Here is a 144179-nt window from a genome sequence, read left to right as displayed (position 1 = left end):
TGCTGAATTGGACAGCTGAAGGGCAGAGGAACATGTAGGTCTTTGGCCAGAGGGGCTGGTGGCTGGGAGAAGTATCCAGAACTGACAGCAAACCTCCTCTGCACCTGGCGGAGCAAGAGGCAGTCTGCAGCTGGACAAGGCCCTGGCTTCTCTAATGTGATGGTAGGGCTGTGCAGACAGGGAGTCTTGTTCCCAGGAAGCTACAAGATACAGACACAGAGTAAGAATGGAGCTGCAGTCAGTCAGGGTAGGCTGTAGTCAGCCAGAGTGAGGCTGTAGTCAGTCAGGGTAGGCTGTAGTCAGGGTGGGGCTCTAGTCAGTCAGGGTAGGCTGTAGTCAGTCAGAGTGAGGCTGTAGTCAGCCAGAGTGAGGCTGTAGTCAGTCAGGGTAGGCTGTAGTTATGGTAGGGCTGTAGTCAGTCAGAGTAGGCTGTAGTCAGAGTGAGGCTGTAGTCAGTCAGAGTGAGGCTGTAGTCAGTCAGAGTGAGGCTGTAGTCAGTCAGAGTGAGGCTGTAGTCAGTCAGGGTGAGGCTGTAGTCAGTCAGAGTAGGCTGTAGTCAGAGTGAGGCTGTAGTCAGGGTGAGGCTGTAGTCAGTCAGAGTAGGCTGTAGTCAGAGTGAGGCTGTAGTCAGTCGGGGTAGGCTGTAGTCAGTCAGAGTAGGCTGTAGTCAGAGTGAGGTTGTAGTCAGGGTAGGCTGTAGTCAGGGTGGGGCTGTAGTCAGGGTGAGGCTGTAGTCAGTCAGGGTAGGGCCTGGACGACGCAGCTTCCGCGATGTGATTTGGACCCTGTTTCTGTCTGGATGGACGTGGAAGGTGAGTTACCCTACAGGACTGTCCTCACCTAAGAAAGTGTGTGGTGTGTAGAGCAGAAATCCAGCAGGCAGGGAGATTATTTCCCAGACTCTATTCCCTCTCTCTCAAAATACCTTGGATGGCCGGAATGAAGGCCTAGCAGGGCTAGGGAGGTGGCTCAGTTGGGTAAGTGTGAGGACCTGAGTCTGGATCCCTAGCTGCCAAGTACAAGAGCCATCAGAGGAGCGAGTTCCCATAACTAGCACTTGGGAGGCAGAGGGTCACTGGTGCTTACTGGTAACCAGCCTAGCCCTAGGGTCAGTGCGACTCTGGGAGGCCCTCCAAGGTGGAGAATGATAGAGTAGATCACTCAACAGCGTCCTCCGGTGTGTGTGTGTGTGTGTGTGTGTGGTGTGTGTGGTGTTTGTGTGTGTGTGTGGTGTGTGTGTGTGTGTGTGTGTGTGTGGTGTGTGTGGTGTTTGTGTGTGTGTGTGTGGTGTGTGTGTGTGTGTGTGTGTGTGTGTGTGTGTGTGTGGTGTGTGTGTGTGTGTGTGTGGTGTTTGTGTGTGTGTGTGGTGTGTGTGTGTGTGTGTGTGGTGTGTGTGTGTGTGTGTGTGGTGTGTGTGTGTGTGTGTGTGTGTGGTGTGTGTGTGTGTGTGGTGTGTGTGTGTGTGTGTGTGTGTGTGGTGTGTGTGTGTGTGTGTGTGTACAGTAATGTGGGCCTATAGTCTCAGCTACTCAGGAACTTGAGGCAGGAGGACTACTAGAGTCTAGGAGTTCAAAACCAGCCAGGGACAGCACTGCAAGGCTCCAACACAAAAACAAAACAAAAACTTAAAAGAAAAAAAGAAAGCCCGAAGTTTTATCCTTTGATGCCAAAAGTTCTGACTAGACACAGAACACATTCTCCTTGGGGACCCGAGCGGGGAAATGTGTTGTTCCTGATTGTCTCTGGCACCATCTTGTAAACATAAAGGAATGTCTCTGGAGGTGAACTTGATGTTTCACTTGCTTTCTGTTTCTTTACTTAGCCTCTCATAAACATGCCCTCATTTTCCGGGTTCTGCCTCCCCTGCCACCTGGGACCCCCACTTTTGTTTGTAACAAGGGACCCCTCCGTACTGCGTGCAGACAGAGAAAGATGGCTGAAGAGACTTCAAGACAGGTGATCTTTTCAGTCAGCATTGAGCCGACAGCTCCGGAGCTCAAGGCTGTCCAACTCTCAAGGATCCACGTCTCACCGTGTGCAGAACACTGGGCTGTGGCTCTGCCCCTCTTCTTCATTCCAGCACCCAGGCTGATGGAGCAGCCTCCCCTGGGACATGGAAGTCTTGAACAGAGGCACAAGGGAACATGGCATAATCACACCATCTCATAAGCTCCTGCCTTGCACATTTGCTGTGCAAGTTTAGTGCTCAGGGTTGGCGGCATCGTGCAGGTAGAGCGTAGCTTTTCCTCAGAGAGCCCGCACAATATTTTCAGGCCAGTGTTGGGCTCTGGAGGGGCCGGCAACATTCTCTGCTTCCCAGTCTGCTCAATTCTCCTCCACCTCCACCACCGTTGTGTCTTCTCAGTGTGCGAAGGCCCTCCCCTTCACTCCGGCCAGTGAGTGAGTCTTTCCTACCCAACCACAACAGAACTCGTTCACATCCTGGGCAGCAGCTCTCCGAGGAGATAGGCACACACAGCGGCCCTCCCAATCCCCCATGCTGTGTGCCCCGTGTTTCTACCCCTGCCCTTCTTCCCCACATCGGCCTCCCCGCTGCCTCTCAGGGCAGGCACAGTCCACCGCTTTCCTCTCTCTGCTGAGTCCTTCTCTGAGAATCGGATGTGCTTCTCCACCCTCTACTACAGAAACCCTCGCTCGTCCGCCCTATTACTCTGACTTATGATTGGCAAAACTGGAAACGCTTTCACGGTGCTATGACAAGTTCCTCCACTCACTCGCTCTTGGTCTAAATCACTTGGGATTTTTGTCCCCTGCTCACAGAAACGGGTATTATTTTGTCACCGACAGTGTCTATATTTCTAATCTACTAGTCCTTCAGTTGTCTTTTTAACTCGACAGTAATGTTTGAAAGCCCCTCTCCTCCCTGAAATGCCATCTCGAGAACATCACCGCTCACCCCCACCCAATCTCCTTACTAGCGCCAACTTGTCTTTCTAACCCTTGAACTTCAGAGGATCCATGAAACCGTCTCTACTTCCTGGCCAGCCACATGCACTTCCTAAGCAGCCATTAGTCACATAGCACTGGGGTCCAGAACTTCCAACTCCAGTCTTTTCATCCCCCTAAACTTCACATGTATACGCCCAGTTGCTAAGCCATCAGTTCCCCTGGGGTGAATGAAACATATTCCGAACTCTGCTCTGGATGCCCCTCATACCTATGTCCTATTCCCCCATTCTCCTTGTCTCCTGACTGACTGGGTTATCAGCAGCTTCATACTTGAAGCCAAACCACAGACATGTTCTCAACTGATCGCTAACCTGTCGGCCTCATCTTCAGAGTGCATCCTAAATCTAATTCCTTCTCTTGGCTGCCACCACCCTGTCATCTGGATCATTTTGGCAAGATCCTTTCAGCTGAGCTCCCTGCTTCAGAGTGAGTCTCTGTGACCAATCAACATCCTTCTCACAATTCCCTCAAGAGCTTGGGATACAGAACAAAATCCACCATGTCTACCATGACTGGCAAGGCTCCTGAGATAAACAGTCTCTGCTGTTTATCTCATTATCTCTCAGCATGCTTCCAGCTGCACCTCAGCCATCCCAAATGTCCCCAAACTCGCTAAGCATCTCCCTCCTCAGCTCTGCTACTCACTCTCCCCTCAGTCTGGAGTGTTCTTGTAGATAGCCACATGGCTTGCTATGATGGGCCTCGGCTTGTGCATCCTCTACCCGAGTCTTTCCTTATCACTTCTTGAGCTTTTGCTTCAGATGGAGTGGTGTGGGCCTTTCCTGACTATTCTCTAGAAAACAGACTCCTCCCAATGTCACCTTACTCCCCGCATCAGTTGATTTATTTGTATATCACTTTTTGCTATGTACACTTCTCCTCCTCCTCTAAAAAAATAGGATGTAAATTCTATCACTCTGCACCTGTGTGCCACAAAGGCGCTGGCTCCAGCACCTTTGGAATATAGAGAGAAGAAAAAGAACAGAGTGGAATACTAGCCCTTTCTCCCTTAGCTCTGGCTCATTCTATTACAGGAATCAGCTCAGTGTTGGCTTTTCCTCTGGGAGATGATGGGGAGCGAGCCAGGTGACAGCAGCTGTTTCCCTGAACCGCATCCATTGCTCTTTTGTGCAGCGCTGGATTTCCCCCACATCCTCTTGTGATCAGGCTTTCTCCTCCATCACTCCATCAGTTGGGATGCTGTGCTCTCAATGATGGTCCTCAGCTTCAGTCTCTCCATCAGCTAGGATGCTGTGCTCTCACTGATGGTCCTCAGCTTCAGTCTCTCCATCAGCTAGGATGCTGTGCTCTCACTGATGGTCCTCAGCTTCAGTCTCTCCATCAGCTAGGATGCTGTGTGCTCACTGATGGTCCTCAGCTCCAGTCACTCCATCAGCTAAGACTCTGTGTGCTCACTGATGCTCCTCAGCTTCAGTCTCTCCATCAGCTAGGATGCTGTGTGCTCACTGATGGTCCTCAGCTCCAGTCACTCCATCAGCTAAGACTCTGTGTGCTCACTGATGCTCCTCAGCTTCAGTCACTCCATCAGCTAGGATGCTGTGTGCTCACTGATGGTCCTCAGCTTCAGTCACCCCATCAGCTAGGATGCTGTGTGCTCACTGATGGTCCTCAGCTTCAGTCACCCCATCAGCTAGGATGCTGTGTGCTCACTGATGGTCCTCAGCTTCAGTCACTCCATCAGCTAGGATGCTGTGTGCTCACTGATGGTCCTCAGTTCCAGTCTCTCCATCAGCTAGGATGCTGTGTGCTCACTGATGGTCCTCAGCTTCAGTCACTCCATCAGCTAAGATCCTGTGTGCTCACTGATGGTCCTCAGCTTCAGTCTTCATCTCACTTGGCCCATCAGCATCAGGGGCATTTGACCGGCTGACTTATCTGTGTTTCCTCCAACCTTGCTGGCAGCTCCATCTCCTTGGCTGGTTCCTCCTCACCTTCGCAAGCTCGCTGCAGGGGCCCCCTTGAGCAGCATGTCTTTTCTCTCTGTGTCTATAACCTTGGCAACCTCACCCATGGCCGGGCTCTACACACACATATTTCAACGTGTGATTCATCCTTATTAACAGAATTCTTTCTTTCTAGCCTGAAAAACTACCTTGACCAGGTAGATTGGGGTTGTGTGATTCCTGAATGATGCATTCTCTAGTTTTCTGGGCATTTGAAGCTTTGTTGATGGAATATATTTTTCAGGATATGGAATTCTAGGTTGACATAATGTTGTTATTGTGCTTGTATTCTTTTGGCACTTAAAAATTCATTGTCTGGTAACTTTTGTGGCGAGAAGGCAGCCATCATTGTCCTGACATGCCTCTGTATGTGCTATGACATCTTTCCCTTTGAGCTTTAAAAGATTATTTTCTCAGCTCTAGTAACTTACCCAACGGTTTAACTGTGCATGCTTATATACGGCTTATTTGTGTTTGCCCTGAATAGGATTTATTGATTTTCCTAGACCTACAGGGTGCTATTTCGAGGAAAATTTGGAAAACCTGGAAAGTCTGAAGAAAGTAATTTTTTTTCTGCTGACTTTCCCCCTTCTCTCTCTCTCTCTCTCTCTCTCTCTCTCTCTCTCTCTCTCTCTCTCTCTCTTGTTTTGTTTTGTTTGAGACAGGGTTTCTCTGTGTCATTTTGGTGCCCATCCTGGATCTCACTCTGTAGACCAGGTTGGCCTTGAACTCACAGAGATCCACCTGCCTCTGCCTCCTGAGTGCTGGGAATAAAGGCCTGCACTACCACCTGGCACCCCTTTTCTTCATGTTTTGTTTGTTGTTATTCAACCTGACAGAAGCTAGAGAAAAGGGAACCTTAATTGAGAAAATACTCCCATCAGATCAGCCCACAGCAAGCCTGTAAGGCATTTCCTTGATTGGTGATTGAGGTGGAAAGGCCTAGCCCACTGTGGGTGGTGCCATCCTGGGCAGGTGGTCCTGAGTTGTGTCAGAAAACAAGCTGAGTAAGCCATGAACAGCAAATCAGTAAGCATTTTGTTCCATGGCTTCTGCACTTGTTCCTGCCTCTAGGTTCCTGTCCTGCTGGAGTTCCTACCTTGGCTACCCTCAGTGATGGGCTGTGGTTAGGACATGTAAGCCAAATAAACCCTTTCCTCCTCAAGTTGCCTGTGGTCATGGTGTTTTACCACAGCACTAGGAACTTATCTAAGGCAGTGAGCATTTGATATAGGTCTCTGTTTAAAAAAACCAAAGATATAAATAACAACAAAACATCTGCCACTTTTATAATAGTTTCTAAAGTTATTGTTGCTCTTTTGCTTATAATTATGTCCTCGTCTTTCAGAACTTAATATTTGTTTTAATGTTCCACCATGATTAAGGTGGGGTTCTGTGTTTTGGAAAAAAAGTCACCAAAGTGATGTCTCTCTCATATTTCACAGCAGAAGTCCATACTGGTTATTGCAAATTGGACCAGCGAATCATTTCATGATAAAAGGCTATTTTTCCTCCCTTATGATTAACAAATTACCCCTGCAATCATCTAGATCACCAACCATGTCTCACCTACTGGTTGGTTCTAGTGTTCATTGATGAATCCAGCCTGAATCAGTTAGCACCATGGTGGCTAGATAATGGTGATTTCCACAGATTTATTGGCTGATATCATTGGTGAGAACATGTTCTATTTTCTCCTGCTGGAGACCATTCTCGAGCTTGATATTAATGTCAATTTCTCTGGGATCTAAAGTTATGGATTTTAGATAGAAATCAATACAATATGATGATGGAGGACCTGGTAAATACAAAGCCTTGAAGATGGGACCAAGTTGGCATATTCAAGGGCAAATAAGAAAGGCAGGGAAATGGGAACACAGCAATGTATCCAAGGGAAACACAAGGGGTAAGGCCAGAGAAGTGGCATGTCTAGGTCACGGGGAGCTTGTGGGCCAGGTGGAGGGGCTCTGGCTTCATCCTTACAGCAACAAGAAAAGAACGAAGGAGGTGAGATGATCTGATTGGCTTTTTTGGAAGGTCACATTTCCCTTACTAATTTGTCCCTTCCTAGGAGGAGAAAACTTGGTTGAACGAGTTTTCTAATGCTTTGGGTTAAAGAGGGCAAGTACCCTTGATCATAGCTAGTGGTGGCACACGATGACATAGCTTTATGGAAGGCAATTCTATAGTAACTCAAAATTGCAAACAATTTGGTCCAACAATTCTGCCACGGAGAATTTGTCTTATTTGCATATGCAAAATGACATAAGTATGATGTTACTCAATGAAACATAATTTATAATTGTAAAACACTGGCAACAATATGTGTTCAACAGCAGGGGACTAATTGAATATGTTATAATGCATTCATACAGTGGAATATTATGCAGTTGGCAAAAGAAATGAGTGCATTCTTCACTCACCAACATAGAATAATTTCTAAGAAATAATAAATGACACAAACCAGAGAACATTCAGAGCATTTAAGGAGGGATGAATCATACAATTATGTCTTTGGTCATGACCTACATCTTGGGAGGATATAATATATCTGGTGATGGTGATGTCTTTGAGGAAGAATAAAAAGACCTTAATGGCTACTCTCTTAAAGACTTTTCCCATTTTATTCTCTGTAAGTTTATTTCCTATGAAAAAGTAGGAAGAACATTAGAAGAGCTTTTGTCATGGAGGTGGAAAGCAGTAAAAACTAGCTATCATTTGGGGACCATGTGACCTGACACAGCAGACAGAGGCAGGGGGATCAGTGTCCTGTCCTCCACGGACATCTGAGCCCCAAAGAAGTCATCTCAATAAAATTGCCCTGCAAACCCCAAGACAAGGGTATTGTCAAGACCGAGGGTCGATGGTGATGGGTGGGCAGGAAACAGTTAGCCTCCAAGTGCCAACCTGGTGCTGACCCAGTTCTCATTATTTTCCTCATTGAATCAACTCTGCCTGCCCCACTGCCCAGACCTCCTTCTGTCAGCACAGAGTCTGCAGCCTGGGCCCTTCTTCCTCCAGTCACCTTCTTGACTGCTGCCCAGCTTTGCCTGGAAACCAGTTAACTCACTTCTTTTTTCTCTAATAGCTCAGCACGCACGCACGCACGCACGCACGCACGCCTCAGTTCTCCCAAGGACTACCACCATTGCATCTCACCCCATGTGACTTCTCAGGTTGATCCTTCAGATCCCAAGCCCCTCTCTCACATACCCATGAACATCTTCTCTTACTCAAAATGTATTTTACAGAGGGGCCCACAAAATCACATAGAAACATTATGTAATAAATAAAAAATATGTAACAAAAAATTATGTAAAAAATGATAACTGAATGCATGTGTTCAGTGCCATTTCACAGTATGCTTACTGTGTAATTCATCATCAAACTGCAGCTCATTATTGTGTGCAAAATCACATGCCACATAGTACTCTAACAAAATACTTCCACCTGAACCTCTATGATTTCTTGTGTCAGATAACATACATCTCTTATATATACTGAATAAACCTTCCTTGTAGCATATACCAGACTTACTCTCAAGATGGCTCAGTCTCTAAAATCAACAGGATTATTTACATTTAAAAAAAAGTTGCTGTTGTTGTTTTTTGTTTTTGTTTTTAGACAGAAACTCTTTAAGTAGTCCTGGCTGAACTGGAACATGCTATGTAGACCAGGCTGGCCTCAAAGTCCCAAAGATCCTTTTACCTCTGCCCCTCAAGAGCTGGGATTAAAGGCATTTATCACCATGGCTAACTCATTATCCACAGTTTTATTTATTTATTTATTTATTTGGTTTTTCCGAGACAGGGTTTCTCTGTGTAGCTTTGTGCCTTTCCTGGAACTCGCTCTGTAGACCAGGCTGGCCTTGAACTCACAGAGATCCACCTGCCTCTGCCTCCCGAGTGCTGGGATTAAAGGCGTGTACCACCACCACCACCACCACCACCACCACCACCACCACCACCACCACCCACCCACCCCCCACCCCCAGGCGTTTTATCCACATTTTTAAACTTCATCCCCTTTGGAATCATTATGTGTTCCCCTCTTGCCATCTGGAGACCAGGGAGAAGCCAAAATTACTTCAGACAGTCTTGAAGATGTTAAGCCATCCTAGCAGCTGCAAGCATACTGACATTGCTTCTTGCTTCTCTTCACACAGTCATGTCCAGCCTCTGTAACCTTTCACATGATTTCTAAGAAGGTCAGCTAAACAACCCAATTTGTTAAGGCCCCAGAAACATAGCTTAAAAGACTCCACTTTGATTTGGATGATTGGGGTCTGGACACCATCTCAGTCCAAAGCAGTGGCCTCCCATGGATTTTATCTGCCAGCTCTTAACATGGTATCTGGCACATGAGCGCCACCCAAGACCACCTACACATTCCTGTTCTCAAAATATTTCTAGACTTCTCTGTACATACTGATAGAAGGGTTTCTTTAAGAGCCACGAAGAAAAAGCAGTCTCATTACTTCATTTCCACTTTTATTGCCAACACCAAATGGCACCTTATATGGCAACCAAGCAAGTAATTTGTGGCTCTTCCAGAGTCTGCCTGTTGGCCTAGTAAAGAACTTGAGGTCCTGGCAGACCTCAACACCCAGCAACACCCTTACTGCCATCACTGCAGGATGGGCATGGTACCCTGTGGCACCTTGGTGAGGATGGAGGTTAGCTGTGCTACTATGGAAACAGATCATCTCTGGACATACAGCCCAGAAGCATGGTAGTTTCTCTAGTTTCTCCCTCTCATTCATTACGGCAGATGTCTGTTCCAGAGGCAGGCAGGGGGAGGTGGGAGGTGGCTGCTGTTCCCTATTCCTTATGAAAGCTGAGCAAGGTGGGAGTTAAGGAAAGCCACGGGGGTCTGCAGAGTAGAAGAGCCAGATTAGGTGTGCTATGTGAACTCAGGAAGAGGGGCTCCCTGCCTGCACCCACCCTCTCAGTACCCAAGCAGGACCCAGAACCAGAAAAACCATGAAGCACCCTTGAGTCTGTGCCAGACCTCTCAGACTCCTTTTCCCTCCAGGTCAGAGCCTGAGAAAGGGGCAGTGGCTCATCTCTGAAGAGCTTAGTTGGTTGGCAGCCATGGTCTCCTGTCTGTAATCCTCTTTAGAGCGTCCCTGCGTTCCCCATTGCTGAGTGCCACCCCCTTCTCCTGGCCTGATGAGGAGGTTTGAGGGAGCTGTCATGTTTTCGAATCAGGTGCCTGTTACTGAAGCAGACAGCTCTTTTAGAATCCCCAAACCCAAAGGACCAAACTGGCACTTCCTTTTGACTCACGCTCTTGAAGACTCCGATATGGAGTTGAGTTGATTCCATGAGGAAGTCTCTAAAAGACATCTAGTTGTTGGGCTGGAGAGATGGCTCAGAGGTTAAGAGCATCGACTGCTCTTCCAGAGGTCCTGAGTTCAATTCCCAGCAACCACATGGTGGCTCACAACCATCTGTAATGAGATCTGGCGCCCTCCTCTGTATACATAATAAATAAGTAATTTTTTTTTTTTTTTAAAAAAAGACATCTAGTTGTTGAAAGCTATCCCCAAGATGATATTCTCACAAAGACTAGTGATTATACAGTCAAAACCCATTTCTTTTTCTGACATGAAGTCAGAGGGCTGCCCACACCATCTGAGCTGAACGCTATACACCAGGTAAACAGGCCTGAGGTGTGAGCTTCTTGTGATGGAAAGAAACTACCTTACTCGGAATGCCAGGAACAGGGCAGATTTCAAATTATATACCTGTGAGAAGACGCTTCCCCAACTAAGCCATTGCCCTGTTCCAGAACCTCCCGAGCTTTCCCATTGCTCGAACACTCGTATTTTGCCCCCATTCCCATCGCCCCAGCTCACCTCACCCAAAGCCTGTGCTTCTGTGGAAGCAGTACTCTAGTCAACCCCCCCCCAGCCCTCCTGCCCACTTTGGCCATCCCCACAGCCCTTCCGCGGCCTCTGTGCTGCAGACCCCCCACCCTGCCTTCTAATGTGCTCTGGGGCACCCAAGACAACAATCAAGTTTCTCCCAGCAGGGAGAGTATTTCTCCCACAGGGGCCTGGCCGATCCACTAACACATGTGATTTCGAACAGTGATTAAAATACCCTCATGCATCAGCAAGAGCCATGACTGAGCTCCCATACTTTTTATTACATTTGACAATTGTTGTGTGCCTATGTGTGTGCGTGTGTGGGAGAGAGGTGCTGTATGTGCCGTGGTGCTTGTGTGGGGGTCAGAGGTCAACTTGCAGGAGCACGTTCCCTTCTACTGTGTATGTCTTGGGGAACTGAACTCAGGTGGTCAGGCTTTGCAAGCAGGTACCTTTACCTGCTTACCGAGCCATCACAGCACACCCACTTGCCACCCGGACCCTGACACTCTTGAAACTAATTTCTAAACTCAGCATTGTCATCCTTATACCGTGTGTTGCAAATCATGGTTTCTCATGCCAGAGCAAAGCCTTTCTATAGATGGTGATGACTAACTTCTGTTTCTATTGTAGTGCGCACTTCCGTATCTCACACAGTAGAGGGACATGAGGGACGATAGTACGGGGCTGGGATGTAGCTCAGTGGGAGAGCAGTTGCTTAGCGTGCACAGGCCCTCATTTTAATCCCTGGCACCGAAAAAAAATATAACTAACCAAGCACACCCATACAAAGAAAGAAGACCCAACGGCAGTAGCTACAGTGTTAGCTGAAACCCATGTGGCCTCTAGCTGCCACTTCCAAATGTGCACTAAACACAAGATGCCGCCCACTGGCTTTCAGGGTCAGGCTGAGTACCTCCACACCTACAGTCTCCCCATCCCAAGCCAAGGCTGCTATGAGAGAGGTAAGCCATGTGTTCCCACCCCGGCTCTGCTACACACACACACACACACACACACACACACACACACACACACACACACACACACACACGCTTCGCAGCTCATTAGAACTTGTAATCACAAAAGAATAAAGGACAGCTGTTGATCAACACGGACCCTGTCTTAGTTAGGGTTTCCCTTGCTGTGAAGAGACACCATGACCACAGCAACTCTTACAAAGAAAAACATTTAATTGGGGTGGCTCACTTGCAGCTCAGAGGTTCAGTCCAGTATCACCACGGCGGGGAGCATGGCAACATGCAGGCAGACGTGATGCTAGCACAGTAGTGAGAGTCCTACATATTGAAGGCTACAGGAATGGTCTGAAAGTCACACTGAGGGAAGCCTGGGCAACAGACCTCAAATCCCGCCCCCACAGTGACACACTTCATCCATCAAAGCTACACCTACTTCAGCAAGGCCACACTTCTTAATAGTGCCATTCTCTCTGAGCTTATGGGGACCAATTACATTCAAACTACCACAGACCCTGCGGACGGAAAGAAAAGGGGAGGGGCAGCCTATCAAGTACGGTGAGGAAAAACCTAAGAACAAATGAGCTCTCGGGAAGGAAGGCAAGCCGAGATAATCAGTCCAGCCAGGTCTTCTGAGCACCCATCAGTCAACCTATGGGCTTTTCTTTTCTTTTCACACCTGCTCTGTACAAGATACACACAAATGGATGATGGAGTCACAGTTTAATAGTAGAATGCATGGCTTTGTATTTGATTAGCATCCTCAATATCTCTTTCTCACTCTCTCTCCCCCCCTCCCTCACACACACACATAAATTGGGGGAAAATGAATCTAGTGTATCCAACCCCAAGAGGTTTAATGACTCAGGTGTTACTAATGAAATATGAAGACCCCTCTCTTGAACCCCACCCCCCATTTAGGAAACCACTTTTAACACATGACCTCAATATGTTGTTTCCTTTAACATGTCCATCACTGCCCTCTCCCCGGGGCCCACTGGGTATTTCTGTGTATGCATGCATCCCGTGGACAACCAAGTGCTAATGTCAGCTATCACTATAAGAAGGGGATCATATTTAAAGAGGTGGCTATAGAAGACTTTATGTAGGAGCTGAATTTAATTGGGTCTTAAATATGAGTGAATTTGAAATGCAAAGTAAGGCCAGAAAGCTTTCCAAAGCAGAAAGGCACTCTCAAGCTAGCAAGGGAACCAGGGGTGTGGCATCCTAATTATTCAGTGTGTTCACTGGCATGAACAGAAAGCCACAGGGATGAGGATGGGCCACAGAATCTGGGGAGGACAGCGAAGGCTCATGACAGAGGTGGCATCTGAACTTATTTGTGAAGAGAACAGTGTCATTTTAGTCCACCCGGAAGATGACAGAGAAGGTACTTAAGCTCCAGCTGAGCACAAGCCCAGAGCCAGAACGCAGACCCTAGCACAACGCCTATGCTGGGTCAGTACTTGGAGAACATTAAACACTGTATTTCCTTTTATCCACTCCCCACCATCTTTTCGATGAAGGTGAAGCAGGTAGTTGAGAGTGGCGGGGAAGGAGACAGTGACTACTGGAGTGTTAACACAGCCACTGCTCAACTGTGACTTAGGTCTAAGCACATGGCCCTTCTTAACACCTTGAGCAGCAAGGAGTCTCTGCACTCACTGCTTTTCTGTGCCTGGGCTGCCAGTGTGGGTATGTGTGCACCCAGTGTTCAAAGGCGAGCTTTGCTGAGTAGGAAACGGGAGCCCTAAACTTTAAGAGTTCCCTTCACACAGCAAGAACAACTCTGGAGGACTGAACATGAGTTGTACTCCAGATGGAAGAAACCGAGGTAAGATGGACAGAGAGAGGCCTCTGCTTGGAGGAAATGGGGTTCACTTCCAGTTAGAGAAAAAGGCTCGGGAAGGGAAAGCAAGGTTAAATAAGACCACCATGGCTAAGTGTCCCTTCCCTCTCAGAGTCAGGCAGCCAAGGGCAACTGTGGAAAATGAAGAGGCGACAGCAGTGAGCAGGGGTCATGAAGTAGACATGATTGGCTTGAACTGGTCTCAACAGCCTTGGCTGTGGACAGCAGAGAATGGGAAATAGCAAAGTTGTCTTAACTTTTCACTTCTCATCGAGGAGTTACAGAGCCTGTGAACTACAGGAAACAGAGGTGGAAAACTGAAAATGGTGACGTAATGGAATTCTATGGATGCCTTGCAGAGCCAAGGGCTCAGCACAGCTCAGCAAACATGAGACTTGACCTCTGCCCCACCAGCTCAAGTGTCGAGAGGAGCTTGAGGATGGGGGTTTTCATCACAGTGGGGATAGTAGGAGTCCCCACTGCATCTGTGAAGGCACACCTCACCAATGGTTTCATGGGCCTAGAGATCAGTCAGCTTTCCTTGAGGTTAGCACCCATTGAGGAAACAGAAAGGACAGTGAAAATGCTGACATAGAAAATAATTTTTCTGAGACAGGGTTTCTCTGTGTAACAGCCCTGCCTGTCCTAGAACTCGCTCTGTAGACCAGGCTGGCCTCAAACTCAGAGCTCCACCTACCTCTGCCTCCTGAGTGCTAGAGTCAAAGGCATGCACCACCACTGCTCGGCTTCTTTTTTTTTTTTTTTTTTTTTTTGGAAAGGAACTCCTAACTCTACTTATTACTCACAATTTATGTTTTAATGTCATTAGCTTTTTTGATTTTTCAGATTTCTATGTGTTTGCATGAATATACTGCATGTCTTGGTTACTGTTCTGTTGCTGTGAAGACACACCATGACCAAGGCAACTCTCATCATGGTGGGAAGCACACAGACATGGTGTTGGAGCAGTAGCTGAGAGCTTTACATCCTGATCCACAGGCAGCAGGCAGACACACACTGGGACTAGCATGGGCTTATGAAACCCCAGTGAGATACTTTCCAAGGCCACACCCCCTAAACCCTTTCAAACAGTTCCACTAACTGGGGGACCAAGCATCCAAACATATGAGCCAGTGGGAGCCATTATCATTCAAACCACCTGTCTGTGTACCACATGCATACAGAGCCTATGGAAGTCAGAAGAGGGCATCAGATGCCCTGGGACTGGAGCTACAGATGGTTGTGAACTGCTAGGTGGGTACTAGGAATTGAATCCAGGTTCTCTGGGCACAATATGGGTGATCAACTTGGGAACTCTGATCTGTTTGGCCACAGAAGCTAGCTAGACTCTGGTAATACAAAACAGGACACAGGTAAGTGGCCTTAAAAATAAAAGAAAAAAAGAATTTCAGTACCAGGATCAAAACATGCATGCCTTAATCAGCCACATTATCGCTGAACATTATCAGTAACGCTTCCTTAAGCACCTGCAGCTCCTGTGAGTGGAGAGCAGTACAGCCGGAGACATCGTTGCATGAGGCAAATCTCATGCAGGCTCTGGAAGCGGCGTCAGTGCTCACTGTGCAGATGTGGTTTCTCTGGACCAATGAGTCTTTTTGCTTCGGTTACGAGGCGAGAACAATACTTGTTCTGTAGAGACCCAGTGTGAACTTCTAGTCACATGACTACAGCCAGGTACGCTGGTAATTCTGGGACAAAACCACACTGCTTTGGTCTTAACTCTTTGCAGGGTCTTATAAAAATGTGCATTGATTCCATGTTCCATGAATTAAAATACCTTGAAGCATTCATTGAACATTGTTAAAACTCTTCTTGAGGTCTCCTGAGTCTCTCCACCTGCCTCTTGGCTGGCCACTATACAGCAACAAACCAAGGGCCTGGCAGAGGGATTTCCAAGGCTGTGGTGATATTTGCAATCTAAGAAATAAAGCTTGCCTGAAGATCAGAGGACAGAGCCAGCCACAGTTAAACATAGAAGTCAGGCAATGGTGGCACACACCTTCAACTCTAGCACATAGGAGGCAGAGATCTGTCTGGATCTCTGTGAATTCAAAGCCACCCTGGACTACACAAGATTAATCCAGTTTAAAAGAGAAACAGCTAGGCAGTGGTGGCACACACCTTTAACCCCAGCACTTGAGATCTCATGCCTTTGCTACCAGTATCTGGGAAGAACACATGCCATTAATCCCAGTACTAGGAAGGTTGAAACAGGAAGTTGTGGCTGGGTGGAAAAAGTATATACGGCCTTTCTGCTGAGGACTCAGGGGCATTCAGTCTTGAGAATTCATGGAGACAGGATTGGCCGAGTTGTCATCGAGGTGAGAAGTGGCCGTGGCTTGTCCCTTTCTCTCTCTGATCCTTCAGCATTTACCCCAATATCTGGCTCCGGGTTTTTACTAAGATCATTTATGATTCGTGCAATGCAAGGCCCCAACTTCCACATTCTTTGTGACTTTCTCCACTTTGTTCAACTCGGAAATGTGTCACTTTCTGCTGTGTACCTGGCCTGTCTTACATTTGACCAGTGCTGGTCAGCACGGATCATGTAGACTTGATGGCCCTGTGGACAGGGTGTGGTCACTTTCTGCTGTGTACCTGACCTGTCTTACATTTGACCAGTGCTGGTCAGCACGAATCATGTAGACTTGATGGCCCTGTGGACTGGGTGTGGTCGCTGTTGCCCAGCCATCCCCAAGAGTGCACTAGAGTGACAGAGGACAAAGTATATTGGGGAAAATGCCAAGCCCTACTAACCGAGGCCACAGTATGGCCAAGTAGGCAAGACTGTTCTAGACACCCAGGGTAATCACAGGCCTTGCCCGTAAGCAGAATAACTGACGTTTGCTATTGAGGTTTTTGTGGTTGCAATACCTTCTTCCGAGTTTGGCATTCAGTAACTGTCTCCCCTCATTTTACAGGGAAGGTTCAGTGACTAGTACACGGACTCTATGCTATGTTCAGAGTTCGAATCCTCATATTTTACCACCTTAACCATTTTCAAAATCAATACCCCACTATGAGAGAATCCAGGAAACAGGGAAATTAAAGACAGTAATGAAATGATTTAATCACAGAAATAGGCACAATCAGACCTCTGATCCTAAGTTTCTTTTCAAACTACATGGGAAATGACAACCAAGGCTTACAACTACCTGTTGTATGATATTTTGTGTTCTGACAAATAAAATTTGCCTGGAGATCAGAGGGCAGAGCTAGCCACTAGATAACCATAGAGGCCAGACAGTGGTGGCACACATCTTTAATCCCAGAATTTGGAAGAAGGAAGCAGGAAGATCAGAAGTTCAAGGCCACCCTGGGCTTCACGAGATTGAACCAGTCTAAAAGAGAAACCGAGCCAGGTGGCAGTGGTGTACACCTTTAATGCCAGCACAATTGGGAGGTGGAGACGGGATCTCGCCCCCATTCAGTCTGAGGGTTCGTAGAGACAGGAGGCCCCATTCAGTCTGAGCACTGGAAGAGGTAAGAAGTTTGTGGTGGCTGCTGCTCTGCTTCTCTGATCTTTCAGCTTTCACCCTCAGTATCTGACTCCAGGATTTAATAAAGACTAATCAGGACCACACTTCCACTATCACAGTATTCTAAAGCTCTGAAGGTGAAGCAGGCTGTTGAGATTTGTACAATCATTGAAGATAGTGATCATTACAGCATGATTTTCATCAAGCATTCCATCCTGTGTTCTTGGTTAAACAGCCTTTAGATGCTGCTGTTTCTGTTGAGAAACACTCAGAACATTTGTAAGTCATACAGATTCTCCCACCAAGACCCATAAACTTGAAGGGCTTTATGTTCAAACCTTTCCAACCAGTCAGTGATTGTATTAAGCATATGATGGTCTGAGTGAAGAACTGCTACCCTCAGTGGCCAGGATGGTCTGAGTGAAGAACTGCTACCCTCAGTGGCCAGGATGGTCTGAGTGAAGGCACACCATGCACTGTTGTAATGGTCAGACATCAACTGGAAAAGTTCTGGACAGGGAAACACCCGTTCACTTCTGATGGTAATCTCACTCTCCTGTCATTTCTGTACTTGGCAAGTATCAGCAATTACATATTTTATAGTAACGGGGTTTTTTTTAAGGGTTTAATTACAGGGGGGTAGGAACAACTGTAAAAAAGTGGAAGCAGGACAGAGAAGGAGGTTGACATTCTGGCAAATAAAACTGTATCATGCTATGCATAAATTGTTACAAATGCCAAGCACCAAAATTTAGTTCTCCAAAGTCTAGTTAATTTTATTCACCTGTATTTGGTTTCATTTAAACCTTAAATAGTGGGGAAGTAGAATAACAGGATGGGGGATAAAATGCTTTAATTAAAATTTTGTAACATTATCAGTGATTTTCACTTTGGAAATAGTATTTTCCTATGCCTCTTGCTCCTCTTAGCAGGTAGCCTGTAATAAAGTTCCTTCTTGAACAACTGCAGAGCACTGCAAGAAACCACAGTGCTTTACAGGCCACTAATTCTGCTACAGATGAAAGCATTCAATTAATTCCATAAAATTCAGTTCCTTACAGAATGTATTCATAGATGACCAGGAGTGTTCTAAAATGCCATACACAAGAGTCTGGCTTCAAAGTTGAAATAAAGTAACTAGGTAAAGCTCTTGAGTAAAACTTCCAACAGAAACTGACAAGCTAGACAGACATTCCTACTAAAACACTTTATTCCAATGGTAAACAGGCTCATTTTAATTTTCACTTTTCCATTGAAGCCCACTTTTATGCAAATAACCATTAAAAGTGAGTCATTTGTACAAACATGTCACTTACATGATGCAGTGTGATTGATTAAATACGGCCAGTAACAAGCCAACAGAGACAAGATCTCTCATGAAAACTTACATTTTAAAGCAGAGGACAGAAACCTCAAGCTGAAGTTCAACAAGCATGGCCTCCATAGCAAACTGCTGTTAGGCAACTGGTTAAAGACTGGCAATTTGCTACCGTCAAACACACAGGCAGCACTCAATCTCCGAGTTCCCTAACACATTTCAGCCATGCAGATCAACAATGAGCACTTTCACATGCATAGAGGCTACAGGTGTAATGTAGCATATGCACCTCAGAGCGCCCCATCCTCAGCTGACGTCCCTCATGGTCATGTTCCTGACTGCTTAGAAGCAGTCTCAGCTCACAAACATGAGCCATCTGTGGCATTTACCTCCAGGCACCTAGACTGTTATCAGATGTGGTCTTTATAGTAGCTTGTGGTCCTTAGTCTTGTGCTCAGGACCTCTGATGGCCACTTAGGAAGTAATGTCTGGGTTTCTTGCATGGTCACCCACACAAGGTTTGTTCCAAGACCTCATGCTGACCAACTCCAAGTCATTCCCTAAATTGAATGGATCTTTAACAATGTACTCACAATCTACTTTCTAAACCATGTGTTGTTCAGAAACACCTTTTCTTTGCTCTGGGATCACATTTCTTTTCAATTTTACAACTTTTATAGTAATAAACAGTATTATGAGGCAGAAAGAGTCAAAACAAAAAACTAAAACCACCTGCCAGGTTACAACCTTAAATTCTATTTACTATTATGGTAACATTCTACCCCCAAGCTTCACCAGGAAAATGCTTGGTCTATCACTGACTTACCCTTGAACTTACTATTTGAAGCCAGACTCAATGACCTTAACGCCTATTAAATGTGTTTAAGAATGCAAATACTATAGTCCTAATAGTGCAATGTAGCATGAACCCTTTTCCAACAAAATGGTCAGTTAAAGGATTTTTACAAATATCCACACAGCTATTCACTGAAGAAGAGATTCCTATCTGTGACCGTCTCCATTTTAGGAGGACTTTATTATTTTGGTGAAAATAAGTCTGTCAAAAATGAAGCTGGAGCCCATGAGATGATGGGAAGGAGCCCGGAGGAATGGCAGAAGGGAAGGAGGAAAACCACAGTGCTCCTAAGTTCTTATTCTCTGTGTGGTCTAAGTGTGGGCACATATGGAAGTCATAGGACAACTGTAGTCAGTTTTCACCTTTATGTGAGTTTGGGGGATGGAGTGAGTTCAGGTCTAGGTTTGCACAGGAGAGGCCGTTACCTATTGAGTCCTCTTGCCAGCCTCCCCCAGTATATGCCTAACAGCTAAGGCAGTCTTCACCCCACCTCTTGGACATGTGTGGTATTCAACAATAGTTTCACCAGATGACATCAACCTATGCATATCTCTGCTTCCTGTACTGAAGGAATTCAATTTACATGGTGTTAAGAGGGATGTACAAGCAGGAAGCGCCCAAACATATAGCTTAATGGTTTTCCATGTTCTTGGGCCCCTTCATACAGAACACAGCCACATAGTCTCCAGGGAACCAGCAGTACAGTAGGCTGGTCAACAGAGAGCCTAAGGTTGGGAGGCTCACTCCACAGTTATATTACCTCAAGAGTTGTTGCAGTAAGGTTAGCAAGTGTCTTTTACACTGTTAATAGTTAGATGCTACAGCAATTATTTCCCCCAAGACAGGATTTCTCTGTGTAGTTTCGGTGCCTGTCCTGGAACTCAGAGATCTGCCTCTTTCTGCCTGCCAAGTTCTGGGATTAAAGGCGTGCACCGCCGCCGCCGCCGCCGCCGCCGCCGCCGCCGCCGCCGCCGCCGCCGCCGCCCAGTGACTATAGCAATTTTAATAGTAAACCAGTGTAAGTTTTTCTCCCAATAAAAAAGGGTTAAACTATATTAATGCTTGGGCAGTTCAATGCCAAACAGGGTTGTGCACCTCAGCTTTTCAGGTTCTTTTTCCTGATTTGAAGTATGGTTAAAATGACTTGCAGAATGTCTACAAGTGAGGAAAACACAGACTCAGCCATCGGAAGTATGGCTCAACCAGAATGCTTCTCAATTATTTCATGATTATCATGATATAAGATTAGGATCGCTAGTACTTTTCAAGGAGGGAGGTCTTAAAAAAACAAAACAGAGACTGATATCCAGAATATATAAGGAACTCAAGAAATTAGACATCAAAACGACCAACAGTCCAATTGAGAAATGGGCTTTAGAACTAAACAGAGAATTCTCAACAGAGGAAACTCAAATGGCTGAAAGACATTTAAGGAATTGCTCAACATCCCTAATCATCAGGGAAATGCAAATCAAAACAACTCTGAGATACCACCTGTCAGAATGGCTAAGATCAAAAACACTGAAGACACTTTATGCTGGAGAGGATGTGGAACTAGGGGAACCCTCCTCCACTGCTGGTGGGAATGCAAGCTTGTACAACCATTTTGGAAATCAATATGGCACTTTCTTAGAAAATTGGGAATCAATCTCCCCCAAGATCCAGCTATACCACTCCTGGGCATATACCCAAGAAATGCTCAATCATACCACAAGAGCACTTGCTCAGCTATGTTCATATCACCATTGTTTGTAATAGCCAAAACCTGGAAACAACCTAGATGCCCTTCAACTGAAGAATGGATAAATTGTGGCACATATACACAATGGAATACTACTCAGCAGAGAGAAACAATGACATCATGAGGTTTGCAGGCAAATGGATGGATCTAGAAAAAATCATCCTGAGTGAGGTAACCCAGACTCAGAAAGACAAATATAGTATGTACTCACTCATAGGAGGATGCTAGATGTGGAACAAGGATGACTGGACTGCTACTCACATCACCAGTGAGGCTACCTGGAAAACGGGACCCCTGGACATGAGTGGGAGCGATGAAGGGCAAGGGTCGAGGGAAAGAGAGCAGGAGATCCTAGCTGGATCAAGAAAAGAGAGGGAGAACAAGGAGTAGGAGACCATGGTAAATGAAGACCACATGAGAAAAGGAAGAAACAAAGAGCTAAAGAGGCCCACAGAAATCCACAAAGATACCCCCACAAAAGACTGCTGGCAATGGTCGAGAGATAGCCGGGACTGACCTACTCTGGTGATGGGATGGCCAAACACCCTAATGGTTGTGCCATAAACCCCATCCAAGGACTGAGGAATCTGGACGCAGACATCCACGGCTAGGCCCCGGGTGGAGTGCTGGGAGTCTAATTAGTGAGAAAGAGGAGGGTTTATATGAGCGAGAATTGTTGAAACCAAGGTTGGATAAAGCACAGGGACAAATAACCAAATGAATGGAAACACATGAACTATGAACCAAAGGCTGAGGGGCCCCCAACTGGATCAGGCCCTCTGAATAGGTGAGACAGTCGATTGGCTTGATTTGTCTGGGAGGCATCTAGGCAGTGGTACCAGGTCCTGGGCTCGTTGCATGAGTTGGCTGTTTGAAACCTGGGACTTATGCAGGGACGCTTGGCTCAATCTGGGAGAAGGGGAATGGACCTGCCTGGACTGAGTCTATCAGGTTGATCCCAGTCCTCGGGGGAGCGGGGCAGGAAGGGAGAGAACAAGGGAATCTGTGGCTATTACGTAGAACTGAATAGTATTGTAAAATAAAAAAATAAAATAAAATATTTTAAAAAAAAAAACCCCAGAAACTCAAGCGCTCGCGCACACACATACAGAGTTATCTTTTTTTTTGGTTAAGTGTACTTTCAGTGTGAACTTGAATTTCACCATTTTTGTTTAAAATGTAAATGTTACCTATGATCACTAATTTGCCACAGGCAGGCTGAAATTAAATTGTTTAACTAGTACTGTACAGTGTGTTTTGGGTAAACAGGGCCAACCTCTCTGAGAAAGGGACAAGCTAAGTTTTTTTGTGTCACAATTAAAAAAATATATATACACACACATACTCTTAAGATCATACCTGCATATGTAAAATGCACACTTTTTTGTATTCACATAATTTAGACAGTAGATACCAAAATGTAATCACCTCAGAAAAAAGACCACCTTATACTAAAATCAAAACAAATCTGATCCCATGACATGGAAAATAACTCCAATGTTTCTTTTAATGCTAGGAAAATTGACCACCTTCCAATGGCAACAGTACTGTTCACACAGGTAGAGCAAAGGCAGAAAGGGAATGCACACAGAGCTGTATAAAAATGGACCAGGACCACAGAACATTTAGGCAACATTTTCTTAAGCAGAACTATTTCTTTAATACATTAAATAGACTAAATATTTGGTGTGGATGGGAAATAAGTATTTCACAATTTTAACTTGAAACCACCTGTAATAAAGCCTCAGCTCATTGTTCAATTAAAGAAAAAACAAACCCATGCCATTGTCTGACAATGTTAGGAGAAGGCTTACAAGTAACACACTTCACATCTCCATCACAGTGCGTAGAGATCAGCGTAGAGGATCACCAGAAACAGCACAGGAGTCACGTTGGCTGTACTACATTACCAAGTCCACGGCGTCTTAGAAAACCCTTGGTCCCACTCTCAGTCTAGCTGGCAAGCACCTTGAGAGTAGGAGGACATAAGACTTGAGAGCAAAACTCGGTCAGGACACTGATTATTTCACCTGCTTTTGGCTAACACATTTTAGTAATTTTAAGACAACATTCACCAAAAAGAAACACAGTATCACATTCTGGGTTCTTGAGCAGAACAGACTTGGAAATAGCCCAAGCATCAAAGACCATGTTTTCCCTTATGAGAAAATCTATACTCACATTGTTTCAATGTTACATCTCATAAGGACACAAAATATACTCACACCTACACAGATCCATAGCTATCTAGTTGCCTCTTTCCATTTTTTCAGCTTCCATTTCTCTTTTCCAACCAACTCTGTCTGCTACTTTTGTTATTTATTGGAAATCTTAGATTGCATTCATAGTAATAAGTGATTAGAGGGCACATAGGTCACTCCTGGAAATACTGACAGTCATGAGGCAACCCACTGCAGTATCAATTATAATGACACTGATATGAGAATCAATCCTGAGGATACCTATGGTGGACGACTCTTCCCAGGACCCCTGGGACTTACTTTGGTCTAGCACTGAGCCTTGCACATCTGGGACACTTGTCGGGGCATGACAGGGCTGGTCACCTTTCCTTAGCACGCCTAGAGAAAAGACTTTCCAAGTACATAAGGCTCTGTAAGGACATCAGGCTTTTAGTTCTCTTGCTAAAGGCTACTTCCTCCAAACTGGCTAAACTGCTAGAAACCCAGAACTACCTTAAGGTTAGTTAACATCTAGCAGTAGTGCACCAGACTTTATACTCTTGAAACTCATTTTCAGACAAGACGTCCTAAGAGTCTCCTGCCCTGTCCAGTTACATAGTATCTTACCATAAGCTGAGATTATCTGAGCTAAATGAATATTCCAGTTTCTTATATCTTCTTATATCCTTTTAAAATGTAAAAACCTTCAAGGCCAGCCATTCCCACATTCTTGTTTCATATATGAAGACAGCCAACGGAAAGCATTAGCAAAGATCTAGAGTCATGCTGCTGTGTACTGTGCTCTCAGGAAGCCTGGCCTTGGGGGCAGGGAGCATCAGCACTTTCTGTGCTTTCTGATTTGGCTTCCTGCAAAGCTGCACCCCCAGTCACTGTGGGTTCTCTTGGTTTAGCCCACTAGAAAGTTTTGAGTTTTATAGATCGCTGCCACCAATGAAAAATCAAGAGTCAAATACTTATGCCTTAAACATTAGGGTCAAGAAAAGCATAAATGGAATTTGAGGTAAAGCTGGACAAATGTGTGCCCAATCTGCATTTTGCCAAGAAATATGCTGGATATATATGTGTACACACAGACAGGTAAATTCACAGGCCAGAGATTGAATTTGGTGTCTTCCAAAAATTGGTTACTTTTAAATTAAGAATTCATGCATGTTACCTAAATGCTACATTTAATTATTCTCCTGACTGAAACCACTATCTGTAAACCACACTCCTGGGGGGAGGATAAACATGCACCACCCAAGCACTGTCCCTCTGCTGCCTGTTTCTAAGCCACATCAGTCTACAGATGTCAATGAGAGTGGCAGAGACATTTTCTTAGGGACTTTCCCCAGGAAGAAGAATTCTGTAAGCTTCCATCCCACAGACAAAACGCTCCTAAAGCCAACCCTCTGCCACAATACTGCACAGGGCTCAACTCAATACAGCCCTTATCAGGGACGTCATCCAGTGACTGACACGGTAACCAGCCGGGAACCTTAAAGCCACAGCTGGAAGGGGAGTGGACATCAGTGTGTTTTCCATAACTCTAAAGCTTTACATTTGTTCTTAAATAATTATGTTGTGGATTTGATTGTTCAATGATTATTTTAAGTCAGACCGGGGAGCAATTTCTTATTTTCCACCCAAAAAGTGAACCAGAAATTTTTGAAAAGTTTTTTTTTTTTTTTTTTTTGTTTTAAAGAAGGCAGAAGGTCAGGGGCTGGAGAGATGGCTCAGTGGCTAAGAGCACTGGCTGCTCTTCCAGAGGACCCAGATTCATTTCCCAGCACCCACATGGCAGCTCACACCTGTCTGTAACTCCAATCCAGTTCCAGGGGATCCAACACCCTTATACAGGCAAACGAATATACATGAAACAAAAATAAATCATTAAAAATTTTTTAAAAAAGAAAAAAAAGAAGGCAGGTTATTTTTTCTCAAAACAAAGAAATACATTTCATCATCCCATGTATAGAATTAATGATCCCATCTCACCTCTATCATCCTTTCTTCCAGGGGTCCTGCATCTCAAGCATTCGAGACTCTGGGTCCACTCTGACTCACAGGAGCAAGCCAAGGAACACTGAGGTGTTAGGATACTGAGGCCCAGAGCTTTAGAAAATCACTTCTATTGACCACAGGCTAGTCAGTCAGGCCTGAACCACCTTCATTTAGGTGAGCACTATGTACAGGGAGCTTGACCTCATGGTGATACTTCCTATCTCTGCAGCAGCAGTCTCATGGGAGAAACAAATGAAGAACAAGCTGCCACATTATTCCAAAGTCAACCCTCAGCACTGGGTGTACAGGTTAGGGAAGAGGACTAAGAAAGCTTTACTGGTAGTAATGAACTTCTCATGATTTTTACCACAGAAACTAAACATCAGCATTCCAGCTGAACTGTCAAATTGGACTGTGGTAGACTTCATTTTAAATACACTGACTGAGTCATAATGGATAATAGAGGATAATGTCTATAAGCAAATGAGGAATGTCTTCACTGGGATCTGAGATTTAAACAATGTAACCACTCATCATTAAGATGACACCACTGTTAGTTTTTCTGAGGGTATATGTGTGTATACATTCATACATACATATGAAAACTTAAAAGGTTTGAGGCAGCTCTCATATATATAAGCTAGCTATACTGTCCAAGATAAAAATCTCTACTCAAGAAGTCACACAAACATGAAACCAGGTCTTATCACAGCAGCATTCATGAGATTAACTCAGTATTTTCTGGCTGCAAGTACATAAATTACATTCCAAGAAATAATCTGTCCCTCCATCTCCTCAGACAAAAGGTAGTCTGAATAAAACAATCAAGGAGACTGCAAAGAGAATGGGAACCAAGAGCAGGGATCTGTCTGCTGAGGACCACACCATCATCACCGACTGCACTAAAACTGACATTTCAGAATGCCCCCAAACAGGAATGAGACGCTGCTACCATCTAAATTATAATAAATAATACCTGAAAATTTGCTGCTCGTCAGTCACAAGGACATTTAACGGTGCAAAGTTCCAGAGCCACTTGTACGATCAGCACAGCAGACCAAGGACTGCTAGCTTCCTGCAGACATGCACAGTCCTAAGGGGAGGACGAGTGATGCGGACACACAAGAACTGCAGGTGACAGGAGGGCAGGATCGAGGGAGCCTGGGTGGAACAAGTGTGGCACACGGTGTGAAGAGACGAATGAGGAGCAGGACGTATCAGGTCACCAAAGCCTTAGGCCACCGTAAGAAAGGCCCTTGGCTGGCCCTGTGAAGAGACACTTGGGAAAGTCGTCCAGAGGGAACAAACAGGGCAAACAGGAAGGGCCATCCTAGATTGTCTCGAGGTACTTTATACCCCATTACCAGCCCAGCTACCCTCCAGCAAAAAGGACCCTTAACTCTTCCAAGTACTTAACAATCTTTGAAAAAAATGTCCTAAGGACACATGTGGGCAGCTCTTGGAAGAGGTAGGGAAACCAAATGGGCATCTGCTTTCTTTGATGTCAACTAGCAAAGCCTACTAACATGATTGCTTTCACTCTGAGCCTCAGTCTGGATGAACTGATCACAAAGGCACAACAAATGTGAAGGTAAAGAAATGAAGGGGAATCGGACAGCTTAAAAACAATCAACTAGACTAAACACTAAATTGCATATTGTTTACGATTTAAAAAAAGCCCACCCTAGATATTAAACAACTTGCAAATATATAGAATACAGATAAAAGTACAGAATTAGAAGATTAAACTCTCAAGAAAACACATGCAGATTCCTTCTGGCAAAGTGACAGGCCCTGAGGGCAACAGTAACTCCCACAGGACTAAGCCCAACTAGAGGGCCAGGACACTGTCGCAGAATCACAGTGGCTGGGAGACAACAGGCATCAGAAACTATGCGGCTGACTGACCATAGTCTACCATAGTGTAGTCAGTGTTAACTGGTGTGGCTCAGACTGTAGCAGGAAAGCATCTTTAAATCAGAGCCCAATTCAGTGGTATTCCAAAGACTGGCCTAATCCAGTTGAATTTTCTAATCTGGTTAAAAAGAATCTCAAATTACTGTGGAGCCGAGATGCTAAATAATGCAGATAACTTAAATCAAGACTAATCAACCAAGAGGGAGGTCTCAAGTATCATCCAGAACAAACCCCAGCCCTACCAAAATGGGGGGAATCAACAAAAACTAGGCCATGGTAGACAAAGTGTAATGTAAGCCCACACCATTTCACTGGGAAGCAAACATGACCACTTCACATGAGTGCTTCCACTGCGACATCCGTGCTTCACGATACCAGGACGTCTCAAGGGAAAATCCCATTCCACACTGTACAGAAAACCTAGACTTGAACCCAAACCACAGAGCTGTGTGCACTGTTGGCATCCCTCTGTCGGCATGTCTGATAACCTCCCACTACTTTCAAAGCTGTCCTCCGCACCCACAACTATCCCGACAGCCAGCACAAGTTTTACGGTCTGTGCAAACTTCCAACGAGGGGCAGTTTACAGTGCTGATCTCCATCAGGCTCAGGAGCAATGATGCTCAGGACATTTCCTCTATCACCAGATGGGCAGTAGAAACAGTGATATAATCAGTGTGCAGCAACAAGTCCAGAAGCAAACAGTAGCTCTCCATACTGGTGAATCTTTACATAAAAGAGCTGTTAAGGTGGCACTGACCTGGTTTAAGTAAGAGATTTCCACAACAAAGGTCTGAGGATTAGACTAGAGTGAGATGACCAGCAGCCTATCCCAAAGCCATGCCATCTTCAACCAATCATCAACTGAAGGTCCATTCTCATCTTTATGTTTGGGTGTGTGCAGGTATGTATAGAACTATGACGCCTGACAGTGAGTCTCCGTGAGCCTGGGCCTTTGGGTTTGATGCTGTCCTAGCAGTGCTGATCTCCCTCAGCTCTTCACTGGCTCCGTCCTTCTAGGTTAGGTGTTAGCTCAAGCATTGCTTTCCCAGATGCCTTCCCAATGTCCTACCAGAAGCATCCTGTCTACCATTCTCTAGACAATACCCTGTTTACCTCCCACACAGACACTTGAGCACAGGTTAAGTCAACTGCTATCTCAGCAAAGGCAGGAAACAGAGCTATGTTGTTCACCTTCACCCAAAGGTTAAAGTTCATGGCACATTAACAGGTGAACAATAAATATTTGAATAAAAAAAATTACTATACCAAATTTACATGAACATATACATACACACACAAATATAGGAAAATGGGAAATATCAAATAGAAAACCAAATGTTGAAAAGCATCAAAAATGATACCTGTACATACATGTGATTATGGTTTCAAAGAGTTAAGTACCAAAGATATTTGTCTGCAAAAATATGAAAATTTACAAAAAGGAGATCAGGAAGTATTTTCCATTTGTATGGAGCTGCAAACAAGAAGGAAGTCAAGACTGGACATGAATGATTGTTGTGTGTGGCAGAACAGCCGGAATCCCCTTAGTGCAGAGCAGAAAAGGTCAATGACCACATGCCAGGGTTGGTCAAGAACAGCTCAGACTGCAGGTAACTGCAGGCTAAAAATCTTGATAAACGGCTTAGCTTCCAATCATTAAAATTTTGAAATTAGGTAATAGAACATTCTATTTATAAATTACATACAATACACTTTAAAAACAGATGGCCCCTACCTACTGACCATATCTCAGTGTCACTCTATGTATTTGCAAAAGCAAGTACATTTGCCAAAGGTCCGTTTTGTAATACAATCTGGTAGTTAAGTGAGAGGAGGCAGAAGGTCAGCTGCCTTTACAGATAGATCCTTTATTATTAGACTGGCTTTGGAAGAAGGAAACACATACTGAAGTGATTCTAGAATAGCCCTGAAAATAACTATACCGCCACCTGTGCATGTTTGGAGATGACAGTTATCAACAGACCAACAGCTTACACAAGTCCATTATCATCTGCTGAAGTCTGGATCTGGGAAAAAAGACTTCCTCTCCCCAAAACCCTCACTGGACCCAGGATTAACTGCTCCAGCAGCCACCAGTGCAGCTGTTTTCCACAATGACATCATGCTCTACTGTGTTATATCAGAACAGAAATGGGATGAAGAGTCCAGAAGCTTCCAGTAAGGTTTCCTTCTAATGAAATTCAGCAGGAAATAAACACACACAGAAAGAACGATTGCTAAGATCCATTGGATACATTAAGGTCAAGGATTTCCAAGTTAATCCACTTTTCTTCCCCCAAGTTTGTTTATTTTTGGTAAAAGGCAGAAAAATTAGTTTCTACAAGGAAAATCTGCTTCTAAATGATAATTTGAAAATCTTTATATATATATATATATATTATATATTAAAAAAGACACAAAAATAATGGCGAAGTGGGGACAACAGATTAGGTACTGTGACTTTATAAAGGCTTGCCTAGACCAAGAAGCAGCATACACACACACACACCTCAGGTATGCACACTAAAAATGTATCCAAACAGCACAGTACTGCAATACTGGGTCTCCATACATTACCTGTACACATAACTACTACTGTTATTAACAACCTGTGGGACACTGTCTTATGCCCAGCAAGACATCACTAAGTCTTTAAGTCTTCTCTTCCCCCTCAGGGGAGGGCATTTCTAGACACTAATTTTCCCATCTAATATTCAAACATAGGAAACAGAATCCACAAGGTGCTTTAACTGGTGAGACCGCAAGTGCTGTTTTCACTCTGGAATTTTTGGATAGCAAAGAGTCCACGGGATCATACACAAATACTATGACAGAAGAGTTGTTACACGAAGTCTTTTGATGGACTTGACTGGTGCTGGACTTTATGACATGCTCGAGCATCGCACCGAAGGGGATCCCATCTGAGTTAATACTTTGTCCAACCACTGCAGAGGGCCATTCAGATGAAGTTCAATCCAGCAAGGAGTACTTGTTACTGTCTGCCTCCTATTTGAAAGAACACAAAAAACAATTAGGAAATGAAAAGGCTGTATATAGTAAAATCAATTCTTTAGAATAATTATTAATTTTGTATATATAATTATTAGTTTTAAAATAATTTTTACTGCTAAAATGATCTAATGAGTTTTGTCCTTTGTCAAAACCTGTATCTATTTACGTGTGGCACATGTATGCATATGTATGTGGACAAGTGCATGCAGAGGCCAGAAGGGTTGTGTGGGGGGCAGTTTGGGTTGGGTGTCCTCCCCAGTTGTTCTTTACCCTGCTCCCTTGAGTTATGGTCACTCACTGAACCTGAACCTCCCTATGCTGGCTAGAATGGCTGACCAGCAAGTTTCTAGGATCCATCTGTGCCCCAACACCATCCCATGCTGAGGTTACAGACACACAGCCATGCCTGGCTCTTCTCAGAGCTAGAGATTAGCCTCAAGTCCTTATTCTTCCATAGCAAAGGCTTTTTACCAACTGAGCTATCTCCCTAGAATTTCATCTTTTTGAAAGATTTACGAAATCATCCTTTCCTTCTGAAGTTAAATTAGTGTACTCAGGGCACACTTATGAGAGAATTTAGGTAGTACTATTAGTGAGGTTAGGAGGGGAGCCATAGACCAGAAAAGACCGCCTCAAGGAAACTGACACACCTGATCACCCTACTCCTACATCTATCAAATGAAGTCTAAGTCAAAAAAGATTCAAATTGAAAGTCTGCTGACTCAAGCTAAAGCCTTGCCACACAATGTTAAGACTTGGAGCTAACTTTTCTTTAGATACATAATGAGCAACACCCTTGTCAGCAATATCCCTCAGGCTTCTGGTTGAAAAAGCAAAATTCAAACCTTCTGGTGCTTTAACAAAGGGGCCATTGCCTATTCCCTGGATCACAGGACATCCTGCTGCTCTAGTCTTAGACATTGGATTTAGCTCTATCTTATTTTCTACAAAGTGTCAGTCAATACATTTACTTTTGCTTCTTCAATATGACATACTTCAGTCATGATAAAAGGTTATCATCAGCGCTCCAGCTGTAAACAATTCATGCCCAACAGCATTTAGGACTGGATGTCTAAGGAGCTGGAGATGACTGGGCAATTAACAGGTGTGCACCTGCTTCTTTTAGATGACTGAGTTCAGTTCCCATCACTGGCATCTGGCAACTCATAAACACCTGTAACTCTAGCTTACACTTGTAAATTCAGCTAACACCTCTATTTCACAGGCACCTGCACTCACACAAGCATAGATCCATGTATACACAAGATATATACATATAATTAAAAACACTATATATCCAAGCAGGTATATAGTGCTCTGAAACACACGGTGTCACCGCCTTACTAGATACTTGATTTTCAGCATGCTCTACGCTCTAGCCAACTTCCAAGAAGAGGCATCGGAATTTCCACGCCGAGAACTCCGGCTCTGCTGCACGGGCAGCAGGCTGGGAGGGGCAGCACACTAACACCTGCTGCCAGGGAGAGCGCCCAGTGAGACCACACAGCACACTAACACCTGCTGCCTGGGAGAGCTCACAGTGAGGCCACACAGCACACTAACACCTGCTGCCTGGGAGAGCTCACAGTGAGGCCACACAGCACACTAACACCTGCTGCCAGGGAGAGCGCACAGTGAGGCCACACAGCACACTAACATCTGCTGCCTGGGAGAGCGCACAGTGAGGCCACACAGCACACTAACACCTGCTGCCTGGGAGAGCTCACAGTGAGGCCACACAGCACACTAACACCTGCTGCCTGGGAGAGCGCCCAGTGAGACCACACAGCACACTAACACCTGCTGCCTGGGAGAGCGCACAGTGAGACCACACAGCACACTAACACCTGCTGCCTGGGAGAGCTCACAGTGAGGCCACACAGCACACTAACACCTGCTGCCTGGGAGAGCGCACAGTGAGGCCACACAGCACACTAACACCTGCTGCCTGGGAGAGCGCACAGTGAGACCACAGGCGAGGGGGGCTACTCAGCAGATCTCAACTCAACTGTCCAGTTTTATTTTTATTCTATTTCTAATCACACTGCTACTCTGCTATCAGAATTAGTTTCTCACACTGTCCTTTCCTATCTTCTGAATTCTATATGTATCTTCTAGAATATAGATCACAAGCCATTCTAATCAGAAAGAAAGCTTTCTTTGAGTACCAAGTAAAGACACCCCTGATGTTATAAAGTGACACTAACTTTTCAAATTACCCTTTTATGGTTACTTAACATTCTACATTATGTTAAAAATGCATGTTTACACACAATTTAATCATATCTTCTATAATACCAGCACAGCAATTTTCCAGTTTCTTATCTTCAGGCCTCCAACTTTCTTAACTAAGGGTCTCAGATAGCCTAGCATGCATGGCCTTGAACTCCCAGACATGTCACAGTACCTGGTTTATGTGTTTCTAAAGATTGAATCCAGCACCTCATGCACAATACACAAGTATCCTACCAACTCCTTAACCCTCTTTCTTCTATTATTTTACATAAACATCTGTTGAAAACAGATAGAAATGAACTACAGAAGATGTAAAAGGGAATACAAGTAATCACTGTGAAGAAACTAGAAACTGAGCACAGAATTCATACCGGTATTCTGCTCCCCACCCCTTCACAAAACTCATTCTTATGGTACACATTCGAGTTAGCTGATAAACGGCTTCAAAACCCTGATTCACAGACTGAGCCAGAAGAGCAGCAAATTCTTGGTTGTTGAAGATCTTCAGGTTACAGCCTAGAATTGAGAAATAGTAAAATATAAAAACACTGTGATTATTAGAAAATAATTTTCAAGAGAATTTACGTTTTAGAAAGGTCAATGAAGCGCGCTGGTGTGACAGGCCGACTTGCAGGGTGCCCCGTACCTGGTGGAATCTTGCACACTGTGGCCGGGTGCCAGCCGTACCTCTGGTTACAGTTGGGGCTCTGCACAAAGATGGCACTGTCACTCAGGCACTCGGCAAACACCTCCCCTCCTATGTAATACAAACGCACTCCCCGTCCTACAACAGAATGCACACGGTTAGTTCCAGAACACCGACCTTCCCAGTGGTCCTGAGAACCATCTAGAAGGAATTCTAGAGTATCCCAGGACCTTTTCTTACAGCCATGCTTTCCTGAATTGTAATTCTGAAATATACCACAGCATTTTCCCCAAGAACCTGTAACAATAATTTGATTTTTTTCAAAGTAATGCTCATGAAAAACATTTCAACAGTATAGAAAAAGTACACAATAGTGAGACAGTTTCGTACAAATTACCTGGGGCTTTCAAATTCGTTTAAAAATTGAGTTAATTTTGAAGAAATTAACTAATGTCTGGGAAATTTTTCCTTAAAGAGCCCACGAGGTTAAGGAAAGACTCAACAACATCACATCCACCTTGCTGCGCAAACATCTACTTTGTAATGCAATCGCAGACGGAAGTGCGGTGGCCGCAGCAGATCAGCCTGTTCTGCAGCAGGGGGAATAACCAGTGGTGCAACCTGCAAGTAGCGTGGAGAGGGTGAACGCCGCTGCCGCCCTCCTACTGTGTAAGACGCAGGCATTGTGAAACATCAACCATGCATTTAGCTATCAAGACGGGTAAGGTTCAGGCCGGACGACACACCCAGAGGGCAGTATGCCTGTGTAACAGGGCCCTAGATTAAACTCCCAACACAGGCTGGGTGGGAGGAAGAGCAATGGAGTGAAGTCAGACTTTTCAGACGATTCCCCGACCAAACAAAATGATAAACTAACAACCAAAAGTTTAAAAAATGTCACAGATAATCTAAAATTATAGTGAACTAAAATTTTGTCAGGAGACATGAATAAAGGCAGAGGAAATAACTAACTTTCTTTAAAATACAAAGGTCTAATTAAAACACAAAACAGAAAATTAAAACTATGTAGGTAAAGTCAGGGGGCTGCTCCCAGCCTTTCTCTGCAGTGGTACCTGATGTGCAAGATGACCTAATGTAACAAGATTTGAGAAGTGCACACGAAGCCAACAACACATTCCCTGGCCGCTATCATTTCCTAGAATCAACATCAACTTTTGGTAATCAACATCGTTTTTCACAGGAGGAAACGGTTAGTTAATCCAAAACAGACGAAAGGAAGCTGAAGGTAAAGAAGCGATCAGACGATGCTCAGAATCTGTAGCTCTACACTTTCTGCCTCCCTGGTTAAAACAAGATACTAAGGTTCCCGAAAAATTTGGGTATATGTGGATTATAATCATGGAAACTTATCACATTAGATTCAAAACTGAGATAAAATGTGTTCATCTTTTAAAAACTTAAAACAACAAATCTATTAATGCAAACAAGATTTATGAGAAATAACCATTTTCTAACTTAAATCAGGAAAAGTGGTGATATTTCAGTTTTCTTTACTGTGGATTCTCAGGTCCACATTTCATCTCTTCACAATCCTAGGCCATGAAGCCTCCGGGATGCCCACTCTCTGCTGTGGAGAAGCAGCAGGCCGCATCTCAGTATGACTGGGAAAGAAAGCAGTGCTGCCCTCACACAAGCGCCAAGAGGCTTCGGGAGGCTGTGGAATTTATCCTCCATTATATTCTGAAGCCCCAGATTGTATTCTGATTATACATAAAGTCACTGAGAGAAGAGGAAAAGTGAAAAAAGATCACGACTGAACACTGTCCTTTTTTTGGACTAGAAAAGACTGAGCAAGCTAGTCATTTTAGTACTTTTCATTATCAAGAGTGGCAAATTAAAAGTAAAAAAGTCAAAGACCAAAGTTTGCAGATTAAGAATCACCAAGACCCTATTCACAGATGGAGACAAAGTTGGGCTTTTTCATACAAGCTTTGATCTAATACCACATATTGTCTACATTATGAGTAAAGTGAGTTCCCCTGCCCCCGAAACACACACATAAAGAAGATCAAACATACCTATATGCCTTCTTGTCATTTCTACAGTAGCATTCCGGTTAACGTTGGAGAGCAGCCCTAAGCAGAACCTCTCTGAGTTTGATGGATCTGTAAAGCCGTCTACAGTAAGCGAGGGCTGGGATGCATGAAAGGTCTCTCCAACCCTCTGGTTTAGTTCATAATATGCTATTGAACACCAAAATGCAGGTTCCGAGTAAGTAACTGGCTGCAAATCTGAAGTAAAGGAAGAAATGTTGCATGAACAACTCAACAGGAGCACACTCCATGCCAGTAGACAGAAGTCACTGTGAGCATCTACACTGGTTTAAACAGATTAGACCAGATTTCCAGTGTTTCATATAAACTTTGTTTCCACAGATGACACCAGATACACCATTTTTAAAAATTTCCCCATCTCATAAAGTTAATTTATGTTGGATTATTTATTTTATTAGCATTCATCTAGTTCTTGTTTAAACACAAAACAAAACAACACAAAACAGAACAGGTCAGCCTGCTGTACTTGGATGCATTTTTTTTTTTTTTTTTTTTTTTTTTTTTTTTTTTTGGTTTTTCGAGACAGGTTTTCTCTGTGTAGCTTTGCGCCTTTCCTGGAACTTGCTCTGTGGACCAGGCTGGCCTCGAACTCACAGAGATCCGCCTGTCTCAGCCTCCCAGTGCTGGCCAGATTAAAGGCGTGCGCCACCACCGCCCACCCTTATCAAATGCATCAAAAAGGTAATTGTGAATAGGACAAAATATAAAGCTGAGTGAAGCTGAAAGCTACATGAGAAGAGCTCTTACAGTGAAGAGTCAAAACATTCCCTGACACTGTCTACTCTCCTACATGTTAGGAAGCAGAGTGAAGGACAAGTGTGCAAGTGAAAACAGGTAATGGCTGTAGCAGAATATTTTAAGGTGTGTCGCTTTTGCTTATGTTACATTTGTTTAACTCTGTGAAGCTGTGTTACTGTGCCTGTGTAAAACACCTGATGGTCTAATAAAGAACTGGCCAATAGCAAGGCAGGAGAAAGGTTAGGCGGGGCTGGCAGGCGGAGAAAATGACTAGCAGGAGAAATCTGGGAAGAGGGATTAGAGAGGTAGCATCAAGAAAATGAGGACTCCAGGCGCCAGCCACCCAGCTACACAGCAAGCCACAGGGTAAGAGTAAGATTCACACAAGTTAGAGAACCAGAAAAGCCCAAAGGCAAAAAGGTAAATGGGATAAGTCAAGAAAAGCTGGCTAGAAACTAAGCCAAGCTAAGGCCAGGCATTCATAATTAATTATAAGCCTCTGTGTGTAATTTTTGGGTGCCTCCCCCCAAAAGAGTCAAAAACCCCCAGCAAATGGCACCACTGGACAACTCACTAACAGAAAATGAGTATCACATGCAATTAACTTCTGTAATTTTGACTGAGAGGCATCATAAGGAAGATCACAAAAGGAAAAAAAAAATGACAATTTGTAAGACACATCCTAAATAACCATCCATCAAAACCTTGTACAACTTCATAAAGAACATAGTTTTAATGACTCAGACTGTCTCATAAACTCCTGCCAACAGAAAGGAGTACCAACACATTGTATCAATCCTTCTTACATCACTGATATAAAGCCCGATTTTTTTTTCTTTTTTGGATACATACAATAAGTAATTTCCAGAGAGGACTTTCCTTAATCCAGTGAAAACAGTAGGAAGTAACAGCAACTTACCCAAGCTGTGATTGACAGGCGAGAGAGTGGTAGGAGACAGCTCAGCTGGGGAGCCTAAATCAGAGGAAGAAAAGGACATTGACATTTCTTCAGAACTTATGATCAAGTAATAATATAATAGTTCTGACTTTTTCACCAATAATAAGTACACAGACAATTATGCCCCAAGGATTAAAAATATGTAACTTATTTTAGTTTAACCAAGGGGGCTGCAACACATGAGGTACAAAAAGTTAAGCACTGAATAACTTCTGTTTCTTTCTAGTGGCATAAACTGACTTGTATTCTCACCACCAAGGTCACCCACCCAGAGAAACCTACTACTGACAGCTTTTTGTGTATCTTTCCAGAAACATTTTATAAAATATATCAGCAAATATACTTCTGCTTTGTGTCACCCCCTTTCCATGACAAACAGTTGACAGTTCTAGACATCTGTATGAGTTATCTCATTAGAAACCATTGGTGCTGGTGTTTCTATATTGCTCTTCTACCTACCTGTATCAGTCGGCAGCCTAACATTACATCATGGTACCCTAATGACAGATGACTGTTTACTTAGGAACCTTTGATTAGTCCCAGTTTTTCTGAAAGAACTCAGTAAGTACCAATCAAAGGGTTAGTGTCTGCAATTTTGACAGATCCTGGCTAAATTATCATCCACAAAGGTTGTGCCAGCAAACATTCCCATCAACACCACCAAGGCATAACTGACAACAGATGAAAACATGGTCTGCACAAGCACAGTTTTAAGCCATAATGGTGGTGCGTGCCTGTAATCCCACCTCCCAGGAAGTGGAAGCAGAAGATCAGTTTAAGGCCAGCTTCAGCTACAGAACAAGGAGGAAACCAGCACAGATAGGCTACAAGAGACCTTGTCTTTTTATTTCATTTTGAGACAAGGTCTCAATATGTAGCTCTCGCTGTCCTGGAACTCACTATGTAGACCAGTGACTTTGAACTCACAGAGATCCACTTGCGCCTCTGCCTCCTAAGTGCTGGGATTCAAGATGTATGCCACCATGCCAGGCTGAGAGTCCCTGACTTAAATGGACATTTTCATTTATATATCTCTTAGTTTATTTCTATTTTAATTCAGTTTTGTGACGTCTGCTTTTGCTCACTCTTCTCCGGCACTGACCATTTATTGACCTGCAGGAGTTCGTGATACCCCAGTCAGGGTTGCAGAACATTGGTCATCATTTGTCATTTGTTTGGTGATTCAATTCTAATTCTGACAATGCAGCATTTACTGGGGCTCATGTCCCAGTTTAATAAAACAGCTTTGAGAATGGCTGCACTTGTCTGTATTGTGTCTAGGGTTTTCCCCCTAAGCAGGACACCTGGCTTGGATGAAGATGAAAAGATGCATCACTTATTCAGAACTTCCGCACCAATCTTGTGACAGACTCACAAGAATTAGTAAACACATGAGACAGCTCTAAGGGTCTGTGGCCAGACTTGTGGCAGTTAGGTAGATGTCATTTTCTATGCTCTGTGCTGTGGATATTGCTCTATATAAATAAAACACTGATGGCCAGTGACCAGGCAGGAAGTAGGTTGCCAGGCAGGAAGGAGAGAGGAGAATTCTGGGAAGCGGAAGGCTGAGGAGAGAGACACTGCAGCCACCTCCAGGACAAGCAGCATGTAAAGACCCTGGTAAGCCACCAGCCACGTGGCAAGGTATAGATTTATAAAAATGGGTTAATTTAAAAGAAAAGAACAGTTAGCAAGAAGCCTGCCACGGCCATACAGTTTATAAGTGATATAAGCGTCTGAGTGATTATTTTATAAGTGGATTGTGGGACTGCGGGGCTTGGGGAACCTGGAGAGAAGCCCTCCAGCAACAAATGGCAATATAAGTCTCTGTGTTTACTTGGTTGGGTCTGAGCAGCTGTGGGACTGGCGGGTGACAAAGATTTGTCCTGACTGTGGGCAAAGCAGGAAAACTCTAGCTACAGCTCTGTAACAATTTCAGTTGTTATTTTCACAGCACACTCCTTAAGAATTCAGTAGATTCTGTAAATTTCAGCTAACAAACCTGAGAGATATCTCTATTTTGTGAAGTTAACTTTTAGTATTTATTGAAATTGGCTGTACTAAATTCTATTTTCTTAGAAAAATATTCATTTTTTTTTCTGTTCTGTGTAAATATTCTAGATCTAATCCAGAAAATCCAAGGCACAAATACACCAATTGAGGGGGGCCACAGAGGAGACTACACTGTACTTGCTGTCAATGCTAAATCCTCTTACTCAATCACAGTCGGCACCAACTCCAGGAGCGGCGTCCTCTACACACTCAGGCAGTTTCAAAAGGAGCATGCTCCACATGCAGCTCCAGCTGCCAATGCACAGACTGAGCCTGGGGGAGAGCAGAGAGCAGCACTCTGCTCCATTCCCCCTACAGACAACACATACAGTAGCATGGGACACAGGTAAGCTGCAGTCACCAGACACCGCCAGACAGTGAGAATTGGCAAGCACTACTTTTTAGAAAACAATTTATTACACAATCATGTTCTTTCTTCAATTTGAAAAGAACGTTGGCAAATCACAACAGGTACAAATGAGAAAGGTCAAAATATGCTTGGAACAATGAACTGAAATCCATGGTATTTCCTGGAACAGATATAAATAACCAGAGACTGAGGAGCTGCCCAATCATTCCTATCTTTTAACATTGACAAAGCTATAAAATACTCATCAGAAGAAACCAGTAAGCTTGCTGTTTAATTCTGTCAGGAGTGACTAAAGATTTTCTTTTTAGAAAATATTGTTTTAAACAACTGGTAATTAATCAATGAATCATTCACATTATAAATGCTGCTGGAGTCTGGCTATAAGACAAGAAGTGCCTATCTGCAGCCAAAGCATCTAGAGGAATGCTCATGTATCCTTTGCTTACAAGTTCATGTATGCTTGTAGGATGAGTTTCTCAGAAAGGAAGCATTGTTTTTATAAGTGTTTTTATAAGTGTCAAGGTTCACTACCCAAATGTTGAGTCCTACCAAGAACTAATGAACTTGTATTTTTTTGCACTATCACTGTGTGGTGATATCTGCCAAATTAACAGCCTTAAGAGAACGATTCCTTTATCATTTTTTTTTAAATTTTTAAGTAGTACATTCTTATTTTCACCCACTTTCTATTAATTCCTATCTTTTCTCCTTTTTTTTGACTTCTACATTTTTAAATTTAAACCAGTTCCTAGAAATCTCATGCATGTGTAAACACTTTCCTCAGTTTGGGGATCTACTTTAGTGTATCTTTAAAGGTGATGCTAAAACTTCATTACCAAAACAAAACAAAACAACCTCAATTTCCTTTTGAGAGTATTTTTAGGGCCACAGCAACATTGAGTATCAAGTGCAAAAAGGTCTAATATATATACCTGCCACTCTATCCATGATCCCATACCCCAATGGTAGATACGCTACACTCAGTAAACATACTTAGATATGTTGTTATCAAAGTTCACAGTTTACAAGGCCCACTCTTGTGCTTATTATCTGTAGGTTTTGACAACTGTATAATACACATCCTCCATCTTTACTATCACAGAATCATCCTCACTGCCTATGGCTTTACCTACTCAATTCTTCTTTCTCTATAACCTTAAATTCTTTCCTGTTTTCAGAAGGTCTGCCTTTTCAGAATGTCAGGTGGTTGGGGTTGCACAGTATATATATGGCCTGTACAGATCATTTTTCATTTAGTATATGTCATAAGTTTAACTATATGCTGTCATTTCTTCCTCATGCTGAGTGACTTGAGACTGTCCAGACGTACCACAATTTATCAACATCTTGGTTTAATTCAAAACTTTTTAAATTATGGATCAAGTTGCTATAAGCACCCAAGGTCACTTTTTTGTGTGGAGGATTTAAGGTTTCATCACCTGAGCACCAAAGAACCACACTCAGTACTGCATGTTGAATATGTTGGTTGTACTACAGAGCCACAATTGTAAAAGAACAAAACTGATACCCAGACTACAGGAAGCAAATAGAGGACCCAGAACTAAACCCACCTAGCTTCAGCTATAGTCAGACAGAAAGACAGACAGACAGACACACACAATTAACACTACCATTAGAAAAATCACTCTGGAGACTGCAGCTCACAGAACATAGGAGATGGACTGAGAGTACAGAGAGTAGTAATAGGCTTGCCCTGCACGCACGAGACGCTAGAATTTTCTACCATGACAATCAATAAATTAATGAATAGAACTTTTTCAATCAGATAAAGAACATATATAAAATATTCAGTTAACAGTCTCCTTAATAGAGAATTATGCATGTATTCATTCTGTAATCATAAATAATACACAACTATTGTTATTTTACTTCAAAACATTGTGTGCGACATGTATGCTATGGTGCATGTATGCTATGGTGCATGTCAGAGGACAACTCTTAGTTGCTCGTCTCCTCTCACCTTCATAAGAGAAAAATTATAGGTTATTTTCTAGTTACTTAACTCCATCCTTTCATCTCAAAATTTTATATATGCTTTGAAAATGCAACATGGCCCTGGTATGGTGGTACATCTCTGTAATCCTAGCAATTTGGGAGGCTGAGGCAGGATGGTGCCTGCGAATTTGGGACTAGTGTGGTGAGTTTCAGGTCATCCTGTGAGATTATGGTCCTGTGTGACTGAGGTCCTGTCTCAAAGCTCAAAATAAAAATTAAAACGTAGAATATATTAAGTACCTACAAAGTTCACAAACTATTAAATGTTACTAATATTAGTAATTCATCCTTAAAACCTTATTAGTTTTATATTAATCAACTATAACTCATAAGTACCACAAATTGAATGGCTTAATATTAATCTCACAGGGGCCAGCAGGGCCATACTTCTACTGTAGGGACATAACTCACGTTGTTCAGCCATTCAAAATGTGGTATACATCTGTGTTGTTTCCACTTGTGAAACAAAATGTATAATGTTTAGAACACAGACATTCTTGCAAGTTTTGCGTGGACCTGTTTAAATTTTCATGGGTACAGATCTAGGAGTGAAACGAGACTACGTAGCAATCTTGTATTTAATTTTTGAAGAACCAACTTTCCTAAAATGGTTACAATAACTTACATTTTTATCAGCAATATATGAACACTTCAGTGTTTCCACAACCTCACTAACAGTTGTTACAGTCATGTTAATACAGATATCTAGGGGTGTGAAATACTGTTCCACTTGTAATGTATGATATATGATGTTCAACAACTTTATATGTTACCTACCACAGTGCAAAGATACTGTTCACTGAAGAATACATATTTGAAAAGCCAAGTATCAAGTGCATTAACATAGGTAAAGTGCTACAGGCAATGATCTTCAAATTATCATCTACTTTCTATCTGCCACTCCTACAGTCAGACATAAATACTGCTACAGCAGAGGCATCTTTCCTGGGCATCTAACACATGGAAGGAGTCAAACAGAATCCATTCAAAGCTTTCCTCTTCTCCTCCAAAATTAATCCATTTAAAAATAATTTAGATAGGTTAGAGAAGGTAGCTCAAGCCTGTAATTCAACCACTCGGAGACTATGACAAGATGATCTGAGTTAGAGGACAGCCTGGGCCACATAGTAAATTTCAGGCCAATTTGGATTACTAACTGTGGTGGTTTGAGTAAGACTGGCCCTCATGGGACTCAAATATTTGAATGCTTAGTCACCAGAGAGTGGTACTACTTAAAAGGATTAGAAGGATTAGGAGATGTGGTCTTGCTGGAGGAGGTGTGTCAATGGACACTCTCTCTGCCTATGAATCAGATTGTAGCTCTCAGCTACTGCTCCAGGACCTGCCTGCATGTAGCCAGGCTTCCTGCCATGATGCCTATGGACTAAACCTCTAAAATGGTTAAGTAAGCCCCCAATTTAATGTTTTCTTTCGTAAGAACTGCATTGGTCATGGTGTCTCTTCAGAGCCACAGAATAGTGACTAAAACACTAACTAATCCTTATGGTAAGACAGGTTGAATAAATCACACGAGACAAAGACATCAAAGCATTTTCAAGGGTACCTTACTTGGTTCCCCTGGGCTACAAGAGTTTATTATTTGACAAATAGTTTAAAGTTTTGGGGTACGTAATATTCATCACTGTATGCTAAAACAATAGTTAATTATCAGATATTAATCAAATTTAGATCAGGAACAAGGTACTTTGGGCGAATGGTTTACTATTAACTCAGAACTCACTACTAAGTTACAGAAGCACAGAAAAGCTGGTTGCCCCCCCTTCTGTTCTCAAATACACTTACTAGGATGACTGTGGTTTTTTATGAAAGGTATTTATTCAGGGGGTAATTAAAACTTTAACAGTAGTGTGGAATATTTGGGGGAAAAGGTATTGAGTACTTTCACGTTTTCACGTAATCTGGTAAGAAAACATCTATCAACTGTGCAGACTGGTGCATGTTCATTTTTATGTCAACAATGCCCACTTGACAGCTCAGATACTGTCAAGAAGGGAGGTTCGCTTTGGGGTACATTTCTCAACTTCTCTAAGTGCCAGCACATACTAATCTTCAATCAGTAGTATCCTTTTTCACACTGTGATGGGTAGCTATTGTGTGGGCATGTGTGGTGGTCAAGAGACAACTATGGGAGTTAATGCTCTCCTATTCTGTGGGTTCTGAGAATTAAACTCAGGTTGTCATGGTAGCAAACACCTTTAGGCACTGAGCCATCTTATTAGGCTCCAGAATCAAGTTTCATTCCTAAAAATTCTTGATCTGTGGTTAGTTCAATCTAGTGATATGCTGAGATCACAGAAAGCTCACTCACTGCCTGACTACTGAGACATGCACATTTACCTGTGTCCATACTTTGGTTCAACTGCTGATCACTTGTTTCTCCATCTTCACTGATGTATCCGGGTGGTGGTGTTTCTACAAAAGTTTAGAACAAATCAAATATAGCTGACTTGATTTCAGCTTTTTTTCCCCTGCTACCATATACAAGCCATGAGAAAATCAAGAAAGTATGCATGTATGTGTACACATATACATCATTATAAAAAGCAAAACTAGGTTTGCAATTGAGGCCCTAATCCATGACTTGAAGGTAAATCCCGAAAGCAAGCCTGTAACAAAACCCAGTTTTCCCGGCATATTTTCTTAAACATTATTTACCATCTGGTTCATATGCACATATTAGCCAAAAACCTAACTTCAAAGACATTAGTATTCTTAGTTTTTTTTTTTAACTAGTAGACACCACACACGGATGTTTACTTGGGAGAAGACTGATGTACCTACAGCTGGGATCTCAGATGACACTCAACTGTACCAGGCAGGATACAGTAACATGACTCAGTGTTGACCTATCCTCAACACTACCTGAAAAAGCTCCCACCACCCCTGATGGAATCTCTGACTGCTTAACAATTCTAAATGACTGAAGCAGAAAACCAGACAAAGTACCTGCTAAACATATCAAGATTCTAACACAATTTCTGAATAAAATGTTTACAATTCAGGAGGCACCTGTATAACTGAGTAAATTTCAAAGACAATAACATGCATACAATTTTATAATTTGTGATTTTAAGGGGAAAAGTTCAAAAAATTTTCAACAGTGTATCATTTTCAATTTTTAACAGTAACTCAATGCAGACACACAACATAAAAAGATTCAAGGGGAAGGATGCGTTTAATCCCAGCATTTGGGAGGCAGAGGCAGGAGGATCTCTGTAAGTTCAAGGGCAACCTGGTCTACAGAGTAAGTAAGTTTGTCTTAAAAACAAACTGTATTCTCCCAAATTCTCATTTAGAAGTCAGTATATCAAACATTTATACTGAAATTTTAAAAACAAAATATCTTCATAGATCCAAACAATAAAGAATAAAAAGAATTCATATTAATTTTAAAGATTAAAACTAAGAAAATTTAAAAAGCTGAGCTCTGCCGGTCTGGACATCAGTGTTTTTTGTGTTTGTGGTTTTTTTTTTTTTTTTTTTTTTTTTGGTTTTTCGAGACAGGGTTTCTCTGTGTAGCTTTGCGCCTTTCCTGAAACTCACTTGGTAGCCCAGGCTGGCCTTGAACTCACAGAGATCCACCTGCCTCTGCCTCCCGAGTGCTGGGATTAAAGGCGTGCGCCACCACCGTCCGGCCTGGACATCAGTGTTTTAAAGGTCTAAGATGGAAAAGTTCATTCTCTATTTCTTTATCATCCTCCATTATTATTTACCTATCAATTGATAAGCTATTAACATTAAAACAATGCTAAAAGTTCTTTTGAGGGACTGGAGTGATGGCTCAGAAGTTCAGAGCAGGTATTCTTCTTGCAAAGAACCTGAAGTTAGCTCCAGCACTGTCAGGTGACTCAACTCGGGGAAGCCAACACCCTCCCCCTTCCTGTGAGCACCTGTACTCACATGCACAAATACACATATTTATGTATAATTTAAAATAATAAAAATAAAAACTTTGAAGAAATTATTTTGAAATGGAACAGAAGTAAATTCTTGGGCTTTGCTGTCACTGGGAGCTGGAGAGCCTCAGTGTCCAGAAAAACAACTGGTGTATTTCACTTCTAATTTGCTACTCTATAAAACACTAATATCTAAATATATTTAAAGAATAAAGGGGGAAAAAAGCCCAAATCCCTTAACATTAGGCGAATAAGCATTCTGAATAATGTTGCAGGTAATTCTCAGAAAACCATGTGTGTCTCAGAAAACCATGACACACTCACATTTTAATTGTTAGCATTATGGAGTAACAACAGCTGCCACAAAGACTTTAACGCCTCACTTCATGTCGCACGTACTCACACATGCACGTACACACAAACTCCCAGTCCACTCCTAGCCACTTTCTAAGAGATACTCCCAAAAAAGGAAAGGTTTCATTTTATGATTTCTCTCTTCCCTCACCTCACTCCACTGTCCTATAATCTTTTCTCCTCTTCCTTACTAATGTCACAAAAAGTTTCTACATACTAGCAGCTGGGGGCTAGAGCTGGGCGACACGGGACAGGGATGCCCTTCAATCTAGTCCTCTGAAATAAATCAATAATGAAATGAGCTATTAAAACAAATAAAACTCATTTTTCTGAATCAAACATCATTTTCATAATGTAATACACCAAATACAAGTCTTTGATTCCCCACATGTTTCTATTGTATAAAATAAAAGTTGGAATAGGAAAAAAAAATCAGAAAAAGATGAGGATATGGATGAGGCAAGCAGGCAGGCAGAATACAAATAATTCCTGCTTAGTTTCTGCAAACAAAGAATAAGCTGTTTTTGCTAGAAAACAGTCAAACTATAGGAGTTGGCACTGAATTGTGCAGAATTACTGGGCCACCTAAAACAAGAGACAAGAGCAGAGGTGAACTCCAGTGAAATGGCTGAGGCACAGTGACCGTCACCCAAGCCTGCCAACTCATCAATCCCGGACATTCACGCACAGGTGGAAAGGGACACCTGAACCCACAGCAGCCCCCTCCTCTCACACATGTGCACACATTCCCCACACACTCCACAAACAGTTTCAACAGTAGAATTTGAGGACCATGTGGTTGAATTCACTCATTTTTTCAGCAGAATTAACTAAGGCCCAGGAGAAACATAATCAAGTGCTTTTCTGTTTCCATGTGTTGTTTGTCTATAAAACTAAAATATTATATGTACTAAGTGTTTCTTCACCGTGAGCATTACCGAATGACCCATGGAAAAGGACTGTCTAGATGGGTGCTTCTGTGTTTGGTCCATAGACACTGCACAAAATCATCACCCAACAAAACAGACTTCTCCATCCAGAGTCAAGAACATTCTGAAAATTGAAACCACATTACTAACACTTGGCATTTGTTAAAAGACTGTTACAAGTCTGCTATTTGCCTAAGTTTAAAGAGATTTTCAAGGCAAAAATACCTGGGATATAATTACTCTGTGGCTCAATTCCTGCTGGGAAGTTAGTGTTTTCTGGAATGGAGTGGGTATAGTCATCCAGAGGCGGCAGTTCTGTCAGGATCTCCGTGTGCCGAGGCACTAACACTGGAGGTAAAACTGCAAGTTCAAGAGAGCTGAGTTAGCGCAAGCGTGGGAAAGGGAGGCTTTACTCCTAGTTGGCAAGGCAGAAGACAGCAGCTTCACTTTTCAAAGTCCTGGCACACCTATCTGCTATTATGACACTAAGAAACCGACAAATCTCATCGTGGAGTTCATTTACATAATTCACCATTGAAATTTCCAAATTAAGGTTTATTTTGTACTGTGGGGAGCAATGTGACCCTCTCAATACTATAGTACCATAAGAATTGATAGAATTCCATTAGAAATGGTGAGAGAAAAGTCATCACTAAAGTCAGATTTAATAATTTCTCTAAAAATATAGGATTTGTTTTATCTCACTAACTCCAAAGTCCTACTATAAACTTCACTCTATTACTTCTCTAAAACGTTGTCATCAAGTGCTTCTGACAGCAGTCAGAGGCATGCTGACAGCAGGTACTAAAGACACACAGACAACTCTCTGCAGACAGCAAGTCTGTGGGATTTCCTGGATACGTACCTGGATGTCCAACAGAGTACATTCCCAAGAAATGGACATGTCCCTTTTCCAAGATAGTTTTTCCATAAAAGTTTAAAAAATAAGAAAGCATTTAAAACCCCTACCAAATAATATACTCAACTTAAGATAGTTTATTACAATTTTACATTAATTTTTCCCTGAGGCACAAGGTATACTAGCCTCCAACCAGCCTTTTCGTTTAAAAACAATAAAACAAAAACCCCAAACCCACCTAAGGTTTTCCTACCTGGTGTCTCAACTCTCTGGTAGTGGTAAGGATTTACACATACTTCATCTTTTTTCAGATTAAAAGCATATTCGCAGTTTTCAATAGCCTTGAGCTCATGGTGACTGTGAAGGTCCGGCCAGCGCCATAACCGACAATATATAACATGTGGCAACCCTTTCCGATGCGAAACCTGAAGACGACCATCAAGAGACCTATTCAGAAGCAAGGGGAAAGAGGAGGGCAGTTTGAAAAGGAGAGACTAGGTGTCATCAAAGGGGATGAATTAATACTCTAAGAGCACAATGGAGGACATCACGGCCATCAACTTAGCTTTAGTGATATCCAGGAAGAACAGTGCCCTCTGGCTTGGTCTGACTGAGCCAGCAGCGGCACGAGCTGCTGTCTCCTATTGGTGTGCATATAACAACTCACATGCCAATGGCAGGCTAGCCTCATGGCAAGTGATCTACAAAGTGTCAAGTGGTTATACTTGAAAACTTCATCAGTGTCTATTTTTAATAAGCTAGAGTCTCAAAGGTATTAATTCTGAAGCAACTGGTTGTCAAAAAAAGGAAGTAGTATGAAAATGGTGATAAATATCAACAATGATGTGACAGTAACTTACTTGGACTAATGTAACTTGTTATTTAAGTGTGACTTTTGATATCTGAGGCTTATTTATGAAGCTCACACAGAAATGCAGATGAATGTGATGAATGTGAGATGGAATGGACAAATACCAATGTGCTTAAAAGAGAATGAAGTGATTTAAAAAAAAAAGATGAAAGAAAAACAAGTTAGCCTACTGTTAATTGTGATATAAGCGGTTCATCAAATACCAGTATAAAGATGAGATTAACAAGAAATTTAGGAAAAACTAGTCATGTATTTACTTAAAAATTAGGTCAATAACAAATTTGTCTAATCTTGGACTACAATGGGTATATAGATATAAAAAGGTCTTATTCTTTATGGGACACAATCATTTAAAGATTCAAAACTAAAGTTGCATTGACCAAAACATCAGCTGAAACATTGAATATCTTTTTAATACTGGCAAGCAGATATTTTACATGCTATGCCTCATTTACAGTAAGTTAACATCCTAGGCAAAAGTTACACTAAGCAACCCCGACGAGGTCTTCCAAAGCACACCCTCCCACAAGTCTCTAGGGTCCACAGAGGGCAGAATATTCACCTGGTTTGTTCAGAGAAGCTGTAAAGGCCTGTTGTATCCCACTGATCTACCGTGTTTGGTGTACTCAGTCCCCAAATCTCAGAGCAAGTGCTGTGCATAAAGTGAAAAACAAAAAGTTGATGTGAACATGGAAGCATGGTTATTCAAAGTACCATGATGCAAAGCATGGAGAATGTACAGAATACTTCCTTCACCCAGAAAATATACGTGGTTTCACCCATTATGAGTCACTGCTGGCCACTATATTTTCTATATGAAGGAAGCCAATAAAATGGAACATGTGACTCCAGATAAGTTATGATTATGTTTTTATATGTGAACACCAATGCTTGCTAACCTAATGAAATTATACCTATAATGTCCTTTCCAATTTCCTCTACTCCAAGAATTCCTTCTACACCATCAACCCCGTTAACAAAACTTCATTTCATTACTCAGTTTAAAAAACAACAGCAACAACAACAGCCCACTTCAATTAAACATAGTTGTCAAGTGGGTACTTTTAACATAGAAAAGTCCCACTGAAAATAAACATTTATCATGTGGGTGTGGTAGAACACACCTACAATCCCAGCAATGGAGGGGAGCGGCAGGAGGAAAGGAGTTCAATGCTTGCCTAGGCTACCCAGTAAATTCAAGGCCAGCCTGGTCTATGAGACCCTGTCTCAAAAACAAGTAAAATAAACAAAGCAGATCTCCCCACGGCTAAGACTCTACTTAAATAGTTTCAGTTTTACTGAAGGCTCGGATTGCTTTCTTGCCATCGTTTATAAAGAGCACAGCAGATAAACCAAAGTCATTCTAATACAACACATTTTAAAATTTCTTTTCACATCTTTCCAGAACATAGGCAAGTCAAAGATCATTCACCTTACTTTCCATGAACTACTACTTCATCTCAAAATAACTACTGGCCTGTGGGCAAAGGGAAGAATTTAAAGGGAACTTTCAGAATGGAGTTGTGATGGCCTTGTCTCTTGCCTATGAAGTTGTACTTTTTAAATCAGTCAAATATAATTTTTGAGATTCAATTCCACTTCACACATATTACCAAAGTCAACAAAATTTGAGGAAAAAAAAGAACATTTCTAATAACCTTTAAAAAGGAACTGATTAAGTTTCACATTTGCTGTTCATTAGTGAGATAAGTGGATCAGCACCGGGCAATGGGAAGCCCAGGCTCTCCCGAGGCTAGGGACACTCTGAGGAGTGCTTCTCAACCCTCCTGATGCTGCAACCCTTCCATACAGTTCCTTGTATTGCAGTGACACCCCCCGCCCCGCCGATCATAAAATAATTTTGTTGCTACTCCATAACTGTAACTTTGCTACTGCTATGGATCATAATGTAATTACGTGTTTTCCGATGGTCTGAGGCAAACCCTATGAAAGGGTCTTTCGACACCCTAAGGAGTTACGACCTACAGGTTGAGAACCACTGGTCTAGACTGAGACCCAGGGCCCCTTAAAGCAGCTAGTCGGCTGCAGGACACCCGATTTAGAGTTCACAGAAACTGGAATTGAACGGTTGGAGGGAAAGGGGAGAGAGAAAGAAAGAGGGGGACAGGGAGGACGGGGAGGGGCCGGAAAAAAAGAGCACACTTTGACATTTTCCTGAGCTGCCCTGATATGTTTTAGACAGTCTTCCTTTTTAACAGTACAAACTGTTAAAAAAAAGAAATGAGATAGTAATTTAGACCTTCCCTCTTGTGACTCTGAACTGAAATGAACAGTAGAGAGTTGATTCTTTCTTTGAAAACAATACAAGGAAAATAACAGCATAATTGGAGGCTATTCTGTCATGGTATTAGGAAGAACATTTCACGAAGGTTCCTCTGAGAACAGGAGAACCAGAATCTAGGGCACAAAACACTTCAACTATGTTCTCCTGGGCCTGAAATAAAGCAAAGGGTAAAGAGCAATGGGTAAGAACACGAACCTCAGTCTACCTCAGCTCCAGACTACCAGCACGCCACTGCCTTGCCTCACCTGCTCCATTCCCTCAACCTGGAAAGCTTCTTTAAAAACATTAATTCTAGCTAGTAAAATGTTTGCTTGTTTGTTTATATGTAGCTCCAGCTGGCTTGAAACACACAAGCCTGCTTCAGCCTCCCAAGGGCTGGGATTATGGTTCCACATCACCACATCCAGCCAGAACACTCTAAAACAGATCTTCTGTAACATGTACAAAGCAACTAGAGTATGTGTAATTATTAAAGAAACAACTTTAACAAACTACAAAAGCACATAAAGAGAAACATACCCCTAGTTCATAGATTTTATAATTGAGACATAAAATTCTCCAAGCGTAACACACAATAAGTAAGAGCCACAAGAATGCTGAGGAGAGACCAATCCTGTATCACAAATCCTCCTCAGCTCAGAGGCCATGGACACAAGAACATACTAATGCAGAGCACTCTGCTTCCAGCAAAGTTCAGGAGCGTCAATCAGGCCAATTTTCCTCAAATCACAGCTTTGACAACCAAATATAAAAGCATTTTACAGCTAAACAGAAAGGCCAGAAGCATGCAAACTGAAGAGTGTCAACCTGCAGCTGAGGAATGGTGCACTGGATGAGAGCTGCATTGGATGAGACGTACTTGAGGGCAGTCCCCAGCCTCAGGAACTCAGGATAACTGGAACTCTCACACAAACTGTAAATATAGGAGTCCCTGGGGAAGAGTCTTCAAACTATGGTCTATGCATGAATCCCTGCCTGACACATATGGACAGACCATGGGGGCTGAGGAAACCAACATTTGGAAAAGCTCAAAGAATGAGAACACAGCCACTGCCGCCAGGAGAAGAGAAGTCTAGAGTCTGAAGCTACTAAAGAGCTGCTAAAACAGAACGCCAAACTCCTCGGAGGGTGGGCAACATTACATTGCTACTTCACATAACTAGTACATGACTAAAAGTCACACCAACAGCAACAGAAACGGGGTGGACGTAAGCTTTAAAGTAATTATTATGAATATGCTCATGAAATTAATGAACACATCAGGAATCTCAACAAATGTAAACTACAGAAATCAAACAGAAATGCTAAAACTGAAAACTACCAACTCTGAAATAAAGAGCCCAATGGCCAAAGGATAAACCAGTGAGTGTATACATTAGTACAAACTACCTAACCAAAAATAGTAAAATAAAAAAATTCAAAAACAAAATGAAGTCTCAATAGTATATAAGAGAATAGAACAGAAACAGACTGAAATAAATTAATGTCTAGAGGGAAATTGGTTGAAACATTTTCAAGTCTTAAAACATTTTCAACTTAATTAAAAAAAAAAAAACTGAACTTAAACACCCAAGAGGCCTAGTGAACACCAAGGAATTTAAACTAACTACCCAACAAATTATGTCTTCTCTTAGAACCCTTCTGGTACAAATCCTTTCCAACTCTCTGAGCTTCTCTCAAAGATTCCCCAGGCGGGCAATTCCTCTGAAGGTTCCCATCCCTACCTACTCCAGAAGAAGCCAGTCCCTGACCTCAGCAGGTGTCAAGTTAGCACATGGAGGAGCCTCTCTGAGCTGACACCCAATGGCCTGGGTACCTACACTTCCTCCTTCACTGCTCAGTCATCTCTCCAGAAGTCAAAACTGAAGTCATAGCTTCCCCCCCTGTAGAAACTACAAAATCACACCAATTCTTGCTGCCTTTAAAATCCTGTCTACTTGATTCTGGTAGCAGCCAGCGCAGAACAATCCATTACATACAGAGGCAGATGCACAATGTCTCTGAAGAAACAATCAAAGCTGGAAGACAATGGAACATCTTTACAGAAGTGGGAGAAAAGAACCTCTAACCCCCGAGTCCATAAAGAAGCAAAGTGGCCTTTGCAAAAGAAGTCAGGACACAAATTTGTACCGAGGAACAACAACTGCAACAAATCAACTTGTTTCTAGCAGACTCTGCAGAAAACAAATACTCAAGGAAAGTGCAGGATAAAGAAAAATTACAATGAAAGAAAACCCAAAACCATGAAAAACAATTAAAGGAGCTGAAAAACATGAATAGGTAAGTGTACAAGATGGTATTATTTTCTCATAACTTCTAAGAAATAGAGGGAATCAAGAAAAATTTGCAACTGAAAGAACGCACATATGTAAGTTTTAGACAACAGTAAACAAGTGTAGAAAGCAATGGCATTACACAGCTAAAGATGTTTACTACAGTCTAAAAAGCAACCAGAACTAAGACAACTTATACTTAAAGGAATACAGAAAATAAAAATGAAATGATAAGAAAAAATAACTCCAAAAAGACCTGACAGAGGAAAACACAAAAAGCCACAGTGAGTAATAGAAAACAGAGCCCAATGAGATTTAAATCTAGTCACAGCAACAGTAACTTAACATCAATACCCCTCCTCCAATGAAAGGTAGAAACTGTCACACAAAACAAAGTATCCATACAAAAATCATGAACTTTTATAAATAAAGAACAGTTATAACAGAAAGCACCTACACAGGCACAATGTTTAATTAAGGAAAAGGTAGAGTAATATCAGAAACAATTGACAGAACATAGACAAGCGCAGGCAATTTAGGGGAGAGGACCCAATTCCTGCCCTTGGTAGGGAAGCTGGAAATATTCTGGAAATACCTTGTCCTGGCTGAAAGCCAGGAATGCTGTAGAACTATTTGGGGATAGTGGTCCCTGGTCTGGTTTCTAATGATTTAGGGTCTCAACTCTTGAGGGGGAATGTTGTAAGAATTAACAGCTTTGAGGGACATTGAGGATGGGACATCTACCCCAACCTCCCATTTCTCTGTAATATTAGAAAGGCAAACATTGAAATCGCCTCTCCTTAACTTCCTGGACAAATTAAAAGAGTCCATGTATCCCTGGGCAGTAACATGTCATTCCGATCTACATCAAATATTAGAAGAGTACATACTATTGTCTTTTCTCTTTAGAGTTAATGCAGTTAGACCTGTCAATCACCTGGCCAGAAATCCATTCGAAGAAAGCTGATTTATCTGAGGACATGATGAAGAGATGGAAGAAGGGGCTAGAGAGAGCTCAATGGTTAAGAGTTCTTGATGCTCTTACAGAAGGCTTGGGTTCAGTTTCTGGCACATGTACGGTAGCTTACAATCACCTCTAACTCAAGCTCCAGGGGATCAAACGCCATCTTCTGAATGCTGTGGGCACGCACATGGTACACACATATGCAGGCAAACACTCATATACATAGAATAAAAATAAATAAATCTTTGGGGGGGATCATTCCTTTTTTGAAATAACGTACTTGTCATCCCAAGACACCCTACCCTTCCTCTATGCAGCCACCTGCCACGCTCCCACCACCGAGTGTCCTGGGACTTGCACACTCTTTCCCATGTTACCCAGGAGTGTGTGCTTTTTCCCTTTCCTTCTTCCCCACCTCTTTTTCTTTCAGATACTGGCCAAAGCCTGAGCATGTTTTCCTGGATACTTAGGGCTTTTACTTTTTCTGAAGCCCCTGCCTCTTCCAATTTCATGTGGTTGCTTTGTCAAAACCCAATGCTTTCTTTGACCTTAAAGGGAATAGCTTCTCTCTTCCTCTCTCTCTCTTCCTGGCAATTGCCAGGGCAGATTTCCTATCCTGGTCCTCTCTGAAATTCTAATAAAATTGTCCTTGAGCTTCTTTCCAAGTGTATGTTTAAGTTCTCTTACTGACAAAATTTAGAATCCAGGAGGTAGCCCCAAATTCCCTAACAGCAATAACACATAAGACTATGACCAAAGATAAAAACATAAAGCTCTAAGGACCCTGGAAGTATCTAAAATCGGTTTCAAGAGAAATGTGGGTTGGGGATACAGCTCAGAGACAGGGTGCTGTCTAGTCTGCAGGAACCCACAGTTCCACTCTTAGTAGGTACCACAGGAAGAAAAGGAGGATAACAAAATACAGGAAGCAAAACCTGACAGATCAGTGAGAAATCAACACTGGAATAATCTCGTTATTCTTTATATAGATAGGACACAGAGACAGACAGACAGACAGACAGACACATCCCTACCCATCTGTAAGTCACAGAAGATCTGTACAGTATTAACAAATTCTCAAGTGTACATAAGAGTATTTTTCTTAAAAAACACACATACTAGGGCCATAAAAAGTAAATGAATTTTAGAATAAACAATACGCATCCAAATAACCTCTAAGTGAAATAAGAAATAACAAAATAAATTTTAAAATATTTTAAATAATAATGATGTCACAATATAAAAATGTTTGGGGAGGTGGGTGGACAGCTAAGAGAACTGTAAAGACAAATTTACAGCTTAAAACAAGCTATTTTGAACCAGGCTTGTAGTGCAGGCCTGTATAATTAATGCCAGTTACTCAGGCTGAGGCAGGAGGATCCCCAGTTGATCTGCCTTGTCAACTTTGTGAGAAGTAAGAGGCAGGCTAGGGACACAGCTTGGTGGTAGAAGTGCTGGCCCTGAGTGAATGAGGGAAGCTGGCTTAGGTTCAATCCCCAGTACTCAAAAAGGAAGGCCCTGGGTTCAATTCCCACTCAACTGGTGGTTTCAATCTTTATAGAAAACAATGTGACTCACCAGCACTGCCTGGAGGCTCTATCCGTACAACAAAGAAAGAAAAACTAAAAGACTACAGAAAAGGAAGAAATATTAACTGCTTTCTTGGGACTAGTGCCTTAACTTTACATAGAAATCCTAGGGCAACTATGAAGAACCTCTACAATTCACTGGTGAACTGAGCAGTGTTATAGGATATACAAGCAAATGATAAAATCCACTGTATTCCCATTATCCCAGTAACAAATTAAGTATAAAAATGTAAACTACTTAGAAAAGGATTCAACAGGATATATAAAACTTGTTTAGTAACAACTAAACTAAAAAACAAAACAAAAAAAACCCCACACTGAGCCATTAAAAAACAAACAAACCTGTAAATATACACTGTATTCATAGATGGAATGACTCCATATTGTGATGTCTCATTTTAACATGGTCTTATCTTTCCAATCTATTAGTCATTATTTTTCACAATACATTTTTGTGACACTGCAGTTGATGAAATTAATCCAAAGTGTATGAAAATGCAAAGAATTCAAATGTGAGGTTTGCATCTGTGTCAATCTGTGTGTTGCTAGGGATTGAATCCAGGGTCTCCACATGCTAACTGTATTCAACTGGTGCCCTAGGGAAGCACTCTTTCACTCAGCCACACCCTTCACCAGTCACATAAGGGATTCTGAATAGCAATAATAGCGATAGACCAATGAATCTGAGAAATACTCTCTTGATTGAAAGACGCTCAACATTTAAGACTAGATACTGAATTGATTCCATTTACATGAAATTCTACAAGGGACAATCCACTGAACTAACAAAGTCAATTCAAACATTGCTTAGTGGCAGAATCATTGGGAAAGAACTGTCCAGGTAACTGACAGATCCTATATGGCACACTGGCGCATTTACTGGCCAAACCTAATATGTGTGAACACCTGATACGTGCATTTCATATATGAATATTTTAAGAGCCAGAAATGGTGGCCTAAGCCTACAATCTTGGCACTTGAGAGACTGAGACAGGATCTAGATCCAGTTCAAGCCAAGCTGGGATATACAGTAAGACCTATTTTTCAAAAACAGCAGCAGCAACAAATTACACTTCTATGCATTCAAACAATATTAGTGGAAATCAACAAGAAACAGCTATATGGTACTCAACATGAAACACAGAACATGCTATACAAGAACAAAGGGTTTGCAAATACTACAGATAGCAAAAGGTCTGAAAAAGACCTGCAATGTGAAATAAAGTGTCCTAAAGAAACAGGTTTTGTTGTTGTTGTTGTTTCTGTCTGTTTTGTGGTACTGGGGGGTTGAAAAGTTTTGTTCTCTCTAACAATGACACCAATACTCCAAGCACATTAACTCTACATTTCCTAGTTTATTTGACTGTCTAACTTCAATTATACCAGAAGAAAAGGCTCCAATAACTTCTGACTAAATTTAATACTCTTTACTGATGGAATTGACAGAGAATGTTATAAAAATGTGACATATGATGTAGCAGACCATAGCCCATTTGCAATGACGTCTTGCATTACTATGAAGACAGATACGCAAGCACACTTGTGTCTACATCATACGCAAAGCCGCAAAGTTCTTTGTATGGAACAGTTTCTCTAGGGCAGATTACCACAGATGGATTATATAGCTTTCTGGCTTCTCTATTCACCCTGAATAAAAAGGGTGTGGAGAAGAGAAATGAAACATTTATTAAAACCCTAAGGGCACAAATATGACAACCATATTCATCAGCATACAAACATACTAGTTATCTTTGTATTCATGAAATTATTTAGCAATAAACTTAGAAGAAATCCTTATCAAATTTCCCTATTAATCCCATTCACAGGAAGTACCATAACTAACATATTTAAACTTCCCCTGGGTCTGTTTCCCTGGTTCAGCAGTAAAAGCACTTGCCACAAAAGCCTGACAACCTGAGTCAAGCCCGAGACCACATATCTGAAAGCCAGACTGAGTGGTGTGCAGTATGTAATGGCAGCACCCCGAGTGCCATGAGAGGTGGAGATGGCAGGTCAGCTAGCCTGGAGCACGCGGTGCGGCAGAGCAACAGCACATCGTGCTTCAGCCCGGGAGTAAGGAAGAACTGACTCCTGAAAGTTGTCTGACACTCACACCATGGCACGTGTGCTCATATACCAACTTCTATACACACACACACACACACACACACACACACACACACACACACACACACAATTTTCCTTCACCTGAAATAACAATAAACTCGCATTTGAGTTTAAATGCGAACCTCAATTTAAAATTTAAAATCTAACATATAATTTATAAGCTGTATCCGAGAATATAATTTTATTAACTAACGTTTTGTACTTCATTTTAAATATCCATGAACATGATTGTGTTAATATACTTTTTACATAAAGGACATGTTTATTTATGCACATACATGTTATTGGAAAATAAAAGATAGTAAGAACTCAGTTCAAGAAAGCACTCACTTGGTATTGGACCTCCCAGTACAAACTTGTTATACCAGCACAAAAATTAATCACAGGTTTCAGGCTAGCCTGCCTTACATTTGAGGACTGCCTAGGCTACAATGTAGATGAAGTTTTTTCTCCAGTCCCGCCAAGGCTCTTGTGGAGAGAAGGACAGGAGCGGCAGTGAAGGGTAAGGTTTTAGCGCTTAGCTATTACTCTGACCTCTTGGGCTTTCATCTCTGCATTGGCTCTGTGTTTCTTATTTAACAAGATGGTTACATCTACACTACATAGCAAATTCAAAGCACACTTGAGTTACATAGTGAGGTCCAATTTTAAAACTCAAAGGGCTAAGGATATAGCTCAGTTGTAACATGCCTGTCTAGCATGTGTAAGTGTCTTGGGTTTAATTTCCAGTACTACAGAAGGAAAAGAAAGGAGAAAGCACAAACCAGGATGGTCAGGCCATGTACCCATCACTCAGGAAATACAGGCAGGTGGATCACTGAGTTCAAGGTTGGGGGAGACTGGGAAAGGGAGGAAGGGGGAGACCAAAAAGAAAAAGAGGGAGGAGTGGAGGGAGGAGGGAGAGAGAGAGAGAGAAAGAGAGAGAGAAAAAAACAAAGAAAGAAAAGCAAGCACGTTACTTTGGGCAAAAGAAGACACATTTTCCAGAACACAGTTAAGTCTTTAAACTAGTTTTACTTGCTGTGAGATGTTCTGTATGTCCTGTGGGAGCCCGTTCTTGGGTTCCTCGTGGCTTTACCCAGTAGGTCCGCATAGAGGATGATTAGGACCACGGGCCTGAGTGCAGGTGTCTGAGATGGTCTGCACTTGGCTGTGCTATGGATGGTCTGTATGTCAAATTGCTCTGATTGGTCAATAAATAAAACCTGATTGGCCGTGGCTAGGCAGGAAGTATAGGCGGGACTAACAGAGAGGAGAAAAGAAAAAACAGGAAGGCGGAGGGAGTCACTGCCAGCCGCCACTCTGACAAGCAGCATGAAAATATGCCGGTAAGCCACGAGCCACGTGGCAGGGTATAGATTTGTGGAAATGGATTGATTTAAGCTATAAGAACAGTTAGCAAGAAGCCTGCCACGGCCATACAGTTTGTAAGCAATATAAGTCTCTGCGTTTACTTGGTTGGGCCTGAGCGGCTGTGGGACTGGCAGGTGACAAGATTTGTCCTGACTGTGGGCAAGGCGGAAAACTCTAGCTAAATTTACTATTCATACTATTTGTATGATTTACAACTATGACAACCATTGTTTGAGCAATTTTTTTTATAACCTTCTTTGTCTAAAGAGAATGCTTCTTCTGCATATCAAAGTGGGTAAGGATATAGGATACCCCTTTGAAAAATTAAAGCAGGTTGAGAATTGAACAAAATTAAATGGTTAATCAATTAGAGAAGGGCCTCAACAAAAGAAGTTTCACTCGAGACTTTATCTTTTGATGAGTGACATACTCGCATAATATGGATTTGTAGGGAAGACTCTCACTAAGAAGCCACTACTACGTCTACTGATGACAAACCAGTCCTTTCATCTTTACACATCTCAAAGTGTGTATTTTAGATAAACTCAGGAATCAACGATGATCATAGTAACAAAGGCTTCCACAACTAAATACTCTACCTGCCACCACCCTACACAAAGGAAAAAAAGACAGCTACCTCTAGAAAGTTGTGTGCATGCAGGTCAGAAGACAGGTCACCCAAAGGACATCTAGGTGTCTGTCTTCTCGACGTTTTTTTTTTTTTTTTTTTTTTTACGACAGGGTATCTCAGGCACTACCTGATCTGGCCCATGAGCTTCTGGAAATTCTGTCTCACCTCCTACCTCCCACTAGAGATAGATGCTGGGATGGCAGACCCCACTGCTACTACACTGACGTTTATGTGTGCTCTGGGATCTGAACTCAGGTCATGAGGCTTCAGTGGCCAGGTGCTCTGACCCACTGAGCCATCTCCCCAGGCACATTCACCTTATTATTCACCTTATTTTTATGACAGAGTTCCTCGCTGGCCTGGAACTTGCCTAGTTGGCTAGGCTGGCTGACAGTGAGTCCCAGGGTTTCACCTGTCTCCTTTTACATTCTAAAAGGAAAACGTGTGTGTGTGTGTGTGTGTGTGTGTGTGTGTGTGTGTGTGTGAAGATAGCAATTTTGTTGGTGTTTTCTATAAAAAGAGGAAATACTCTGTACAGGGAGCTTTAGGCATTACTTAACCTCGTTATTTAGAGTAGAAACGAAGGAGAGGGAAGACAACCAGATCATCATTGCAGGAGAGAGAATTCGTGGGGAATGAGCAGAGCAAGCGGAGTCCTTAGAGTGGAGCGAGAACCATCACGGGGCCTTTTCTCAAGTATATGGCCAACAAGGAGGAACGGTGATGGGATGGAACTCAAACCCTTGTGCTTGCCTGTGCTTCCTTCCCATTCCTCTCCATAGACTTTTCTTGTTCCTTCCACTGCAGCAAGAAAGGACCTTTGGAATCCGTGTCTTAACATATTAGCAAAGAACACAAGTAAACAATGACTAGGTCTTCACTGATTAAAAAAAAGAAATATATTTCATTAAAATATAAATTCCATTTTATAGCTCAAGAAGCTACAACATAGACCAAGCATAGTGGCACATGCCTTTAGTCCCAGCATTTGGGAGGCAGAGGCAGGTAATTTCTAAGTTCCAGAACAGCCCGGTAAGAGTAAGTTCTAGGACAGCCAGGGCTTGGCCCATTACGACACTGAGTAACATCAACTCTAAGTTCTATGATTTGGCCTTTAAGAATTTCTAGGCAGTGGAGGGCATGGTAGCTGGCAGACTGCCTGCTTAGTATGTACAAAGCCCTAGGCTCAATTCCCAGCACTGCATAAAATGAGTGTGCGGTGGCATGTGCCTATAACCCCACACTTGGAAGGCAGAGGAAAGAGGACCTGGAATTTGGAGTCCCATCCTCAATACAGTGAGTACAAGGCCACCTAGGTCACAAGAAACCTTGTCTCTTAAAAGGTTTCTTGAAATTCTTATAGCCTATCCTCAATTCTGATCCGTACAGATTACTTACCTTTGTGAGCCTCGTTTTATCACCCACCGTTCCTCCTTGTTAGCCATATACTTGAGAAAAGGCCCCGTGATGCTTCTCGATCCACTCTAAGGACTCCGCTTGCTCTGCTCATTCCCCACGAATTCTCTCTCCTTCTGCAATGATGATCTGGTTGTCTTCCCTCTCCTTCGTTTCTACTCTAGATAACGAGGTTAAGTAATGCCTAAAGCTCCCTGTACAGAGTATTTCCTCTTTTTATAGAAAACACCAACAAAATTGCTATCTTCACACACACACACACACACACACACACACACACACACACACACACACACACACACAGTTTTCCTTTTAGAATGTAAGCACCTGAAGGACACAATAAGGAGGTTTTCTCTATATTCTAATGTGCCTAGCACACTGTCAAAGCTCAATAGAGGAGAAAAGATATGGTAGACATCTCAAATCAATACGATAACTATGTTTCCTTGGTTCACTTGTAAAATGTATAATGTATGGCACAAACCTTAATGGCACAGTTTGTTTGTTTTTGAGTTTTAAAAAATACTTTGAGTTTTATAAATTGTGTCATTTTCAACCTTTTTAAACCCAATCCTCATGTCCCTTTCTCAATTAACTTTTACCCCTCTATTTTCTACTTCCAGTGGCAACTGCTAAATTCATTTTCTCACCTTAAATTTAGAGTCTTCCAGAACGTACTAGAAACAGAATTCGACACTACACTCTGGGGTTCAGCCTGACTCAAGCAGCACAATGATTCTGAGATTCATCTATGCTAATGTGGAGCACAATTCTTTTTATAAGTATTTGCTGAGCTTCCCATTGCCTGAACAAACCAGATTTTTTAGTCATTGTTTGCTGATTGCTATATACCCAGCCTGCGGCCAGGCTATCACTATCAGGACTAAAGCTGCTACAGACATCCAAGCTGGAGAACATGTCTGTTGTGGACACAGAGTTTCCGACTGGTGTTGGGTCTAGAACTCCTGAGATATTACCAGATGAATGCTTGGCTGTACTGAAAATGGAGAGCTCTTCTTCCTGAGTGGATGCATTCCCTCATTATCTGAGAGTTCCGGGTACAGTCTATTTAATTATTCTGGTGACTGTATTGTGGTATTTCCTTATGGTTTCAGTTGTAGTTTTCTAGTGACTGTAGTTCCCTGTCCCAACTGGTCCTTTGTATCTTTTGTGACATATCCAAATTTGTCAATTTAAAACCTGAGCCACTCATATTTCACTAATGAATTACAGAATTCCTTATAAACTCTGCATATCATCTTTAAAAATATGCTTCACAATTATTTCTCCCCCAGTCTGGCCCATTCTCTCTAAAACACTCTTCTGGTGAGCTGCTTTTAACACCAACACAATCAGGCATAACTTTTGCTTGAAGTCACTGCCCTTTAAAGAGAGAGCCTACTCACTCCCAAGACACAAATATAAAATGTAGTTAACTCCCTACGTTTTCTTTTTTCCATTTTTCGAGACAGGGTTTCTCTGTGTAGTTTTGGCGCCTTTCCTGGAACTCATTCTGTAGACCAGGCTGGCCTCGAACTCACAGAGATCCGCCTGGCTCTGCCTCCCAAGTGCTGGGATTAAAGGCGTGTACCACCACTGCCCAGCACTTCCTACATTTTCTTAAACACGTTTTCTGGTTTTAACTCCTGGATGAGAACAATGATTCACCTAGGATTTTCTGAGACAGTATAACAGGAGGCCAAGCTCTTTCTTCCACGCAGGTATCAAAATGTTCAAGGGCTCCCTTTTCAAACTCTCCTTTCCTTACTGGACCACCCTACACCGCTATCTTTATTCAAACGCCCCAACAATCTTTAGTATTTTCTTACATTTTACTTTATGTATTTATAGTGCACGTGTGCACACATGCATGTGGAGGTCAGAGGACATCTTGCGGTGAGTCCTGGGGACTGAGCTCAGGTTGCTGTATTTCAGGCCTGGTGGCAAGCACTTTAACCCACTAACCCATTTCCCCAACCCTCAGTTTCCCTCATTTTACACCACTTATTTCTTTATATGCTAACAGCACACTGTAAGTTTTGAAGCCCATTAACTTAGTATTACTGAGAGGCTCAACTAAGAAACAGAATTAATCTGTCAACTTATCATCTGGCCGTTTCAACACCTGAGTTGTGTCTTGGTTAGCCACCTCACAAAGAGGGGACGCGTTTTCTTTCTCTGAAGTTGAGTATTTAGGACTGTGAGCAAGACCGGGTGGAGTATGCGGTGGAGATGCTAGGTTGGTCACGTTCTTTCACCACTGACTTCTGCTTCAGCAGGCTGGAATCAAATGACACGCTCTTTGAGCAAGTCCAATCACTTTCTCCCATCTCCTGTAAAAAATCTACTGCAGCCGGGCACGGTGGCACAGGCCTTTAATCCCAGCACTCGGGAGGCAGAGGCAGTCAGTGGTCTACAAAGCGAGTTCTAGGACAGGTAAGGCTGTTACACAGAGAAACCCTGTCTTGAAAAACCAAATAAATAATCAACAAACAAATAATCCATTTCTTTAATCTTCGGCAGGCTTGCTGTAAATCTGCCTGCCCCACACACGTGGTTAGCAGTGATCTTCAACACCATTTAAAAACATGTGGGGCTTCCCTATGTAGCTCATCCCTTGCTGGCTCTCAACTTTCAGTGCTGGTGTGTCCAGTGTTGTCAGAGATACAGTGGGTTCTGCACTGGAATTTTAGCTACCATGCATATTTTGTGTGGATAAAGGCAAAATCTATCATTCCATTCATCTTCTCTTTTACCAACTGGCAAATGCTATCTAAAATGTGTCTGTTCTTGTTTCTCTCTGACCGCAGGCTGCTTCAGTTCGTGCAGCTGTTATGTGTGACACAGGTCAGTCTAACGGAAGATATACTGACCGTGCTAAGAACTCATTCTTCTTCCTTTGCTTTGATTCCTCTTGGCAAAGCTTTGGAATGTCATGGAGAGACCTTAGATCTTTTCTCTTGTAAACAAACTGTATTCCTAGGGATTTAGTTTTACTATTGGAATTATTTTCTTACTATCACCCTTCTACTTGTTTGAGCTGGTATTTATAAAATGTTATTGGCTTCAGATAGACAATGAGTCTGTGAAGGACAGCTTCACTGGATTTACTCACTTGCTTTTTTTCCACGTTAATAATCATGTCACAGAAAGAATGGTGATCCACTCCTTCACCTTTGTTTTCTAGACTTTTCATTAACTCACTGAACTGATTAGTTCTTTCACTAAAGTAATGAACTGAAACACAAGAATAGGTGTTTTTGTCTAGTTACTGATCTTAGAGAAATTAAGGTCTCCTGTAATTAAATGTGTGTCATCTCTTAATGTCTCAATCAGATAAGAGACTCCAAGCTGCTGGGAGTATAAATGGACTATGAATTTTAAGATGCTTTTGACCTTAACCTTCAGGTTTCTCTGTTAATTCAGTGAATTACAACAATTAAATATTAGAAGTTACATACTGATATTGCAATTAGCATAGTATAGACTATAGTCAAATTATGATGCATTTTCTTTTTATTGCACATCACTTGAGTGCATGCCAACAATTTTTTCTGTTCTAACCAATACTAACCAATAATTCCTTTAGTAACGTCCTTGTCAAGTTATGGTTAAATAAACACCTGCACCCTTCTTTGGTTTGGTACAGCCCTTCTTAAGATATGGAAGAACCCGAAAGGGAAACTGCAATGTCCCCCCGCGCCCTCCCCCCTGTATTTTTTACATCTACCTCTAAGTGTTTTCACAATGCTACTTGAGATCCTCCTAGATACTCCCTATCTTTGAAAACTACCACAGATATACAACATCCTTGGCCACTGAAATCATTTAATATCAAGTCTAAAAAGGGTTTGTAGGACTATTTCAAGCCACTAGAAAAATTATGAACTTTTTACTTAAAAAAAAAAAAACTTAAAAAAATATAGCTAATGCTGAAAAGAGGACAAAGGCTTTAATAATACAGCATATGGGTTTTCTAATATTATTTTCACATATACTCTTTAACAATTCAAAAAATAGTATCCCAAATGGAAAAAATCCTAATAAACACATCATTTTAATCTTTCAAATTAGATGCAGAAAAATCTGGAATATATTCCAGACAGACAGGGATGACTATAAAAATGTAATCTTGTAACAATGAAGGCACAGATTTTTGCAGTGCTTTCATTTGGCTGTAAAGAAATCATTTATGGGCCTGAGAGATAGCTCATGGGTAAAGCAGCTAGCTTGCAGCCAAGCCACATGATCTGAGTTCAAACTCTGGGACCCACACAGTGGAAGGCGAGAAGTAACTTCTGTAAACTGTTCTCTGACTTCCACATACCTACTCCCCTACAAATAAATAGTTTTTAAATGTTTTTATAATGTAACAACAAATATTCAAAAATTACACCACCAAATAGAAATCAATTTCCATTTATATAGCAAGGGTTTTTCACATGTAGCAAGCAAATGTTTAGGTAACGTGCAGTCTACCTTCTATTTATACCTAGTAATGCAAATGCCATAAGCCACCATACACAAGCAATAGGGAAAACCTTTTTATTTATTTGAGACAATGTCTCACTATGTAGTTCTGGCTGGCCTGGACTCACTATGTAAACCAGGCTCGTTTCAAACTCACAAAGGTCCACCTGCCTCTGCCTCTGGAGTGCTGGGATTAAAGACATGAAGCACGCTTGGCTTGAGAAAACTCTTTTAATTTGCTTTTTCATTATAAACTTTTGTTTAGTATCTATCTTCCTCAACATAAATGAAAATAACCTTCCATTAATACCCTTCCCCATCCCCTACCATTCTAGCAAAGTTAGGAGAAATTATATTGTCTGAAATACAAGAGCCTAAAGGATAGTTTTAAAAGAAAAAGGCCAAGATGATTGATTTAACCAGTGTCTTCAAACATGTTTCAAGTCTCATTTCAGCATCTAGGAGTTTCAAAATGATATTTCCTATAATCCTTTAACAACCACAAAGCAGGGCTCTCAGTAATAAAGACTAAACCAGGGTGAGGAGGCAGCTTAGCTGGTGAAATGCTTGCCACTCAAGCACGAAAGACTTGAGTTTAGCCTCTGGCACCCAAGAACAAGATGGACAGACACAGCAGCAGATGCCTGGAACCCCAGTGCTGGAAAAGGCGGACAGGTCATTCTGTGACTTGCGACAGGCTAAGTCTTCCTGAATCAGTGAGCTACAACGCAGTGGGATTTGCCTCAAAAATAAGGTGGACAGTGACTCAGGAAGACCTCCACTATCACTTCTGTTCTCCATATACCTTAAAACACAAGTGTCTGTATGTATGTATACATACACACACACACACACCACCAGACCCCACCCCACCCCAGCGGAATGATGGTAATAAAAGGAAACCCCAATTAAAAATGGTTACAAAATACAAATGCTTGTAATGTCCCTCCAGCCTCATGTTTCCCTTTGTCCCCAACCATCAACATGAAACTCTCATTTCCAGAGGAAGACAACACGTGGGACATGCTGGCCCCGGTGAGAGCCCTCCTCCCATTGCCCAGGACTACTGTCCCCAACAAGCTCATGTCAAACTATATTCCTTAAAGCTATCACAAGTTTCTAGTCATGTCCAGACAAGTACGCATGGCAAATACCTTTAGAAATTAAAAATTCTGCCACATTTAATTATACTCCACCTTCCCCAGGACTGTCCAGGTGTCATGAGGGCTCTGATTTGACAAGGAGGAGGTGAGACCTTGCAGAAGTCAACCACCCCTAATGCTGATTCTCTTCCCTCCACGTATTTGCTAAGGAACTAAGTTTTCGGGCCGCTATGACTAGATCATGCAGACCCAACAGTTGGGTTCTCCTCTTCTTCTTAACCTAACTTTCACTATCTTATCAGTCCCTGCACCATTGACCTTTCTTTACTACAATGCTGTGAAGAACAATAGTTCTGCAGGCCTCTCATTTTTTAAGCTTCCCTAAGAAGTCAGGTACTGTTGTTCTATGCATCTCTCAAACCTCAGCAGACACAGAACCAATGCAGGAATCATTCCGAAGACCTTCAATTTGAAGGAAGGAGACATACTATCACAGACCTACTCTCTTCAGTCAAGTTCTATTTTACATGGTCTACAAGTGAGTGAGGAGTTTAAGTGGAATAATGCTTAAGCAATCAAGATAGCTCAGTGGTTAAGGGGGGGGGGCTTGCAGCCAAGCCTGATGACCTAAATTTAACACCTAGGTTTCCACATGATTAAAGGAAAGAACTACTTCCTTCAAATTGTCCTCTGACCATCACACCTGTGCCATGACATGATGTGCATACACATGCACACGAAGACATAAACACACACATTCTGAGACTGAAAAGTGTGTGTGTGTGTATGTGTGTGCGCGCGCGCAACAATACTTGTCTCAGGAAACCCTTTGTGCAAGCCCTACAGGATGTTGGGATGCTTCAACTGTGAACATGGTTACAATCCACTGTCCTCAGGTTTGTGGTGATTTCCATCCTAACATTGCTACAGTCCTACTTGCAGGTGGGATGTAAGCAGGAGACAAGGGGCCAATGTTCCAGCTCTGTTCAATATTCCTTTTCTAACAAAGAGAAGAAAGAAAAAGGAAAACAAACCTGTTCAGAGACAATGGAGAGCACATGGAGTAATGGAATCCAAATGAGCTAAAACTGTGAAGGGAGGAAGCTTTGGAAGTCAACTGAACTTCCATGTCTCCCCAACCCCAGGCTGGGGGAAAATCACTTCTGAGGAAAAGAACACATTCTTGACATCACAAGTCTCTCCTCAAGATGTTTAACAGTCTTAAATGCTGAAGACAAAGAACTAAACTTAGAGCACAACAGGGCAAAAGTAAACTTGCAGATGACAGCCTATCAGGTTTTTTATCAAAATCCCAGGAGAGCACAGTTTGTAGACGAGGTGTAAGCCAACACAGACCTACACCAAATTAAAATTCAACCAGATCCAATGTAGTTGAATCAGCCTCTCTCACCATATACCTTACAGTGGTAAATCACTGTCATGAAATCAACAATTGTACCAATTATAAAATCTCCTGTATTTGAATGTTTTTATGCTATGTGACAGGGAGATACAACCAAATTTACATGACATATGAAGAGGCAGGAAAATTTGAGTGATAATTTAAAGAATAATCAGGCAGTATTAGTAGACAAATAAGATGATCCAAATATTAAGAGCTGGAAAACACTTTAATGTAACTATTATAAATATATCAAGGAAAAGACAAAAAGAAAAAAAATTACAATAGATACGTGGACTCCATATAAAACACTAAAACTGAGGCTCATCATCTGAAGAACTTATTAGATGGACTTAGCTATAGACTGGTACCATCTACGACAAATAAAAAATAAGATCAGTAACTAATAGGTTTGTCAACAGAAAAATCACAATTCAAAAGGAGTGAAGGAAAAAAGAATGCCAAGACTTGCATAACACAAGAGACATGTAATTTTAGCCCAAGTACAGAGAAGACTGAAGGTAACATTAGATAACCTAAAGTGGTGTCTTCCTGTATCACCACCGTACTTTGCCCATGGTGATGTGCTTACCTGTGTTGTCAGCAGTGACTACACAAGCCCTTAAGTACTCTCCTACAGACAGGGAGAAAAGAGTCAACACTCCTCTTAAAGGCTGTCCTGAATGCTGATCATCTTCCCAGAATGCGGTTAGCCATACAGGAATAGTATGGGCAAACTCAAAAAGCTCCAGTTAAAACTGGAAACAGATTAAGAATATTAAGAAAACAAAATGGTTATCAGTACTACTTTAGCTAGAATGAATTTCTCCCTGAAGCCAACACAATAAATTATGGCACAAGAAAGATCTTGCTTTTTTGCCCCAGATGTTAAAAAATAATATTATAGGGGCTGTTTAATCTGGGCATAATTCACTAATTTTTATAAAAGAACAAAGGTCGTCCTAGGGCTGGTGTGTTTTCTCTGATGAAGTGAATGATAAAAATAAAATAAAATCCAGTGTGGGCAACGGCTCAGTGGGCAAGAGCACTTTTTGCAAGCACATGTAGGCCTGAGTTGGAATCCTCAGAATCCATGGACAATCCAGACACAGTGTGAGCATCTCTAATTCCAGACCTCCTAAGGGGACATGGGAGGCAAAAACAAGAAACTCCCTAAAAACTTATGCCCTAGCCACCCTGGTATACATGATGGAAAAACAAAGCAAATCTGTCTCATATAAGGTGGAAGGCAAGAATGCCACCTGAGGTTCTCCTCTAACCTCCACACAAACATGTTGGCATGCATGTACACGTGTATGCGCGCGCACACATGCGCACACACACAATTTAAAAGTTCCATGACTGAATGTATTATATATACAAAAGGGCTCTGAATGTGTTGTAACAGGAGACTCCCTTGAAAACCCTAAAAGCATAAATGTCAGCATCTGAAAACCATCAAGAGTCTTACAAGTGCCTTTCAAAGCATTTTACAGGATCCTTAACAAAAAAACAGGCACTTTCACAATTTATAAACAGAATATATAAAACTGTAATTGCATGCCAAGGCTGATAAAAAGGTATCATTATTTATAACCTCAAAGTTCTACTCTTGAATTTATAGTGTCATTGATCTCATTGGTCTTACAAATAAACTATATATTTGAATTAACTAAATTATACATAATACAATGTTGCCTTACCAAAATTTTTTTCTAAGCAAGATGGGTAATACAATTAAATGTCCATAATTTAATGCACATTCTTTTGAAAAACATAAAAGGAAGCTGAAGACGAAGAATATGTGTGAATGTTTCAAATAACCTCTACTCATGGCCAATGCTTTCTAGTTTACAACTTTCACACTATTTCAATGGGCCAGAAACTGGACTGTGAAAGTACTCACACCGGAACATCACCTTTCCCACACAAGGAAGCAGTCACGGAGAAGCCACACCCACTCTGCTAGGATCCACAGCTCAGTACTGAGTAAGCTAACTCAAAACCACGCAATCCAAGGACCGCAGAGCTCCCCGATCAGTGCTCCACACAGAAACACACTTATCCCCACAACGCACACCTGGGAGGGAGAATCAGCCTCTTCTAAAGCAAACACCCATGTTTAGGAACGAAAGAATACTATAGTTTAGGTTCCAACTGATTTCTCTCTAACTATCCTAGTTTGGCCCTGACAAGTAAAAGCTTATGAATAGGAAGCCAGAAAAAAAGTTGACAATCTGAACAAAGTCTTTTTGATTATTCCGATGTTTAAAAGTTTAGAAGATACAAAAGAAAAAACAAGTATCAATGACCACACTAGAAACTTACTATCCTGAAGGTTCACCAGCCTAACAGCAATATGACCTTCACTGGGAGGAAAACTGGGTGAAAGAGAAGATGGTGTGAGGCTGTTTTCCAACAGCATATTCTAGGCTGACTTTCAACCACGTACACATACTGCTTCCATGTTTCTAAGTAACAGACTTCTGGAGGCAGGATGTGTGTGTTGTGAGTAAAAGAATCCTAAGAAAACAATAAACTTGTCTTTTTATTTTTTTTAATTAGGTTTTGTTTACTTTTTCTTGAGACAGGGTCTTGCTGTATACATAACCCAGACTTAGTGGAATTCACCATCTTATCAGCCTCTAAGCACTGAGACTACAGGCCACCAGGTCCAGTCAAAACTGCCTTTTAACAGAAACACTGCTTCAAAGAACACCAAACACAGCACTAACTTCAGCAGCACATGAACTAAAACTGGAATGGCACAGAGAAAAATACCAAAGTGAACAAGAGGTAGTTTAAGGAGACGAGAATTAAATTGCCCTAAATCCTATTTAAACATTTTAACTGTATTAACTTTTACCTATAACATTAAAAGATTATAGACCATTTCTTGTCCATCCATAAATAGCCACCATTAAAAACTTGGTGTACCTCTTTTTTTAAAGTTTCGTGATTAAACTAACATTTTAAATACATGCTTTATCAAACTACTGTTTTAATTTCTCAATATAAACAGTGAGTCTAACAGAAAGTTGCTGGGGATGTCTTTCTGTATGCTGTGAATGTGTTGCTCTGAATGATAAATAAAACGCAGATTGGCCAGTAACCAGGCAGGAAGTATAGTATAGGCGGGACAAGCAGAGAGAAGAATTCTGCTAAGTGGAAGGCCGCCACCACCATGAGAAGATGTAAAGTACCAGTAAACCACAAACCATGTGGCAACTTATAGATTTATAGAAATGGGTTAATTGAAGATGTAAGATCTAGCTAGCAAGAAGCCTGAGACATTAGGCCATACAGTTTAATTAATATAAGCCTTTGTGTGTTTACTTGGGTCCAAGCGGCTGTAGGACTGATGGGTGAGAGAGATTTGTCCTGACCACGGACCAGGCAGGACTGGAGAAAACTCCAGCTACAAAGTTTTCTTGGTTCATCAAGATGATGCTGAAGTCCTTCTTAAACTGAAGTGTGTGTCATCTTAAGAGATTTCCTGTCACAGCAGCATCCTGCAGTGTGTGATAAACTTGACCTTGTTCTGCAATAATTATCTGGGTTTTGTTTGAATAAACCAATGAATTGTAGTTATTACCTGTAACTTGACATTTGATTACAAGTGAGACCAGTAGAGCTTTCTGTTTTACCATCCTGTTCAACTGTGGCATAAAACAAGTTGGATAAGTTTTCTTTATTATCAGAATTAAAGAAACTAAGAGGATTTCAAAAAAATTCTTTCTTACAGTAAAAACCATTGCAAGAACACGAGAAATCTTTCACTGTTCCCTTAACTGTTTCCTCAGGATGAAAGACTAAAAAAGTGATTACATTGACCAAAGCTCTTTCAACTTAAGCTTGGAAAAACCAATTCTGTGTTCCTACACACATGCATAATGGCCATGGCTACTATGGAGCGGTTATCTTAGGTCCTATAGTCACTTGCTTTTAGTTTTATAACTCCATTCCCATCAGAAGTTCTGATTTTGCTTTATTTTATTATAGCTAAAACATCCCCAAAGTTTTTAGTTTCTTCCCTGACTCAATTCCCATTCTGATTTTATGACTGAGCTTTCTCCCTTTCTCTGGTCTAAACATGCAGAGACAGGAGGATTTCCTGCAACTGTGTTGCTTGGCCCAGGCTGCCAGGTCCAGCCAGTTCCACGTGAGTTACTCTGTGCCATCTGCTCACTGCACATCATGCATGGTAAGAAAGACGACTACTGCTGTTATCTTTCCAGTTTCCAACTCTCTGAGGCAGCTGCAGGAGGGGAAACAGGAGGACCGAAAGCCAGGGCTGTTCTGGGCAATTTTAATCCCACTCTAACATCAGTGGGGCAAAGGGCACAAAGGGGGAACTGCTCCAAGTCAACAAAGCAGGTATTTTAGCTGTAAACACTCGCTGTATTCTAAGCCAACATGTTCTCCACCAATTGAGCTTGTAATTTTAGGCTTGTAAAATCTTAAGGTATTTATTTTATTAAAAACTTACTTGCTATTTTAAGTGAATGTGGTTAAATACACTTTGTCTCATATTTTGAACAACTGTTTAAACTGGTCTTAGATTACTCACAACACTCATAAACTTACATAGCTTAGATTACCTTTCCAACTCTCACCTCCCATCTTTTACACTACATAAATGAGGTGACTGAGTTTCAATTAAAACCTACTGTTTAAAGATATTTAATAGTTAAGATATGACTAATAATTGACTTAATTTTTCTACTTCTAAAAAGTTTTAAAATATACATCAAACTACAATGTAAGAAGCTATAGTTTTTTGATCAGTAACAACCCATACAAACAAATCTACATTTGACAAAAGCACACCTGTCACAGGGCATGGCGAAATCAGCCTGGTCCTTCCTGTCGGCCAGCTTCACTGTACAGGAAGGCGCTACTGTGGGCAGCTGGGGAAGGCATCACCAGCCTCGGCCAGTTGTACACCCTGTGAACTACAGTACCGACGGCCAGGGGAAGATCTGCCCACAGTGCGACGGTGGCAGGAGTGGGGCAGACAGCCAACAGCTTCCTGAGTGGATTTAAGGCCCGTTCCACACAAACCTACGGCCAGGGAGCTCACAGGCTCCAGGGTGAGCCTCCTACTGTCAGTCAACTCAATGGACACAATAGTAAACCGTCCTCTAAATTCCCCTCTATACTCACAGACCAGTGCCACCCAACTCTCATGAGAGACTTTTTTTTTTGGTAGACACTGGTTAACAAAGAAACTTAGAAGCAATCAGTGTAGAGATCAGTGTAGTCAGCCATAAAAGGAACATCAATATCACATCCACCCCAAGTCTCAAGGACCACCGTGGAAGAGGGAGTTGGGGGGACTGGATTCTAAGTGTCTTCTAACCATGACAGGTCTGCTACATTCATGAATTCACATAGCTTAAATACCCCAAACAGGACCTGGACAAGATCAAGGCAGCTAACATTCTAGCACCGAGTAGGAATGGGTTCACAAGTCCCTACCCCTATTGATAAACTATAGACTAATGGCTTCTAGAAAAGGGAAAGTCAATTTTCTTGAAGGGTGTGGGCTCTGGTGGATCAAGCATGTTTAAGTGGATGTCCCACACTCATGAGTATATGGGCAGCACTAACTGGAATCACTGGTGCTTTATTTTTTTTTAAAGAGGATAAAGTTAGAAGCCAGTGTGGAGGTGTGGGAGGGGGGTGTAGGTCTGGGAGGATTTAGGGAGGAGAAAATGATCAAAACACATTGTATAAAATTCTCAAGGAATAAAAACATCATTTTTAAAAAAGCATGTTAAATCAAATAAGCTTCCAAAATTCAAGAAAATCTTAACAGTAAAGCCAAGGTAATCATTAATTAGGTAAAAGTATATTTCAATAATGAAAAATATCTAAAATAGAAAGTCTGGAAAAAGACTCTAAGTAGAATGGTCACTAAGGTGACCTCAAGGATAAAGCTCCACATGGATACTTGTAACTGTTATCTGCTACTTCAAGAGTTCCACTCTGGCCCACCTCACTACAACAGCAATGGAGCCTTGGATGTACCCACTGATTACCCACTAGGTGATCCCACCTCCACTCTAGACAGCCTCACAACCCACCTCCTCACTCAAACAGCAAGCTTCAGGTACAGTAAGAGACTTTCTCAAAAACTATGGTGGAAAAGTGATCAGAAAAGACATTCCAACATCAACCTCTGGCCTCCATGTGTCCACATGGGGGATAAGCTCGCATGCAGTTCTTAAAATTAAGTTGCCAAATCAGATGGGCAACACACTTCTACAATCCTAGCATCCTGGAGACTGAAGCGGGAAGATCTCAAGTTCAAGGCTATCCTGGGAGACAGAGAAAAACTAAGAGCGGCGGATACAGCTCACTGGTAGAGTATTTGCCTAACATGTGTGGACCCTGTATTTGTTCAATCCCCAGCACCATTTAAAAAACAAAGTGTAACGACAAACAAAATTAAGCCGCCATCTGGGTCTCCTGAATTTAAGACTTTTCAACAATTCTATCCTTCTGAGTGAGTCACGCTCTCGTAAAGCATGGTGTGGGTTCCTGCCACCTTCAGAATCACCCCCACCATCACCAGCCCCTCAGTTTATACTCTAAGAACATCTACTTACTGGGAATGGGCAATCCTTTACCTGTCCCCTCAATCCCAAACTCTACTCCTGCTGAAACGGGTTTTTCCTAACTAATTTCTACTCTCCACCACAGAGACTCCCTAGGAGAAGGCTTCCCTGGCTTTCTTTGGACAGAGGTCCCGGGTGCACTTCTTCCCTAATAAATACGACACCTGCCGAATTACTTAAGTTTACCTCCCTCACCAGGAAGTAAGCAATTCAATAGCATATCCAGCACATATGAGCCAAGTGGTGGACACTTAAAACCACACAATGAAAAATGAACAAGTAAAGCTTGACTTAATTTTAGCTGATTTGCCTTACATCCTGTGATCTCCACTTCCAAAACACAGGCCAATCACAGTCCTTCTGAGTACCAGCATAGCCACATCTGTCCAATTCTGCTCATCCTGCACTAGACTGCCACAGCGTTACAGCTCTTCTTCACACTTCCATTCACCCCAACACCCCCCCTCACTCACTCACACACACACACCTGCACAGGCCTGCACGGCACTGCCCCCCTCCCTCCCTCACACACACACACACACACACACCTGCACAGGCCTGCACGGCACTGCCACCCTCACTCACTCACACACACACACCTGCACAGGCCTGCACAGCACTGCCCCCCTCCCTCCCTCCCCCCCCACACACACCTGCACAGGCCTGCATGGCACTGCCTCACTCACTCACTCACACACACACACACCTGCACAGGCCTGCACGGCACTGCCCCCTCCCTCCCTCCCCCCCCCCACACACCTGCACAGGCCTGCATGGCACTGCCTCACTCACTCACTCACACACACACACACCTGCACAGGCCTGCACGGCACTGCCCCCCTCCCTCCCTCACACACACACCTGCACAGGTCTGCACAGGCCTGCACGGCACTGCCCCCCACACACACCTGCACAGGCCTGCACGGCACTGCCCCCCTCACTCACTCACTCACACACACACCTGCACAGGCCTGCACGGCACTGCCCCCCCCACACACACACCCCTGCACAGGCCTGCACGGCACTGCCACCCCTCCTCCTCCCTCAGGACTTGTCTACGGGCCAGGATAGCCTGGTGATATACAGACCTTTTTAAAAAATCTTTTTAAAAATGCAGTTAAAAAAACAAAACGAAATGAATCAGTCCTTACTTGCTCCTTATGTTATTTAGTCAAACATTCAAACTCGCCCAGCTCCCTAAAACGCTGGGTTTTGTTCTCCCTGCCTTAGAGTCTTTACACTGGCCCTTTTCCCCTGGAGACCAGCTCAGACCTCATCTTTCCAGCCACAGCAGCTCTGTAACCTCCACCTCACATGCTCTCCATCCCACCCTGCACTTTCTTCTGAGTTCATTACTTCCTCCAATTTATTTATAAGTCAATCTCCCTTAAGAACTTTCTATTTGTACACCACTATATCCCCATTTGTCTAAAAACAATACCTTACACGCACCAAGCACCTCATCAGCATTTGTAAAAACAAAAAAACAAACCAAGAAAGGTAACTCAAGATATACATAAAACAAAGTAAAAATGGCTAGTCTATCAAACAAGGTAGAAGACAATCTGCTAAGGAGAAGTCTGGTCTTCCTGGGATCCATCATCTACAGGCATCGGGTGTATACTTCTCACAGCTCACTGGAAACAAGCAAAGCCAGCCCTTACCTATGGCACTGCATCACTCAGAACATTCTGTCTTTGGGATACACACATGCAGCTGTAATGTACACACAAAGCTCTGGAACACAATCTTAAATGACCTGCCACAACCCTCCTAACCATGGTACTTACCTATGAAATGATGAAAATTCTACTCAAGCTTTCAACCTCATGAGAAACAGGTCCTTCTAATGTACAAGGCCGGCCTCTGAGATGAGTTCAAACTACAACACAGCAGACTCAGCCTCACCTACAATCCTTGTTTAAGTGTGTGTCTCATCACAAGACAGCAGAGCTTTTAACTATTTACTGATTGACCAAGGCCTGATGAAACTACCAGCCCGTACTTGTCATTCACAGTTATGGGTATTTGTTTAATTTCCATTCAATGACTCTTTATTCAACTTTCAATCATTGAGATGGGAATAGCATACAACTTCAAGTAACGGAGATAAAACAATGTATTTCAATGTTGCTTGATTAAATCTCAGTACTCAGGAAAATAAACTGTAAAATAAACAAGAGTTAACTACCCAAACAAAATAATTACACTGTAACAATCACTATGCACAGATGATTGAAGCACCAGAACCCCAGCCCCTTTCCCCGGGTCCCCAGCCTCACTTACCTTGGGATGGTAACACATTTAGTATTGCAATTCTGAGTGGTGATGGCTTTCTCAAGCTCATCTAATCGTCCTGTTTTCTTTAGCTTTTTCACCAGACTTTTCACCGCTTTCTCACACCACTTTTCTTCCTGTCCATTCTGCTCTCCACCACCTGCTCCTCCAGACCCACTGGCTGATTTTTTCCATCCCAGAAGTCTTTTCACCACTGGCGGAGTGAACGGCAAGATGGACGACATCTTCTTACCAAAGGTTACAATCCACACTCAAACAGCCTGGCAAATATATCCTAGAAAAGACATTGAAACATTAATTTTAAAACTAACTTAAAAGTAGTGATTTCAACATGCTATAGAAGCAAGCCATAGCACAGAACAGAAATTCAAATTCTTCATTCTGAAGTTCTATACTCATGGAAAGGCTGAATTGTAGCAACAAATCCTTCTAAAATCAGGATGACTCAAATCTTGGGCAAATATAATTTTGCAAATAAAATCTTTATCAATGCTCTGGACAATTTTAATAATGTAATTTCTCCTTATTCTTAATTTTTTCAAATTAACACTTGACTAAAATGTTTTCACAAAGACCATTTTTTCCCCACATTTTTAGGACTTTGGTCTATTCTTGAAAGATCTAGCAAAAATCAAGACTGAAGTGTATATAATAAAGTGGTAGAATACTTGCCTAACATCAACAGGCTTGGGGTGGGGGAGACTTAAAAATAAAATACATACAAACCAACTGTTCACAGTTGTACATTTTCATTAAGAATTAAAAAAAGGAAACAAACTTGTGGATAAAAGGCTCTATTCAACCCTGTCAGCTTTAATTCTACCTATTCATAACACCCATGTTCTCTTTTATCTAGTAATAGACACAAACTAAGCACAATTTTTCTTCCTACAACGTGCCCTTCTTTAATATCTTTTATTTATGTCAAAGTAACAGGCTTGTAACAGTAACCCTTCAAACACCAAGTTCAGGTATAAGCTATTGAATTCCCTATGGGAAACGATGGGCTAATTCCTTTACATCATTACTCACTTCCCCTTCCCTTACTCTGAAAATCACTTTGCAGTTGTAATTAAACAATCATGTGTGTACTGTCCGATGGGATCAACGGTAAGTTCTTTCTTTCTGTACACCTTTCGGTACTCACAGACTCAACCTTCCCATTTGCGTTTCTCCTATGTACTTTACCACCAAACTGTCCTCTCTCTGCCACTCCCTCAATGAAATTTGCAATCATACACATAAAAAAGTTCAACTGAATGTATTCCATACACTCACATCCTAGCGCTCATGTTCTCCCGCTCTGAACTGAACTAGCGATCCCCTGTCCTGCACCATTCCTAGGGACTCCCTTCACCTCTGTCAGCTGAAGTTGCATTCTCCTAATACCATGCCTTTCTTTATCTTTCTTACACACCGCATCTATTGTTTTGTGGGGTATGTAAACCCTGAGAAAGGGATACAGATGTCTGTAAGACTCTGTCGGAACACTTCTTTTTTACACAATATTATTTGCTTTTAGAAATAGTAATATACTTCTCCCACTTGTTGCAATGATTAAGATACGGTACTATCTTACTTTTCTTAAACAACAACAACAAAAAAGCAAGTCTCTGACAGTTATTTCAACTCTGTAATTTGGTGCCCATAAGAAAAGAACAGAGATCCTCCTCTTGGTCCTTATCAAAGCCTGGAATCATCATTGCCCATCATTTGCCTGGCTGGTTCAAAGGGAAATTCCATCTCATAGTTGTTTTTTAGTTCAGGTGCAAAACAGATGATGCAGTTCACTTGGATAGCTTACCTCCTGAGTCCTCTTAAACCCAGAGCAATCCCTACCCTAACTGATTCAGGAAGGAACTGCTATGTGAGTTTATACTCTACTTGTTTTCCTTGTGGTGTCACTAATTTATCCTTCTAGCCACACAATAGGAGGTGAGCTATACAGACTTTAGATTATATTTCAACCTCCAACAATAGACACTGTGTGGTCCGTATCACATTATGTATCTATAAGCCAACAATGTTCTACCTGCTGCAGCAGCTAGTGACAGACTGCACCAGTTTGCAGGCTAAGAATTTCTATCACCCTTCCATGCAGTATGATCACCCTTTAATGACCAGTAGCAAGATGTATTTATTAGGGATACTTTCTCTGTCTATTCCATCCATTATTAGCTATAATTCTTTAAAAGGAACATTTCCCCATCAGCTAGGGAGGGCTGTGTGTTTATCCTAAAACACATTTACTTTAAGCTAAATCAGGTTAAATGTCTAAGTATTTCATTTTAATGTCTATTATTTCTATTAGTTCCCTGGGACTGCTGTCATGCATTACCATAAACCTTTATAAGGGTATGGAGGCCCACAGAGGCTATCTAGTGAGAAATTACTCAGGGTCAGAGAATCTGAGTTTGCTTTATCCAGCAAGGCTGCATAATGTAATGATTTGACCACAGCGTGGTTACCAGGTATTTGGAAGGGTCTACACTTGGCTGTACACTGCTTTGATCTTGCAAGGGGGAGGTCTTTTGCCTCTCCCCTTGGCATATTATAAAAAGCCCTTTTGAATAAACGTCTGGGTAGTTGGGTATTAACCCAGGCCCTCCCAAAGCTATCCTGTGTCTCTCTCCTCATCATCCAGGCTTATCTTTCTGATATTTTCTCATTCCTCTCTCCTCCACCTAAGAACCTTTCAAAAGGTGGGAGCAGGTCAGAGCTGGACTCCCACAGACTCCCACATAAGGGCACTTGGCACTGTGCCTGGGGTCCATCAAGAAAATTTAGAGTGGGAGGAGGGAGGATGGGGGAATCCATGGCTGATATGTGAAATTAAGTTAATTATAAAATATATATAAAATTTAGAACAACCTCATCTTAAGATCCATAAGTGTATCTTATAAAACCCTTTTATCCAAATGAAATTACATTCACAGGCAGGGTGGGGTTGGGGGTGTGATTCATTTAGTGCACTTTAACTGGTTTATTCTCATGTCCTTTTCCCTAACACTGGAAATTTTGGTTTTGAATAAATACAGTCACTTGTATTATCTTACCATATATAGAAAGAAGTCTGAAGTAATACCAATATAATTTCTAAAACTGAGATTATTAGACAAAAGTTTAAGATTTCTTTGCAGCTCTATCTACTGAGGACAATCTGGAAAGTGCCTTGGAAAGTCACCTAAAATAACTGCTTTCTCTAGAGGTGTTAGCAACGTGAGATAGTCAGATCCATTTCTGTATTCCTTCCACTTCTTAAGGATTGTTCTTTTCCCTAAATTTTACACTCATTATGGAAATGTACATACATTTCCAAGGTCACACTACAGAACAAGCGTCTGCCCACTCTATTAGCTTCTTCATGCAAACCAATCCTCTAGTTTTTTCTAGTCTGTGTTGTTTTACAGCTATAAACACAAACCACACAACTCTACTCACTCTCAACTTATCATCCCTATATATTATGTACACTACTACTCTGTAACTAGATTTTTGCACCAACTTTATTTCCTAAAGTCAATCTTTATCAGTTCACACAGTGAACTTAAAGACAGGCCAAATTAAAATATCCAAACTGAACCACAAAGGTGTGTGCAGGGTGGGGATCCCAGAACATGCAGGAAGAAATGCTAATTATGCTTATTTAATGTCTAGTCTTCTCAATTTGAAATGTCTCAGCATGATGAGCTGGAGCCAGGTGCAGTTCAGTGGGTAGAGCACTTGGAGCATGGGTGAAGCTTTTGGTTCAATTATCTACAGTTCAAGGGGGGAAAAAACTAAAAACTCACATGGAAATAAAAAATATGTAGAATAATCAAATTTAATTTTGAGAATAAAAAAGGAAACTAAATGACCTATATTACCTTATTTCAAGACTTGAAAAAATAAAAAACACAATTAAAAAACCTAAAGAGCCTTAGTAATTACAGAGGAAGCACAGAGGGAAAGGTTATGTACGTACTAGTAAGCAAGGAGGTCCAGAGAGTCTACAGATTTACAGTCCACTTTCCACTAAGGTCTACTTTTCAAGAACTTTCCAGTATGTAAATGAAAAGCATCTACCACTTCCTCATATCATTCTTCATGGCTAAGCAGAATCTTTAGCTCTTGGTGGAGAAAAGAGTATTTTCATGACTTTAAAAACTTAAAAAGCTGTGTTGTATGAAAGGACAGAAGGTTAGCACTCCCCTTGACAAGGATGGAAGAGGCCCTTGTCAACAAGATAGACAAACCCCTATGGAGAAGAAGGGGATGCTGAGATGAAGCCATATATACACAGTCAAGAAGAATGGACAGCTGAATTCAAAAACCATCAACAATTTCCAGAATTTAAAATCCTGAATCATGACATGACACTAGTGGAATTCAGGTGTTTCTGGTACATGGACTGCTCTCACCCAATGTGAGGTTGAACTGTTAACCTTGTGTACAACCTACTTCACAAATGAGTCTGTCAGATACGATAAGCCTACAGGCTGAAGATGATGCCCCAACACTGCAGAGAAACCTCAGGTGACTGTCCAGGCAGCTGGCTGTTTCTGTCAACTCACAAATTTTTTGGAAGTTGCTTGCATGCACTTCCTGTTTTTATTTTTGTTAGCTAATATTATTTCCTTCTTGGGTCTCTGAGGGAGTTGAAGATTAGTTAGTTATAGTTGAAGATTAATTAGGATAGAAAGTGAATTAGATACATTTTGGACTTACTAAAATAGGATAGATAAGGGAATTATTTTCTCTGATTTGTCAAAAACAAATGGACTAGACATCGTTTAGGTATTTGTTACTTGTATATATTGTATATAGTTATTGTACTTTTGTATATAGTTTTTCTTTTGTTAGTTATAACCTTTTGCCTTTTTTCTTTTTATTAAAATAGAAAAGGGGAAATATGGTGATATTTTATTTGTACTGAAATGTAATTTTAATTTTATGTTAATAAAGTTGCCCTGGGGTCAGAGCTATTAGAGCCATAGCAAGAGTGTGGTGGTTAGAAGAGCTAGGTAGATTTCTGTGTGTTCAGGGATACAGCCAGTATTGGAGACATACACCTTTAAGACCTGGAGGGCGGTACTTACAGGCAGTGATGAGGCAGTCATGTGGTTGGGTTTACAACCAATGAGAAGGCAGAACAGAAAGACTATTTAAACACAGACAAACAGGAATAAGCTCTCTCTCGGGGAAGTTAGGAGCACTGCAGGAGGTAAGATTTTATCTCTGAGCTCTGACCTCTCGGCTTTCTCTTTTACATTGGCTCTGTGTTTCTTATTTTAATAAGACGATTGGTTACATCTACACCCCTAACCAAATTAACCAAAAGGCAAAGAGAGAGCACCCAAATTCACAAAATCAGAAATGAAAAGGGAGACATAACAACAGACAATGAGGAAATCCAGAGAATCATCAGATCATACTTCAAAAACCTGTACTCCACAAAAATGGAAAACCAGGAAGAAATGGACAATTTTCTGGATAAATACCACATACCAAAATTAAATCAAGACCAGATAAACCATTTAAATAGACCAATAACCCCTAAAGAAATAGAAAGTCATCAAAAGTCTCCCAACCAAAAAAAGCCCAGGACCAGATGGTTTCAGTGCAGAATTCTACCAGACTTTCAAAGAACTAATACCAATACTCTTCAAAGTGTTCCACACAATAGAAACAGAAGAAACACTACCAAACTCTTTTTATGAGGCTACAATTACCCTGATACCGAAACCTCACAAAGATGCAACAAAGAAAGAGAACTACAGACCAATCTCCCTCATGAACATTGATGCAAAAATACTCAACAAAATATTGGCAAACCAAATCCAAGAATACATCAAAACAATCATCCATCACGACCAAGTAGGATTCATCCCAGGGATGCAAGGATGGTTCAACATACGAAAATCAGTCAATGTAATACACCATATAAACAAACAAAGAAAAAAAAAGCCACATGATCATCTCCTTAGATGCTGAAAAAGCCTTTGATAAAATCCAACACCCCTTCATGATAAAGGTCTTAGAAAGATCAGGAATACAAGGAACATTTCTGAACATAATAAAAGCAATTTATAGCAAGCCAACAGCAAACATCAAATTAAACGGAGAGAAACTCAAAGCGATACCACTAAATTCAGGAACAAGACAAGGCTGTCCACTCTCCCCATATTTATTCAATATAGTACTAGAAGTTCTAGCTAGAGCAATAAGACAACAAAAGGCGATCAAAGGGATAAAAATTGGCAAGGAAGAAGTCAAACTTTCACTATTTGCAGATGATATGATAGTATACATAAGTGACCCCAAAAACTCTACCAGGGAACTCCTACAGCTGATAAACTCCTTCAGTAAAGTGGCAGGATACAAGATCAACTCAAAAAAATCAGTAGCCCTCCTATACACAAATGATAAAAGGGCTGAGAAGTCAGAGAAACATCACCCTTTACAATAGCCACAAATAATATAAAATACCTTGGGATAACACTAACTAAACAAGTGAAGGACCTTTTTGACAAGAACTTTAAATCTCTAAAGAAAGAAATTGAAGAAGATATCAGAAAATGGAAGGATCTCCCATGCTCGTGGATAGGTAGGATTAACATAGTAAAAATGGCAATCTTACCAAAAGCAATCTACAGATTCAATGCAATTCCCATCAAAATCCCAACACAATTCTTCACAGACTTGGAAAGAAAAATACTCAACTTCATATGGAAAAACAAAAGACCCAGGATAGCTAAAAGAATCCTATACGATAAAGCAACCTTTGGAGGCATCACCATCCCTGACCTCAAACTCTACTATAGAGCTATAGTAATAAAAACAGCTTGGTACTGGTATAAAAACCGACATACGGAACAATGGAATCAAATTGAAGACCCTGACATTAATCCATGCACATATGAACACCTGGTTTTTGACAAAGGAGCCAAAACTATACAATGGAACAAAGAAAGTATCTTCAACAAATGGTGCTGGCATAACTGGATCTCAATATGTAAAAGATTACAAATAGATCCATATCTGTCACCATGCACAAAACTCAAGTCCAAGTGGATCAAAGACCTGAACATAAATCCAGTTACATTAAACTTAATAGAAAAGAAAGTAGGAAGCACTCTTGAACGCATTGGCACCGGAGACCATTTCCTAAATAAAACACCAACAGCACAAATCCTGAGCACAACAATTAATAAATGGGACCTCTCGAAACTGAGAAGCTTTTGCAGGGCAAAAGACACAGTCAATAAGACAAAAAGACAGCCAACAGAATGGGAAAAGATCTTCACCAACCCCACATCTGACAGAGGATTGATCTCCACAGTATATAAAGAACTCAGAAACTAGACATCAAAATACTGAACAGTCCAATTAAAAAAATGGGCTACAGAGCTAAACAGAGAATTCACAAAACAAGAACTACAAATGGCTGAAAGACATTTAAAGAAATGCTCAACATCCTTAATCATCAGAGAAATGCAAATCAAAACGACTCTGAGATACCACCTTACACCTGTCAGAATGGCTACGATCAAAAACACCAATGACAGCCAATGTTGGAGAGGATGTGGAGCAAAGGGAACACTCCTCCACTGTTGGTGGGAATGTAAACTTGTACAACCACTGTGGAAATCAGTATGGCGGTTTCTCAGAAAATTAGGAATCAAACTACCTCAAGACCCAGCCATCCCACTCTTGGGCATATACCCAAGGAATGCTGATTCATACCATAAAGATACATGCTCAGCTATGTTCATAGCAACACTATTTGTAATAGCCAGAACCTGGAAACAACCTAGATGCCCGTCAACGGAAGAATGGATGAAAAAAATGTGGTACATATACACAATGGAGTACTACTCAGCAGAGAAAAACAATGAAAGCATGAAATTTGCAGGCAAATGGATGGAACTAGAAAAAAATCATCCTGAGTGAGATAACCCAAACCCAGAAAGACAGTCATGGTATGTACTCACTCATAAGTGGATTCTAGATATAAAATAAAGAACAATCAGACCACAACCCATAGAACCATGGAGGCTATATATATAGCATGGAGGTCCCTAGGACGACTGTGGCTTATAATAAATCTCGGTTTTACTCAATTATTGAAAAAAAAATAGCCAAATGAATGGAAACACATGATCTATGAACCAAAGGCTGAGGGGCCCCTAGCTGGATCAGGACCTCTGAATAGGTGTGACAGTTGATTGGCTTGATCAGTTTGGGAGGCAACTAGGCAGTGGGACCAAGTCCTGTGCTCATTGCATGAGTTGGCTGTTTGAAACCTGGAGCTTATGCAGGGACACATGGCTCAGTCTTGGAGGAAGGGACTGGACCTGCCTGGACTGAGTCTACCAAGTTGATTGCAGTCCTCAGGGGAGGATTTGCCCTGGAGGAGGTGGGAATGGGGGGGGGCAGGGAGTAAGGGGAGGGGGGGGAGGGGGAAAAATAGGGGAACCCGTGGCTGATATGTAGAACTGAATGGTATTGTAAAATAAAATAAATAAAATTAAAAAAAAAAAACTTAAAAAGCTCCAATCATCAATTCCTATAAATTAAACCATCAAAGTTAAGAACACTTACACAAAGTTCCACTGAAAGGTGAGTAGGCAAGTCAAAGACTGGGGAGGTTTTACAATACATATAGCTGACAAAGGACTATAATTTAGAGTGTATAAAATTAATAATCAAAGAAAATAGTTTGTTAAATAAGAGAGGAACAAATTTACAAACATTTAATCAAAGAGAGTAAAGTATCATACTAGGGGATATTTAATACCACCACTGTCAGAAAAATGCAAATCAAAACCAAAATAAATAGATTTCATACCACTTAGGATGGTTCTAAATTTTTCTGACAGTGCCAAGTGTTGGTGAGAACACAGACCACCTTAGTGACCTATTGGTGCCGTGACAAATTCTCATGCACTCACTGCCTTCAAACAGCACTGACAGACTCAGCCAAGGTGTCCGCAAGGCTGGCTGATTCTAGAAGCTCTCAAAACAAGTTCATTTCCTAGCCTTTTCAGCTGCGTGCCTTTTGTCATCAAATCTTCTACAAACGTCTAGTAAGGACACTTTTGATTATACTTAATGTCTACCCAGATTTATTTTGTCCATCAAGTCCATTTTGCCACATAAAGTAACATTCACAGGCTCTGGTGCCTGGGACCTGTACATCTGTGGGGAGCACCTGGCATCTGAACAACTGGACACCCTTTCACTGCTGACAGAAGTAAAAATGGCACAATGCCTTCCTAAAGAGTTAAGCTCACATTTCCCCACAACAACACTGTATTCTCAGAGACACAGTCAAGAAACAGGAGAACGGAGGTCTATGACCTGAATTCTATCCCCAGAACCCACGTGGAAGGAGGAGAACCACACCTGCAAGTTGTCCTCTTACAAGCTCTCCATAGCATGTTCTTCAAAGAAATGTGAAACTATGCTCATTTTTGAGAAATGACCTGTACAAATAGGCCTGTAATCTGAACCCGAGTGGCTGAGGCAGGAAGATTACAAACTCAAGGCTAGCTTGTCAAAATTCACTGGCGGACAGAGATGGGGAGGGGGAGAGAGCTGTTTTAAGAATGCTCATAATAAGCCAGCAGTGGTGGCGCACGCCTTTAATCCCAACACTCAGGAGTCAGAGGCAGGCAGGTTTCTGTGAGTTCGTGACTATCCTGATCTACAAAGTGAGTTTCAGGACAGCTAGGGTTACAGAAAAACCCTATCTCAAACAAACAATAAACAAAAATCAAAACAAAACCAAAAAAAGGATGCTAAGAGTAAGGGCTAGAGTGACGGCTCAGTGGTTAACAGCACTTCCTCCTCTCAGGACTCAGGCTCAGCTCCCAGTACCCTTATCCAGTAGCTTACAGACACCAATTCCAGGGGATCTGATGCCTTCTGGCCTCCATGAGCATCGTCAAGTACGTGGTGCACATAAACTCATGTATGCACATATACATATACACAAATAAAAAATAATGTTCACAACCATAATTCATCATAGCCCCAAACTGGAAATTATCGAAACTTTTTTTTTTTTTTTTTTAAATTTTGGTTTTTCAAGACAGGGTTTTTCTGTGTAGTTTTTGGTGCCTGTCCTGGATCTTGCTCTGTAGACCAGGCTGGCCTCGAACTCACTGAGATCTGCCTGGCTCTGCCTCCTAAGTGCTGGGATTAAAGGCGGGCGCCTTATTTAACGTTTTGAAATGTGGTATATTCAAACAAGATACTGCTCAGGCACAAAACCAGCAAGCTATTTTCAGTACACAACATGGGTAAATCTCAAAAGCACCACATATACATAGTTTGATCCATTTATGACTTCCCAAAACAGACAGAACTAATTTAAGGGCAGAAGTCAAAATAATGAGTCAAAGGTACTGGGGAACAGAATGACAATGCCCACAAAAGCACAAAGTAACCTCCTGAGGCAGGAACACTTTCTCTTGTCAGTCACATGAGCGCACAGCTAGTCAAACCTACAGAACTGAAAACTATGCCTACTTTCAGATATGTATTGTAAGTGAAACAAATCAATTAACAATTAATTAAAAGGGCAATAGTATCTGACCAAAAACACTGGGAAGCTGATAAATGAGTTAAATAAATGTCTTTAAAGCCTTCTCAAAAGCTTCACACCCTAACACCAAGAGGGAAGAAACTAATTCTCCAAGAAATACAAGCCTCAGAGTGTCTTCCCACAATTTGTTATAGGCGGTGTTTATTGTTTTGAGAACAAAACTGCAAGCCCAAATAATTAACAAGTAAGACATGCATTTAAGGCAATTGGCTATGACTGTCATAATCAAGCTACACTGTAGTAAAAACAAAGAAGTTAAAAAAATATATTAAGCATTATCTCAGAAAGACTTCCACTTTTTAAAAGATCACTCTCAAAGCAGATATTCAATAAAGAACATAGGCTGAGTAAAAAAAAAAAAACTTTCATGATCAAAATAAAAATCATATTCATTTCCCTCAGAAGGAAAAATAGCTAATGGATCCTCAAAGACTCATTCAAGACATCCACCCAAGGGTCTCCCATCAATTTAGCCCCAGATCCCATTTAGGGACATATGGACATGACAAGAGCCATTAAACTGTCAACAGGAGCTGACTAATAAAGCACAAGCCAACACTACAAAACATCAAGCTTCAATCTGACAAAAAAGGCAGACATATAAAACTGCATCAGGGGCACGATAACCTTCCTAACACTAGCAGGAAGCAAAGGATATACTTTGGTCCTGTTGTATTTCTACTGTACCAAAGTATGCTCTAGGGAAGCTAACTATGTAACACCATGTGACACAGTCTCTTTCTAGCACACAGAACATGATTAATTCAACCTTTGGACGAAGAGGTACCACAGAAGTGACACCAGAGCAAGTCTCAAAACAGCCCACAGGCTGAGGGTTCGGCATGTCTTCTGACATCAGGAAACATTTTAGGAGCTAATCATTAGAATGTGGGTACTGGAAGCACTGTGACAGAACCTAAGAGGGGTTAAAGCCAGCACAAGTTTGTGCTCATCAAAAAGACTGCAATTCCAGAGACAATTCACATGTACTAATGAATGACCAACTGGATGTGGGTAGGCATTTATGATTCAAAGGTATGTGGCCTGCTTCCTGGTCTGGCAGGTAGTATACACTAGTGCATTCAACACTATCGGGAATACTGGGGGCAAAGCTCAGGAGCAAGGCACCAGGATCAGTTTATACATACTGTTAAACAAGCAGATGTGCCACTCACATGGCTAGGGCCACATAAACTACAGCAGAGCTGGAAGGCCTAGACAAGGCACACCAACAGGTGGACCAAGCTTAGCAGATCAATTGCAGACCAGCTGAACCAAGGCTAGTCTTGAGGTCATTAGCCTACTGTGGATACTGAGATCTTTTAGGACAAATCCCTTTCCTGGGCTAGTGACTGATCCATGTGCCTTGTGAAAAACTGGCAGAGAAAGAAAATTCTAAGACTTTGCTGTAGTGGATATCTGTTCTATGAAGCACAGCCCTAGAGACACAGCAGGTAACTAACTGCTCTACCTGCCTAGACCTTAAAGTACATGCCCCTGGGGCATGCACGGCCTCTCGACTACACTTAAGACCTGAGATGCACTTAAGCCGCCATTCTCTTCTCTCCCTGGTGGGCTCGTTTGCGGGACTGACTGAGATGATGGGAACCTCGTGAGGCTGTGCCCCAGCAATCCAGAACCTGTGACAATTCTGCTCTGTACAGTGAGTTTTTCTCCCGGAATAAATTCCTTTGCCTTTTAAGCAGACTCCATGGATTTCTCACATTATCTGGCGTCCAACCACGTGGATCTGAGCCCGATGTGCCCCTACTGGGGCTACTCACATGACCAATCCCTAACTCCCGCGGGTACTTAGTGAGTTTCTCTGCCCCTCGGAGCCCGCACACAGCTCAAAACCCTCAGGAGCTGCCTAGCCCCAAATGGTGACCACTTGCATACAGCGGCCTTGTGGGGAGCCTGTAGGCCAGGCAGCTCACTCGCCCTGTGAGCCAGGCACTCCCAGGTCAAGTGGCTCACCCGGCAGTAGTTCTTGTAACCACTGCCAGAAACACACACATCAGCGGCGGATGGAGCACCATGGCAGAGAGAAAGGTGCCCATCCCAGGCGTCTTTCCAGTTCTGTGCTTGTAGCTGCTGGATTGGGTCACAATCCAGTCCAGTCTAGTCCCATCCCCCCCGCGGCCACCCCTCGCCTTCCCCCCCCCACCCCACCCCCACCCCGGACCTGATAGAGACTGATGGCAGACTGTTACTTTACTTTTAAAACTATTTGGTATAGCTGCTACCAATTCCATATTTTGAAACTACTACCGCCACTACTGCCTTGTGCTGACCTTGCAGCTGCTGAGGAAGGAGCGGGCAAGCTAGTGAGCGAACTGAGCTCAGGATCGCAGGATGCATAGCCCAGCCCAAGCTTGCCCCCACAGCCATCCTACTTCCTTGGGTGGTGCCCTTCCGGATGCCCCAGTCTAGCCTCTGTCACCACCATTCGGCATCCTCTTCAGCATCCTCCACGGCTGTCCACCCACCCGCCTGCTTCCACCGCCATTGTTTGGTGTACTGTCTCATTTGTTGAGATCCAGGCAGCTCTGCCCAGAATTCACAGTAGGGATTGCCTGGAGTAAGTTTTGATTCAAGGAGCTGAGTGAGCTCACATCAGACCTGCTTTAGCACTACACCCGTGACACCTGCAGGCCAAATGTCGCTACTACACCCAAAAACCACCTCAGGAATGGGACATCTGGAATATCTGGACACTCAGGACAATCTCTTGAGATCTTATCTGAGGTAAAATTATTTGATAAATTTATACCTTAAACTGATTAGCAAATAACTTTTTCTTTACAAATGTTAAGTATTTCTCATAAAATGGTGGATAATATAACTATTTAGGAATTTAAAAACTTCTTTGCTTATACTATGAATGAAATTTTACAAGACATATTTGACTTTCCTGGGATGTATACAATGTTTGCTATAATGGTGATTAGCATAGTGATTCATATCATATCATTGAAAAACTGGCTTAATAACACCACCAAAAATGAGACATTAACACAACTGATACAGACTTTGCAAAGTGGTAATAAGAACTTAGAAGAATTCTTTCTGTGGAATCTGCTACTTTACCACAAGAACTTCAGTCCACTAATAACTAGATAATCATATTTAATTCTATTGGTAATAAATATGAATACCCAATGGATAAAATAGTAAATATTCAGAGCAATCTTAATGTCATTCAGATAATTTCTAGGGAGGAAAGATCATCATTAATTGATAGAATAAAGTCTTTGGAATCATATGTTTCTAATGAACATAAAATATTGTTTGATTCTATCAAGTCACTGGAATCATTCACAACACAGGAGGTTCAGACTCTACAGAAAGCTGTAGTTAATCGATTTCAAGCTTTGGAGGAGTCTGTCAGAAATGATGAAGAAACGAATAAGCAGAAGGTCAAGGCTAGGGAGGTTGTAACATCACCAGTGCCTTACAGAACTAGAAATGACTTACCAAAGGTAACAACTCCTCATGGTATGATCTACCCTGTAACTGTGAAAAGCCAGCAACTGTTAAGTATCCTGAAGGGTATGTAGAATATATATGGCAGCCTACTCATGTGAGAGATTTAAAGAATATCAAGGACACTGAAGTTACCTATGGTATATATATTCAACATGGGAAACAGATGTTAAATGTGTGGTAATCTAGAGACAGGATCATGCCTGGTGACTGCAATCAGTTGACACCTGCTGTGTTAGAATATAGCCAGCTGTTACAATGGAAAAGCTGGCTGAGAGAAGAAGCTAAGACCCTTGAGCAGCAACATAAGATTAGAGGTTTTGAGCTCTCCCAAGACCAAATTCTTGGTGAGGGCAGCTTCATTGATATAAACGCACAATCTATCTTTTATGAGCATACATTATCCATATGCTATACAACAGCCTTAAATGCTTGGGAAAAGATTCCAGAACCATGGAAACCAACTGAACTTTATACAAAGGTCATCCAGGGGTCAAAAGAACAACAGTTACTGATTTTTACACAGACTGGCCTGACCAACACTATAAACAAGACAATATCAGACCAAGAATTAAGACAAGTATTAGTTTAATCTTTGGCTTTGGATAATGCTAATATAGAATTCAAAAGGATACTTGCACCTTTAAAGATTAGATCAGCATCTATAGAAGAATGGATCTAACACACAAACCATATCTTAACTATGGTGATGAGGCTTGGATAGAAGAAGTAATTTCCAAAGGTGGAAGGAGCCATAAAAATACCAAATGTCTGAACTGTGACAAATCAGGTCATATAAGAAGGAACTGTACAGAGAGCATTCCTAAAAGGAATGCTTCTTCTAGAAATAACCCAAACAGGACCCTAAACTTCTGGATTATGTAGAAGATGCACCAAAGGCCAACATTGGACCAATGAGTGCAGATCAACAAGAGACAAACGAGGCAACCCTTTACTGGCGGGAAACGCCTCAGGGGACCTCTCGGAGGCCTCCAAATTGAACGTGGTCCAATCATATCCAGTCACTGTGGAGGAAATTCCTCCCCAGGATAATTAAATAACCGAGTACCTAATGTACAGAACGAGACTGCACTAGATGACAGAACAGCTTTGATAGATGGCTGAAAAATTCCAAAAAACACTAAAACAAATACTTTGGCAGATTTCCATAAATAAACAAAGACCAAAGCTTAGAGTGCAAATTAATAACATTATTTTAGAAGGCTTAGTGGACACAGGTGTGGATGTGACTACAATTATGCCAAAATCATGGCATCTGAATTGGCCTCTTCAAGAGGTAGATGTCCAATTTCTAGGGATTGGAACCCTATATCTCAGGTAAAACAAAGTATGAGATGGGTTGAATGCATAGGGCCAACAGGACAGAGAAGGCTGAAGCCGTATGTGGATAATGTGAATCTTTGGGGCTGAGATCTGTTGCAGCAATGAAATACTCTGATAAAAATTCCTCCAATCTCAGAAACAGAATGTAGACCAATACATGTCTCTGGGAATAATATTATAAGACACTATAAAAAAAAAAAAAAACCAGTCACCAACCATTCATGCTGTAAATAAACAGAACACAACCTCCATTGAACTCTCAGAAGTGCCAACGGGCCTACCTTTAAAAGGGCTAACTGATAAACCTGTCTGGGTTGGACAATGGACAAGAGAAACTACAAGCCTTGGAACAGGCAGTTCAGGTGCAGTTAAATGGAATTTAACCAGGCCTTGGAATTCTTCTGTATTTGTTATTAAAAAGGAATCTGGTAAACAGAGAAGGCTGATAGATCTGAGAGCCATTAATAAGTGGAAAAGATCTCTGATTTGATTCTAAAAGGAAAATTAAGACTTCGTCAATTGACAAGAATGGACCCAGCAGAAATTGTAGTACCTTTAACTAATGAAGAAATTTCCTCTTTATGGAAAGATAATGAATACTGGCAAAAAGCCTGCAGTAAATTTTTGAGAGAGATTAACAACTGTTATCCCAAAAGCAAGAGAATAGAACTCATAAAAAGAACTGAATAGGTCCTTCCTCATATTGTATGGCAAAAACCAATCTCTGGAATCCCACATTCTATACTGATGCAAATAAATCAGGAAAGGCAGGATGTAAATCAAGAGATTTAAATAAAATGGTTCAAAGCCCCTCCAATTCTGTACAAAAGGCAGAACTGTATGCCATTCTTATGGTACTAATGGACTTTATGGAACCTCTTAGTAACTGACTCTCAATACGTAGAGAGTTGTTTTACACATCAAAACTGAATTTATTCCTGATAATACAGAATTAACCTCACTACTTATACAATTACAGGAAAGCATCAGAAATAGGGATTCTCTCTCTCTCTCTCTCTCTCTCTCTCTCTCTCTCTCTCTCTCACACACACACACACACACACACACACACACACACACACACACACACTAGAGCCCATATGACCCTGCCAGGCCCTCTAGAACAGTAATGGTGAAATTGATCAGTGATTAATAGGTAATATGCTAGAAACCTCAGAATTTTGTAAGAAACACTATGTAAATAGCAAAGGTTGGAAGGACTTTTCCATCACTTGGCAACAAGGCAAAGAAATTATAAAAAAAAATTTCCTACTTGTTCCTTCTATAACCACACTCCATTACTTGCAGGAAGCAATCTTAAAAGATATACAAAGAAATAAAATTTGGTAGACAGATGTGTTTCATTTCACAGAATTTGGAAGATTAAAATATACATTGATACCTATTCAGGATTTCAATGGGCAACTCCTATGAGTTACAAAAAGGCTGATTCTGTAATTACACACCTATTAGAAGTTATGGTCATCCTGGGAATACCTGTACAAATTAAGTCATTTGAGCATTGTCAAATGCTCTAGCATGTGTCTCAAATAAGATGAAACAATTTTTTGCTTATTACAATATAAAGTATATTACAGGTATACTACACAATCCCACAGGTCAAGCAGTCATTGAAAGATCTAACTGAACTTTAAAGGATATACTAAATAAACAGAAAGAGGTAACAATGACTCATAGAAATAGATTACATAATGCTTTAATAACCTTGAATTTTCTCAATGCTGATGAGAAAGGGACAACAACTGCAGAGAGACAATGAACAACAGAAAAAACTCCTAAGCTAAATCAATGGTTTACTTCAAAGATGTGTTGACCTCGGAATGGAAACCAGGATACATCCTATGTTGGGGAAGGGGTTTTGCTTTTGTTTCTGCAGAAGAAAAGCTATGGATGCCAACAAAATTAATAAAAATTCTATCTGAATATAAGAAACCCCTTGATGATGAAAAGTAATAATGCATCCACCTATGTGACAATTCTACAAGTTATAAGAAAAACTCAACAAGTAAGGGTCAGGGCAGGTTCTGTCTTTTGTCTTTACAGGATAAAAATATTCACCTTCAAGAAATCATATGGTTCTCTCCTTCTCTAAACCCAAGCATATTGCTGCTAAAAAAAAAAATTGGAGAATTCTGTCTCATATAGGAAGAGCTGAGCTGACTGGTGTGAAACAAAAGAGAACCAATAATCTATGGACCATTGTTGTCAAGATTCTATTTCTTTCCATGCTTATTCTTGATTTCTGGGAATCCTTCTTCGAATCATCCCAAATCTAAACTTTCCATTTTCATATTATATTAATATAATACATTCAAGTTTTCCACAGTGAAAAATAAGTCTTTCCAATAGCAATCTCTTAATTCTCCAGAAGGAAAGAAGCAATGATTCTACCCAGTCCAGAATGATACCACTGTACCTAAGAACATTATTCAATGATCAATCAGCTTTGGACTGAAAACTCTTCAGGATAATTCCAAGATGAGATGTTCTATCATATTACACTTATAGCTAGAACCTCAGATAATTTTACCCATTACTATGAGAGACTAGCTACAAACATTACAGCTAGTCCTATTGAGATTTAACCATTTACCTTTTTTTATAGGACCACACAGAAATACCAGTGCCCCCTAAATAGCAGGAAGCAATTTTTTTTTTTTTTTTTTTTTTTTTTTTAATTTTTGAGACAGGGTTTCTCTTGTGTAGCTTTGCGCCTTTCCTGGAACTCACTTGGTAGCCCAGGCTGGCCTCGAACTCAGAGATCTGCCTGTCTCTGCCTCCCGAGTGCTGGGATTAAAGGCGTGCGCCACCACCGCCCGGCCAGCAGGAAGCAATTTTAAGAAAACAACGCCCCCTCTCCCAAAAGTTTTCATTTTCTCAGGGTTGATGAGTAAGCTGCTATAGGGTTGGGGATGGAACAATAAAATTTAGACTCAGAATTGTTTGGGAAAGAGAAAAAACGGGGGATAGATAGGTATAGGATATTAAAGATTACTGTATCTACTAGTAAACTAATTCAGAAAACTACCAGTCTTAGATAATTTTCACAATGGATTCTTGTATATTGATACAAAAGTAAACTTGTTTATATTCCTATTTAAGATAATTTGTTAATGTGAAGCCTTAGACCTTAAGTTATTTAGGTAGATAAGACTTACAGATTAATAGTCACCCATGCTCGGCATATCTATAGTTATGTTAGATTTTCCAGATTTACAGAAACATATGTCAGATGAATAGGTAATCTTCAAACACTTCATGGACCTGGAGAATATGGCATTTAAGTGTTTTGATAACTTAGAAAACATGATTGCTCCTGGCAGCACTGATCCACTCCCAAGAGAATGTTGGGCTTCTAAGACACTCCGTTGCTCTTCTTTTTGGCACAAAGGGCAAAGAACTGCCTTGCCTCAACTGCTGACAGTATGAATGCAGTCCTTTCTAGATGAGCAGAACACAAGGAAAAGCAACTACTGAACCTTGCCAAGATAGGTTAAGATGGTCTTTTAAAATTCCTGCTTCTGAAAGTGGTCTGTCAGATATTATAGACCTGTAGGTATAATGGATGCCCCAACGGTGCTGAGAAACTTTAGGTGAATGTTCAGGCTGCCAGCTGTCTGTCTATTCTCACCATCTTCTGGAAATTGCTTGCTTGCATCTCCTGTTTTCTCAGGTATTATCTGGTTCCTTCTGGTCTTTGATGGGATTGAAGACCAGATAGTTACAGTTATAATCTTCTCATATCTTAGCTAAGAATATTTCAAATACTAAAGTTAGATTTTTTAGAATAGGACAGCTTTTGCAGTAATCTCTGTAACATGTCATTTACCTATGTGCTGAACATCTCTGGATTTTAGTATGTGTCTTGTTTGATGTTGTTCTTGCTGGTTTTATTTCCATTTTTGTTTAGGTTATTACTTTTCTTGTCTCCCAGACAATACTTGATCATCATTCCTAGTGTATACAGTTTTATATTAGGTTAGAACTTTCCTATTTAGACAAAAGAGGGAGATGTAGTGGATATTTGGTCTATGACCCTGAAGCATAATCCTAGAGACACAGCAGGTAACTAACTGCTCTACCTGCCTAGACCTTGAAGTACATGCCCCTGGGGCATGCATGGCCTCTCAGCTACACTTAAGACCTGAGATGCACTTATGCTGACATTCTCTTCTCACCCTGGGGGGCTCGTTTGCGGGACTGACTGAGATGATGGGAACCTCGTGAGGCTGTGCCCCAGCAATACAGAACCTGTGACAATTCTACTCTGTACAGTGAGTTTTTCTCCCGGAATAAATTCTTTTGCTCTTTAAGCAGACTCCATTGATTTCTCATATTACTTTGCCTTACAAGTTTCTAGTCTTGGTTCAATTTTTCTAGTCACAAGAATTTAGGCTAAAAACAAACAAACAAACAAAAATTAAACTTCTTGACCTGGTCCAGCAAGAGCGCAAGAGATTCTCTTTAGTATCTGGAAGACTAGCAGACTCCCCACCGCACTGTAGTCAGGAGTGAAGATGTGACCTTACGGGTCTCAATTTTTTTCTACAAAATTACTCTATGGAAATGAAAACACCTTAAATATAAACCTGTTCTGGGTTATCTAAATGACATGATCTGTGCTGCCACATAAAAGTGTCTTTATCTTACGGGATCAATTATGACCAATCTAGAACCAAGCAAACACTTCATTACCAGCATTAACTTTCTCTGTCATGGTAACCAGGCTGATTGACATCTCTCTGGATGATTTTTACATTATGTCATAACATTTTCAGCAATACTTATTACAATACTGGATGGTCATTTATTGTACTTTAAATAACAAGTATTTAGCCACTGCTTGAAATCTAAATGCACTGAAAATAAATTAACAAGACATGACAATTTGTTCCAAGTTGAATACAAATGGAACACAAAAGAAAACTCAACTGATAATCATTTCACAAAAACATGAATGAGTCATTTATAGAATAGAAAGTTTTTTTCAAAAGTGTGGCAGCAAGCTCACTGACATGGAGGGTTTTTATTTTGTTTTCTAGTATCTGCAAGAACTAAAAACTATGTTCAGACAGTATCTGTTTCTAATTCCAGCAACAAATGATAGTTATATAACAGGTTTTGAAAGAACAGAAAGACAGTCTTGACTGTCAAAGACAGTTTACAAAATATCTTTCTAAAACTAAGATCCCAAGGTTACTCACTGGAAAGTTTCAATTAAGTAAGATCTGACTATCGAGTTTCTAACAAGGTCTTCTAATTATTGATAATTCTCCAAGTTTTACAAACAGCATTATCTACATATTGTATTGAACTATGATTCTTCTTCTATGCAGTCTTCAACTGTTGTTCTTTTTTTAAACCACTTTTGATGTAAATGATACCAGAGAATATGCATTCTAAAAAAAAAAAATCTCCAAATGACTAGGATGGTTTTTTCATCCTCTGATATCATCTCCTGGGAATACACAAGTTCCATACAAAAATCCTATAGAAGATCAGAAGTGTAATTAACTTGTGAAAAATACATCTGTGTATGAAAATGTGATATTGGCAGTTATTTTAGAATCAATATCCATCAAAATGTCAGTAATTTTTTTCTACAAAGGTCTCATACATTTTGCTAAATTTACTCATTCCTCCAAGCATCTTTATTACTGAGATGGGATGTTAAAAACAGTAAGGTTCTGAATGTGGCTTACTCTGGGCAGAGCAGGTTTAACATGTGTCAGTATCAGAGTTCCACTTCTAGCACCCAGAATACATACTTCATATTAAATACCTCTATCCTTCTGATCCACTGTGAAATGTTAAGACTGTATAGTAATCAAATATAAGGCATGGCAAATATAGTAAAGAAGCTCTACGCATACCTTGCTACTTCCATTCCCTTCCAGGTGCTTCTCATCCTGTCTGCAACTGTTCACTTACGGGTTTTGCCACATTGTATATGTAAAATTTTGTATGCTTAATAAGTTTATGTTGAATCCCACTCTGGTCAACTGACCTTCTTCAGTCAATGTTGTAGCTACTTATGCTGACCTATACATATAAAAAACCCTATATCCTAGTTCACTCACTCCAGCTGAATACAGTAAGGCATTGGATGGCTCAAGGCCACTGGTCAATGTCCTCTTGGCAATCACTCGAGCTCCAGTTTTCCACTCTTAGGAGTCCACCATATATGCTCTGGTATATATGCTTTTCTACACTATGTGAATGCTCTCCTAGTGCAAGCACTTTCAAACTCTTTAACCAAGAGTCCCACGGCAAGCACACTTCACACTGCAACCTAATGTTCATTCATGCACACACTCTTTAGAGACATTTCCCTGCATGTTGTACTCTACTTTGCTAATGAACCATGACTGAGGAGAACTAAGACCTATCAGATTAAAAAAAAAAAAATCAGACAGGAAAAGGTAGGTAATAGGTTTTGATTCTATGTTCGTAACATTTTAAAAACATAATAAAACCACCACCTTGAAACATACTATCAACAAGGAGAAATGGTGTAGAGGACTTACAAATGTACAATTTTACCAAGTACTACCTAAGTAGTTATACCAATTGCTACTTCTCCAAAGAATTATGAGCCTATTCAATTACCACCAATACTTGACACTTGTCTGACCTTCTAATTTTAGTTGTAGGATGCGTTTTATATACAGGGGTCATGATAAGGACTTTGGGGACCTCTTCGTCATTGCTGTTTAGGGTTCTATTCCTAGAACCCCTTGTTCATATCTCCTATCTCTTCTCTTAATTCACAGCAATCACTTATATATTCAATTACATAAGCTTTATACATCTTCAGGCAGCAAGTAATTTTTGAAGGTCTTTTGTATATTTTAACATTTCACATTATTGTGGTAAGATGTATCAGCTATTTTAAATGTTATTTGGCGATATATATTATTTCTATCATTAACATCATCCCATGTGGTGTTACCTTCTAAGAATCTAACGCATTAACATTTCACCTCCAGTAGCCGATTTGGAATACATTTACAGATATAGTGTCTTCCCTTCTTGATACAGACCACAAAGTGCACCAGCACCATGACTTCTAAGGTTTCTCTGACAGTGTATGACACTGTGTTTCTTGGCTTTTTGGTTTTCTTCTGGTAGTCTAAACCTGAGGCAAATACCACAGTGCATTAACCATGAAGCTACATATTACTATGCCCAGATATCTATAAATGAATGCTCTTTGACCTGCTGGGATGCTAATTGGGATGACACTGAATTTATAAATTAATGGAAGAAAACTGACAGCTTTATGATACTGTTTCTTCCTATAAATTGAATTGGGAGTTACATTTGCTCCTAGGTATTTTGTAATTTGTGTTATCATTTTAAATGCCATGCTTTCTAAATTTAAATTGTTACAAGAATACAAACACATTGATGTTTACAGTTTTTAAAATTAATTTTATTGAGGCATAATTTGTGTCTAAAATATAAATGTTAAAGATGTGGTTTGATGAATTCGTTCTACCATCTCACTCAACAAAGCCTTCCATCCAAGAAGGTTCTCACATTTCCTTCAGTCTGCCTTCCCCATCCATGCAGCTGTTTACTGATGTCAACTGTACACTAAATAGCAATTTTATCAGTTATACAAATTCACAGGTTTAACACATTTCAATCTCATCTTCCTAGTTTGCTAAATATTTTTGCTTTAAGTGCTGGTTTTTACAATTTCCTCCTGTCATCCATCATGAGCTTCCTATGGTAATCTCCTTTGCTGTGATAATTTTGTCAATGCAATGAGTTCCATTTACAATTTTGCTAATGTTCAATCATCCTTACATTTAAGGCAAACTCCAACTAATTGTGTTTTTTATTGAGTTAATACTTACATTTACCTCCAACTCTACTACGTTCATTACTACAAATTCTTAGACTCCTAAGTTTCTCACAGAACTAACTGCACTGCTGACCACGAGACTTTTGGTCTGTTGTAGTATCCAAGGCGGCGGCGGCAGCTCTTTCACACACACCCCAAGCACCCTAACTGGACTACACACATGACCAGTCCTTCCTCAGGTTAGGGAGACAGTACTCCCATCATTCTCCTCTAAACGGTTTCTAATTTTCACTGAGGGGTCCCCACACCATATATTCAGAAGTAGGTGTTTTATGGGTGACCAGAAGGTTCAGTGGATATAGGTCTATTGTCAAACAAGCCTGATGACTGAGAACAATCTGTAATACCCAGGTCATCGTAAAGAAAACGAACTCCACATGGACACTGTGGCAGGAAGACCCTACCGTCTTTGAAGTATGTATTTTACTATCAACTATGGATTAGGGGACTGCTGTGTTGCTGGCTTAATTGCACTGGAACCAAAGAATGTGATTTAGGAAGGAATTTCTGAACCCTGAAGAAAACCACCTACCTGTCACTGTGGAATGTTTGCTAACTGCCCCACTCCAAACCTATATACTTTTGTCATTTTGACTTGTTTTTCAGTGATGACGAATGACAGCTGAATCTAGAACGTGAGCTATACTCCTAGCCCTTGGTAACATTTTCAAATCTATCTTTTCTTAAATTACTGAGGTATGGTGTGATTTTATTTGTACTGAAATATGATTTTAATTGTATGTTAATAAAGTTGCCCTGGGGTCAGAGCTATTAGAGCCATAGCAAGAGCGTGGTGGTTAGAAGAGCTAGGTAGATTTCTGTGTGTTCAGGGATACAGCTAGTATTGGAGACATACACCTTTAAGACCTGGAGGGCGGTACTTACAGGCAGTGATGAGGCAGTCATGTGGTTGGGTTTACAACCAATGAGAAGGCAGAACAGAAAGACTATTTAAAGACAGACAAACAGGAATAAGCTCTCTCTCAGGGAAGCTAGGAGCACTGCAGGAGGTAAGATTTTAGCTCTGAGCTCTGACCTCTCAGCTTTCTCTTTTACAATGGCTCTGTGTTTCTTATTTTAATAAGACGATTGGTTACATCTACAACTGAGGTGTGTTAAAATTTCCTATTATAAAATGTTTATCCTTCTAATTCTAACTTACTTTACACATTACTTAGAAACCCTTTTCTTTTACTAGTAAATTATGCAACCATACTTTCAGGAATCTATCTCCAAATCAAAGTCCTAATCCAAAATGTGAAATGTTTTAGTCCAACATGACACCACAAATGCAGAATTCCGCACCCATGCCCTCATATGTTTGCTTGCTGTCAAAATGTAAGCTCACTAAAAATACTATACAAAATTAGTTTTGTGATACATGTACAGGGTATATAGGAACATAAAATTCATACTCAGACTTCTGCCCCATCCTGACATCTGTATGTATATGCACATACTCTAAAACAAAACAAAAAACTCAATTAACACTATTCATCCCAAGCATCTAAGACCTCCAATTTATTCCTAAAAAAAATATTTAGTTGAATTTTTTTAAGGTCCATTTTCTTTCATCTGTAAATATAACCTCAAATTACCTACCAGGATATGGTGGTCTGAATGGAATGTCCCCCATAGCCTCAGGCATTTGGTTACTTGGTTCCCCCATTGGTGGTGGTGCCTGGGTAGGTTTAGGAAGTATGGCTTGGCTAAGAAGTGTGTGGCCGGGGCAGGTTTGGACATTTCCAAAGCCACATGCCACTCCTTGTTTGCCCTCTGCTTTCTACTTGCTTCTCAAGATGCTCAGCGGCTGCTGTGGCCACCGTGCCACAAGGCTTGCGGCCACACCTCCACTCCACCCACATGACGATGGTACACGCTTATCTTTCTGGATAAGAAACCATAACCCCTTCTGCGTTAGTCAGAAGCCCTTTCTTCTCGGGGTTGCATTGGTCATGGAGTTTGATCACATCAAGAGGAAAGTAACGAGTACAACACAGGCTTACAGACATATTAATGTCTACCATTTTTTCTCCATTACTCCCTTATGATCAATTTTTCTTCATTTCTATCTGCTCATCCTCACAGACTTATCTTATATATTCTATTTTAATTCTTCAAAGGGTGACTCTTAAAAATGTTTTAATGGGAAACCTGAACTTATCAGTGGATTACAGGTAAAGACAGTAGCTTATTACAAAGCATAATAAAAGCATTTTTAAATTATAAATAATAATAAAGGATCCAGGTATAGTGGTACATACCAAATTTCAGCTACTAGGGAGGCTGCAAAGGATATCTCTTAAGCCCACAAGTTCAAGACCAGTCTAGTGCAACACAGCTGAAAGTCCCTATGCTTCCCCTTAAAAATAATAAGTGAATTTAAAAAAGAAAAAAATGCTCATGAGAATAGCGAAAATAGGTAAGGAAAGGGGAACACAACTCATAGGTGAAAAACGGACAAATAGTAACTGCAAATAACTTAGAAACTATTAACTCTAGGTCATCTGTAGGGGACACTAAGAAACAACAGACTAATCCACAAGCTGAAACTGAGGTCAGGAGGGAGAAGATAAAACTGACAGGGCTGGATGAACTGATCTCTTAGGGAATTTGATCCTTAGAGTAACTCCCCAACCTCTATAGTTAACCAACTGCTTCTCTGTCTCACTGTTCAGTGGCGTAAAACAAGTCCTGACCAGGAAATGGCTAGGTATCACTGAACAGAGTAAATGAACTCAAGTATACACAAAGGACTTTCTCAAGCCCTGGTCTCTGTTGGGTCTGGGCTCTTAAACATCAACAGCCAGACTTCTACCTTGTTGGTCAGATTCTTAATACTCTTCAGGAGACTATCAATCAACCTCAGAGAAGACATACACATACTGATATTGAGAGCTTATCAACAACAGCCCACTCAACTCTCTCCCGTAAACTTTAAGGGGATAAGTCTCCCCCACATCTCCAGTTTCTGTACAGCTTTTCAGACCCCAACTTCTTGGTGAAGCATATATACAAGCACTGACTACCTGAAGAAAAATGGCAAATAAAACAGAAAAGAGGAGCTTCAAGAACACTGACATCACACAGAGCAGGAAAAAAAAAAAAAAAACACTCCAGACAGAGCAGTAAGATCCATCAATGCTGAAGCAAAAGCAGCATGCGCTCAGAGGGAGTGATGGAGACTAAACCTGAGGGCAGTCATTCAGGAAGACAGAAATGGGGAAAAGAACAATCCCACCCACCCCCATAGATGGAGTAGAAGAAAAACACATGCATACTCCCCAAAAGTAGAAAACAAAGCAGAAATGTGAAGAAAATAGGAGGAGCAGTTCTTAGGTCCAAACAGGAGTTCCAGAAAGACAACAGAGGTAATCAAGAGGAAGGATGTCAAAGAAACCAAGGAAAAACCCCAGAACTACAACATAGGTGTTTCCACATAGAAGGGGCCATCACAGCTGCAGTCCAGCAAAGAGTCAAAGTCCACCTCACCACAGCTGGACCACAGCTGGTGACAGGAAATCTCACCATGCTGAGGACAAAGCTGGAAGCTGAGTACAGAAAAAAGGATGTGAACGGCTCTGGTTTTCTCAAGACAGCACCAAGGTAACTAACAATTATTCCCAGCCTGAATCCCTAGTCCCCCAGAAATGGGGTGACTCTCACTGTGGTCTGATCAGTGCTAGTGAGTGCATCTTCAAATGCCTCGACCCATTTGGACGTCTTCAAAGAAATGTCCATTTGAGTCCTTTACCCACTTTTTAATTCTTTTGTCTAGAATTATTTAAATACTCCAGATGCTAAACCTTTATAAGATACACTGTTTCCAAATGCAATCTCTGATTGTGAGAATTATCTTCACATTTTCTTTCTTTGATGCACAAAAGCTTTCCACCTGTCATAAAGCCCAACTCACCTTTTCCACTTGTGCATGGGCCTTTGGTGGTGTGTCACAAAACAACTGCCAAATCTCATATCAACCGAGCTTGGGTCTGACCTGGCCACTCCTTCCCCTTCCAGCCACCTGGACTGCTGGAAGCGTGTCTTTGTAATTACTGTTATGTAGTATTTATTAAAAACACTGAGATATTCTACAGTCTATTGCTGTGGATATCATAGTTTTGCACTAAGTGTTAGACCCCTCAACACTGTGTATCCTAGCCTTATAACGATTCAGACGAACCATTTGAAGAGCTGTTGAGCCGCACATAGTTAAAGGCTATCATGCCAGTCAGAACAGCTCCAAAGTATGTAAGAAACTAGTAATAATATAATAATAGGGACATTTCTAGAAAACAAAACTGCAGGTAGGAGATAAGAGAGAAATTACTTTGCACTTCAATTTCCTATGTTGGTGCTTTTGATTTTTGGACTATATGTATAACTATTACCTATGCAAAAGATGATAAAATTATCCTTTCCCAAAACAGATATTCTTGGCCCATTACTCTAAATCTAAGAGACATAGCTGTACAGATACTTAACGAGGTAAGGTATCTGCTGCAACACTGTTTCTAATATCACAAGACAAAAAGTATTTTAAAGGTCCACCAACAGAGTTCTGGTGAAATATGGATGCAAGAATATCACACACCCTCAGAGGGTAAAGGCACTTGCTGCCAAGCCTGATGACCTGAGTTAGTCGCCAAAATACTTACGTTGAAGAACCAATTGCTCTAAGTTGTCTCATGACCTCCACAAGCACACCATGACATATGTGTGCATGTACAAGTGTGAATGTGAATACAACACACACAACATGTAAAATGTATAAAAGCCAGGATGTTAACTAACATAACCAGAACAAAAGGCATTCAATATGGACTGACATAAAGCAATCTACGAGATGAACTTTCAATTAACCATATATGCTAAAAGGCAGTATTTGCCCCGTGTGCTTACAGATGAACAGAAGTTTGGTAGCACTATTTGCCTTTGCAAAGGCAGATGAGTGGCAAGGACTTATGTATCTTCTGATTGTCAAGATAGACTAACACACTCCCATCATGCCACATCTAACTGTGGTTGTGGTTTCTTTTACATTTACTCTGTTTCACCTTCCTGGGATATTAAAATTCAGCTGCAAACTAGTGTTTGCACTAGGAGGAGCAATCCTAGCTCCTCCTAGAAGCAGATGTTTCAATACTACCGAAGCAGCTTGACTTTTGACTTAATTTTTTCCTACCATCTCTTCCTTTCTCAACTAAACACAAGAGAAACTATGTAGTCATTTTATCTGACATTTCTGTGTGTTTGCAGTGGGAGAAATGGTCCTAACCTGCTTCCTTTCTAGCACATTTGTTTATGTCACCACAGGAAACCTAGAGAGGGTATGATCACACACACCTTTGATCCCAGCACTAAAAGGCTGAATCAGGAAGATCTCAAGTTTCTCCCTTGCACTACACAAGGAGACCTTGTCTGGGGAAAGTAAACAAACAAACAGTATTTGGATAAAATAGTTCATTACAGCAAACAGTGGTGAAAGTAGCACAACCATTTGAGAAAACCTGACATTTCATCTAAGAGAATAGGAGAAAATCTGGCAAGAAAAATCCATGCCAAAAGTTGAAAGGGAGAACAGAAGCAGGAGTTAAATACAGAAAGTAAATGTAGGGCTGGAGAGGTAGCTCAGTGATAGAGCACTTGTCTAGCTAGCATATAAGTAGCTCTAGACAGTCACTGGTGTGTGTGTGTGTGTGTGTGTGTGTGTGTGTGTGTGTGTGTGTGTGTGAGAGAGAGAGAGAGAGAGAGAGAGAGAGAGAGAGAGAGAGAGAGAGCGCAAATATAAATTGCTCTTTAAAAGAGCTCTGAAAGGAAGAGAAATTTCAAGTATCCTTTAAATGGCCAAGGAATACACAGCAGCACAAGCATGAGAACCTGAGTTTGCATCCCCAGCAGCCCTGTAAAAAGGTAAGAGGGGAGCAGAGACAGGAGGACACCTGGGGCTTGCCTGCCACCAGCCTAAGTGGGAAACAGAAAACTCCAGGTTCAACAGAGAGCCTATCTAACGGGACTAAGACAGAGATGGAAGACTCCTAATGTCCTTGAGGCTGTGTCCTGTGCACGGGCGCGCATGTGTGTATACACAAACACACACACACCCTACACATAAAAAATCAAAACAGAGGTGGGGTTGCCAATGCAAGCTCAATGACCTTAATTCTTCCTACAGAACCTACAAAAGGTGGGGAGAGAATCAACTCCATAAAACTCTTCTCTGACCTCCACAGAAGCACCTTGGTTGGCATCCACACCCACATCATACACAACAATAAATAAAACAACAGATGTTTAAGAAAAACTTAGTTAATTATGTCAACAAAAAATTGAAAAGACAATGATGAATGCCTTATAGGATACCAAAAGCCCCAACAGAAATACCAAAAAAAAAAAAAAAAAAAAAAAATCACTATTTTGGACTGTTGGCAATCTATATTTAAACACAGCACATTAAGCAGAGAAAAACATCACCAATGACCTGAAATTTCCTGTGTTAATCAAAGAAATCACTGGTAATGAAGGTAATAATAAGGATTTTTAAAATTAAAACAGAGCAGAGGATATAGCTTAGCAGTAGTGTTTGCTTAGTAGATTCAATCCCCACCACTACCCCCAATTAAAACATATATTTAAAAAAATGAAAACCAGATTTCTTAATTCTCTTAGTAACAAGGTTCCTTCCAAAGCTTTAAGCTAGTCAATAAGGACCTAAGTCAGCCCCATGGAGGATGGCAGGTAATGTGCCTTTTAAACAAGTAGAAGACATTCAAACGTGCCCTTTTATGGACTGTTACAAACACGTGTGTCTGGATTTAACCTATGAAGCAGGCAGTTAGTTCAGTGAATCCACCTCACACAAGGGCCACGCTCTATGTAGACAAGCTATTCCATTTAGTTCCGTAAAGATCCACCTGCCAAAGAGAGTGAGCTCTGTGTAGACAACCTGTTCCTGGCCAGTCAAATTTACACCTTTAATAGGCTGTGTGGAAGCTGCATCTCTATCATCAGCTTGTAAGCATCCCAGACCATAAATGCACACCAGCACAAGACTGCACAGGCCCAAATGCAAGTCAGCAGAGTGCCATGTTCCCTTAATGGCCTTTCCAGTTCCTGAGTCGGTCTTGTCTAACTCCTGAAGCATCACCTAGTACCCACAATCACGTGGCAGTGCTTGTTGGCTGCAATCAATTCAGCACATCTAGAGTAGCTGGTGCCAAGGGAACTGTCTACAATGGTAAAGGTGGTCTTTACCTGTGATGTCCAACACAGAACCAATGCCTATAATATGGCGTCTAAAGTTAAATTAAATTGAAACAATATACAATTTAACTTCAGTTCCTCGGCCACATCATCTGTATCTCAAGTGCTAAACTGGCACCATAGTTGGCTGCTACCTGACACACACCGCCCAGCTTCTCTAAAACTCTTGCTCCCCAAGCAAGCTTCCAAGGTGTCTGTGAGCAAGAATGAGGGGTGGGGAAGAACAGGTAGGGCTTTGGCCACTGCCCACTCCCGCTTCCTACTTGTATTACCACTTTAAAACAACAACAACAAACACTTTATTTTGGATGTTTTCACAGAATATTCTTCCTCCCTGAATACATTAAACCTACAAGTAAGTATCCCACCTAAAAAAGGAAAAGAAGCAGGGTTTTGCAGGTAACTCAAAGAAACATAGCCCTTCCTTCAGCTGCAACTGCACAAAGTTTCTACCTACAGACTTTATAGACTTATGGCCAATGAAATTCCACATTTTCAAAAACTGTGAATCTAGAAAAATCAGTAAAAATTTCACATTAAGTTCCAAATTTTAACAACAAATTTAGAATTTGTTCAGGATTTCTTTATGGGTACAGTCATAAAAGACAGTGTCTATAGAGGCCAAGAAGCTAGAAAGGAAATGGGGGGGGGGATGAGGAGGTGGGGAGAGGATTAACCAAACTAATGATGTATGAAAGAGTTATATGGAAACCTACTATTTTGTAAGACAATTTAAAAATAAAGTAAAATAAGAATTTGAAGGAGGTACTCTGCACAGGTGGATAATGCTGCTCCTGAAAGTCATGTGTTATTAAATGAAATAAATTCCCAATGCCAGGCTGTAAGATACCTTTCCATGAGTTGTTATGAGGGAGATCCCACCCCCTGCAATGTGTATGTACGTGTGCATGCGTGTGTGTGCATGTGTGCGTGTATTATTGTCGTTTCTCTTGGTTGACCACCAGAACTAGATGATTACCCTATTGCCCAAGATATTACACTTTGATTTCAGCACATAAAGAAATCAAGCTATAACTGAGCTGGAAGATTCCCCCTGACAGCTAGCTTTTACAGTACTGAAAGGGAGAGAAAAATCACCAATTGTTTGACCTAGCTGCAAGTCTTTCGAGGTATCAACCTGCGAGGCAAGATGTGGCCACAGGTGTGATAGTGGCATGACTGTTATGGAGATGACCAAATACTTTCTGATTCTGTAAACCTGGAAAGCCCATGACTGGAGATCACAGGTCATAAGGAAGAACCTACTACCAGAGTCTTGCTAACGGACAAGGCGTCCAACTGTCTTCTAAGTAGTTACAAACGAGGTTCTGCAGGGAGTGGTGCTGGCTGATGCAGACATCATCACCAGTCAAAGTGCTCAGAATAAAGATGTGAGGAGTATCAGCCCTACACAAGACATCCATATCACACGCCTCCAAGGCTTAGGAGACATCGACCGAAGAGGGAGCAGAAAAAGTAAGAGCCTGAAGATGGGAAGAAGTGCTGTGAAACATCATCTTCTGGCCATGGTGACTATTGTAATCATGAACTTACGGCTGCCGTGGTTACCTGCACAAGACTGGTCCCATCAAGATTCCATTATGGACAGGAGGGGCTCATAAGGTTCCATAGCTGTAAGTAGTCAGTGGTGCTGGGGGAAGAGGAGTCACATTCCTCAGTGGCATGGTCACCATTAAGTTATCCCTTCCCTTTTCAAGTAAATAACCACAACCCATGTTCATGCAAACACCTCTACTAAGTAACAACAGGTCAAAGAAAAGAGCACGGAAGCAGGAAGGAGTGTGCTGAGAAGGGGTGTGGTGGGAGGTGGAGGGGAATAAGGCTAAGGGGGGTGGGGGGGCGCGTATTTTCAAAGAACATTATGCTTGTGTAAAACTATGTAAGAGTATTTTTTAAAACAAACACAAAGACACGTCAAATCACCAGGCCACTGTCCTATGAGTGGATTCAGCTACAACTAAGCAAAACTGACTGAGCTACAGTAGACCACTCACACTGCAGGACTGAGGGAAGACGACAGATCACAAATCACTCTAACATGTCTAGCCACCTGGCCAAACTAGAGGCAATGCCTAAATCCAACTGGCTTGACAAAATTCTGTTTTTTTACCTATCAAATTACTGAAGTGAATTAAGAACCATGTTTAGCGACATAAATCTAGACTCATAACTAAAGGCATCACCGTTACAACATTACAGAAAATGACCAAAACTGATCAGGGACAAGCAATAATGAAAATAATGAAAAATACTAGTTTCTTTACTACAGCTAAAATCAGGCAAGGCTGCCTTATTAAAAGGTCACCAACAATTATTGGATAGAGATTTAGAAAAATAACCCTAAGACAGGGAAGACCCAAATAAATAATCAAAGTCATCAGGCATATAGGCTTACACCTGTAATCTCAGCACTTGATAGGCTGAGTCGGAAGGATCACTGAGTTCAAGGCCAGCCTGATATTTGAGGCCAGTTTGAGAAGGTCTGATCTATATAGTGAGACCCTGCCTCAGTAAGTTTTTTTCTTTCCGAAATCAAAGCTACTATTATTAAGAAACAAGAATCCCTGAACAGAGGTGGGTGCATTGTTCACATCTGCTCTGTCCAGGAATTTCTAGCGTACTGTCTCTCAAAGCCTGAGTGAAAACTCTCACCTAACACCAGCAGGCTATTAGAAAGGATGGACTTCTCTCCAATGTGATTGGTGCTGTAGCCCTAAGGGCACCTTACTTGAGAAAGACTTTTCAGTCTAAAATTAGAGCCCTTGAATACAAGGTACTGTGGATCTTTCATGAAGTCCTTGGCCATAGCACAATGCTCTACCCTATCTGTAGATAAGAGGGTCTTTAACAGGTCTTTCCCCAAACCAAATTTCAGTGAAGTGATACACATTTACTGCTCAGCTTTCAGGTCTGGCCCTGCTTTGAACAGCCCCAGACATGCTAGTCGAGAGCTTGGGGTACTCTTCTGGGTCTTGAAGATTATCTCTATTATCCGTTCCAGGCTGTTATCTGTTTTCTCTTAACAAAGACAGTAAGTTAGAAGTCCCCCCATCCTATCTACCCCACCACACCCTGTTAGGCCTCCCACACTACCCATAGTCTACTAGTTTCAGTCTGTGGACTTAGATGACAGATAACTTTGTTAAAGACATTTTAATGAATACCAACAGGTTCTAACTAAGGACCTGAAAAGATCCCCCTATGCTTTAAGGTACAGACTTGGACAATTAGGCCAAAGGCCTTGTTAGTCAGTGTCTGTTTCTCAGCCCAATTTATAGGAAGGAACTCAGGGATAACAGTACTAGCAAATCATCTGCATTAAGAGGAGCCCAAATAACTAACTAAAGGACAAGAATGTTAAATTGAGAGAATCCTGTCTCAAAGAATGTTCTCTCTCAGTTTTATAACAATCACAAGAGGCAAAAGCGACTCCTTCCACTTTAATAAGGAAACCAAGACTTGGGAGTTTAATTTACCCAATACTACAGGAGAGAAACCAAATACCAGCCCAGGGCTTTGAGTCCAAACTCCAAGGCCATTCCACTACATGACAATGCTGTCCAATCGGTATTCTTGGCTTAACCATTTGCATACAATATTCCTTTCACTGGAACCCAAATGACTCAAGTTCCTTTTCTTTCCTTAACTACTTTCTTTAACTACAGGGCAATGGTTAATCAAATTGAGACCAAATTAAGCTTAGCAACCGTACATCGTACATCTGCTCAACAAGCATGTTTCTGAAAGATCAGCCATATCTTTGGTTTGAATGAACTGCAAAATGTGGCAGACTCTACCCCCAACCCAAAAAAGATACTGTTCCTAGGGACACAGGAGCTAATACATTCCATCTCCCCTAGTGCCATCCTTTACACTTGACAGAAAGCAACCCAAGTATACTTCAAGAGCCTCCTGTGAATGAATTTACCCAATGCTCAGGCTCCTTGATTCATACTCCAACATAATTAATTTTCTTACTCTGGGGCCTTGGCCATGAGACACGAGTTCTTTCTTTCCTAATTCCACTAAGGAATACTGGTGTGACTAGCCAGAGAAAGTTTGTGTGTAAGAGAGCAAATGTTACTTGTCCAATAGAGTGACAGACACTGAATTCTTTATGGTTAATTTCTGACACACCTTTGCAATACTTAGTGGAAAACATCTTTGCACTCACTGAAACCAAGGGCCTAAAAATGTCTCTTGCGCTTCTGCTCAGACAAAGCATCTAAAACGATATGCCTCTCTCCACCCTCTAAAAAGGATTCTTGTCCCAAGAATATGAATAAATCTCCATCTGCCAGACTGCACTATATACAGCTCCTACATGCACTACAAAAGCACCTGTATAAAAAAGAAAAAAAAAAGTTGCTGCAAACATGGCTTCTGAAGTCCAGAGCATTAAACCAAGAATCAAAACCCAGCAAGAAGGAAAACAGGCCCCAAAGTCAAATCTGATAAGTTTTGACAGAATATAAAAACACAAAAGGTCCTTAACTACCAGTTTATGAAGCTAAACTGAGTTAGCATTTTTTTTGTTCGCTCACAGCCTCCCTAACGAGCAGTCCTGAGATTACAGCTACAGTTTGTTATCTATAGCATCAAAATGAGAAGGGACCATTGCTCTCCTCATTTAGTATCTATGGCACTGAAATGAGAAGGGACCATTGCTCTCCTCATTTAGTATCTATAGTATAAAATGAGAAGGGACCATTGCTCTCATTTAGCACCTCTGTTCACCTGAAGGAAAGGGCTGTGTACAAAAGCAGCCCCAACATTCTTACTGAGAGTTCAAACACATAACCAAGCCTAACACGAAGGCCACAAACAGGAAATTACTCTGCAGTTTCTCCCAAGACTATTACTTTATGAACCATACAGATTGCATAGCTGTTTAGTGACTAGTACCTTGGAACCCTGAAAAACCAAACTTTGCTGAACACCTACAACATGGAGTCATTTGAAGTGTGGCTACAACATAGGAAACGCCAAGCTTTAAGAGCAGGGTCTTGCTAAGGCCACAAGTGATGTTTGTAATCACAGTGCAGTAATTAAGCTTGGGCAGTGAGCAGCCTTAAACTCAATTAAGTCAACTGGATTTTAACATTAAGCATGTAATTGGACACTCAATTTAGAAATGTCCATAGATTGGAAGAATTTTTCTTACCACCACAGGTAAGTTTATGCAAAAACAAAGAAAAATTTAAAAATAACAGCAATGTTACTTTATGAATTTCACATAAACATGTGCCAAATGACCTAATAGAAAAAAATTCTTTATGCAGTTGTTTCACAGTTAAATGGAAGGAAAAAAAAAAAAAAAACCCTTAAACTATAATACTTCTCCCATGTCTAGATTCCATCTGCTTCACTAACTCATGAAACTATTCCAACTTCGTTTTAACTACTTAACACTTCTCTGTAAAGGGGAAAATTGCTTTTTACAGGGATCAAAGTAAACTAATAGGAAAGATATTTCCAGCATGGCAGCAAATGTATTCTTGTATTAGGCTCAAGAGAAACATCCTCTGTATCAGTGCTACAATCAGTCAGAAAAAACTAAAAGGGACTTTGAAAACTGACATATCAGGCAGGGTACCATTTTTAAAAAGATGATCTTCAGCAATTTACCTGATTTGCCCCGATTTACATATGTCGTTTCACTAGTTTTAAACATTACCACTTAGAATTGTTTTTAACAATTACCACTTAGAATACTCCAACAAGGCCTGACAATAAGGCGAACTGCTACTGCTGAAATATTTTCACCTTGGCATTTTTTTTTTAAATTGGTCTGACAACAAACAGGTAGTATTTGCCTTTAAGGGCGAAAGGGAAGAATAACAAAATCAACCTCGATTTCTGTTTTTCTTTTGTTTAGGTGCACAAGGAAACCATAACACGCAAGGGTGAGAAGACAAAAGTACCTGGGCCAAGGACAGTATCCCTAAAACAAAATAATCCAAGCACCGATTGTGAAAACCAAGTCTGAAATATGTACAATCAATTAGCATGCTTCCGAAAGGCGTGTGATTAGAAACTAATAGGCTGCACCCACGGAGCAACTTTCCCAAGTGCGTGGAGGATGAGCCCGAGAGTCTCAGCCACGAGCAAACGTGTTTGTGAGTACACACATCGATTCGGAACCCGCGACTGTTATGGTTAACAAAGGCTACAGGAGAGGGAGAGAGAGAGAGAGAAAAAAAAAGGAAAAAGTGGAAGCAAAGTACCACACGCCCATAAGTCGGCTCCCGGGCCCTTCTGCAACACAAACCGCGAGTGTGGCCGCGCGCCGGGACTGAAGCGGGCCGCAGCCAGGCGGGGCGGGGCGGGGGCTCGGGGCCCTGCCCACGGCGCCGACCCCGGCCCGCGCGCCACGGTCCGCCACACCCCACACGGGCGGCCACGTGACCCGGCCCCGCACACCCCTGCCCGGTTCTCCCGGTGCCCCGGCTTTACCTGCACCCAGCGCCAGGTCCCGCCCCGTCCGAGCCGAGCCTCGGACCTTTTGTTCCTTCCTCTTCCGACGGGCTCCGCGCTGCCGGAGGAGTGGGCGCGCGCAGGCGGAACTGCGCCGCGGGCCCCCGCCCCGCCCCAGGCCCGCGCTGGCCGCGGCCGGCGGACGGGTGGGGAGGGAGGGAAGGAGGGAGGGCGCCGCCAGCTTTCCTCGGCGCGTCCCCGCGCCCCGGCCTTGCCTGCACCCCGCGCCGCCGCCCTCCGCCCCGGCCGCGGCCGCCGCGCACCTACCTTCGGGCGGCGAGCACGGCGCTCGCGAGCTGCAGGCTGGCGACCTGCTCCTCCGCCGCCGCCGCCACCGCCGCCGCCGCCGCGCGCGGTAGCCCCGCCTCCCTCCCCGAGCCGCGGGCCCCGCCGATTCGCCGGCGCAGCCCCGGGCTGGCACCCTGCCGCCCGCTGATTGGCGCCCGCGGCCGCCCGTTAGGCGTGAGGCACGCCGGCGGAGCAGGACGCGCACGGAAGACGGAGGGAGCACGGCAGGGACGGAAGGAGGCCGGGCGCCGCGGGCAGGGCCGGGGGGCCGAGCGGGGCGCGGGCAGGCGCGGGCCGCCGCCTCCCGCCTCCGGCCCGACCGGCGGCACACGCAGCCAATCAGCGAACGGGGAGCCCGGGGTGTGAGCAGCGTGTCGGGGGGCCTGGAATCGGAAGGGAGACGTCGCTCGCTGATTGGTCCCGCCTTCCCCGTCGAGCGTGAGGCGAGGCGCGGCCGGGTGGGGTGGCCCGCCCGCGGTTGCGCTTGAGTTCGTGTCCGGCGCGCTCCCACGGGGCTCGTGGAGCAGCGCGGAAGGCCGCGCAGCCTGCCACGCCCGCAGACCCCCGCCCCGGCGCCTCTGGGTGGAGCGCCGCGGCTGAGCCCTCGCCCACCTCCGTCGTGAGGCCGGAGTGGACACGTGCTCGGGCCCGGGCCCGCCCCCAGCCCGGTCCGAGCCGCGGGGCCAGCAGAGCTCGGGAGTAACCGGGGTGCTGGCCGCAGAGGGGCACGCCCTATGCAAATGAGTGGGCGGAGCCTTGTGGCGGGGGCTGGGGGCGAACAACCGAGAGTACTTGTCTGAGGTTGGGGTTGGGGTTAGGGTTAGGTGTTTTTCTCCAACCCGATCCTTGGGTCCTTCTGGAGTAGAAGTATTAATGATGCATGTTTCGAATGCTCACTGTTAAGTGTGAGCACCTGACTGTGTGCTCTTGAATTTGTTGTCCCTAGCTCATTTTCCCTTCACTGGGCCCCTGTTCCTAGGCCCCAACTTTTCACCTTTACCTAGGAAAGAAGCAAGTCCACAAACTTAAGACTGCCCACGGCTGCATAACCAGGTTCATCAGTAATCTTGATTCGTTAACTCAACCCTGGCAGATAAAAGATTGAACCCCAAATAATCACCTCCAGTGTTAAGCACCTGTATTAGCCAGGGTGCATAATAAACCCAAATTTGAAGTGTCTCTGGTTGCTAATGGTAAAGAAAATACCAGAAAACAATTCCCCCTGCTGTTTGTCATGCTCCCATATACCTACCTACCTCTTCATAGGTTTCCTGGGAGATGCCAGTGAATCCAGCAAGCCTCGCTAGTAATCCAAAGCAATCCAGGAATTTGAAGCAGTTAAGAGTGAGATATGCCCTCTTCTCTTGTACGTGAGGGTATTCCAGAGGAGGGGCCTTCGTTTGGACCTTGAGTTACTTGGCCATGCCTTGAGACTTACAGGTTTTTTAAAATAGGCTTTCAAAAGTTCCACCATTATTCTTATGGGAAAGTTGTGAAGCATCCCAGATATAAACCAGGCATAGTTTTGAATGCACCTCTAATCCAAATCCAAGGCTTTTGACAAAGTGGTGCTCACTTGCAATGATGACACCAACTTACATGATTATATACTGATGAAATCACAAATGTAAACAGGAAGAGAATGAGACTTGGAAACTAAAGGAAAAACTAAGGACCATTAACTCCCTTTGTCTGTGAACAGATATTTATGCTAACATGGATTTAGCAGACATTCACCTTCACAGAGGGTTTGGGTGTTTCTTCTGTTAAGTTTTAGAGGAAGGCCACATAACCCTCATTTTAACAGTTTGTGGGCAGAGAATGTACTTCACTGGTAGAGCACTTGTCTGGCCCATGGTAGGTCCTGATTTTAACCCCCAGCACCCCCAAAATAAAAGTTTGGAAGGTACCACTTAGGGAGATCTCTTTCTTGTCTCAATCTTCCAAAGCCACCTGGGTGTGTGGTTAAGGCAGATGATGCTCAAGTTGGAAGCAGGAAAACGGGTTCTGACTTGCAACCCTTTTTTATACTGATAGAAATCAGCAGCTTTAATACAGAATGCCCTGTTAAAAGTGGTCTTGGATCACAAAATGTGATTGTGTGATTCCTATGTGGATTTGGGTGTCACACGGGTAGTTGTCAAGGGGAAAGCAGGGCTTCATAGATTCTAGAATATGCTTCTTGAGTTGGAGTTAAACCATCTCTCCAAAGTGTCAGACTTTGAAATCATAACTGCTCCACTTAAAAAACCTTCCAAGATCTAGAGCAGTGGTTCTCCACAGTATCATATCCTGCATGTCAGATATCTACATTACGATTCATAACAGTAGCCAAATTACAATTATGAAGTAGCAACAAAATACTTTTATGGTTGGGGGTCACCACACATGAGGAACTGTGTTATAGGTCTCAGCATTAGGAAGGTTGAGAACCACTGACCTAGAGGATCTAGAGGGCTGAAGGAAAGAATAGGGAAGCCTGGCTACTAATACAGTCTCCAAGGGAATTGAAATGGGAGCATGCATGCTACCCCCTCGGTTAGAAATGCATCTAAACCAAAGTGGGTCAAGAGAAGCTGAAGGCACATGGAGCAAGGATTACCATGGCAACAATCAGCTTGGCAATCCACTAGGGTACCTGAAGATCTATAAGTAGGTCCCTATTGTATAAGTTATATTGAATGAGTCTGTTTTTTTTTTATATGAATGGACAGCAAGATTAACCCTTCATTACTCATACCAGTATAAAATCAATTGAGCCTAAATCAACTCAAAGTGCATTTAAAAGACATAAGAAAAATCATAGCTATTTCTGGAAAAGGCCTGAGAGTCGTGAGTAAAAAGATTTAAATTTCGCCAGGCGGTGGTGGCGCACGCCTTTAATCCCAGCACTCAGGAGGCAGAGCCAGGAGGATCTCTGTGAATTCGAGGCCAGCCTGGACTACCAAGTGAGTTCCAGGAAAGGCAAAAAGCTACACAGAGAAACCCTGTGTCTCAAAAAACCAAAAAAAAAAAAAAAAAAAATTTAAATTTCATTGTCAATTCTTCTATAGTTTGGTTTAAAAATTAATAATTATGCATTAGTTTTTCCAAATACCCAACTCATGTTCATCTCCTGTCTGTAAATCTCTAAATCCCTTCTGGTCTACTCAGCTCAAAGTTGTATTACTTGTGTACTTCCTTTGTTACTCAATACAGATTCACCCACACACACCATGACTTTACCTGGATTAATGTTTTGTTTGATGATTTATTCATACAGTAATGGGAGTTTCTTAACTTCTCATATGTGCTTACTTTGTCTCCACATCTAGATTGTAAACTTCTGAATGTCAAAACAGCTGCTTCCCAGTTGCCTCCTCACACCTTACCTACATGCCACTGAGTGATAAAAGGTAAGATACAGTGTTTCTACAGCAGGCTGGCTGGTGTATCACAGGCCTGCACTGTACAGTTGGTGCCATCCTTTGTAGTTCTCTGCATAACTGTTGGATATCTTCTCAAGATTGATGTTTGCCTCTTCTGGTGAGACTGAGTAGAGATGAACATTATCACGTAAGAAAAGATAGTTTTTTGAAACTGAAACAATATGGACTGAATGAGATAACCCAAGCAAAAGTTATAAATAACAACTGTATGTGGTTTGAAAATTTATGAGGATATTCAATCTCAGCCAGATTTGTATATCAATACAATGAATCTTCATGCTTTAAGTGAATTTGTATTGACGATGTTTACAAATACCTACACACACACACCAGAGAGAGAAGGGAGAGAATACAGAAGGCCTTTATTTATATGCTAGGTTTTGCTAGAAAGTATTTAGTAGCTAATGGGACATGCCAGAGACAGCCACAGGAATATAAAAGGAAAATATTAAATTCAACAGGCATTTGTTATGCACCTACTGTAAAAGTATTGGCTGATCATGGAATATTCTCATTCTTTGGCCAAACTCCCTCTCTAAAAAAGAGAGAGTGAGATATAACAGTAGAGTTTTTGAGAACTAGAAATTATAAGACAAATTGACTTTTGTTGAAAGAGAAAGCTGGTGCCTCCCTAGAGCCTTCACCCTACTGGCTAGTATTCTTGATACTGGAAGGTACTCTGTATGTTACCAAAGGAGAACTGGAAACACCAATACAGCCACAAACGCTTTATCTACAGTGCTGTCCTGCCTGCAAGATATGCTAGTGCAGGGGCGGCACAAAGCTGGTGGGAGTCTGACTTAAGGCCACTCCACCAGATGGAACCCATACCCAACACTGCCTGGGTGACCAAGAACCTGCGATGAGATAGCCCAGGAACCTGGAGGAATACCAAGTACCACTGTCCTACTAGAGAAATGCAGTGACAAAATGACCCCTGATGACATCTGCTTTGCTCGCAGACCAGTGTCCTGTTCAGCCATCATCAGAGAAGCTTCTCCTGCAGCAGATGAGAGCAAATACAGACACCCATGGCCAGATATTCTGCAGAGAATGAAAGACCTTGGAACATTCAGCCCTAAACAGGATGTCTCCATCAAATCCTTCCCCTCAGGGTTCAGGGAACCCTGAGAAAGAGGAGGCAGAAAGAGAGTGAGAGCAAGAGGGGATGGAGGAGACAAGGCCTTCTAAGTTCAACAGGACCGACACACATCTGAACTCACAGAGACTGAGGCCGCATGTACAGGGCCTGCATGGGTCTGCACCAGATGGGACAGTGGAGCTGAAAGGAGAAGTGGACACATTTCCCTCATCCCTCACCCAGACGCTATCTCCAGTTGATAACCACTTACAAATGAAAATTTAGTTTTCTCCAGGGAAGTCTCACTGGGAAAACAAACTACTCTTACAGGTGGGCTGCATGCCCAGCAGGAGATGCCAACAGAAAATGGACTCAGGGGCATCTTTGGAGGTTCCTTGTCTCATGTCTGTCATGGCGGGGCTTTATTTGTTTATTTTTAATCATTTTATTTTCGTCTCTCTCTTTTTTATCCTTCAGGTCCTTTGTGTATACTATGGCTTCCAGTTTAGTGTTTTTACAGGGTCCCTGAGTGTGTAAACACGTGGGTCTCTGTGTCTGCATCTGATTTGTGTCTTACCTTGGGTTGTTTCCCTTCTGCTGGCTTCTCTTGTCCTACTATGATTTGTTTGTTTTGTTTTATTTTATTACTATCCTGTAGAAGCCTGTTTGTTTTCTAACAAGAGACAGAGAGAGGGTGGATCTAGATGAGGGGGGCGGTTGGGAGGAGAAGAGGGAGGGGAGACCATAATCAGGATATGTTATATGAGAAAAGAAATCTTGGAAAAAAGTGAGACATAGAAATAGGGTTTTTGCAAATGAGAAATTGTAAGACAAATTTACTTTGGTTGATAGAAAAATAGTGTGGTAAAACAAGTTCTATTTCTCATTCTCTGGGCATCTATTACATTATTCTCATTTACATATTTAAATCCACAAATGATTATTAGATTAATTGGTCATTAGATAACTCATAAATGATTGTTGAAATGTTACTTGGAAAATTGCAGTACAGTTCCAGTACATTGAACATTATCAGAGCTCTACATGTTTGGAAAAAGCTAAACAAAAGCCAACATCTAAACCCGAGAACAATATACAAATTGTTTAAAGTTCTTTGTGAAGGAGAATAATATGCTAGTCAGATGTCAACAATAGGGCCTTATGCCTCGATTATAATAGTCTGTGTGACCATATTGGCTGAGCCAGGCTGCTGGTAGGCAGGGTAAGTGTATGAAGGTGCAATACTCTTGAGGAGGCAGTCATGGTAGAGTAATTGCTCTCATGAAGAACTTACTTAACTTGGTTGGCTGTAATTGACAATAGATACGTAATCAGTGTCCTGATGACTGAATTAATGAGCTGCAATTGTTTGTCCTTATTGTACATAGTCCTTAGCTATGAAAAAGACATTTTGCTGGAGGATCTGATGATTGTATTAGCCGATGAGGGGCCAAAATGTAATTAATGGTAGAAAAGGAACAATTATTGTTGGGTCCTAAAGACTGCAGTGATTGGTTTCAGGCTACAAAGAGACTCCATGTCAGCTCTTTCTTGTCTCCATGTAACCATGGAGCCTGATTTAATGTTCTTACTCTGCCAGCAAGGAAACTGAGACCTGGGCTTCCCCAGAGTTCTAGGAACACAGTGCTGTGATCACTCACAGAGTTTCCTTCATTTTTCTCTCTGGTTTTGTCCACCAACTCTGAACTGCCCCCCACACCCATGCCGCCACACAAGTGTCCTGAATTTCACCTTCTCCAGTCTCCCAGTTCCCGTACATTCTTTCATATGCTCTCACGTGCCAATTCGCAGTGAAAATAGAAGCCAATTTCCTACCCTCACCCAAACCCCTAGTGACAGACAAATATTTTTGATTTTCATATATATTCTAGATACTTCTGCAGAAGTGTGTCTTCTCTTTCTAGAGGCCTTTTCCATCTGCTCCCACTGTGTTTCACTACCCAGCCTATGTCAGAATACCTCCCCATCAACACACTCACACTGAAGTCCCACTCCAGTCATGTTATGTCTTTGTTTTGTTTTTCTCATCAGTGTCTGGAATCACCATGTCCATTTAGGGACTGATCTATCTTTTGTCACCCTCCCATTGATGTAAACTCCCATTGATGTAAAGCCATATCCCCTGTCACCACAGTGTCCTTAAGCATGTGTGTCTGATTCACTTGTAGCATCCTTAATTCCTGTATACATAGTGACCCTCAAATGGTTTTGAATGGATATGTAATTTTACTCAATTTCACTCAGACTCAGTATATCAAAACTAAACTGATTGTTTTTTGCCCTAACTTTGTATCTTGGCTCGGTTCTCTAGAAAACAACCTGAGACATGGTATAGGTTCTGGTGCTTTATTTAGGAGGTATGAGTCCAGGACATCAGTAGTGAGATGAAAAACCAAGAAAGACTGAAGGACAATGCATTGTGATAAAGTTTTGTACCAACAATGATCCAGGACGAGCCTTGAAGAAATAATAGCCTTCCTCTCTACAAGTGCCACAACCTGTCCAAACAGGACATCTCCAAGTAATAATGATGGAGTAGTCGTGCCTTGGGACATCTAAAGAAGGAAGAGACACTATACCTAGTTGGCCAAAGTTCATCCCACAGTGAGTTAACTTTCCCTGAGATTCCAGCTGTGTTATCCATGTTTTTCAGTAGCAACTTAGAAAGCCAGGTCCCTTGCCCTAGAATCTAGAAGTAGCAGAAAGAAGCCAGATGCATAAACCTGGTTGGTCTCAGCAATTAAAGCATAAAGAACTTATCTAAGTCTTGTGTTGGTGATGGAATGGAGCAACATAATAGGTCTTAAAAGATCAGAGAATATATCAAACTGAAACTGATCACGGTCATTGGTACTGCAGCAAAGATGGGCCAGCTTGGCTTTATTCTGGGCATTACAGCCAGCCCCTACCACAGTAAGCACTGATTAATAAGTTTGTTAAATACATGAATGACATCACCACTTACTCCCTATACTTAGAATCCTTAGAGTCATCCGTGATCTGCCTCCTTTCTTAACTCCTTCATATCACAATAAAAGCAGAATTCCTGTTGTCTCTATTACCATAGTATCTCCCAAATCTCTTCAGGCTCTCTGCTGTGGTCCCCACTGTCATCATGGAGTGGAAATATGGCTGTAGCTCCTTCACTTCCTGACACAAATCTTACTCCAGTTCATTCTCACTCCAGTTACCAGCCTTTTTAAAACATTAATATATTGTCTAAATGCAAATCTGATGTTACTACCTTATTTTCCAGGACAAAACTACAACTCCTTAGTGTAATCTGAAAGCTCTCTTACAATGGGTAAACAGACCCATTAGGTTGGCCAACCATAGGCTGTGATGGGTGCTCTGCTCCACAGGAAGAGTTGGAAAAGTAAGCAGCTGACATTTAGGGACTTCTGTCTCATAATCGAGAACCGCTTCTCTCCAGCAGTCATTATAAACTCTACAAACAAATGAAATACAGTCAAGTGCTAGGGAGCATGCAAGTGAGAAATGTCTACTGTTTCAGCCTTTCATCCTTGTAGCAAAATGCCTCAAAGTCAACTGAGGAGGAAAGATTTGTTTTGGGTAAAGATTTCAGAGGTTTTAGTCCATGTTACCTGGCCCTGTAACACAATATATCACCACATGGCCCCATTCTGAGTCTGTGGTGAGGCAGAGCATCATAGTGGGAGCATTTGAAGCAAAGTGTTCACCTCCTGGCAGCCAGAGAGCAAAAAGAAAAAGAGCAAGCTGGATAGAGAAGGGGCAGGAACAAGATCTCACCTTTATGAGTACACCCTCAAGTGACCTCCCTCCTCCAGCTGGGCCCTGCCTCCTAATCTCCATCATCCCAGTTACTTTCTTCCTCCAGCTGGGCCCTGCCTCCTATTCTCCACCATCTCAGTGACCTCCTTCCTCCAGCAAGGCTACACCTCCTGAAGTTTCCATCATCCAAATATTCCATAATTTATGACCACTTCATTGCATTAATTCATTGAAGTAAGAGACGCCATGATCAGTCACTTCCCTACAAAACCCCCTCTCCAAATATGACTGCTCCTGCATTTGAGGTTTGCAGGCAAGCCTCCCTTGCTGCTTCGCTCTCTGCATCCTGATCTGCTGCGATGTAACAAGCCATACCACAAGCTCCCACTACCATGGACACAACCCGAGCCATCATGCGCTCTGTGCAGTGATGGACTGTGTCTCCCAAACTGTGAGCCAAAACAAACCTCTCCTCCCTTAAACACACTGTGACTGGTCCTTGGTGAGCACCTTAGGGACTGTTGACTTGTACAGTGATGGAGTGGATGTGTGCAGACCGTAAGAAGCTGACGTGGAAGCCACACAGTTCCGGGTTTCCCTCCTACTTGCCTTATTCCTGCAGATGGGTGAGGGCCCTTGCTCCTTGTCGCACAGTTCTCTTTAGGAGTGTGCGTATCTTTCCCTCCCTCTGTCTTTCCCTCACGAGGGAGAGCTTTGAGGTGGAGTCTGTGTCTTTGAACTTGGCCTCACAGACTTAGGTGCAGGGCCTGGTGTACAGTGGCTGGCATGTGAAGAGAGAAGAGAACAGGACTGGAGCCTCATCCTGAGCCGCAGCTCAGCCTCTGCCCACCATGTGCGGTTACTATGATGCTGGAGATGATGAAGGCTCCCTGCTTGGGGCAGCTAGCCAAAGAGACGTGGCATGAACCTGCTGTGTGTCTGAAGTGTGTTCTCCACACGTTCACATTTTACAGTGTACTCTTGCTGTGCGCTGGCGCTGCGTCCTTTGACTCCTCATTTTCCTCACCTCCTTTGCAGTTTCCTCCCAAGTTCAGCAGGCAACATCCATTTTGCTGATATCTTTAGCACCATCCTGGGGCTTTCTATTCTGTATGCATAAGGTTTCCAACACCCAGGCTTTAGAGATGTAGCTTATCACTAAGGAGCACACATAAAAATGATTTTAAAGTATTCTCACACATATTCAGGTTTATTGCAACAAATATTCTCTACTCCTTTTGCTTTGTGTGGCAAGCTGAGGAAGCCCTGAATGAACCAAGGTGTGTATTGCTGACATGGGCACAACCATGCCAAGGACTCTACAACCTCAACCCCATGGGAAATGGCAAAGCCCCCCCTGCCCCCAAGTATGGTTCAGAGGGATGGCAAAGCCTCCCTCTGATCTCTGTGCAGATGTCAATAGTGTGCAGAAAATGTCCGCCATAGCTCTCTCCTGCCAGATGTTCTCAGCCTGTAGACCTCCCCTACTGAGATGAGCCAAACCTGCTTCCTTAAAGCCTGGCCTTCTTGTTTATCAGTGCGTAATAACCCTACCCTCTCGTTCAGCTGTGTGCAGTAATCCCCGCTCTGTTTAACTGCATATGATAAACAGCTGCGCTCTCGGGTTACTGAGGTTTCTCCATCAGAGAGCCCAGGCCACCTGAATCCGGCTTCTCTGTGCACATGTATGTGTCCCTGTCTTTTCTCTGTTTCCTCACCACCCCTGGAGCCAGCCAAAGGACACAGCTGCTTTGGTTTGGTTTGCTTTTATTTAACTTAAGCAGGGTCTTGCAGTGTGTAACTCAGGCTAGCCTTGAACTTGGGAACTTGGGGCTGTCCTCCTGAGGCATCAGCCTGCCATTTGCTGGGATTACAAATGGGCACCATGTGCCTAGCTTCTATAACTAAACAGAAAAAAAAAAACTTTATTGAGATTTATTTTTGCTACCATGAAACGTAATCATTTAATATGTTTAATTCTATGATTTTTAATGTATCACAGAGGTAGCCCCACAATTTCTTATCTTCATCAAACCCATTCTACAAACACTCAGTCCTCAACTTTGACCAACTATCTGTTTTTTTAATTTTTATGAAGTTATCTATTCTGAATGGTTAATATAAGTGGGGCCGTGTGGTATGGGGTGGGGTGGGGTGTGTGGCTTCTTTCACTTGGTATAGTATTTTCAAGGTCCAAATAATATTGGATTACACAAACACCAAATTGTACGGAATCATCATGACTTCCAGGGTTTCCCCACTTTATGTCTCTTATGGAAAAGGCTGCCCCGAAAATTCCTGTATGTTTCTCTACTGCCCCCCCCCCCAACTAGGGACTAAATTCAAAGCCTGTGTGAGACTTCAGAGGTATGTTCCCAGTCTTCTACTACTTTTAAATAGTGATTTTAATAGGAAATGCCCCTGCCCTTCTGATTCTCTAAGTATAATGCCCAGAACACTGCCAATTTTTTTTTGTAATAGACTAGATATGGATATCACAGCTCACCGCTGTAGTAGTGGCTTAGATATATATATTACACACACACTTGCACACACACACACACACACACACACACACACACATGCACACACTGGTTCACAAAACTAGTGAAACAATCGTCTGGTAATGGCATTTAATGACTTGGGCTCAAAGATGCCAAGGGGCCATGTTGCTCTCGCCAGCTTCTTTAGCAAATGTTTACGAAAGCCTGCTCTGTCTCGGCTGTGCACTCCGTTGAGAAGTCACTGAGCAGGACATGGTCCCTGTCCTCAAAGATGTGTCATTCTGTTAGAAGAGACAGTGGTCAGGGCAGGCAACTGCAGCTCAAAAAATACTCGAGTCAGCCAGGGAAAGAGCCAGAAAACACATAGACAGAGGTCCAGGCATGAGGTGCAGGTCTGGATAGGAGGCAGGTACAGAGAGAAGAAGCTGAACAAAGAACTCCCCCCAAACTCCCCACCCCTCACCCCTCCCCATCCCCGTTAAGGGTTTGACTGCCAAGGTAAGGGAACACTCCTCTGCTTGGTGGAGAAAATGGAAGTCTGAGCAGAACTGAACATTCACTGAGTGCTTGGGCCTCGGAGACAAACACAGGGACAGGAATTCATGGCTTGCTCACCTCCCAGCTTTTCTCCCATAGGAGAATCGGTGTGTTTGTCTCTTTATCACAGCTTCCATTTGGTCCCAGCTTACTATGTTTTAGTTGTATTATTGAACAAATGCATGAGTGAGAGTTCCCTGACCTCTGAGGCTACAGGATGTTACCCAGTGCTCATTGTATTATCGAACAAATGCATGAGTGAGAGTTCCCTGACCTCTGAGGCTACAGGATGTTACCCAGTGCTTGGTTCACTTTCAAGGATTGAATAGTAAAGCAGGCGAGGTGTGGACAAAGCGGGGAGGGGACAGTATTTTATACCTTTCTTTAATGAAAGAACAGGTACCAAAAAATAACTTGAAGTCTTGGCCCTGGTGTCTGTGGTGCTAAGGATCCAACCAAGGGCCTCTTACCTGCTGTAAGCACTCTACCAGTGCTAACCTCCAGCCCTTACCACTCCGTTGTTTAAGAGTCCTAACCCAGGGGCACTTCAACCAAGAACGTCCTTAACTTCTTTTGCTTTGGAAATTATCCTCTCATTGAGCTCAGGAAAGAACTATGAGATTATAACAAGGCTCTATGGGGCTAGGGAGAGAAATCAGTAGGCAAAAGTGCTTACTGTGGAGGCATGAGGACCTGAGTTCAAATCCCGAGCACCCACATAAAAAGCTGGGCATGGCCACATGTGCCTATAACCCAAGCACTGGGAGGCTGAAACAAGAGCATCTCAGAAGCTTGCTGGTCAGGTAGTTTAAACCAAATGGCAAGGTTCAGGTTGGGTGAGAAATCCTGTTTCAAGGGAATAGGAGAGAGAGAGATACCCCAATATCAATCTCTGGCACCTCTCTCTGTGTCTCTGTATCTCTCTCTGTGTCTCTGTATCTCTCTCTGTGTCTCTCTCTGTCTCTCTCTCTCTCTCTGTCTCTCTGTCTCTCTCTCTCTCTCTCTCTCTCTCTCTGTGTGTGTTCATACACACACAGTCGTGCCCACCCATGGGTACATGTACCCATACTCACAACACGTACACACACAGTAGCTTTCCACATGATAAGCAATGTGCCATTCAGTGAGTAGTGAAGAAAACAAAAGAGAGTAAGGTACTGTGCCCTCGAACTTCCAGCTCAACTGGTAATGTAGGAAGTATTAGGGAGGAAGGCTGGAAGAGGATGGTCAGCATCTGTCACCTGCTGTTAATGTTCAAGGCTCATTCCTAAATGTGTTTGTTTGCCAAATGTTCATTTCTTTTCATTGTTGCATAGTATTGTATGAACATGTTACACTTTTACTTACCCATTGTCAATGTTTAGATTGTTTCCATTTTTTATACTCTTTCAAGTAAAGCAGCTATGAACATTTCCTAGGACAAAGGTGCCTCCTCAGAGGTGATCACACAGGCCATCTATACCCCAGGTTGTCTTTACAGTTCCAATACCAATATATGTTAGTTTCTGCATCAGTCTACAGTTTTCAACCCAAGAGTTTCCTGTTGCTTTGTATTCAGTACATGTGTACATATCTTGCCATGAGGGCCACACTGGGTTGTACCCATGCTGTGCACAGAGCACATACACATGTGATCCATCAACAGACAGACGGTGTATCCGTGGCATTAAATTTTCATGGCAGAAAACCCAAGAAGTGTAAAGGGCATTCCTGTCATCTGCAACAACGATAAAATGACTAATCAGGAAATTCATCTGTCACCTTGTGGTTTAAGTAATCTAGTACAAGGTTCAGACACGGAGCTCTTTTAAATGCCAAAGAGGATGAAGTACTGAGAGAATTAAAGAACATTTCGTCAAGATGAATGCCTGTGTTTACCTGAATTCTACCTACCTTTTGCCAGCTGACTAGCACTGTGCCTGGAGGCTTCCTTGGAAGGGCCTCTGACTGTCTCCTTGCTCACTGAGGTGGGAGTAAAGGAGCTGAAGGCATCATCGTCCATGAAGACAATGTGGAGTGCTGAGCTGTGGCGGCGACTAGAGAAGGCAGAGTGCATGAGACGTTAGGTGTTTAGATGCATTGGGGAGAAATATGGAAGCTTTCTTTTGTTGTTGTTGTTGTTGTTGTTGTTTGTTTGAGACAGGGTTTCTCTGTGTAGCCCTGGCTGCCCTTGAACTCACTCCATACACCTGGCTGGCCTCCAGCTCACAGAGACTCACCTGCCTCTGCTGGGATTAAAGATGTGCACCACCAATGCCTGGCAGGAGCTATCTTCTTGAAGCATCTATTGGCTCCTTGAAAGGAACAAGAAGTATAAATAGGAGGCAGTTTGAAAGTTTAACAAGAGATGAGGAAATATGAAATTGATTTAGCTAAAAATATGAACTGAAGATTCAGTGGACAGTGGTAGACATCTTAATATGAGACTAGTCAGAAGGTCTGTGCTTTCCTCTGGCCACAGTCGCTCAGCCTAGGCAGTGATAATGATCAGTGGACCTGGGACATTGCTGGGGCAAAGGTGCCTCCACAAAAGTGATCATACTGGCCATCCGTACCCCAGCTTGCCCTTTAGGTTTCCAGCACTAACCAATGCATGTTGGTTTCTTGTGTCAACCTGTGGTTTTCAACCCGTTTCCTGTTGATCTGCATTAATTACAGGCTGGAGGCACTGGGAGTTGCCTCTGAGAGGAACCTTCAGCAGCGACAGGTGAGGCGCTCTGAACATGGTGTTTAGTGTGCCTTCCCTTCCCGGTCTGACCTCACACACCTAACCAGTGCCTCCTGGGATCACCCCACACATGAACAACCACTCCCAACTCTGTCTCGGGGTCAGCTGTGAGGTAAGAAACTAGGACGGCGATGGACCGCAGCTGCTGAACAAGGCAAGGAGAGCGCGAAGCTCGTGTGTGCTGGTGCGAGGTGGCAGAGTCTAGTGGCAGATTGGAGGGCAAAGGAAAGCCCACGAATGTGGAGTCAGGATCCTGGGAATAGACTGGAGTGGGACATTCCACACTGGGGGTATGCTATTACTGAACTACTTTGGGGTGACCGTGGGGCTTACTAAGCAGAGGGTAAGATCAATGTGGGTGAGGATCAAGAAGAGAAGCCAAGGCCAAAGGCAGCCCCCCAATCCCATTAGAGGGATTGTTATAACCTGATCCCCTGATCGGGGTTCTTTTCTCTTCAGCTGCAGCTTCTAGCCCTTGACAGCCATCCGTGCTCTCCCACAGAGAAAAAGCAGAGTTTGAAGAGGAGATGAGACCGGAAGAGGATCCTGGTGGTATCAGACTTCCTACAGTCAGGGGCCTCCACAGGCAGATACCCACTTTCTCCGCAACGTCTCAGTTTGGGATGTTTTTGTTTTTGTTTTTGTTTTCTGTTTTTTAAGTGCCAATACCTTGGTAATCCCCACCCCCAGCCCTACCCCCTGTCGCACTGGTTTGAACTGCGTTCCTATCCTCTGCAGCAACAATAAAATGACTAATAAGGAAATTCACCTCTCACCTTTCAGTCTAAGTAATCTAACACAAGGTTCAGACAGGAGCCTCTTTCAGATGCCAAAGAGGATGAAGTACCCAGAGAGTGAAGTATACCTTGTTAGGATGAAGGCCTGAGTTTACCTGAACTTTGCCCTTTGCCAGCTGATGGGCACTGGGCCTGGGCCTTCTTCAGGAGGCCCTCTGAGTGTCGCCTTGCTCACTGAGGTTAAAGCAAAGGGTCTGAAGGCATCAACGACCTCACCTCCTTGTTCCCCTTGCTGAGGACATTTCACTGTACTTTAGAATTTCCTGTCAGAAAACCTTATTTCTTGGAGACAGAGAGATGGCTCAGTGGTTAAGAGCAGATGCTGCTCCTACAGAAGACCCAGGTCTGGTTCCCACTTCTCACATCGGGGGTCTCTCAACAGCCCGTAAATCCAGTTCCAGGGGATCCAGCACCTTCAGGCTTCCACTGACACACAGGTACACATAGCTAAAACTAAAATCTTTTGAAAATAAAGTTTACTTCTCTTAAAGAAGTAGGAAGGATTTTCTTTGCAAGAAGAAAGAACTAAATAGTCCATTGTTGATTCACTCTGGTTGCCTAGACGCTCAAGGCAAATACACAGGCCGTATCCTGTTAGCTTTTTATCATCAACCAGGCACAACTTAGCACCTGGGAAGAGGGAACTTCAATTGAACAACTGCTTCAATCAGATTGGCCTGTGGCCATGTCCATAGGGCAGTGGTTCTCAACCTGTGGGCCATGCCCCCCTTGGGAAGGGTCTCATAACAGATATTTACAAAGTGACAGTTATGAAATAGCAACAAAAGAATTTTATGACCTGGAGTCACCACAACAAAAGGAACTGTATTAAAGGGTCACAGCATTAGGAAGGTCGAGCCCCACTGCATAGGGCCTTATCTTATAGATTGATGACTGAGGTAGGAGGGTCTAGCCCACTTTGGGTGGCACCATCCCTAGGCACTTGGTCCTGGGATGGATAAGAAAGCTATCTGAGCTTAAGGGAGAGAGATAGTGAAGAGAGTTCCTCCATGGGTTCTGCTTCAAGTTCTGTCTCCAGGCTCCTGCTTTGAGTTCCTGCCCCGGCTCTCTTTAATGTTAGAGTGTGACCTGAAAGTCAAAGCTGAAATAAAATCAGTCCCTTCCTCCCTATGTTGCTTTGGTCATGTTTTTTATCACAGCAATAGAAAAGCAAACTAGGACAGACCAACATGTGGACCCTTGTATTCTGCATACATGAATATGGAATTTATACTTCTTAGATTTTAATACTCATATTTTACCACTTAAGGGAACTAAAATATAGTACTTATTTTACTATGTGTTTTATAACACATCTTCTTTTATGGCATATAGCAAAATATACATACTAATATTCAATCTGAGGAAGGTCTCCTCTCTGGGTGATCCTTAACTATAAAAATCTGGAATTGAAATTTTTGCTTTCCTGAGGCTTGGTGAGACAGAAGGTAAGATCAGTGGAGGTGAGGGGTCAAGGAACTGAGAGGCCAAAGGTCAAGGGTAAACTCACCTCCCGAAGAGTTTACCAGGGGTTATCATAACCTCACCGTTGAAGGAGGCCTTTTTCTCTTTGGTGGCTGTGGCCTGTGGTCTTTTATAGCCATCTGTGTTGTTCACAGAGAGAGAGCAGTTAGGGAGCACAAAGTTGGGGGTGGAGATTGGAAGGGAAGAGAATCCTGGTGGTGTGAAACTTCCTCCAGGGGAGACAGTAAACCCTGAAGCCCCTCCTTCACTCTACCACATGGAAACTAGTACAACTCACTTCAAAAGCAGAATCAAAAGTGCCGTGGCCCAGCCACAAAACGCGACGCTCAAATAGTAAATAGGGCAAAAAGTCGTGACTGCCCGGGTTCCTGGACCCCAGGCAGCATCCAGAGGGAGTTCAGCTCCTGCAGAGTAATGGGGGCCAAATGGTCCCAGACTGGGTGATGTGTTGAAGCTAAGAATACTTTTACCTGAACGTGAAAGGATGCTTCAAAAGAAAACTGTTTTTGAGTTCTGTGTAAGGTTGCTGGGTTGATGGAAGCAAGAGGCAAACTGAGGAAGATAGATAGATATCAGCTATGGGAGCAGAGCCAATAACCAAGATCCTCCAGGCCCCTGCTGGCCCTCCACCTCCATCTGAAGCATCAGAAGCACAGCCCACAGCAGGGATGCTGAATCCATATGAGCTGCTGGGTGCCGATCGAGAGAAACTCACAAACCTGCTAAGTAGTAAATAGAGTCAAAACCAAAGATAAATAAACATCCCTCTCAAAATGAGCTAAAGACTAATTATTGTAAGGCATTTGAAGAAAGCAATGATAACCCAAAGAAGGAACATGATCAAACCCAGCAGCTGATACACGAATTTGCTCCATTAGAAACAAATTGCAGAGCTAGGCTGGGAAAGAGCAAAGGAAGTGTGTTGGACTCCAAAGATCCTTTTGGCGGTGCTAAACAAGCAAGATCCTCCAATCTCCACCTATCCAGCACTCCGCCTCTGGCTCTTCCTTTTACTCTGTCTTTTGAAACAGGGTCTGACTAAGTGGTCCCAGTTTACCTTGAAGCTATGATCTTCCTGCCTCCCAAGTGAGCAGAATTACAGACCTAAGGCTACAGGCCCCAACTTTACAAAACAGATTCTGTATCCTCAGAAATAAGAACCATATGTATGACAAATATTTATTAAAAATATAGCAACAAAAATGTACAAGTTAATGTACAAGTTAATAGGCCACAAACAGACACTGTTGAAGAGTAAATTAGTGAACTGAATCAGTGTCACCAGGCATTCAGAATGCAGCACAAAATGCATTTAGAAAATTGAAGAATAATGAAGATATGTGGAGATTAACGGAGAGACTACATATCTAATACGAGTTCCAGAAAAAAATGGTAAGTAAGTAATAAATCATTGAAGTGGTAACTGAAATTTGCCAGAATTAAACATGATACAAGAGCTTGAAAGGACATTGTAAGTGTTAAATAGGAAAAACCAGATGAAATCCATGCTTACTTTTCAGATATTTTTCAGTAAAAGAAGAATTACTGGGAAAAAAAGATAAATCACCTAAAATGAACAGCAACAAAAAACAAAAAGGAAACTGATTAACGAGGGTAAACTGGCACATCTACAGTCACAGTGTGAAACGTCACCTGCCTCTTGGATATTTAGCTATTTATTTATTTTTTATTTTTCAAGAGAGGGTTTCTCTGTGTAGCCCTGGCTATCGGGAAAATCACTCTATAGACCAGGCTGGCCTCAAACTCAGAGATCCGCCTGCTTCTGCCTCCCAAGTGCTGGGCTTAATGGTGTGTGCCACCATCACTCAGTTCACCTGCCTCTTTTAGAAACTGTTGTGTAAAGCAGCCAAAATGTAGAATGGATAATGAAAAGTTGAATAACAGTACCAAGAAATATGGACATTAACAGGACCTTGGAAAGGACATTTGAGTGAAAATCCATATGCTTTGGCTTTGGGTTTTGAGGTAATCCCAAGAACTAAGTCCAAACCTCACAAATTCTAAATTCAAGAGCAGGAGCCTAGAGTCACCCACCCATCATAAAGCAAGACTTACTAGAGAAGGGACAGTTCAAAATAAAAGTCCCTGACTGGACTGAGCCACATTAAATATTTGCCTCACCACACTTCAGGTTTTCCTTCAGGGTCTCATATTGAGGACGAAGGAGTCAACTGATGTCCAGAAGTAACTTAGCAGAGAACCTGGCACGTAAACACATTTCTGTTCTGTGCAAAGCATGATAAATGTAGACGTTACAAAGACAGTAGTGTAGAAACTGCCTTAAACTTGGCAACATGGCAGCCCCTGTCAGCAACAATTTACCAGGGATTGCTTCATTCAGTAACCGTGCAAGCACATGCTTGGGTCAGAAATATGTGGATCTCAATTCTAACTACATCGTTTTCTTTCTTTTTTCCCTGCTTTATTAAACTGGGGTAATAATGGTCCTTATCAAAGAGGTTACTGAGAAAAATAACTGGGATGGCACGTGAAACATGATATGGCACACTCATTACGAATGTTGCTTAGGATCCAGTAAATGTTAACCACGGCTAATAGTAACATGAATAAGAATAAAATAGTATGGGCTAGATGTGGACTCACATGCCTTTGATCCCAGCTCTCAGGAAGCAGAGGCAGGCAGGTATCTATGGCCAGTCTGGTCTACAAAGTGAGTTCAAGGCCAACCAAGGCTTCATTGTGAGATCCTGTCTAAAATAAAATGAAAATACATAAGAATGTATTTCTGGACAAATAATTTGATTAGAAAATATATTCCTGTGTTCCACAATGACAGCAGGAGTAATTATGCTTGGTTAGTAGAAAACCATTAGTCTCCCTTTAAATCACATCTTGAATGTAACATGGGATTGTTTAATTCAGTAACTCCTGCTTTAACCCTCTCACCAAAGGTCACATCACCATTCCATTCTCTAGCAAGGGACAGCTGAGAGACGCACAGAGTCTGCGGCAGGGGGTCCTGTTCAGAGTCAACGACCGGAAGGAAGTGCCCCTCCTTTTCTGACGGTGGAAGCCAAGTTATTGAACGAAGTCCAAGGTTGGCCTGATTTTTAATAAAACGTGTTGCACTTCCTATGCTAGAAACACATTCATTCACTTTACTGTCTGGGTTTCCCAACACCTTTGCAAGATGGATATGTTTGGTATTTTGATCGGTGTATTTGATTTCACCGAGTTTCAGAAGAGTGGACAAAAATGCAGAAGTATTTTTGAATTGTGTGCTGTAAGATAGCTATCTAATCAGTGGAGCTAGGACGAGCCTGTCCAAACCCACTGCTCTGGGTCTCTTCCCAGTGGACATGGCACAGGCCAAAGCATCTTACATGGATGGTACAGATGTCACGGAGCACAGGCCAATCGATCCCATACTCAGGCTAGCTGCTTCGTGAACGGGTGTAGCCTTGTAACTGTTTGCTAAAAGTACAACGATGTTCCAGTTTGCCCCTGCTCTGGGAATGCACAGAACCCGAGTTGTTAGCCTATCAGAGTTTCAGTTTAGCAAGAAGATGCGCGAAAGCCAGAAATCCTTCCAGGGAAAAAGAAGTGAACAGCCAACTCCCTAAGCAGAGAGAAATGTGCAGGTAGCACTTTGCTTGCTCAGAACATTTTGCTTATTTCTTCTCTGGTAGTGGCCCTTTTTAACACATAGGGATTCTGCAGAGGTGCTAATGTTCTTACACAGCCTCAATGTTATAGGTGATTGGTCTAGGGACAGGCTCTTTGCCCAACCTGTACAAATCTAAATGTCCCTGTTTAGGACCACCCAATGATACTTTTGTGCAACTTAGAAAATGGGCTCTTCCTCAAGACCCATTAGGCCAATCCATGGGGCGATTGTTGACATTAATATAGTTGATAGTAGCCAGGCGGCAGCGGTGCACACCTTTAATCCCAGCACTTGGGAAGCAGAGCCAGGTGGATCTCTGTGAGTTCGAGGCCAGCCTGCTCTGCAGAGTGAGATCTAGGACAGGCACCAAAACTACACAGAGAAACCCTGTCTAAATGTGTGTGTGTGTGTGTGTGTGTGTGTAGTTGTATAGTACCAGTGGTGTCCTAGAGCGGTCACTCTAACCGCAAGGCTTTCAAATGCAGATTGGAATCAATAGAGCAAGAAGTGTGTCTAGAATTGAATATAATTCAACTTAGACACCCACTCTGACTGACATGGAAAAGGCAAGTCTGTAGAGAGACAGAAGGAAGACAATCTATGGAAAGAAGCTAAAATGTGCAAGGGAGAATGATACTGTCATATTTGGAACCAAAGCTCCAGTCATTCTCAAGAACCAGTGGTAAATCTGACTCTCCCATTATTGGGATGTTCAACTCTGTTTTTGCCTACAAGCTGAAATATCCCTGGTTTTTGCTTATGCAAAATCACAAGGCATGTTTTTGTTATTCGCAGCTAATGCAGCTGTGAATTTAATTTCACTAATTTCTGCATCCCTCAATTTTAAAAGCAAATAGGGGAGGGCACATTAGCTTTAATCTCAAGTTGATCAAGTACGATTTTGACACAAAGGGAGGCAGTTCTGTTCCTCTCCATTCCAACCCAGTAAGTCATTTCTTATTCTCTGTCCATGCCTAAAAAGAAAATTACATGTTGGCTGCCCACTTTAATTGTTTGTAATCACTGAAATTTGCAGTCCTATCCTGTGGTGTGTTCTGAGACCTCTCCCTATGGGGCATGATTTAGTGTGTGTTGTTGGCAGTAGCTGTAGCAATTAGAAAATTGGGAGATGTATAAAATCCAGAGGGATATCCATTTTGGCATTTCTTTCCTTTTTGTTGGTGTGGTTAGAAGTGTGTAGGGCTTTAGGAAAAAGATTCAACAGAACCATGGGCTCTGCTACCGGTGTCGAGAGTTCAGTCTGTTTCAATAACCACTCACTAGCCCCAGTGGCGAATCCACCTCTCAGAGCACCAAGATCCACTGCTAATCTTCCTGGAGGCAGCAGGAAGGGGCCTTCTTGTCTATGGAGCATGTTTAGAGGCTGGTATCTTTCCAAGCCTGTCTTCCTCCCAGAGACTCATGGTTACAGTCATAATGAGGAGCCAAAAAAGCGGAACCTCCTTCGTACGTGTGCACCCTGTCCCTGTCACCAAACGTAACTGTTAGAAGACTAACTTAAGCAAACCTATAGAACAGAGGCCCAGCTTATCCCCCATCTTCAGCATGCTTCAAAGTGTATTTCCTCTTTGGAAACAGGACGGAGCCATTTGAACCACATTACCTGGGAAAAGGGGTATAATCAAGCCGCAGGATGTAATTTGGGGTCCGAGAAAGCGCTATTAACTTGAAAGACTGGTTTCCTATGTGGCCCAAAAGCTGCTTCCAAAAACAGTCTCCAAAGGAAATTAGCAAAGAACTTTCCGGCAATGTAAGCATCCTTAGACTCATTGCCAGTTTTCTGAAGCCGTTGCTCAGAAGGAAACCGCTCTTTGACACAAGCGATCTGCGTCCTTGCCATTCAGGAAAGGCGGAGGGGCAAAAAGCATAAAGTGACCCAGCTGCTCTGCAGATAGTGATGTATTAGCTCCTAGAAAGTGATCAAGGATTCTGAGAAAGGAGCAATTTAGAACTGAGCCAGCCAGCTTGCTTTTTACCTCCTTAATATTCTAAAATAAATCCCCAGTATATGAGAGGGGGAAAGTAAATAAAAAAGCTGTAGTGTTATCAAGATACGATAGAAAAGATAAACACATGTGAAATAGCCTTGGAGTTCATTTTTTAAGTGTAAAAGAAACAAAATTGTATGAATAGCCTATCTACATAAAACACATTTTAAGAATAAAAACATCTATAGAATAAAGGTATGTTGAATCTGGATGGTGGTGGCACATGGCTTTAATCTCAGCACTCAGGAGGCAGAGGCAGGCAGATCTTTCTGAGTTCGAGGCCGGCCTGGTCTACAGAGCAGGACAGCCAGGGTTCCACGGAGAAACCCTGTCCCCAAAACAAACAAACAAACACACAAAAAAGTATATTAATGCAAAGAGTAAATAGGCTTCTTACACAGAGAGCTATTACAAATCCGTAGGAAAATACAATGTCCAAGCACGGGGCATGGCTTACAGACGGTTTTCTCTTACTAACTGCTCCCACAAAATTATACAGAAACAGTGCTATAACTAGAGTAATACAGAGTTTTTGTTCTGTGTGTTGACTTTGCCTTAATCTGCCTGTGAAATCATAGAGGAGTTGATGGTACAGGGAGAGGTGACAGACAGCAGATTAGATGTCTTACTGTAACAGAAAGAAAGAGCCCATAATTTGCTTTTGATATCCACAATGGGGTTTGATAGCATGGGAAAAGACTGGGGAGACAGATTTAATCAGGAGAAGGAAGCCGGTTCAATTCCTGGAGCCCGGGGTTAGGGCCTGGTCCAGGATGACTCAGAGCCCGTATGCAGTCCCTCACTCTGGAACGGAACAAGGGGACTGACAACCTGAGAACGAGGGGGAGGTGCTCAGCAGCAGGGGAGCCAAAGGACACCCATCTTGCTCCCATGGGAAGAACAAGGAAAACAACTGATTGGGTCAAGAAGGCCAGGTGCCAGGAGCCCCATTTTTCCTCCCACCATATTCCAGGAGAGAGAGCCTTCAGAGAAGTTTGGGGAAAACCCAACGCATCCATACGCCGTAGGAGAAACCCGCTTGGCAGTACTTGGAGCCCAGAAAAGACCGAGGCAGTTTGGCAGGAGCTGGGTGGTTGCACGGGCCTTGAGCTTCTGGTTCTCTGTGGCCTCCCTGTACCTAGCAAAGGATCCACCTGAAGCCAAGTGTCCGGGAGGAAATATGCTGTGCTGAGGTCAGGAGCCTGGCACACACCAGGGGGGCTAACCTGGTGAGCTCAGAACACTCAGCAGTGAGCTCCAACACAGTCAGTCCAAAGAAGCCAAGTGCCCTCCACATGGACCAGGTTTAGACTGAGTTCCCATGAAGCTGGCACTGTATGTGGGGTGGGGGTGGGGGTGGGGGTGTTTTAAGTTTTAGCACTTAAAACAAAGGAGGCAGGGCTACTGTCCACTGGGAAGTGCCGGGGCTCTCCACTGGGTTATTTGGAGGGGCTCAGGAGGGTATGTTGATGGAATGTCCATATTTCATCAGTTCAGTGCTAAACCTCAATAATACTACATTTTCTTAACATAGTCAAGTCTGCAACCTTACTGACAGCCGCCCTCCTTCCTTCTTCCCTCTGATTGCCATCCTCCTGCCTCAGGGTCCCAGTGTTCAGATTAATCCAGCTTTTCTTTCCTTTTCTCTTCCTTCCAGAAGTTTTTGTTTGTTGTTTGTTTGGTTTGGTTTGTTTTACTTTTTGTTTTTGAGACAGGCTCACCCTTCGAAGCTTGCCTTCAAACTTGTGATCCTCCTGTCTCAGCCTTCAGAGCACTGGAATTACAAGTGTGTACCACCACATCTGGCATTTCATGGATCTTACTTTTGCTGTTATAGTGTTCTGTGTTTTCCATAAAAGGTATATGAAATTACCTGTGTATAAAAGCATGCATTACCTTTGCAATAAAAGGCACAATAAATACTTTTATTAGATAAGATGAGAAGGTTAGCATCATGGTTAAACTTATTTTCTGTAAAGTGAAGTGCACCATAAAAATTCCAGACATATATATTTCATCATTTTTAAAGACAAAATCCAGGCATCTCCTGTGCAAATGTCAATTATCTGTGCACAGAAGTCCAACACACCCTTGCCTAATTAAGCATATGCTGACTGGGATTAGTGCCGCTGAGATTTATAGCCCTGTGAGGCTCTCCTCAGTCCCTGGCGCCATCTGTGTTGCGGTGAGTGGTTCTGGGAGGATCCTGTGAGTCACTGGAACCGATCGAAGAGGCTGGCGAAGCTCCGCAGCAAACAGGATATGATAATTCCCCTGAGGCTTCGCCCACCTCTGCTGTGGTTTCCTTGACATTCTCTCCGGTTCCCCTGCCAGCCTTTGGTGCATTCACTGCTCCGTGGTTTGGTGCACGAACACCCAGGGTCAGGCAGAAAGGAAACAGTGTGTGAGCTTGTTGCTTCTCCGTGAGGCCCCAGGGAATGGAGGTTTCTTGCCCGAGCTCATAGCTAGAAAACAACACAGTGAAGACAAAACCCAGCTTCAGAACTGCTCACCTGCAGTTCTGGAACATTCGAGGAAAATACAACTCTAGATAATAGGGCTACCCATTCAACAGTTACCCATCAACAGTTATTATGACCCCACTTCCATCCTTATAATCCATTTGCTAATCTCATCTCCCATGGGACTCACCACAAACAGTTTCTAAACTGGGGCAGGGCTGTGTGGTGTTTAACTGCAGGTTTTCTCCTCCGGGAGATTCCCAGAGGCTGCTCTTTTTAGGGCCTCCATACACCTGCCCTTAACCGGGGTTTTCCAATAATGCAGGTAGGTTTATCATCATTATCATCATTGTTGTTGTCGTCTTGGTACGTAAGGCAAACATATTACATGAAAGGTGTGTGTGTGTGTGTGTGTGTAGCAACAATTTAAAAAAAAAAGAGGCCATGAATTTGAAAGAGAGCAAGGCAGTGGGCACCCCTACAAAACAAGTAATTCTCCCACACTCAACCACTCAGTCTCCGTTCCCAGACAAAGCCGATCTTTTTGATATCCTTCCAGGGTTATTTCATGGATATACAAATACATATAATTATATGAATATATGTCATTTTGAAAAGTGGATGGGTCGTGCTATTTGCATTGCTGTCCCTGGCTTTAAATGCCTTCTTGATGCCTGTTTGCTTATAATGGGGATACAAGGCATGCTTGTCTCAGTCCATTCATTCTGTGCTACTGCCACTAGATGACAGACAGAGAAATTATTAAGGAATAGAAATTTATTTGGTTCCTGATCCTGGAAAGTCCAGGGGCCTTCTGGCAGCATCAGAATATGGCACAAGGTTTCCTTTGGCTGACAGAGACTGAAAGGTGGAATTTGTGACCTCAAGCCCTGTAATAATGGCATTAACCTTTACTATTTTTCTTTTTCTTTCTTTTTTTCTTTTTTTCCTTTTTTTTTTTTTTTTTTTTTTTTTTTGATTTTTCGAGACAGGGTTTCTCTGTGTAGTTTTGGTGCACGTCCTGGATCTGGCTCTGTAGACCAGGCTGGCCTCAAACTCACAGAGATCCACCTGGCTCTGCCTCCCAAGTGCTGGGATTAAAGGCGTGAGCCACCACCGCTGCCGTCTCGGCATTAACCTTTTTATGAGGACTCCTACCCTCATGACCTAAACATCTCCCACGAAGCCCCACCTCCCACGAAGCCCCACCTCCCACGAAGCCCCACCTCCCACAAAGCCCCACTCCCACGAAGCCCCACCTCCCATGAAGCCCCACCTCCCACGAAGCCCCACCTCCCACGAAGCTCCACCTCCCATGAAGCTCCACCTCCCACGAAGCCCCACTCCCACGAAGCCCCACCTCCCACGAAGCCCCACCTCCCACGAAGGCCCACCTCCCAGCACAGTTGCTCGGTGGATGGTTTGTAGCATGTGTTCTAGGTCAGGGGGAGACACATTCAAACCATAGCAATAATATTCGATAGCAGAATTCAGTCATCCTCCAAGGCATGTTTCTTTCCTTTATCACATCCTGGTCTTTTCCTGAACAGTTCTGTTCAGCCGGTAGAGACCACAGGAGACCAAGGAGCAATTGCAGATTGGCAACTCAGAAGTCACCAAGATAGTATGGAGTCTTGGTTATCACCCTGAAGTGAGACATAACTGAAGCTGGTGAATCCTGCAGTCTTTGGCTTAACCAACAGCATTACATTATGCCAGTGTTAACTTTCTGGATTGGACCATATACTGTGGTTATGCAAAGTGTGAGGGGAGGCTGGGGAGGAGAGGCAAAACCACCTTTGTCCCTCACCACACATACATCCTCTTCTTCCTTCAGTGGAGTTTGCTATCCATACGGGTGCCAGCTCATCTGCATCATGTACCAGATTGTGTCCTGCCCTGTTTCACAGGGCAGCATCTCTCCCTGCTGCATTTCAGATGTCCCCCAAAGCCCTGTGTGAGTTCACAGGATGAGCAACTCACCCTCTATTTTATGACCTCTCATTGTCTCAGTAGGAGGGGCGACTGCAGCCACACTCAGTCGTGTTTCTGTGACAAGACAAGCCTTTCTGCTTCAGCACTTTGGCTTTTGTTTTCTTTAAATGGAACATCCTTCTGACTTTTCTCGTCTTGGAAGTTTTCATCTAAGCATTGCATCCTTAGGGAGACCTCTCCCCAAACTATCTAGAATTATCTTCAACCTCACCCACAACCTCCATTCTTTCCTAAATACACCTGCATTGTGATGGCATTCACCACCATACAATTCGCCTACCAAAATGTGTGAGATTCAGTGGCGTTGAGTATATCCACAGAGTCACCATGATCAGTTTTAGAAAATGTTCATGATCTCCATTAGCAGTCAGTCCCATGCCTACTTCAGCCCTCCAGCCTAGATAACTAGTCACCAACCTACGGTCTATCTCTATACATTTCCCTGTCTTTCTATTTTATATAAATGGAATCACATGATACAGAATCTTTACAGGCAAGCTTCTTTCACTTAGTGGGCCCTCAATGTTTATCCATGTTGTAGCTTGCATCATTACTACATTCCTTTTAATGGTTAAATATTATTCCATCATATGGATATACTCCATTTTATTTATCCATTCATCGGTTAATGGGCATTGGGCTTTTGTACATTGGGCTATATATATATATATATATATATATATATATATATATATAGTGCTTCTACAGATTTTTATTTGTACAGATATAGCATTTTCATTTCTTTTGTGTCCTCTATTACTGAATCCTCTAAGTCAAGAATTAGCTAACTTCGACAGCACAGGGAGAGATGGCAAACATTCTTTGGCTGTGTGGAACAGATGATCTGTAGAAATGACCAAACTCTACTACAGCCATGCAAAGCATCCAGATGAGCAGCAAACAGACAGCCTAGCTAGCTGTATGCCGATTAGATTTGATCTATGGACCCTGAGATTTGAAATTTCACATGATTTGCACAGGCTGTAAAATAATATTCATCATCTTCCCCAATAATTTAAAAGTATAAACATCCTCGTGAGCTTCCAAAGGCAAACAAAAAGAAGAGGCAGGCCAGACTCACCCCTGGTCTACATATAGTTCATCAACCCTTGCTCTGAAGACACCATGTTTATTTCCTTTAGGTCATGTACTAAAGACCTTGTGTGGGTCCCTGGTGAGTTATTGGCTCTCCATTTCCAATTCAAGCTTCATCAGATGACAGGCGATCCACATTTGGTTGGGTTAATAAATGTCTTGAATCTGTTTCATCGGTGCTATATCAGTACATTTTTTTTAAGTTGTGTTCAATTTTGTGAAACACAAACAATGTTGCCAAGCAGCCTTCTGCCAATGGGTGTAAATGTTTTTAAGTTCAATGGATCCGACAAGTCCTCTTCCTAAGAAGTTATGCTAACAGCAGATGTGAGCGTCCCCATTTTCCTTGTCCAGGCTGACACTGGCTATTGTCCAGTGGGCAAAGGAAGAATGTGCCCATTCCCCTTACCCCAGCTGAAGCTGATCATTGTCCGTGGGCAAAGGAACAGATAGAAATGAGGGTGATATATGTAGAATCTGAGGGACTTTGAAAGAATTACTGAGTTCATAGTTTACAAAAAATAGAAATTAATGCCTTATGTTTTGAGTGTGTTGCAAGAAATATTATTTTGTAAATTAAACATTTTTTAAAATTAGCTTACAAAATAGAAGGTTTCTTCATGGCACTTCCAGACATGCTTAGTTTTTGGTTGGCTTTCCTCCACATCCTTGGTTGGACCCTTTCAGCTCCTGTATACTTCCACTTTCAAATCACATGTGTTCTATCCCCTCCCCACCTCTTCCCCTTTCTCCTCTCCTGGGTCTCTTTCTAGCTTCCTGGCCTGTACACACACTCACTCACACATCAAAAAAATATATAAAATCTGTGGCTAAGGTCCAGATATGAGAGAGAACATGCAATGTTGATCTTTCTGAGCCAGGGTTACCTCACTGATATAGAATTTCCCAGTTCCATCCATTTTCCTGCAGATTTCATTATTTCATTTTTCCTTATGGCTGAAAAAAATTCCATTGTACATGTGTACCACACTTTCATTATCCATTGATTGGTTGATTGACATCTAGGCTGATTTGTTTCCTTACTATTACAATAGGGCAGCAAGGAACAGGTACGAGCGGGTGCCTCTGTAGTAGGATGGATGCAGAGTTCTTTGGGTATGTGCCCAGGTAGTAGATCTGGGTCATACGGCAGTTCTGGTTTTAGCTTTTTGAGAAACTTCCACACTGATTTCCATAGTGGTTGCACCAGTTCACTCTCCCACGTCGAATACGGGCTCCACCTTCTCCTCACCCTTGTCAGAGTTTATTGTCATTTGCTTTCTTGATAACAGCCCTCCTGACGGAGGTAAGAAGGAATCTCGGGGTAGTTTTAATTGGCAGTTCCCCGATGCCCACGGCTGTGTACTGGCCATTTGTATTTCTTCTTTTGAGAACTCTCTGCTGAGCTCCTAGGCTCTGGTTCGCCCATTTCTTTAGATTGCTTGCTTGCTTGTTGTTTACCTCCTGAGGTACTGGCGCATTCGGTGTTACTCGCCCGTGAGGTGCGTAGTTAGCTCAGAGTTTCTGCCATTCCCTCTCTTTTCACATGGCTAATAGTTTCCTTTGCTGCACAGACTCCTCCTAATCTTGTGAGATCTTGTCTGTTACTCGTCAATTGGCGTTATTTCCTGGGTGACTGGATTCTTTTTTGTTTTTTGTTTTTTCTCTGTGTAGCCCTGGCTGTCCTGGAACTCACTCACTCTGTAGACTAGGCTGGCCTCAAACTCACAAAGATCCATCTGCCTGCCTCTGCCTCCTGAGTGCTAGGATAAAAGGTGTGTGCCACCACTGCTCAGCTAAACTTTTTTTAGATTTCATTTATTTTGTGTGTGTTTGTCTGAATGTATGTCTGCACCATGTGGGTGCACTGCTCACAGAGACCAGAAGAGAGTGTCTCCCCTGGGACTGGAGTTACTGACCCTTGTGACTTGCCTGATGGGTGCTGGGAAGGAATTGAATCCTAGTGCCCTAAAGAATAGTTAATGCTCTTAACTACTGAGCCATCTTTCTAGCCTCAAGTTACTGGAACCTTATTCAGAAATTCCTTACCTGTACCCAAATCTTGAAGCATTTCTCCCATTTCTTCCCCTAGGAGTTTCAGAGTTTGGGGTCTTATGTTAAGGTCTTTGACATATTTCAAGGTTTTTTGTTTGTTTGTTTTTGTTTTGTACACAGATTCAGTTTTATTCATCTACATGCAAATGTCCAGTTTCCCCAGTATTTGGTAAAGAAGTTGTCTTTTCTTTGGTGAGTAATTTTGGCATCTGTATTGGTTGCTTTTCTGTGACTGTGATGAAATACCATACCAAAAAGGAACTTGGGGAAGCAAGGATTTATTTTAGTTTCCAGTTCCAGAGGGATAAAGTCCATCACCGTCAGGAAGATGTGGTAACCGAGAAAGAGGAGGAGGAGGAGGAGGAGGAGGAGGAGGAGGAGGAGGAGGAGGAAGAGCTGGAAGCTGGTTGGTTGATCATACACACAGGAAGCAGAGAGAGAACAGGAGTGATGTACTTCCTCCAGCAAGGCATCACCTC

General features: G+C 42.3%; 1 protein-coding gene and 1 pseudogene across 1 annotated transcript; one reads left to right on the top strand and one right to left on the bottom strand.

Annotated features, from left to right (window-relative positions):
* Window positions 1-25974: 25974 nt before the first annotated feature.
* Smad2 (SMAD family member 2) lies at window positions 25975-113889 on the bottom strand. Its single transcript, XM_028871956.2, has 11 exons — window positions 113793-113889; window positions 76726-77011; window positions 48746-48835; window positions 47566-47759; window positions 46679-46813; window positions 43612-43686; window positions 36777-36830; window positions 35084-35296; window positions 33045-33182; window positions 32770-32914; window positions 25975-30157 (listed from the first exon to the last, which is right to left on the bottom strand). The coding sequence occupies exons 2-11, from the start codon at window positions 76959-76961 to the stop codon at window positions 30034-30036; spliced, it is 1404 nt and encodes a 467-aa protein (XP_028727789.1). The 5' UTR covers window positions 76962-77011; window positions 113793-113889; the 3' UTR covers window positions 25975-30033.
* LOC114694943 lies at window positions 80895-80955 on the top strand (annotated as a pseudogene).
* Window positions 113890-144179: the final 30290 nt, after the last annotated feature.

The sequence above is a fragment of the Peromyscus leucopus genome, chromosome 19 (genome assembly GCF_004664715.2).
Source record: "Peromyscus leucopus breed LL Stock chromosome 19, UCI_PerLeu_2.1, whole genome shotgun sequence".
NCBI classification, from domain to species: Eukaryota; Metazoa; Chordata; class Mammalia; order Rodentia; family Cricetidae; genus Peromyscus; species Peromyscus leucopus.
Note: the sequence above shows the minus strand (reverse complement) of the source record. Positions and strands in the feature narration are given on the sequence as shown.

What these genes read in the sequence shown, in the direction of transcription:
- Smad2 (XM_028871956.2), bottom strand. Translation starts at nt 76,961, where the DNA reads ATGTCGTCCATCTTGCCGTTCACTCCGCCAGTGGTGAAAAGACTTCTG. An exon ending in GCCTGTCAATCACAGCTTGG is followed by an intron (nt 35,297 to 36,776) that starts GTAAGTTGCTGT and finishes CCTTTACTTCAG; the next exon opens with ATTTGCAGCCAGTTACTTAC. An exon ending in AATGACAAGAAGGCATATAG is followed by an intron (nt 33,183 to 35,083) that starts GTATGTTTGATC and finishes ATTCTGTTGTAG; the next exon opens with GACGGGGAGTGCGTTTGTAT.